The sequence below is a fragment of the Diceros bicornis genome, unplaced genomic scaffold (assembly GCF_020826845.1).
Source record: "Diceros bicornis minor isolate mBicDic1 unplaced genomic scaffold, mDicBic1.mat.cur scaffold_100_ctg1, whole genome shotgun sequence".
Taxonomy (NCBI): domain Eukaryota; kingdom Metazoa; phylum Chordata; class Mammalia; order Perissodactyla; family Rhinocerotidae; genus Diceros; species Diceros bicornis.
The window spans coordinates 1333498-1477676 of record NW_026690940.1 but is presented as its reverse complement, the minus strand read 5'-3'; the positions used below and the strand labels follow the sequence as shown (position 1 = coordinate 1477676).

The following is a 144179-nucleotide window of genomic DNA, read 5'->3' as shown; positions in this document are numbered from 1 at the left end:
GCGGGAGTCTGTGGTGGGCAGGAGGCTGGGGTGAAGGGATTTGGGGGAGGGTCCATGGGGGCACCTGAGAGGTGAGACTCATCTCACCACTCCCACCCTGATTTCACAGGGTGTCGTCCCCTTCCTGGGCATGTTCCTCTATCACCTGAAGCTGCTGGACATTGGGATGGAGGATGATCTGGAAGTGAGTGAGCCTGGAGGTGGGGCCAGAGAGCAGGATCCTGAGGTTTGGGAGGCGAGAGCCCTGCACTGGGACCTGAGCTCTCAGTACCTGGCAAACCTCCTCTCATGAGAGCCCCATGGCCACCCCTGGGAGTTGGGGAGTCAGGCCCATCTTAGCAATGCGTGAATAGACGCTCCGCATAAGCCCCCCACCAGTCTACCTGGGCTGGTGAAGCTCATAGCTGCCTGCCTGCAGAGCTGCAGGAGGCTGTGTCTGAGATGGATTCAGCCTCCCCCTCGGGTCCTGCCCCTGGGGGAGTGCCATCAGCCCCTGCAAGTGAGGAAGCACTTCTGTGTTCCAGCTGTCCCTTCCTCCCTGAGGCCTCAGTCTCCCCGTCTGTCATCAGAGAGGGTGTGCTACATAAGGTCTCTGGCCTCAGCTCCCCTGTCCCTCCTGCTCTGGAGCCCAGAGCCTGGCCCAGTGTCAAGTTCTCTTTGTGGAAGGTCTGCCCTCTGCTGGGCCCTGACATTCCTGCAGCCTGAGAAGGGGTGGGATGGGGGTTGGTTCTGGGCTTAGGGGGCTGTTTCTGATGGACATTGGCTGTCTCCCTTCCAGGGAAATCGGGTCAACTTTCAGAAATGGTGTGACGTGAGCAGCTATGGGGAGGGTGGGGATGTGGAAATCAGAGGCCTCGCCTGGCAAGACTTTCTCTTCCTCATCCCTTGGGTCTTACATTTATTGGGAGAGTCAGATCCACAAAGCTGGGCATCCCATCACGTTGGCGGGTGCGGGAGGGGCTGGCATCAAGGACACCTTCCTGGATGAGGAAGTAATTCAAGCCAACTGTGAGGACAGGCAAGTCCTGAATGGAGTGGGAAGGAAGGAGGGTTCCCGAGTGAGCACAGACCCCAGACCAGATCCTCACTCCGCACAAGTCCCTGGCAGCGTTCCCCATCCAAGCCCTGTCTGCATCCTGTCCTTCCTCCCAGAAATACAAACTCATCAGGAGGATCCAGCTGCTCCAGCAGGCTGCAAATGCATATGACCTGGAGCCCGACGAGCGATTTGGGGCCTGGTTCCAGGCCATGGAGCCCATCAGTGTCCATGAGAGGTGAGGAGGACAGGAGTTGGGTGAGGGCAGGCCAGACTCTCTCTGATGGCCAGCTCCAGAGCCTGTGGCCTGGCTCGCTGATCAGCCACGGAACTCGTAGCGTGGTGACCCATGGGGCACCAGGACTCAGCTGCTGGCAGGCTCTGGGAGGGGCACCTGAGGTGTGGCTCCTGGTAGCTCACAGGTCCACTCTTTCCTGTAGCTACTGGGTCTCCTGCCAGCTGGAGCCCGCACACCAGAAGGCGAGCAAAATGCGGCTCTTCAGGAGAAAGAGGAACCGGACATCCTCCAGTTCAGGGCCGAGTGAGTGTTGGGACCAGGAGCGACTGAATCCAGGGGCTCAGTACAGCTTCGGGCTAAGCATGGGCCTCGATCCCAGCTCCACTGCTGAGCAGGCCTGGGACAGGCCGCTCCCCTCTCCTCTCTGGGATTCAGTTGCATCCTCTGAAATGGGTGATGCTAAATGATGCCTCCTGCATCAGGGACAAAGGAGGTGCTGTTGATGGACTGAGCACTCGGTACAGGGTTTGGATCAGAGTGCAGGGGAACAGGGAGTTGTGCCATGAAGCTCAGGAAGGATCCCCAAAATAGTCTGTTTCTTCTCTTCAGCCACCATGCCCTTGGTGATGAGCCGTCACACTCTGGAGACCACAACTGCAGCTCCTCCTGACCAGCAGGGACACTGGCGCCCTCGGGGTGCACCGGGCCAGCTCTTCCCACCTTGAGTGAACGAGGACATCCTAAGACTTTCCCTGGTTTCCCCTAAATCCCGAGAGGGAGGGCACCACCCCCTCCCTCTCCCTGACATCATGACGCCAGCCACTGTTAACCCATTGGGGAGGAGTGATATTATTTCTTTAATAGTAAATGGTAGATTTGACTCTTACATTATATCCTGTTTCTTTCACAGCCTGGGTGTTGTGGTGTGGTTCTTTCACTTCTTATGCTCATGTAAATGAGACACAGAATCTCACTTTCCTCCTTGAATGAAGAACTTGTGTATGGTCACAGCTTATTGTATGTGGGAGAATGGAGGAGGGCCAGCCTCCTCCCTGGCTACTGAATGAAACCCTTAAGTCCCCCTTCCTCAGAGGACAGGTGCATTTCAGTGTGTTTCACCTGGGCCAGGAGCAGAGACAGCCCCTCAGATCTCCCTGGATCTAGAGGTTGGAGGGACTTTCCCAGGCAGAGCAACAACCACTGAAATGTGGGTGTCTTTCAAATAGCACTTACCAGGACCATGTCCTTCCCCAGGACAGCGGCTGTCTTTCTACAGCTTTCCAGGAAGAAGGAATGTTTTTTGCTTCTCTTGTTGATGTTTCTTTGATCAGATATTGGAAATTGCCGTTTTCTAACCAGTCTCTGGATTTGCATCAACACTAAATGAGGAAAAATGTAAAAAGATAAAAGTTTGCATGTGGAACAGACAAAGCCAAAGGAACACCATGTGCAGATGGACTAAGGGCCAACAGGACATCCCCATCAGGCCGCCTCTAGTCCTCCCTGTTCACCCTTCGCCTAGACTGGAAACCTGGGATCCTGGCCCATGCCCTAGGAACTCCTTTTCCCGCTTGTTTCATATCCAGAGGGAAAGATTCATGATGCAGCTTTCAAAGCTACAACAGGACTTTGTTCCGTAAACCTCACTGCTCCCTGTGAACTAGGATTTCCAGCATCCCCGCACATCCTTGTATGATTCTTTTTGGGCAGAAATTCCCTAGAAGGCCCCCACCCTCTCTGTCAGGTACATCGTGGCCATTCCTCCCTGGCTGGGCCTGATGGATCAGTGGTGAGCTCTGGCTTGCCAGGACAATAGACCTTAATCCTGTCCACTGAATGACCCACACCGTCCCTTGCTGCCCCGGGTGACATCTGGGCCCATGTGGTTCTGAGGTCCATGGTCTTAGACAATCACTCGTTTACATACTCAGTCGTGTTGTTACTGACTTGTCCCAAAGTGGCAGCTGGGCCTGAGCGAATAGAGCACTTAGTCCCTGGGACTGCTGTGTTCTTTTCCCCAGTCTGTGCTGAGGATATGTGGATTTGTGTTACAGGGATGTGAAACTTTCCTGTTGGGAGTTTTGAAAGATGAGGCAGGAGAGGGGCAGGTATAGAAGTGGGTCCAGCAGGGGAATGCCACCAATCTCAGACACCACAGACACAACAGACACAACCTTACCAATTAAAATACTGAAATGCTCCCCACGTGGGTGGTGAACAGACACAGCTCAGAGCTCATGCTGAGAATCCACCCAACGACGTGGAGCTAAAGTCTTAGCACCTGGCATTTTGAACATCATGCCCTGGAAATACCCTGTAAGACAAGGGCCATTGTCTTGAATTCCTTGGTACTTCTTCCCCCTCCTTTCTGAAGGCTGCAAGTGTCACCCACGGATGCCTTTTCAGTTCAGCCTGAAGCAGAGTAGAAATCCTGGTTCCCACAGCCCAGGTCCTTCCTTTCAGGACACTGCCATCCAGGAAAGAAAGAGTTCACGCATCGGTGTAGACACACAAACACACACACTCATATCCCACCCAAATCCCCAGATGCATGAACTACTAAGAGATTAAAAGTGACTTCAGAAACAGATCAACCAATTGCAAAAGAAGGGTTTCATGAAGATCCTGACTCAAATAAAATGTAAAACCAGGAAATAACCTTGACAAAACTGGGAGACTTGGGATACTGACTGGACAGTTGATTATCCGAATGACATTTTTATTTTTGTGTGTGATAATATTATTGTGTTTGTGTTCCAAAATCCCTCATCTGTAAGAGAAACGGAAATATTTACAGCTGAAATGATGTGCTCTCAGCCATCTCTTCTGGTTAATTCTTGGGGACTTGGTGTGAGGATAAACAAAGCCAGATGGTATACGAGTTGACAATCTTTGAAGCAAGTAACAGGTTCACAGAGATTGATTTTTCTCTACTCTGAGATTTAGAGATTTTTGAAAACCTTCAGAACACAATTTTGATAAATGTAGTATAGTTGTTTTTCATATTACAATGTTACAAATTAAAACCTCACAAATATAAAGGAATGCTTCTCCTTCCTGACCTAAGGAAGCTCTCTCTCAGTCTGGCTTCTGTGAATGACCTGATGATCCCACCAGTTATTCACTTATCACGTGTTTGTTGAGTAATTCCTTTGTGCTCTGTGCTGTGTGCAAGGCGAACCCATTTCCACGACTCTGGATCTAGTGTGGGAAGGAAGGCAAGGAGCCTGCTGCAAGCTTCTCTTAAGTGGAGAATAATGCCCCCAGGGGGTATGCTCATTTTTAATATTCCAAAATCAAAGCTACACAAGTTTGCCAGGTAACAGATAAGAGATACTTAATTCATGATATTGAAATCACCTATGTCTGAATTACCATGTGACAATGAAGAGAAGATTGATGGATTTTATGTTATAATTAGATGCACCATCATAGTGCTGGCCCCTGGCCAGGTGGTTAAAGTTTGGCATGTTCTGCTTTGGTGGCCCAGGTTCAGTTACCAGGCACGGACCTACAATAATCATTAGCAGCCATGCCGTGACGGTGACCCACACACAAAGTAGAGGAAGATTGGCAACAGATGTTAGCTCACGGTGAATCTTTCTCAGCAAAAAAAAAAAACAAATTAGATGCAAAATCATAATAAACATTTATGGCATCGGGTTTAATATACATTAAAAGACAAATCTCATTCAAGTAGGTATCATCTCTTCATTGAGTGTCAGTTCTAGACCAAACAAATCTAAGTTCAAAACACTAATTCCTCAGCTACAATTATCCTATCAATTTTAATATAAAAAGGAGAAAACTCATGGTAAATAAAAATTGAGGTTTAACACGAAACGTCAAGATCACGATGGATGTTACAAAGAGATGCTGTGAGAGTCAAGCCTGTCTCATGCGGAATTTCTCAACAGCACCACTCTCCTTTTCTTCAGCACCGATGTTGCCTTCCTCACTGTGTTTTCAGGATGCCTTTCTTGGCTCCTTGCTCTCTCTGGCTCCCCGGCAATCTCGTCTGTCCTCGAGGCCACAGTCAGTCTCTCCCATGCTTTTCTTCACTTTCTGTGTCTGTCTCCTGATATCTCTAGAAGATGCCCGTTGCCTGCAGAGGGGCTGTGAGTGGCCCAGACCCATCCCTGGACTCATCTCTGCCCAATATGGACAGTGGCCCTGGTGGGCTCAGGGCTGGTGTGCAGATCCCTCGGCCCCAGCATGGTCCAGAGATTCACATGGACCAGCCTGTGCGACTGTTTCAAAGGTATTTGCGACTCCAAAGAACTTAAGAGTTCTCCTTCACTGCTGCAGGCCTGGAGTCCCTGCAGTCGACTGTATCCACAGACTTGCTGGGGCTTCTCCAAGGTCTCCTCCCACTGACTGCATCTGACCTCACTGCCAGGATGGGAAGTTAGTCCAGTAACTGGCCTCTGGAATATGCAGCTACTTAGGATTCAGGGTGCGTAGAACTTTAGTTTTCTGATTGGGTTTATTTTCTTGGTCTTACTGTTTCCACTATGAAGTCTGGGCATATTTTTTGAGCTTTCTCTTTCAGAACAAAATAAAATGTGAAATTTGAACAAAATGGAGGATGAAGACTACCATCCACAGAGAACGTTCTCAGCTCACGTGGATATTCCACCCTCCTTCTCTCCCTGGACACATGTGTCTCAAATTGCACTGTGCATCACAATCATTGGAGGGTTTTTAAAACTCAGAGTGCTGGACCTCAACCCAAGTAGGACTGGGGAAGAAACGGAGAATCGTCATTTCTAAGAGGTGATGTTGATGCTGCTGGTACAGGGACCACACGTGGAGAACAGGATTCAGTGACACCATCAAGCTGATGTGAGACAAGGACAGAAAGCTCAAGGTCATTATCCAGTGTCAAATCCAGACCAACTTCCCTCCACCATCTTGCTTCAGGATGTTCCTCTCCTCCTCTCTCTGTCATGGTCAAATACACACATGCCGGTGCCCCACAGCCCACTGTTATTGGGACACAGAGTTCCAAGGACTCCACAGCTCCTTTACGGCTTCATCTCTAATGAAATTATTCACTATTCCATCCTTAGTCATTCACTTCCACACCCTGATCCTATCTTCACCCAAAATTCTCCTGCTCCCAAATCAGTAACTCAGAAACACCATATTCCCACCACAAATTTCCACATTTCCACTTTTGACACAAAGAACTCCCCTCTAAGTAACCGTTCTTCGAGAAAGTATATTACTCCAGTAAGCATATCTTCACAACCCTCTTGCTTCTCTTCTCCTACTCCTCTCTATTAATCCTGCATTCCACAGTCCATCATTTCAATCATCCACTGACCATACTCGCAGATTCCTTATTGCCATTATATCTGCATTGCAAGCCGCCCACTTCAGATGATTCCAAATACCTGCCATGCCATGTTGACACTTGCACTGAAGAGAGAATGCACCAGGAGCCTGTGGATCCCAACAGAGAATCACAGCCACCAATGGACCTATATGCATTTCTCTAATGCTTCCTGAATGCTCTGTCAATTTCTTTCCATTTCTTGAGTTCCATAAATCTCTATTTTCTCCTGACCTACTCTATATTTCACACATAACTTGTTAACCATCAAACAAGAACTATTTCACTCTCTAGTCATCAGATCTACAAATATTCCTCATAAGGAATTGATTTATCACACGTTTTCTGTTGCTATATCCAACGAAATTTCTTTCTTGCGGAAACCACTCTGATTTTTATCTCATTCTTCAATTTCAGTGACATTATGCCCTCCACATTTGTTGCACTTTCCATCACTTCCCTACTGCAATCATCCCTCAGGTTTCAAATATGCACAAATCTCTACCATCTACAAACCAATCCCTCATCCAGCATTCCTAACAGTCCTCACCCCCCATGCCCCTCCTCTTGTCCTCCTGCCAGGGATCCGCTGTGAAAAGTTCACATATATCCAAATGCCTCTGTTTGCACAGTGCACACTCAAGCCCATTCCCATTCTGTGGATTTTTCTCTTGCTAACCTCACAAGCCATGTCTCTTACCAATCCACTGGGGACTTTTCATGATTTGTCTGACATGCTCTGCAGTAGCATGTGACCTTGTGGACTTCAACGTCATTTTAAAAGCCTATTTGTCCTTGGGATCCACCACCCTACACTGTCCTGCTCTTGCCTGTCTGAACTTCCTGAGGCACTTTTTGGCTTCTCTTTATGACCACCCCACAATGACTGATCCTTCCCGGAAGTCAGCCCTGCTCAGACACCTGTTGCCCATCTGCACCCTCCTGGGGCAACACCATACATTTCCCTTGCTTCAAATACCACTAATGAGCCAAATATGTCCAAAGAATCAGCAGAAACCTAACTCTGACCCCCAGACCCATTTATCTACCTGCACACTCACGGCATCAGTGATGACTCAACTCACAATGACCAGGTCCCAAGTTGAGCAAATCACTTCCCCAAAATAATTTGCTTCTCTCTCAGTGTTCCCAAACTCACTTGTTTGTGCTAATAATGCGTCTAGCCCTGGGTGTCACTCTGGACACCCTGGCACCCCACACTCACATATCAATGAACTACCCATCCACCCTCCTGAATCTACCTACAGGTTATCCACTTTTGAATTATTTCTAATCATCTTTCAGATTTCATACAAAATATCATTTCCACACAGTGAACTCTCCTACTCTACTAAGCCAATTTATAAAACTCCATTTTTCCTCTTTGTTGATTTTTTTTTCTATTTTAGTTATATGTGCATTATTATCTATTTCTTTCAAGATTTAGTTCTTTCTCACTAAACTGGATACTCCATGAAGACAAGACCAATATGGATTTTCCAAATTTTCCCACAAGAGTGTTCACATATGGCTTTGCACACATAAAGGGCTCACATATATTATGTGTACAATATATATTTTATATTTATATACATATAAAATTGAAACATTAAAAATTCACTTCCTGAAATATTTTAAATCCATCCACTTAACTACTCTTATGCAAAGACACCACCTTTAGAGTGGTACACTGCAGTAAATTAGCAAGAATAGTTTAAGATTCCAAATCCTTTCTCCTCGTAATAAAATCATGAGATTCTAGTCACAGTGATCTGTTTAAAATGCAAAAGTGATCAGTTCATCTTAACTTTTAAATCCCCCATTTCTGTCTTCAGCACATATTTCTCCTGTTGTCTTATCATAATTATTAATACTACCCTTTTCATTCCCTGATATGTTTCAGTTTGGAGGGAAAACTATTTGGTCATTCTATTTTTAGAGCACTTACTACATGCAAACCTTTGGTATGAAACCTGTGATCTACAAAATAACTAAACAGACAGACTGCTCCTGTTTGATTTAGTCTTAGTGGGAGGAAAGAGATAATAAATGGCAAAGGATGTATAACATGCCATGTAGAAATCACTGCTGTGATAAACAATAAGGCAGAGAGTGAAAGTTTGAGCTTGAGCACATTTTCAAATTACTTGTGTTTGTGTGTGTGTGTGTGTGTGTGTGTGAGCGCTCATGTGTGTTGCCTGGATGGGAAGAGTTGCTTCCTCCCGCGGGGTTGGAGGAGCCTCCTATGCCTTGGGAAATGTCCTCCATGTGCACTTAATATGCACTTTGTTATCCATGTGTATTAGTCAGGATTCTCTAGAGAAATAGAACCATAGAATATATATAAACATATAGAAGTGGAGATTTATTGTAGGAATTGGCTCACAAGGTTATGGAGTTGAGAAGTCCCACAATCTGCCATCTGCAAGCTGGAGAACAAGAAAAACCAGTGATATAATTCAGTCAAAGTCTGAAGGCCTGACAACCAGGACCTCTGATGTCCAAGTGCAGGAAAAGATGGATATCCCAGGTCAGGAAGAGACAGTGGACTCAGCCTTTCTTTGCTTTTTGTTCTATTGAGCCCTCAACAGATTAGATGATGCCCACCCACACTAGTGAGGGTGGGTTTGTTTAGGTAGACCATGGAATCAAATGCTAATCTCTTCCAGAAACCTCCTCACAGACACACCCAGAAATAATGCTTCACAGTCCAGCTGGGCACCCCTGCAGCCAGTCAAGCTGACACCTAAAATTAACCATCACATCATGGCTTTATCCAACCAAGACCAACAGAGATATCACAATGTGACCTATGTCATTTCAATTTTCCAGAACACATGTTAAAGAAAGTAAATACAAACAGATGAAACTGGATTTTATAACATTTTTATTTAACCCAAGAAATCTAAATATTATCATTTCAAAAGGTAGTCCACATCAGTACAAAGAACAAGATACTCAGGTTTTATGCTCCCTCTGTCTTACTGTTGAATTTCAATGAATACTGGCTACTCATACAACTTAATATGATCCAATTTATAATTTTCTCCTATCTATTTTAGCTTTATTGTATCAAAAGGAAATCATTTTCTCCTTATTGTCAAACTGCTCTGCTAGCTCTTTTTTAAAAAATTAAAGCTGTATATTGTGTTTATGTTAGAAATGAAATTAAAAAATTAAGTAATTAAGAAGGATTTGATTCCAGCAAAAGGCTGGTTTACTAAAACGGAAGACTGTTCAAGAGCAAATCTTCCAAGAAAACCACAGGGTCAATGACATTGGAAAATTCAGGGTAGAATTAGAATACACATGGGATGTGATTAAAAGGGGAGTAGTGAGAATGTGGAGAGGAATTGATATCAGAAGTGAAAATACACAAGCATGTTCCAAGTTGATGAAAGACATCAATCTACAGATTCAATTAATTCAACATTCCCTAAGCAGAGTGCATACACAGGAAATATTAATGAACTGAACTATGGTCTAAAAACCAAAGTTAACGTAAAGGATTTTAGGGACTATAGATGCCAAATAAGCAAGAAAAAGGCCAACTGGTGATTTCTAACCATAAATAAAATAAGATAGACATCAACAGAGCAGTATTTTTTAAATGCTAAAAGAAATCTCATGTCAAACCAGAATTCTACACCCAGCAGCAACAGTGCCCCAAATAAAGATGTCCTAGAAAAACTTAAAGTGAAACTTTTGATTGTCAGCAGCCTTGAATTAGACAAAATACTGGAGTGAGTTATCACACCCAAAGGAATATAATCTCAGGTAGAAAACCAGGAACGGAGGAAGGACTGAAGAGGAAAGGAAAGGATAATTTATAGATAAATATAAATGAATTTTATTTTGTGAAGTAATTCTAGAAATCTCTCATGGAGATTAAAATATATGTAGAATAAAATGCATGAAAACAGTAATACAAATGTCAGGAAGGTTAAAAATAGAATTGAAAGTGTTTAAGTTATTAGCATTTGAGGGAGGTGGTAAAAGTAATTATTCTCATTAGACTGTATTAAAGATTCAGGATTTAGCCATTAGTGCAATTACACAAAGATTTCTATATGATTTCAACTAATAAGTTTATAGACAAAATAACGGAATAATAAAAGAGTTAAGTCAACATCAGTGAAGTAAAGAGAGTAAAGGAACGTTAATTATTCAGGTCAAAGGGAAGGGAAAGAGTAAGACGGTTGAAATAATTACAAGTTTACTGGTAATTACCTGAGATGTAAATGCACAAAGTACTAATTTATTTTTAATGGCTGTGTGATCTATTCTAGAGACTTATTAATAAATATTTTGGACATTCTTTTATTGATAAATGTTTACACATTCTCTATTTTTTCCTATTAAAACATATGTTGTATGGACATTTTTGTACATATAAACTTCCATTCCTATTTTTACAGAAAATATCTATAGTGGAAGACAAAGGAAATATTAAAATGTTGATAGAAACTGCAAATACCACCTCCCCACACAACTGTATTAAATTTTTTCATCTACCAACAGTATCTGACAGTGTCAATAACCGCACATTTCTCTGTTTATGTATAAAGCTTTAGGAATCGCTCAAATCCCATCGATAAGAGACAGGAAGTCTCCTCTGGATTATCCACTGATTGGATTATCCACTCCCTCCATAAAAGGGGAATCAGAGGCAGAACTCACTGAATTTTCCAGCAATCCACGGGCTGTCTGCACATCAGGAGTGGGGTCAGCAGGACAACTCTGCAGCCATGGAGGAACCTGCATCGGCCTATTTTCCAAGCCAGCCTGTTCTGGTGAGTGTGGAATCCATAGGGACAGCAAGAGTGTCCATTTATACACTTGGTCCTTCTGTGAAACCTCTTTAAGTGAGCAGGCAGTAGCTGTTACTACAAGAAGATACCTTATTGAAAGTTGTTTCCCAGGTGTCAATGTTTGTTAAGTAATGTTCAAGGTATTGTACTTATTTGTATAGAGAGCTTTCTTGGGATAATAGGCCAGACCTTTGTTTTGTTTTGTTTTTACCCAACAACATCACTGGGAAGTGGAAGTAGTATTCGGCTCTGCACTGTTTACATTGTTCCCTTCTCTGGAAAAATTTTTACCCACAATGTGATTGGTCTTTTTTAAAAAATATTCAGTTCTGTGCTCAAATATCACCTCATCAGTTAGTCCTTCCCTAACCTCTTCATCATCAATAATTGTAGGTGGGCCGGGCCCGTGGTGTAGGGGTTAAGTTCACGCACTTTGCTGCTGGTGGCCTGGGTTTGGATCCCGGGCGCGCACCAAGGCCCCACTTGCCAGGCCATGCTGTGGCGGCGTCCCATATAAAGTTGAGGAAGATGGGCACAGATGATGGCACAGGGCTAGTCTTCCTCAGCAAAAAAAAAAAAAAAAAGAGAGAGAGAGAAGGATTGGCATGGATCTTAGCTCAGGGATGATCTTCCTCACAAAAAAATAAATTAATAAAATAATTGTAGATAATTTCCTTCCCCTTTATCCCTCCTTACCGTTCTTCCTCCATCTCTCCCTCTGTCTCTCTATCTCTGTGTAGCCCTTACTGTTTATCACAGGATCTAATTATACCTAACACTATATTAGACATTCATTAGTCTCTTTATTAACTCATTCCTCTCACCAAGATTAAAATAAACAGAGGCAGTCATGTTTTTAAGTTAAATTCTGGATCATGGGTTTTAGTACATAACTTGGCTTATAATAGGTGCTCTATAAATGGGAGGATCAAATAATTTTCCCTCCAAACTGGGACTTGTTGGAGAATGAAAGGGATCGTATTAATAATTATGGCAGGACAATAGGAATGAAGTGAGATTTATGACTTCACTTTTAAAAAGGATCTGAAGACAGAAATGAGTGATTGTAAAGGAAAGGTGCACTGATTAGGTTTACATTTCAAATAGATTATTGTGACTAGAGTTTTATAATGGATTACAGAGAGAAAGGATTTGCAATCGTAGTGATAATTTATTGCAGTATATCACAAAAGAGATTATATGCTTGTATAATTGTAGTTGAGGGAATTTGTTTGAAAACTTTAGAAAGTATCTTTTGGAGTTTGAATAATTTCTTTCGATAAATATATTGAGCGTCTTCTAAGGGCAAAGCAATGAGTGAATACGGCAGTGTAACACATTACAGTCCACATTAGTCTTCAGTTCATGGAGTATCCAATTTAGTGAGAAAAACACTATGAGAGAAATAGATGATAATACACATACAATTAAAAAATTTAAAAATTAACACAGAGAAAATGTGACATTAATTTTGATGGCTGGATCAGGAAAAGTCACTCTGTGGAAATGTATTTTGTAGGAATCTGAAAGGTGCTCAGGAATTATTCAAAAGGGGAGAATATTTAGCTGGATTTAGTAGGGTGGATGGATGGTTCATTGATGTACGAGTGTTGGGTGGCAGGGTGTCCAGAATGACGCTCAGGTGTAGACAGGATATTAGCACCAACAAGTGAGATTAGGGGACCCTGAGATATGGGTGATTATTTGGAGAACTGCTTGGATCAACTTGGTACCTGCTCATTGCAAGCTGGTCATCGAGTTATCACTGATATGGTGAGTGGGCAGATGGGTATTTGGGTCTCAGCGTTCAAGCCAGATCTGTCTGATTCTATGGGCATTTCGAGTTCATTAATGGTATGTGAAGCCAGGGAAATTGATGGGCTGGCCTAGAAGAGGGTGTGGATGTGTAACAAATGTGAGAGCAGGACTGACTTCTAAGAAGCATCAATTGTGTTAAGTCAGATGGTGGAGCCCAGATTAACAGGGAGGAGTAGGAGGAGAGAGGAAGAGTCAGGGGAGGAAAAATGGTTACTTACAGTGGATAGAACTATGTGATGGGAATATGGCGTGTGTGAGCTATTTACGTATGTACAGGAGAATATTTGAGTGAAGATGGGACATGGGTGTGCAAGTGAAGTGAGCATCAAATTGTTGAGAGGAACGTGATTTCATTAGAGATGAGGCACTGAATTACTATGCTCTGGGCACACAAGCATCTAAAAATAGTCCTTTCTGTCCGTGACTCATATCAGTTTGGCGTCCCAGAATCTAGTTCTCAGTGTGAGGTGCCTGTGCCGGCAGCATCAGCATCATGCGGGAACACTTAGAAGTGCAAATTCTTGGCCCTCCGCAGGCCTACTTGGGTTGAGGTCCAGCAATCTGTGTTTTAACAACCCTCCAGATGATTGTGATGCACAGGGCAGTTTGAGAGATATTTCTCCAGGATACAGGAGGGTGGAAGACCCAAATGAGGTGAGAAAATTCATGACTGGCAGTCTGCATCCCACATTTTATTCAAATTTCACATTTCATTTTGTTTTCAAAGGGAAAGCACAAAAGAAATATGATTCCCCAGACTGCAGAGAAGAAAAGACAGGTCCATTTAGCCAAGACCAAGCGGAGACATCGGGAAAGGTCTACACTTCCTATAAGACTCACCAGCTGCATTTTCAAGAGGCCAGTTACAAGGATAACTTCCCACCCTGGCAATGAGGTCAGGTACAGTCAACGGGAGGAGACCTTGCAGAAGCCCCAGCAAATCTGTGCATACAGGAGACTGCAGGGTCTCCAGGCCCACAGCAGTGAAGGAGAACTTTTAAGTACTTTTGATATCACAAATACCTTAAATATAATTGCACCAGGTGGTCCAGGTCAATCCCTGGGCTGTGTTGGTGCTGGGTCTCTAGACCCCAGCCTCAAGCCCACTGCCACACAGTCTTCAGACTGGGCGGAGATGATCCCAGGAGTGGGTCTCGGTCTCCCCCACCCACTCTACAGACAGCCCGTAACCTATGGAGACATCCGCAGACAGAGTCAGAAAGTGAAAAAAGCAAGGGAGAGACTGGCTGAGGCCCTGAGGGCAGACAGTTTTGCCAGGGAGGTAGAGAGAGCAAGGAGCCAAGAAGGATGTTCTGAGACCTGATGGAAAATAGGAGAAGGTCATGTGGAAGAAGCCAAGAAGTGTGGCCCTGGGGAAGTGGTTCCCCATGAACAGCCCCCAGTTTCACTCGCCTCATTTAATGTCAACCCCACTTCTTGCTCTGGACTGTGATGCTTTGTCATTTTATAATTGTACTTCATTAAACTCTTTTGAGAGACATAAATGTGAAGAGTAGACTGTTGTGTGGGTGAGAGATTGTGTTTCATGTGACAGGAAAGAAGATCTTTACTTGTCCTGGTTTACTGCAATTTCTGCTTACCATGATTTTTATTCACTTCTATATTAAAGGTAATTTGGCCTAAGGGATCATTTAGTGTTTTTACTTATATTTTTTTAGAATACTTGCACTCAGGAAAAGAGAATACCTACTGTAAAGAGCTTATTTTTTAACGTTAAATTAATTTGATTCCATAAAAGTCTTACTTTACTAAGCTTGATTTTATATCTCATTCTAACATAAGTTGTATCCTTTTTTTTTCCAAATACTAACTCAAATATAAGACATTTTTATATAATTTAAGTAGCCCTTAGACTACCTGTTACAGCCTTATCTGTTACCTAAAATGACCTCGGTGATTTTTTAAAATAGAGTTCACCTTAGATTCCTAACAAGGAAAATGCTGTCTGGGAGCATTTAGCGCTGAGAGAATCTTGGCAGCAGGCTTGCTGCCTTCGCCTTGACACTAGGTCCTGAGTCAACGAAACTTGTCCACCTGCTCACAGAGTCGGGCACATCGTAATTATTCAACAAATATGTGATGAACAATATTTGGTGGAAAAAAGGGTCAAGTTACAGTAGTCTGATGGTAGGACTCTTACTGGGTCAGGAGGGGAAAGGACTGATGTGGTTTTGGAAGGATCTGGAATTTTCTGGACTTTCTTGAAGAGCTTTGATAGAGCAGTCTTAGCAGTCATGGGCAAGGAAGCCTATTTCAGAGGGTCAAAGAGTGACTGAGAAACAGAAGGGCAGAGAGGGAGTGGAGGTGGACAGCTGTGCCTTGTGCCTCCTGACAATGGCCTCTGGATTTAACACAGTGATGGCTTCCTCCCAGAGCACACAGCTTGGTGTGGGGCTGACTCCTCCCTAGGACTAGGGTGTTCTAATTCCTCAGTGTGAGCTACTCTGCATATTCCAAACCCCCGATGTCCTAGGACAGGGGGTGTCAAATGGCCCTCTCTGACCCTACAGGATCCAGGCACAGGACCCTTTATGGAACAGGAAGAGGATCCGGGTATACACGGGGTTCTTACCTGCCAGACCTGGAGTTATGGGGAGTGGAGCTGAGTGAGGTCACAGCGTAGGAGCCGCTGACAGGGTCTGAGTCCACCTGGGAGGAGAACAGAGTAAGAGTGGCTGAGGGGGATGGTCAGGACAAGACCTGCCCCCTCATTTGTATGCTGCATCTCTGTGCTTGGTCACAATCTACTCCTCAAGTCTCATTAACATGAGCTGATCTCTTCCCTCATTGCATCATTTCTTCCCTCGTACATTCTGTTAAATTGTTTTAGGTTAACGTCAGTTGGGTTTTTGCTCCAATATCTTTAAATTATTCCTGACGAATTCGTAGATGTAGACCATGATTTCAATGAGTTACATTGAAAAATGAAGGTGTTCACATGTGATAATTGCAGACCTGAGAAATTTAAATGATGGCATCGGGTGTGGTCCATGAACCACAGGACATCCATATGAGCCACGTGACAATCAGAATTTTTAAGACAAGGGACCATTAGGTTTTGATGGTTTGAGTGAGAACAAAGGGGAGCCCTACAATTGCTTCACAGTTTATCAGCAGCAGAGAACCCTCCCTCACCTCTTCCAGCTCCTGGGGGTTCCTGCTTCCCTGTCTGGTGGCAGCAGATCTCCAATCTCTGCCTACGTTTTTCACGTAATCTTCTTCCCTCCATGTCTCTGGGTCCTCTCTTCTTCTTATAAAGACACCAGTCGTTGAATTGAGGGCCCCCCCTAAATCCAGGATGAGTTCATCTGCGGATCTTTAATCACATCTGCAAAGACTCTGTTTCCAAATAAGGTCACATTCTAAGGTTCTGGGTGAACTTGAATCTTTGGGAGACATTATTCAACCGACTACATCACCTACCCTCAAGTTGAGGTTGGGAGCTGGCTCAGGCAGATCTGAACATTAACAATATTAAAGGAGTTGTTTTCACCAACAATATTGGAGTTGTTTTCCTCAAAAGTACTTGATTCAATGTAATAAACTTAAAAATCATAATTATTTGAAATCGTGATGGTGATTCTTAAATCATATGCAAGAGAAAGTTTACAAAATGAAAGAAGAATTTTTGAGAACCAACCACCAAACAAAATAAACAAGATTGAGAAAAAGGACAAAGTGACATATCAAAACATTTCCCCAGTTCCGTTAAGAAAATCAGCAAATTAACGTACTCACAGAACCAGTCTCTCCACTGAAGCAACCATTCAGTTGAATCAAGTGTTTCAGAAATCGGAAATATAATAAAAAACTTACAGCATCCAGAGGAGTGATTAATGAAGGAAAATGGGGCTGGATTTGGGTAAGAAAGCACTGTGGTGTTTTTGGTTAATGCCTACCCGCTGACATTCTCTGGGACAGCGGAGGATGTGAAGATGGGAGCCAGAATCCTTGCACGGCTCCCTCATGCCAGGAGACAAATACTAACCTGCTTCTTCAAATAGGGTGATTCTGTGACTGGGTGGTAGTGATCTGTCTTTTGGGTCCCTGAGGGACCAGCACAGAAGTTGACAGGTATTTCTCCCCCTCAGGGTGGAGGGACTTTCCAAGTGTTGTCATTGTTTGATGAAAGACTTAAAGATCTATGCTACCGGTAGATGCCTGCGCCAATGGCTGGGGGAGGAGACAGACATAAAAATCTGGAAAGGAGGCATCTGAGGAGGAAGTTTTTTGGGGAATGAAAGCTTAGAAGGGCCACTGCATCTACCAGGGAAGCTGGAGTGCAATGTGCACGCCCAGGATTGGACGTGTGCTCAGACAAGACCTGAGAAGACCTGGGGTTGCACCTCTGGCAGATTTGTGGGCTCCATGCAGGTAGGGGGTGAAGTCTAAGGTAGAGCTACAGGGGACCAGCTGCAAACACTGGAGAAATTTTAATTTTTTCTTTTTTTAAAATGTGTTCTTTTGGATACTTGCATTTAAAGACATCTCTGTCAGTTCACTTGCTGATTGTTAAGATAACTGAAAAGAGATTTCAGTGACCACACACATCAAAAAACATAGTTTTTGTAAAAATAGTTTGAAAAGTCACTAAACAAAAGGATGACTGCAGCTCATAAAAAGCCACAACAGCAAAACCTGGAGAGCGAGGAGAATCTGATTCTCACAACGACAACACTGTAATACGGAAAATGTCCAGTTACCACTACAAAATTACAAATGATATGAAGCTACAGGAAAGTATAGCCGGTTCATATGGAATAGAAGGAATTTGACAGAAGTTTTTCCTGAGGAAGCCCAGGCATCGGGCTCATGAGACAAGGACTTTAAAACAACTCTCTTATATATGCTCAAAGGGCTAAAGGAAAGTAGGGATAAAGGACCAAGGAAAATGAAAAGAATGATGTCTCAATTCAGAGAGAATATCAATAAAGAGATAGAAATTGTAAAAAGAGCCAAATAGAAATAATTGAGTATTACCCCTGCACTTCTCCCACCTCCAACCTTAAACAACCACGAATTTACTTGCCTGTATTTGACATTCCATGTAAATGGAATCATATAATAAGTAGTCTTCTTTGACTAGATGCTTTCACTTCGCAGAAGGTCTTCAAGGTGCATCCCTGGTCTAGCACGTGTCCTTCATATCTTTATGGCTGAAGAACATGCAATGTACAGAAACACGGATCACATTGTGTTTATACATTCATCAGATGATGGATATTTGGGTTGCTCTGGTCCAGCTTTTGCTGGTCCCACTCTCACCTTCAGTGGCCCAACATCAGTGTCTTGGCATTTGTGTTGGAAGTGGGGAGACGGTCAGGAGGGGCCCACAGTTCGCATTCCAGCCTCCGTCTAGGATGGGGGCCTCTTCCCAGACCCCCGGTCATCCGGCGCGGTCACTGCCCCCCAGCGGCTTCCCCAGGGGCTGGGTCCGCGGGCTCAGCGCGGGTCAGAGGCTGCACCCCCGGGGTCAGTCCCCGCGCGGACACCGGCGCCAGACTCCACGCGGCCATCACGTCCGGAGGACGCAGCCGCGGGGACACGCGCGTCCTCGTCGTGGGCGGAGGACACGCCGCTGTCCGGCCAGAGCGCCCCGCGCCGTGGGCAGCGGCGGGGCCGGAGGAGCGGGGAGGAGGGCAGTGGGGACCGGGTCCACGACCCTCCGTGGGGGCGCTCGGGGCGGCTCGTGCGCGTGGAAGGCTCCGGACTTTACATCCAGGGCCCCATGCAGCGCGGTCCCCTTCATCGTCGCCGGCCTCGCCTCCGCTTCCTTCTGAGGCGCCAACCGCCTGTTCTCGCTTCACCGCCCACGACCTGTCAGCTCTTCCCCGCGGCCCCGGGGCTCGGCTCTCTCCGCCGCCTCTCGCCGCTTTTCGGCTGGGCTCGGCTCCTCTAACCAGGCGTCGGGCCCTTCCGCCTGGCCTCCGCTGTGTCTTCACATCTTCGGCTCTTTCCGTTTATCTTCGTCTCTCTCCGCCTGGTTTCGGCTCCCTCCGCCTGTCCCCGCCGCTCCTCGGCTCAGTGGTTCGGGTTCGTCTCTCTCCGTCTGGTTTCGGCTTTCTCCGATTTCACTGCCACAGTTCGGCTCTTTCCGTCTCTCCCCGCCAAGTCCCGGGCTTCGCTGGTTGTTCAAGTTCACCCCGTCTTCACTGTGCTGTCGGAGTGTCACTTTCTCTACATCCTAATAGATCAACATATTAAACAAACAGTAAGTGTTCCTAATCTGATAAATAAAAACAAGAATTTTGGTGTTTTACTTATCTTTCCTTTGGTGGGCGAAGTTGAGAATCGTCTCTTATACTGAGAGCATTCTCTATTTTCTGTGAACTGTTCTTCGCCATTTGTCCATTTCTCCAACGGATTCTTGGGCTTTTTTGGTTGGTAAGAGTTCCTTAATATTAAAAAATTAGCTTTTTGTGATGAGTTGCCAACATCCTCCTCTTTTCCTTTTTTTGTTTTTGCCTCTAGTTGTTGCTGCCATGCAGATTTTTTGAAAGGAAATCAAACGTGTTAATTTCGGTTCTTGTTTTGTTATAGTTTTAAAAGACCATCTCTTCTCTGAGATTATATATAAAATACTTATCCTTTGGTTTTTTATAGGACTTTCACAGCTTTAATCTGTACCTTTAAATCTATGATAATCCCTATTCCACAGAACAACTGGGGGTTCCAACATGATTTTTTTGTTAACAATTCATTTTTTTCTTTCCTGCCTTAGCACACCACCTGCACCCACTTTATTAGGAAAAATGTTCAGGCAGGGAGATAATTTGAAAGAGTTTTGCAGTGAACAGTCACGTTATGGACAGAATTCTGTCCCCTCAACAGTCATGTGTTGAAGCCCAAATCCCTAGTACCTCTTATTGTAACTTTATTTGGAGCTTGTGACTTAAAGAAAGTAACTGAGATAAAATAGGGCCATTAGGGTGGACCCTAATCCAATTTGACCAGTGTCCTTATAAGATGAGATTAGGACACACAGACCAAGAGACGCCAGGGGCACGCATGCACAGAGGGATGACAACGTGAAGAGGCAGCTAGACGATGGTCATCTGGAAGCCAAAGAGAGAGGACTTAGGGGAAACCAATCCTGCAGGCACCTTGATCTTGGACTTCCAGCCTCCAGAATTATGAGAAAGTAAATTTCTGCTGTTTAAGCCACCCTGTCTGTGGTACTTTACTACAGCAGCCCTAATGAAGACAGTCCACCACCTAGATTCCATCAGTTACAATTTACTATGTTTACTTTGCCACCTCCATCCATTTATCACCCAAGAATCCATCTCTGTTTAATGCATTTTGAAGTACGTTGCAAACAACAGTAGACTTCACTCCTAAACATGTTAGCATACATAGTCATTAAAGTTCAAAATTTGGCTGAGGCTGGAAGATCTTCCCAGGTGGCTCACTGAATGGTGAGCACTTGGTGCTGGCAAGTTGGTTCCTCTCCACGTGGACCTCCCCACAGGGCTACTGGAGCATCCTCATGGCATGGTGGATGGCTTCCCCTAGAGAGGGAGCAATCTAAGAGACCAAGGAGGCAGCTTCAGTGTGGTTTATGATGTAGCCTCAGATGTCAGACACTGTCATTTCTGCAGCACTGTATTGACCACTTGTGTTCATGACAATTCACGGCTAATCGAATGTAGGAGGGGGCTGCACAGGGCATAAACATAGGTGGAAGTTACCATTGGTGGCTATCTTGGCTGCTAGCCTACACACCCCCCTTTCCTCCAGGCCCCCTCTCCTCATAAGCCCAGAATTCCTTTTCTTCTGCTCCTGCTCACCCCTGAGAACCTGGTTTGATTGGAGCTGTTTGGGGCCTCTGGAATTCATGGCTGTGTTTGGGACAACATGGAAGGTCTCATCTTTCCCTTTACTCTTACTCCTCTCCCCTCTCTATCCTTCTCAGCCTCTCCCCCAGCTCCAGCCTTTCTTGGCTCCTAGTGACTCTTTTAGCAGTAGAAGTTATTCTGAAGGTCAGCAGGATGTGCAACAGATAAGAGGGGTTTGGTGGAGCAGGAAATGTTGGGGGAAAGTTTGTTTCCTGGGCTCCTGTCACCTTCTGTAGAAGGGGAGCTTGGGGGTTGTTGGTGGCTTGTCAGGACAACTACTGTGTTTCTTATTCTGAGACTGGGTCCTCAACATTCCCCAGGGCAGGGGATTTTAGGTTGAATGGGGTTCTATCTATCCACTACAGTTGGGGACAGAGACATTTACACAGCAAGAGGAAGCTGACGAGTTGCCAGCTGGGGCTCAGAATGTTCCTTGTGTTTGGGATTAGGGAGGATTCCCCACAGGGGCAGTCATCTCCTGTTGGGAGGGACTTGAGGGACTTGCATTGTGGTCTCCTCTCATTTGTGTTGAGTACTGCTTGCTGATGCTTCTATAGACTCTTATCTTTTGATAATGGGAAGAGAGGGAGTTTTCTGAGGATCTGTTTGACACTTACACTGGAGAACCTGGTGTGTTGCCTAGTGAGACTCTGGTCATTGCTTTTCTGGGGGGAGACTGGGTTACTCCTTGCTGGGTATACTCATATCTAGTCTTAGTAGTCAAGAGGCGAGCTGGGCTTTGTGTTGGGTGAAAATGGTGTGGTATTGGTTGGGGCTCCTTTCTTCTTGGTGTAGAGGGGGTTGTAAGTTGGTTTTTGGGGTTTCCAACATCTCTAATCTTGCAGGAATATGAGGGAGCACTTGCTGAAGCTTCCGTCATTTGATGGAGCCCTCGTTATTTTGGGGATAACTGGGAGGCATGAGACTGAGGTTCCTGTTGTATCTGGTGCTTGGAGACTGGAGGACCACTGCTTGTACGAGGATCCCACCTTTCAAGTGTTGGGGTGACAGGGAGGGGTCACTTCATGGAGGGCCATTGTCTCTAATTCAGGGAGAGGATTGGGTTAATTGCATGAGATTCCATGTATCTTTAGTCAGGGGGCTCTGGAGAGGTCTTTATAGAACTTTTTTCTAGTGTTGGGGGAGATCGGAAGTCTACTTTCCGGGTCTGCCCTTGTCTGTACTGTTGGCATAGACTGGGTGGGTCACTGGGCTGGGCCTTCCCATTGTCTAGTGTTGAGGAGCAGCTAAGGGTGTTACTTATGGGACTGCTGTCATTTCTAGAATTGGAAGTGACTAGGGGGTGCTTGCTGGAGTCCCATAATTTCTAGTTTTGGGGGAATGGAGGTGTTGATGCTCAGACTCCAGCATTTGTGTTTGTGGATGACAGTTGTTATCTGAGGTCTGGTTGCCTCTAATTTTGGAAGGAACTGGTGATGTCTCTCTAGGGCTTCTGTCACATCTGCTGTTGGATGCAGATTGTGAGCACCATTTGCTGGGGCTTCATAATCTGTAGTCTTGCGAGGTGGAGTGAAGATTTTCTTGGAGGTGCTTCCATCATCGCTATTTTTTGGGTATCAGTTCAACATGTTTTTAAAAGCATTATATTTTGAAAATGTTTAAACTTACATAAAAGTTGTAAAAGTATACAGGGTTATTTTATTCAGTCAATATTCATTATATTTACATACATTTCCTTCCTGCTGATGATCATTCCTAACATTATGTGTCTTTGTGTGGAATTCTTTTCCTTCAGCCTGAAAATTCTCTTTAGAGTTTCTTGAATTTCAGTTCTGCTGCTGTTTAATTGTTCTAGCTTGTTTTTTTAAACCCCATTTGAAAAATATCTTTAATTTGTCTGCATTTTTGAAGAATATTTTACTTAAGTCAGAGAATTTTAAATTGGCAGCTTTTTTCCCCCCTCCCATTCAACCCTTTAGCTGTCAGATGTCATTCATGTCTTCTGCTTCCAAAGTTTCTTTTGAAAAGTTTCCAGACTTACTATTGCTCTTTTGAAAGAAACATGTCCTTTTTCTTTGGTTGCTGTAAAGATTTCTAGTTTGTCTTTCATTTTCTACAATTGTTCATGTTTCTTTCCTTTTATTCATAGTTATTTTGAAGTCCTTGTCTGCTAACTCAGGTATCTGGATTGTCTCTGGGTCTGCTTCTACTGATTTATATATTCATAATTGAGAGCATTTTCCTGCTGCTCTGCGTGTCTATTAAGCTTTTATTGTGTGCTGGATCTTGTGAACAATACCTCGTAGAAGGTCTTAATCATGTTGCCTTCCTCTAATGATTAGGTTTCTAGTACGAATGGATCACCCTGAGCCTCTGAAGCCTAGGTTTTAGACCCTAAAAGGACATATATATTTCAGTTTTGCACTGACTCCCAAGATGTAGTCCTTACTCTTAGTGTGTGGCACTGACTCTCAGGCTGTGACATTTCTAGGGTCATAATTGAAAGCTAGGGCTTTTTTTTCTTTTATCAAGGTCATTCCACTCCAGATGAATCCAAAAGCCAACCTCCCACTCCTGACATGTGTGATCTCCGAAATTTCTGCACAATATTCCGTTTTCAGTGGCTTTTCTCTTCTAAGTCTCCTAGATTCGTTCCCTGCACGTGCGCAAGTTAGGTGTTATTCAAGGACCTGAAGGGGGATTTTTAGTCAGATTTTGGGGGTTTCCTTTTGTGAATCTTTATTTTACACTAGAATATCCTTCAGAGATATTTCAGGGTCAGGTTGTGTTTCCTCTACCATAGCCCTGGAATCCAGTATTCCTCAAGAGAGCCCTGGTTCCTTCCTTTTTCTTTAGAATAGTATCTTAGTAACCAATTTCTGGGTGGTTGATAGGTATTCTCATTATTACTGGTGTATCGTTCTTCTAGGCCTTCTGAGCTGTCAGGCCTTGGAAAAATATGAATCTATACTGTCCTCTACATACATACATTAACTATCTATCTCTCTATCTATCTATGTATCTATGTATCTATCTATTATCTGTCTATGTATCTATCTATCTATCTATCTACCCATCCATCCGTGAAAAGCATGAACTGATAATGGTAGCTCTTATTCCAATCCAACACCTCAGTTGGATTGGAATAAGAGCCAGCCTTCTCTCTTTCCTTGTTTATAACATCTTTCTTTGACTGTGATACACTGGCTCTCATCATCTACAATATATTTACTTAGTTGTTCATGTCTAGTGTATGCATAAATTAGTTTCAGAATTGCTAACTGATATCCTTCTGAGAAACATTTTTTATGAACTAGACTGCAGGATTTCTGGTCAGTTCTTTTGATCCAGGCTTACAGCATCTGGTAAAACATAAGTTTCCAAAGTAATTTTGGTTTCCTTTTCATAGCCTTCATTGTGGCTATGTTATTCATTTGCAATACATTTAGATTCATTTGTTATAGCTTGTTTTCCATTTTATGTTCCCTTCACTAGCTGGTGCATTAATTTTTTTAACCTACAGTAATATCCACTCTGGGATGTACTGTTCTATGGGTCTTGGCAAATGCATAGAGTTGTGTATCCGTCAACACAGTCATGATCTAACATGATACACACATGAACAGTCTTGATAGGACAGTTCCATCACTCCCAAATTCCTTTGTGCTGTCCCTTTGTAGTCATCCCCCTCTCTTACTCTTTGCCCCACAAACCATTGATTTCTTGTCCTTCCCTACAGTTTTGCCTTTCCCCAAATGGCGTACAATGGAATTTACAATAAATGGCTTTTCATCTCTGGCTTCTTTCACTTAGGAAAATGAATCTGATTTTAATGGAGGCATATGTTACACATAGCACAAAGCATAGATCTTAGGTGTAGAACTGAATGCATTTTGACAAATGCATACACCTATATAACCTATACTCCTTTCAAGATATAGAACATTCTCCTCAACCCATAAAGTTCCTCCATGTCCTTTCTCAGTCAATCCTTGCTCCTGCCTCACCCCTTCTCCACAATCGGAGGTTAGATGCAACCACTGTTCTGATTATTTTTCCTACCACAGATTATTTTTTGACTGTTCTTGGAATTCATACAAATAGAATCATACAATATTTACTCTTTTTTGTGTGTGGCTCATTTTGCTCAGTATAATCCTGCAATGGATTTTAATTAATTCACAATAAAAGATGAAATATATAATGTTTCCTATATACTGGGAGTCTCATAAATGTTTTACATATATTAGCTGATTGAATCCTTAATACAAGTCTGTGAAGTAGTCAATCTCATTGTTCTCATTATACAGATGAAGAAACTTTGGCATAAAAAGTTTGTTACTTGCTTGAGGTAACCATCTCTAAAGAAGAGAACTGAGATTAGGCAGAAGAAATTGAACTGTGATAAGTTAAAAATGGAGACCACAGTTGATCCCAATGGGAGCACTGGAGCTGAGGTGGCCCTTCTGGAGTCTCTCAAATTGAGGCAAAGGAATTGGGCCTTTGTATCCACCCCTCTCCCCCCATGAACCAGTGATTGGAAGCGGGCTGCTATTCGGAGTGGTCACAATCTTAGGTGTGGCACTTTCCTTTGGCCCAAGGAAATTCCCAGAGAGGTTGGCAGTATGAGCCCTTAGAATAATTTCTGCAGCTACAAGAGCGAGTGACTTAGTCCTGAAATAAGAATCTAGAAAATATACCACTGCCTCCATTATGGTCCACCACTTATGCCACTCAGATGCACTTGCTTCTTACAGTCAGTGCACTAGGATTCTGGTTGGTCTTCTTGACTGGGGAAACTTAGAACAGGAAGATCAGTGGGACAAATTACAGACAGCTCTTGACTGCACCTTTTATTCATGCTACAATTGATACTTACAATCCCACTTCTCCTACTGTCCCATTTAGATTCCCCTCACCCTTGACATGCACCTCTGGTGGTCTGGGTGGCTTACCTGGAGAGAGGATCCAGATCCTCATCCCTGAGTCATCTGAACACCTGATAACCACATCCTTCACAGGATAGAGCTCCTACACTTAATTATTGGGGAAAGAATATCAAAAGACATCCCAATGGATTACTTGAAGGCCAAATGTCTTCTTTGCCCTCACTGTATAACAGAAGCCCCTTGTCCTCTGGATGAATTACTTGTGCCAGAGGCCATAGTGACTTCTTTCATTCTGTTGGCGTCATAAGCAGTAGTAAAGTTCAATGGGACTCTGACTTTGTCTCCTGGTAGAAGTGTCCACCTCTGGGAACCAGGACCTGTTGGTTAATTATGGTTTGCAATTCTTCCCAAGAACCTCATAACCCATCTTACATGAAGAACACCTGCAATGGCAACTATTTTAGACTACACATGGGAATATCAATGCTTGGATTGCACCTAGGACAGGACAGTAGCTGATGGGATTCCTGGGCAGGGGTATGAACTTCCCACCCAGGTGATTGACAAGAGTACATTCTCAGGCAAAAAAGGGCTGCACAGTTCAGAATATCTTCCATTTGCCCCAGTAGATCCACCTTCTCTATCTTGCTGTACCCAGGAAGGTTAGTGAAGATGAACTACGTCAGCGGGCTTTCTTGCTTTATGGCTTTTGGCTGGGTTTGGTCAATGGGGAGCCTAGATATGAAATCAGAAGGATGAAAGAGAGTGACATCTGTTCCTGGCTATTTCTTGCAGGAGAACCTGGGGCTGGATGCTACCCCTGACCTCCTTTCAGCTTCTGGAATGCATTACCTCATCTCTTGTTTCTAGAATTGATAATTTTTCACTATCCTTACGCCTTCAGGCTTAGGGGTGTTAGTAGAGCCCTACACTTACCATCTCACTGGGTACCAACCACCTTTTGTGGTCTTCTTACATCCTGTCTGCAACTCCGAGAAGCCCCTTTATGAAAACTCTACTTGAATCATCCTAGTCTCAGTGTGTCCTTTGTTTCCTGCTGAGATTCCAACTGATATGTCAACTCATTGATAGCAGAAGGAAAAGACCTAATAGTGAACCATAAAACCCAACAACATCAGGACCGACCAAGTCTCTGACCACATCACCTTCTACCACTCCCTCACTGTCCCCAACTTGATCTACTCCAGTCACACTGGCCTCTGTCTTCCAGACCTTTGCATGAATATATTGCTTTAGTCACACAAATTCGTATGACTCACTGTCCCAACTTGTTATGCTATCTGTTCAAGTGCTCCTTAACTAAGAGTTTATCCCTTCCTATTCTATGCAAATAAGCAAGATCTCAATCCCTCTTAACTATCTTAAAATGCTTTCTACATTTTCTACATGACACTTATAATAACATGTTTTCTTGATTTCTCTCTAGTCTGTCTTTCCCCAATTAGAACCTAAGCGCTCCAATAGCAAAAGTGGAATTTCATTCAATGCTACAGACACCAGTGTCTCCAAAAGTGCTAGACATATAGAATGTACTCAAGGAATATGCTGGTGGTTAAGAGTGTCTACTGTCTGGGCTCAAATTCAGGCTGTACCATTTTCTAGCCAAAGAGCTCAGGCAAGTAACATGCCAGTTTTCTCACATCTGAAGTGGGAATGATAGTACTGGACACTTCTTAAGTTTATATTTAGTACTCTGTAAGTTAATATTCATAAGGCATTTAGAAGAGTGGTCTATCAGAAAAAATGTTTGATCATTTATTAATGTAGTGAAATACTTCGCTATGAAAAAATAAGACCCCTTCATGAAAAGGAACAATTCACAAGAAAAGACCTAATCCTGTATGTACTTATTTACATTACACCCAAATATATAACGAAAAAATGACAGAATAACAAATAAGAATCTGTTTCTCTATAACCGTAGTAGAAGACTTCAGTACACCTCTATCACTAGATAAGTTTGAGAAAATAATCTGAATGTAACACTATATTCAAAAACAAAATTAGCTTGAGTTTATGAGAAAGTAGTGTCCTAAGGATAGAGCAGTCAGCCGGGTCAAATGATGCTGCGTGCTGAAGTAAAAAAAAAGAGTAAAGAATGACCACTGGATTGGGCCTCGTAGAAGCTGCTGATGTTCTTGACGAGAACAGATTGAGTGACATACGTGGACAGACCTGATTGAAGTGAGTTGAAAAGAATGGGAATTGAGGAAGAGGAATATTTGAATACTAACAACACTTGCAAATGTTTGCCTTGAAGATTAGCAGAGAAATGGCAAAAGAGTTGTTGAGAGAGACTTTGGGTTTAGGAGAGACAGACTTTAAATGGAATGTACTGGAACATGTAGTAACTAAGTACTGGAGTCCTAGCACAGGACATAGGTCTAAGGAAGAGGTTAGGTGTAAATATATGTGAATTTAGACTTCATTTCATGGGAAACTGATATGAACTGGATAATGGATATCCATTTCCTGAACTGTGCATGAGACCAGTTCTTCAGACATTGGTCAGATAGACCTAAGGGTGAGGTTGGTGATATAGGCTGTAAATTACCATTGAGGCTTACCCAAGGCATGGTCAGTGACCTCATCCTTGGGTATCACAGGAATCATGCTGGGCTATTTTTGCCGATTGCAATACCAGCCCTTTCTGATGTTGTGTTTTGATGGTTGCAACACCACTCAGTCAATTGCAAGAAACAGAATGTTTGCCTGGGAAAGAAAAAATCCAATCTCAGAATGGGGTAGTTCCCAGAGCCTTGCTGACCCCCATCCCTGATGAAATCTCTGGCACCTTCAGTGGAAGATGTTGCCCAAACGTATTTTTCACCTTTGTCTTTACCAGGGCACAGCGTGCCAGGTGCAGAGCCCCAGGGCAGGGAGGACCCCAGAGCTCCTTACTGAGAGCAGTGAGCAGTTAGGCCTGGACTGGGGGAGTGACAGAAAGAGGACACCGGAAGCAACTCTGACCCACAGTGACATTGAGGGAAGATCTGAGCCAGTATATATTGCTCTTGAAAATGCCCTAGTTCTGATTAATAACAAATCTTCTTTCCATGGTCTTGAATGGCAGAGCACTTTTAGACACGTGTACCATGCACAGGAGTAAAATTTCCCTGCAGAAGGCTACACTGCAGGTCTGTTTCCATCTCTGCGCCCTCAGTCACCACTGACTAGAGGCCTTGCCTCAAACTGTTAAGTCAGCTGAGATGTTCTTTCTGCTTCTTCTGCCCCTCCTTGGGAAATTTCCACATTCCATGTGCCTGATGAGTTATTCGAGCGGCTTTGATTACATAAGGCCCAGTGTCTACAAGGAAGGGAACTTGGTGGTCAGTGGGTTTTCCCCCTTCTATACATTGACCCAGGATTCAGAAATGCAATGGAAATTTCTTTGTGACTTGTCCAAGCAAAGATGTCACATTTTGCGTGTAAGTTCCTGTGTGTGTGTGAATCCCTCTGACAGTTATGAAAGTTGAATATAAAAGCTGTGTTGAGATTCTCCCGTAAACTATGAATCATCAGCTCCTTTCTTTTCCTTCAATAATTATTTGTGGCATCCTTTCTTTTTCCCTTCTGGAATATTTTTCTTCCAAACAGAAGACAGAAATAAGCATCTTTTATTTTCCCCTGCCTTGGAATAATCTCCATTAGTGATTATTTTCTGAAAGCCTAAAGGATGCAAATTGTAGGGAAAAAACACCAAGATCCTACTGCAGTGATCCACAAGCCACCCTGCTCCTGACCCATATTGTGGGAGGGGAGGGAATCTTTGGGCAAACCATACCTTGGCTAGAAGTTAGTACTAAGAGAAAGTCTCATCATAATGTATAGATTATTCAAAAACGAACTACTTATTGAGATGATATTTATTTTTCTTCAAAATGCATTTACTCAGTATCCTTTATGGTCTAAAATAATTTGGTGTATTCTCTGAAAAAGATGTGGTTTTTTTCCAGTTTTATTGAGATATTATTGATGCTCATCACTGTATAAATTTAAGGTGTACTGCATAATGGTTTGACTTATATATTTGGTAAAATGATTACCACAATAAATTTAGTTAGCATCTATCATCTCATATAAATATAATAAAACAGAAAAAGCGAAAAAAGAAAAGAATATTTTTTTCCTCTTGATGAGAACTCAGGATTTAGTATCTTAACATTCATATGTATCATACAGCGGTGTTAACTATAGTCGTGTTGTACATTTGATCCCTAGTACTGGATCAAAGATCAAGTGTTTAACATATATATACATATATATATATAAAATGGAATTTTCTAGATCTTTTTATTAATTGCTAGCCTAATGATACTGTGGTCAGAGAATGCATTGTGTATAATTTCAATGTTCAAAGGCTTACTTGATGGCCCAGTGTCTGGTCAAATGTATGTATATTCTTTGGGGTTCATAATATACCAGCCTTATTTACATTTATATGTAAATATCTGTTAAGCTTAAGTCTTCCATAACTTTGCATATTTTTTTTGTCTTTAATTTGACCATTTCTAAGAGGATATGTTAAATCTCCAAATCTGGTTGTTCATATATGTACTTATGCACATGGGTCTATAAATAATAGCTTTTTTTCACTTTGGGGGGATATATATAATGACTGTTAGTACTCAATCTTCTCTTCCTTTCACCACATATGGTCACCACATATGTCACATATGACATATGGTCACCACCTTTGATATTTCACATGATTTTTGCTTTGAACTCGGATTTTATCAGATATTAACAAGGATACCCATGCTTTCTTTTGGTTCATATTTAAATGGAATATCATTTCTACCTATTTTAACCTCTTCTGTGTTTTGCTTCAAGTATTGGAAAGCATGTAGTTGGGTCCTGTGGTAGGTGGAATGTGCCCCCAAAGGTGACCAATTCCTAATCCTTCGAATCTGTGAATATGTTACCTCACATAGAAAGGAGACTTTGCAAGTGTGAAGAAGTCAAGGATCTTGAGATGAGGAGATAATCCTGAATTATCTGGATGTGTCCAATATAATCACAAGGGTCCTTACAAGTGAAAGAATAAGTCAAGAGTCAGAGTCAGAGAAGGAGTTATGACAATGGAAACAGAGATTGAAGTGATATGAGGATGTTACCTAGGAATGTGAGCAGCCTCTAGAAGCTAGAAAATGCAAGGAAATGGACTCTTCTCTAGAGCCTCCAGAAGGAATGCATTCCTGCTGACACCTGTATTTTAGCCAGTGAGACTCATTTTAGATTTCTCTCCTCCCAAAGTATAAGATAATAAATTTTGTGTTATTTTAGGCCTCTAAATCTGTGGTAGTTTCTCAGAGTAGCAATAGGAAATGAATACAAGTCTTATTTGTAATCCAATCTGAGTGTTTCTGTGTGACTCAGAATTACAGCATCCCAACATTTTGGTTTTTAAAGCTGTATTCACCAATGAAAATAATATTTTAATGTTAGAGCACCAAAAGCCTATGTTCTGCTGTGCAATCTTCTGGAATTGCATGTTGTACCTTGTCAATTAAATTGTTTGAAAATTAACGTTAGACTGAACTTAGATGTGTAAGAGAGGAATCAACCCAAAGATAAGCTGTAAAGCCCACTGCTTATGATGGTTTTCTAATCTGTAAAGAAATAGATGAAAAGCTGCAAGTTTACACTGCTCCTCGGACTCTGAATTGTTTTTACTCTTTTAGAAAAACATAGAGTCATAAATTGCTTCTTCCTCTTTATTTTCTCCCTAAGACTATCTCCTTATTTATTATGGTACAATTTCCCTGCTTCTGGTAGTATGTGTTTCCTAAGTCTGTGAGGCAGGCAGTTTTAGAAAGGTATATTGCAGAAGTTTTGATGATACCATTCTGTACTCGACTTGCCCTTCCTTCAAGTTTTTCTTATGCACTTCCCTGTCCTACCTAGTTTCTTTAATGGATTATAAACTTTTGCTTCATCTCACTATACCTGCACATGCCCATGACCAACCTCATGTTGGTGCCACTGTATGAAATAGTGTTTGACTTGTAAACAAACATGCAAATGGGTTCTTTCCCCTTAAGCATCCTTTGCGCCTCTTCTTTCCACTAATTCATTTTAGGATATTGATCTATCTCTTTTGAGTCCAGAGTTGTAGGGCTTGATCTTCCAAGGCTTTGGGAACATCTTGTGCGTGTGCTCCAGGTTCCAAAGTCATGAAGAGACAGCCATTGCTCTGGAATGAACAAGTTGCTTAAGTCAAAATGCCACCCTTTACTCTTTTTTTTCCCCACATGAGTTATGCCTGAAGTGCATGACTTGATCTTTATTTTTAATACTATGGCTTGGTACAGGTTGAACTTCAAAAACTATCATTATGTCCTGGTCTTTGTTTTTGCCAACGAGGAGATCAACAGGAGCCCCCAGCTGCTCCCCACCCTGTCTCTGGGTTTCCATGTCTACAATTCCTTCCACAGTGATGTCAGCACCTTGGTGAGCACCCTGAGGTGGTTATCGGGAAGGGGTCAGATGATCCCTAATTACACCTGCCAGGCACAGAACAAGAATGTGGCTGTCACTGCAGGAACGACACCAGCATTCTCTGCCCACATTGGGACACTGTTGGAGCTCTACAAAATACCACAGATATGAGCGTGGTGGAGGGATGGATCTGGAGGGACTGAAGTTTTCCTCCTTGGTGAAATTCTGTGGCCACTCATGTGGAAAAGAAGAAAGTGGTTTTGCATGCCTCCCTAAGGAAAAAACCTACCACAGATAGTTCTTGAAATAGTGGATTCATTATTTTGGTGTGTGAATCTGAGAGAGGGATGAAGTAGCCTGAGGCTAGCATCACTGTCTAAAGCAGACCACAGGAGCTTCTGGAAGTGTGGTTGCCCAAATTCTCTCAAAGGAGTGGAAGCTAGATATTCTGAAATAATCATACCCTAGTTATTTATCAAATAGTTAATAAAATTTTATATGTAAACATGTACTTAAAACCACTTTACACTCTTCAAATGCTTTACAAATAGTCACAAATTTAATCCTAATATAAGACAATGAATAGGTAACGTTATTATGGGACTTTTTAGAGATATAGAAACTAAGATGGATAGAGGTTATTTAACCTTCTCAAGTGCGTTAAGCTAGTCACATTAGAGTCAGGATTTGAACCCAGGCAGTCTGGCTTCAACGCCAAGCTTCCCCTCAATCACTTCTACCATCAGATAATATTGCTTCATACTCACAGTGTTAGCACCAAGAATGTAAGTTTAGCTAACTGATCATATGAATTTTGTTGAAATTCTGTTTATTTTTCTTCCAGAGAACTCAATATGGAACACTTTTTCTCTTTTGATTCAGACAACCTATGGAGATTTTGATCCTGTACTGAAAGGTAAGGACTAGTTTTCCTCTCTCTATCAGATAGCTCACAAGGACACATCTCTAGTCTTCAGAATGGTCTCATTGTTGACACATTTTGGCTGGACCTGGGTAGGAATCTTAGTATCAGTTGATAAAAAAGGTGAGCAGTTCCTCTGGGAACTTAGAAGAGAGATGACTATGAACGGTGCCTGCCTGTGACTAAGATACCTGTGAGCAAGAGGACGTACACTTCAAAAGATTGGACATGCATAGCCAGAAGCACAGACTCATCAGCCAACGTGTTTATCATTTATGGTGACACAAGTAGATTAATAAATGTGAGCATTGCAGGAAACCATTATTTAACCACTAAGAAGGTGTGGATCACTACACCACAGTGGGATGCTTCTTTTATTCCATGTCACCACTTTTTCGATACCTACCATGGGAGTCTTTCCTTTGCACACCAGAACTTTGACATATCTGGATTTAAACACTCTCTATGGACAGTTAGCCCCTCTAAATACCAAGAAGACTTTTTCTTTACCAAATGATGCCTTGAACATTTCAACTGCTCATTTGCAGGAACTGAATGTGGAAATTTTTGGAGTGTCCATTCAATGCCTCCCTGGAGTCTCTGCCAAAGGAAACATTAGACACGACTCTGTCTGGATCCAGCTACTACATCTATGATGCTGTGGATGTGGTGGCCTGAGCCCTCCATGAAATACTTTTTATAAAAGCAGAACAGGGGTCCATAATGGATGCAGGCCAGCTCATGTTTCTCCCTTAGCAGGTAAAATTCTCCCTTAAATAGGATTCTGATTATTGTTCTTTTAGGATCCGAGAGTTATTTTATTTGGGTATCGAATTGTGATTGTCACATTGTCACAGATCAGCAGTGACTTGTGCATAATGAATTACTGTTCTTTCTTACAGGTTGCAAGTAAACCTCTAATGATTGTAGGGTCTAATTAGCAACAGTGTCAACTCTTTTAACTAGAAATAATTGATTAAAAACTTTCACTGTGAGAGGTAAGTGTTCAAGAGAAAACAATGACAATTCATCCCAGGGAATTAAAAAATTCAGGGATTTCCAAAATCTAGTTCTGGCCCTATCCCTTGATATCTTAAATGCTTCTGGGGAAAGGACAATTTATTTGAACTTCCTGCATTTTTCTAGAAAGGCTACTGATAGCTAAATAAATATTTCCCCATTGAAATTTAAAATGACTTTTGGAAGCAAGGAGTTTGATCCCCTTTTTACAGATCAGAACCCCAATACTATGAAATATATTTTAATTCCCCAAGTCCTTATCAATTCTACTTAGATGAATTTGTACATGAACCTAGACTTATATAAATCCAAAACCTATGAATAATGTGTCATGAAACTCTTGCTTTCAGGTATGAGGAAGTGAATGTCATGTCAGATCTAAATACACACATTTGTTGTGAATATATATTTGTTCATGTATATATACAACCATATATATAGTTATGTATTATACAAATATCAGTTGTACATTTATATAGAAATTATATCAATTAATGCGTGAAGATTCTGTACTAGGAGCTTTCATCTCTTCTCTCTCATTTAATAAAATATTTTGTTCAAAGGTAGGAAGAAGCAGGCTGTCTTTCTTTGTCTCTTCTTGAGCTCGAGGAAACTCCCTAGCACCCCTAAAGCAAACCTCATTGCTCAAGGTGCAGCTCAGGTTTAGCCCCACAGCACTCCCTGGACGTGGAATCTTCAGGAATGGTTTAAACCTCACCATGTGCTCTCTGAGGGCAGACAAGAATGCCTGCTTCCTTAAGCGTGCAGAATAGTAAACACTCCCCAAATTGAACTTATTCAGAGGATGACTAATATAGAGGGGAAAAAATCTAATTGCTGGGCAACTCAGTATCCCCACCAGTTCGAATCTGGGTTTTCTGCCTTCAATTTCCATGCTCATTTCATTTCCCAATTATGTCTCCCTTTTAGCTCCACCCATTCCTAAGAAACACCCAATTTAAAAAAAGCACTGGAGCTCACGTGTCACTGGATGAGAAAAGAAACTCTGTGTCACAGCATGTAATTCTGAACTATATGATTTTCCTAAAGGTCTTGGACTTCAGGTGAAAGTAAGGGAGTTTGTTCCCCAGGAACCACGTGGTCAAGGTTTCATCATACATGAGGAGCTGATAGACTGGGCCATGCGATTCAAAAAGGTTGCAGACAAGTCAATCTTGGATTAATCATCTACATCACAAGATAGAGAGCATATATGAAAATAATGGTGAAATCATTTAACTCATAACAAAATTCTCATTTGTTGATATAATTTTTCTTACTGTCCAAGAGATATTGAAAGGACACTTGTAATTAAAGAGATATTCCGGAATTTTGAAATGCTTTATACATTACAGCAGGACAGTGAGGCTACCAATTTAATAGGATGAGCTGATAAAAAATTGATTGAATTCCCATTTAAGCTGAAAAAGTGTCAATCTCATGTGCTTGCAAATTTATTGCTCTGCATGCATTGTGCCCTGAAGATATAACAGATGCTGACGACCTAGACTTTTGATGATTTAAAGATACAATTCAAATTGTCTTTTGCCATACGCTTTTCTTCCAGAAAACAAATTTTATTCTCTTTAACGAAAATCAAAAGAATTGACATTGAGGGTTTTTTTTAATATTTCAATATTTTATTAATTTTCCTTATATTTCCATCTCTTCATCCCAACTTTATACATTCTTGTAGAAAAATTCACCATCAGAAAAAAAGATTCTTTTGGCTCCCAAGGAACTGCATTCTTCCTCTTCTTCAGATTTCCCTTTAGAACTCAGTCTTGTAAGCCATCCCTCAAGATGCTATATTATATCATTCAAGCCTGTCCCTGTGTCTTTGGTGTATAATCTACCTGACATTAAATACATTACTAAATAAATTCAATAATTACAATTTGTACTAATCAAACAATTCTCATATAAATGCATTGTATGAATTAAAATATTATTTTTTATTAAGGTAAAATCTGCTTATAGTTCAAAAAAGTAATCCTGGAATACCATATTCAGAATCACATTTGTTATTGCCAGATGCCCCATTCCATAAAACAAACAAGTGTCCTAGTCATTGAGATGGAAAATTTTTTAAATCAGTACGTATTTTCGTGTTGGGAACTCTTTTCTGCAGATTGACCTTGATTTTATTTTGCTTTCCCTGGGTGCATCAATCATGTCAAATCTTATAGGTGATCTCTAAGATAAGTTTTGAGATAATTTAAACAATATTATCAATTATTCAATATTATTAAATAAAAAGATATTATCCAATTATATAGTATTGTTCAGTATCATCAATAATTCTCTTCTTTCAAACTCCCCACTCTGGGTGTAGGACGTTCTGTCAGCCAGGATTCAGGAACATCCCTCAGGAAGAGAGAGCTACCTGCTGCTTTGTCTGTGTATTGTGCCCAGAGAGAGAAATATGTAATCAGACAGGTATGAACTGGCAAAATTACACAATCACTTTCTCTCACCTCTTCTTTGTCTCCAAATAAAATGTAAAGGATCTGAGAGTAACCAATAGCATCACATTTCTTCATTATTTTCTATTATTTCATTCACTCATTCAATACATTCATTTAGGAAATCAATACATCGTTTCCATGTTGGGAGTTACCTTGATCTGGCTTCCTTATACTCACATTGTTAGGTTCTGCTGAAGCAGCTCTTCTCAAGGGAATACAACCCTTAAACCACATGATGTGTTAGGCAAACACTTAGAGATTCCGTAGCACCGTATACTCATCTTGATCACAGAATAACACACATGGAATTATGATGGAAGTAAGTGTGGGTGTCTTTAGCACATGCCTCCTATTCATATCTTTACACCCAAGGTGGCGAGCACTATGCCTTACACATAGTAGGTGTGCAAAAACCAGAACTAAAGATTCAATAAATGAATGGACATATTATATTATTATTACTCTAGTAGAAGACATAAACAATGAATTGAGCATGCAAACTTGATAAGATAAAGGCTCTGCTTTCCAAGAAATCATAGTGAGGTACATGTGAAAAAGAATAGCAGGGCAATTTGAAAAGTGCCAAAATAAAGGTAGTTAGAGGTTAGCAGAGTCAACAAGAGTAGATAGTGTTACTTGGATAAATCAGATAATTCTTCATGGAAAGCTTATGTTTGAGTTGAGCTTTTAAAAATATGGGGGGATTTTTCAGTTAAAGATGAAGAGGGCCTCTTGGCAATAGATGTTTGAGCAACAAAAGTTATGCAAGATTAATAAGTTCTGGAGACCTACCATCCAACATGGGCCGATAGTTCACAATACTGTACTGTAGACTTAAAAATTTACTAGGAGGGTAGATTTATGTTAAGTATTCCTACCTCAAAAGAAAAAAAGTATTTTAAAAAAGGAAGTTAAATAAAAAAATTAAAGAGGACAGGAGGAAACATTTGGGGGTGATGAATAGGTTAAGGACTTGAGTAGTGATGGTTTCACGGGTGTATATTATCTCCGAACACATTAAGTTGTATACATTAAATATGTACAGCTTTTTGTATGTCAGTCATACCTCAATAAAGTTTTTTTTAAATGTTTTCATGTGGCATATTCAGACATTCAGAATATGACTAATATGACTGGAATGAGATGATAAAAGACTGATCATGGATGATGATGGAATAGGTAAATAATGAAAAAAAATCCCATCATATTTAAAGTACAATATTCCAGTCTTACCAAACAAAACAGCAAACAATTCATATATACTTATTACCAAAGTTGTCTCTACATTGCTAAATGTTCTGTCCAGTAAGATAATTCATGAAATAACATATTACAGAAATAATAATGGGCTGGAGGAGAGAGCATGTTTACAAATTATGTTTGTTGTTAGAATGCATCTGGCTATAAATTAAAAAGAAAAAAATCTAAAAGTGTCTTTTAAAAAATATTTATTATATCCCATAAAAAAGACCAGAGTAATTTACTACGATGATTCTTTGTGCCAGAAAAAATAAAAGCACAATTGTTGCATTATAAAGATGGAGAAGGAAATAGGTTTCATTCCATTTGTTATTTACTTGATGAATGATGTCATAGATATCACTTTTTACAAAAAAATAGTGAAAGAATTAAAAAAAAGGCCATGATAGAATGACTCCAGGTTTAGGGAAAGGAATGAAGAAAAGCTATTCAACATCCAGCTACCTGTACAGTCTAGGGGTGCACGGAAAGCATCACCTCCAGCCCCGCCCCTGGAGCTGATTTCCTCCCACTGTGAAGTCGGCCTGACTTATTCCAGCCCCACCCCCGCCTCTTCCCGCCCCTGGAACTGGTCTCCGCGGACAACCTCCTGGCCTGGTTCCGCCCGCAGCCTGGTCCCGGCTCATTGCCCCGCCCGCACCCTTGTCCCCCCGACCCCCGGGCCTGGTGTCACTCACACCCTTGTGCCCGCCCACAGCCCGCCCCTAGAACTGGTTCCCGCCCCTAGATTCCGTCCCTGTCCCTGGTGCTGACCCAGCCCGCGGCCCAGCTTCGCACTCACTCTAGACACGGGAGACCTCCCCCGAGGCTGGGGTGCGCGGCCCCGCCCCGCCCGCCGCCTCAACCCGGAGCCCCCAAACGTCCGTCCTCCCAGAACGCCCGCCCGAGACCGGAAGCGGAAGCGCGGGCGGCGCCGTGGATGGAGCGGGAGGTCTGCGCGGTGTGTCCAGTCTTCTCGGCGCGGACCGCATTCCCGTGGACCTTCGGCCGAAGGGGCGAGGCGCGGTAAGCGGCGGGCGGTCCCGTCTCCGGTCGCGGTCCAGGGAGGGGCCTGGGCCGCGGGCAGCCCCGTCAGGGCCCGGCGTCCCTCCGTCCCCCCGGAGCCCCGTTTCCCCGGGCTGTTCGCTCAGGGCGCCGGAGGCTGCTGTTCCTCCCGGCTCCGGGTGCCGCCGGCCCCTCCTCAGAGTCCCCGTCACCGTCCTCCGTGTGATTTTGTCCCCAGGGGGCTTATCCGCGTCTGGAGGCGGTGTTTGGGTTGTTACTAATGGGGCGCTCCTGGCATCTAGAGGGGGAGGCAGGGATGCTGCTCAGCGTCCTCCAGGGCCCAGGACGGCCCGACAGAGAATCATCCGGCCCCAGATGTCAATGGTGCGGAGGTTGGGAAACCTGCTCCAGGGCCTGAAAATCTCCTGAGCCCTGAATGAAGTGTGGGAATTGTTTACCAGTCAGCGAGCCACTTACAGGGGCCATAAATGACAAGCTTGTTTAAAGGGTCCGGAGTCACCAAAAAGTCTCTGTCCAGCCAAGTGAGTTGAGCGACTCAAGTGCACACAGCACGGAGCTGCTTCTCCCATCTTGGGGAGCAGGTGACTGGATAGGAATCGGGAAAATCCAGTCTCAGCCAACAGTTACAGTTAAATCAGTAAATACGAAAAAGAAAAGTAAGTGTGGTGGGCTTTCCTTCCATCACCTGTATTACTCCCTGTAAAAGGCCTCAAAAGCAGTCTTTGTTTTTTTTTTCCGTTAGAAAAGAAAAGTGTCTGTGGGGCTCAAGTTTGAGTTGAAACCAGGCTCAGGGTCCACCTGTCCTCGCTGATCCGTGGATTTCTGTGTGACCAGGTGAGTACCCTGTGGACCTCGTACCAACAGGTTCCAGCAGCCTCCGCTGTGCAGAAGACCTGCCAGTGGGCTTTCCTGGGCTCAGGTTGTCAGCACAAGGACTCACTGAGAGTGAGGGTATCATGAGGAAAATTATTTATGTTTGATGGATTATATTCAAGGGAAAGATGGTAAGGTTTGTGAGGCTCTGTGTGTGTAAATAATTCAGAAAATACAGTTATTTGCAAAGAAGAACACATTAAACAAATATATGTAAATAAGTGTAAATATGTGTAACAGTAAAGAAATATAGACTTACCTGCATTCCGAATTCTCAAAAGTCAGGATTTCATATATAAATATAAATATATAAATGTTTTACGTGTATATGTAGTATTACAAGACATCTCATTAAATATTAGCAGGGATGCTCAGCAACATTCCTCAGGCCTATTCAATTTGACTTCTAAAGACCTGTAAATGCTCCACAAAGATTCAAAATCTTACAGACACCTGGAGAAAAATATGATTTGAACTTCTTTATGTTAGTAACAGAAATGTAAAGTTAAATTGACCAGCAGCTGGATTTATTTTCAGCATATTGTTGTTGTTTATGAGATTTCAAATCATTTGGAGGAATATTAAGCAACACCTTTTAGATAGAAGGGTAGGGCACTAGTCTCCAAAAAGATTGTCCTCTCCACCTCACATTCTAAAGGGAATTAACTTTGCTTCTTGAATCCTTTCTGAAATAACAGTCTGGTGATTCACGTTGAAGACAATCTTGTTAAGTAATTTTATATATAATTGTTGGCCTCTCCTAATTGTGTGTGTATGTCTGTGTGCCTTTTTCATTCTAGCATTCCTGGGACGTTCTTGAGGGAATGTGTGCTTGTCATGCAGTAGATATTCTTTGAGTGCACAATTTATGGTGACCCACCATCCTCATTTATTCAGAACAGAGGGGTTTTCCAGGACACAGGACATTTAGCGTTCAGACCAGGATGGTTCCTCATCTGATGAGCCAGGCCCTGGGCCAGATGCGTGGGGACCTGGAGAACCAAACAGACCTTGTCCCACCTCCATGGGATTTATATTCTGTTAGGGAATTTGGATTGTAGACAGTTCATGATGAGAGTGATTTGGGAGTTTGGCACAAGGGGACTAAACCTGAGGGGGCAGGGAAGCGCTCTTGAGAAGGACTGATATTTAGCTTGAGAGCTGGAGTTGGGACTGGATTTAGGTGGTTGGAGGGTTAGACTGGAGTGAGGGTGTGGGAGTGTGTTCAAGAGAGCGTTTCAGGCAGAGGGACCCGCAGGAGGACACCCCTGAAGCAGAGAGCCTGGTGTGTCCATGACCTGAAAGAGGGATGGCTGAGCCGAGTCAACACAGGGGGAGGGGTGTGAGCCAGACCAGCGAGGGGAACAGGCTGGACCAGGTCAGGCGTGACTTTGGACTCTGTTCTAAGACCAGTGGGAAGACACTGGAGAGGTGCGAGCAGATGGGTGATGTGATTGGCATTTGGTCTAAGCACGTGGGTTAAAATGGACTTGAGGCTTAAGAATGAAGACTTAAGAGGCAGATAGGAGGTGTTGGGAAGAAGGTTACGAATAAGGTGATTGTTCCCTAGGCCTGGGTGATGGCTGTGGAGTAGGAAAGAAGTAGAAAGAGAAGACCTTGGAGTGTAGAACTGCGAGAAGGTAACGGTACTTTCTTGCTTGGATCTGTCAGATGGCACAGGGCACTGACTGTGCTCCTCGCTGCTGTCCGTGCAGACCTGCAGGCGCCCCCTCACCCAGGTCTGTGTGTTCACCCCACTTAGCCACTCACAGGCCTCCCTCCACATCTTAAAGGAAGTCAGGCCTTACTTGTGAGGGGGTTGTCTCAGACGGGAGACACCGAGGAGAGCCCCTCCAGGCATCAGGGCAGCCCCTTCAGCCTCTCCCTCAGCCTCCTCCCCCTCCACTCTCTCGCTTTCCACCCTCAGAAGGACCCCTGCTCAGTATTCCACGTCCCCATGTTCTACCTCCCTTAGGCTTGAGAAGGTTGGGCAGCCAGTGGGGTGGACATTGTCTGTACCTTCCACTCTGACCCCCGCAGGTCCCGGGCTGAACAGAGAGCGACTCTACTGGGAGCTGAGCCATGAGAGCCAGGGCGTCCCCCACCTGGGCTCCTTCATCCTGGATGGGGACAGCCTCTATGTCAGTGTTGAGGGGCTTGGCTACAGCCGTGCTTTCTGTCCCTATCATAGTTCTGTGTTGCCTCCATTGCTCTAAAGTGAGCTGTGATCCATCTCTGTCTCCTTCTGGTCGGGGTGCAGTCTTCTGGAGTGATGACTGGGGCCAGCCACCTTCCATCTCGTTTCATCCCCCCTGAACACCCCTCCCCTCTTCCCCTCTGCTTTTCCCTAAGCTTTTCCCACAAAGCTCCCTACATCCTCCCTCTCCCTTAATCCTTTATGTTCACCCCAGCTCTTGCTCAGCTCCTCTCACCTTCTCTCCACAGCTGACACCTATGGAGCTGTGGCCCTGACTACTACCAGTGAGTATTCCTGGCCCTCATCTCCTGGGTTCCATCCCCATTTGGGGTTGGGGAGCAGTGGTTCTCCTGCACCCACTGTCCTTGGTGAGAGAAGGACCTGGAAGGGCCCTAACTCATCCCTTCTCTCTCTCCCGTGTTCTGGTGGAGAGTTCCAGCCCAGGGTGAGAAAGCCTTAGTGACAGACGTGTTCTCCACCACATTTAAACCAATTAAAGTGGTTTTCACTTTAATTCTCCTAAAGCCTCGCGCTTGGTCCTCCTTTTCCAGGTATCCCGTATGTCTGTCCATTGTTCTGCCCGTCCGTGTGTCTCTCCTCCGAGTTCAGTCTCTCTTGTTCACCTATCTCTCTCTCTTGGGCTCCTCTCATCCACAGGCTTGCTCATCCCTCTACTCACACAGTCACCCCTCCCCTCACTCTCATTTATGCTTCACCTGTGAATGGTGGTCCTGGCACAGCCACTGCTGGAGCCCGGGTGAGCCTGGGGGCTCCTCCCACTCTGTCCCTCCCTGAGACAGCCCTCGCCACAGCTCCCGAGCCAGCCACCACGTCCCTGCATACTTGATCATCACCTGTGCCACCAGAAGCCACCACAGGTGTCTGGGGGCCCCTTTTCCTTCCCAAGAGAAGCTCTCCAGCCCCACACCTCCACCAGCCAGTTGTGATCCAGGAGCTGGGCAGCCACAGTGTGAGATTCTGGTTTTGAGGAAATGGTGCTGATCACAAAGATTATACCAATGATTCAGTCTGAGGCCAGCCCTCAGAGAGCCCCTAGCCTTGTGAAATTAACACACCATTATAGTACAATGTGGGAGGTTTCGGGAAGAGGCACCTGGCATAGTTTGCAGAGGAAGAGCTTGCTAGAGAAAGTTTCATCTGAATAGAGTCTTCAAGAATGAGCAGGAGGGACCCAGGCAGGTAGAGGATGAAGAGTTTTTCTGGCAGAGAGGATTCCATGAGCAAAGGCTTGCACCAGAAACAATACGCCATATGCGGAGAATTGAAATGAATTTGGGTTGCGTGAAGCATAAAGTTTAACCCGCAGTACATGGATAAAATGAGACTGAAAGGTCAGCAGGAGCCAGATTGAGTAGAGCCTTGAGTGCCAGGTCAAGAAGGTTGAACTAAACACTGAAGGCCATAGGGAGCCATGGGTGGTACTAGAGCAGTGGTGGCCCTAGTGAGGTATTCATTTCAGAAAGATTCTTCTAGTGGTCCATGTAGAACATCCTTTAGACAGAGCATCCAGTGAGCCTGCTGGGGTGTTGATCCGGGTGAAGGAAGTTAAGTCCCCTGAGCTGGGACAGGGATGGAGAGGGAGTGTATGTGAGGACCAGTGTTCAAGGTGAATGGGTGTTACTGGGAGGGAGGAGGAGCTGAGCAGATGTGCTGGTTCTGACTTGGGTGACCACACGGGTGGGTGGTGGTGCCCCTGGGAGAGAAGACGCCAGATGATAATAAGTGCAGGACTCTGGTCTGGTCTCAGGCCAGCTCTCAGTGATGGCCATCGCTCTCCCTCTCGTCTTGCAGCTTTGGGACACAACCTGAAGACCCTCACAGTCACCTTCCCCATCTCCACCCTCCAGTATTCATCAGACAGGAGCAATGGCTCAGCCACGTTCCACTCCACTGAGAGGGTCCTGCAGAGCCTGGTGAGACCCTGGTTCCAGCAGCTCCTGGTGGGTTAAATCCCACCCAGCCCCTCCCCCAATCCCTGTCCCTCCTGCTCATCCTCCTCCTCCTTCCTCCCCAGCTGGATCCTTGTTCAAGGAGAGCAGCCGGGGCCCCTTCTACACGTTTCAGACCGGTCTCCCTCAGGTAAGACCCTCCCCTGAGCATTTGCCCCTAATGACCACTTTTGTGACCACCCCTCTCTCAGTCTCCCCACTGACCTCCCATTTCCTCCTTCCTGTTCTGGCCCCCACTCCAGAGGTTTCAGGACCTCTCTCTAGATTCCCCACGTACCTCTCTCCCCAGGCCTGAGAAGGATGGGGAAGCCACCGGTGTGGACGCTGTCTGCACCCACCGCCGTGACCCCGTGGGCCACCATGCCTCTCTGGTGGGAGCTGACAGTCTCCACGTGTCTGCTCTTCCTCTCGGTGGCTCCAGGCTCTGCACCCTGGAGTTTATGCATGCAGAGAGAACACCAGCTGCATTTCCCCAGCATCAGCTGGAACCTCAGCAACCCGGAGCCCACATCCTCGGAGTACACCGCCCTGCTGAGGGACACCCAGGACCAGGTGGGTTCTCCCCTGTCCCATCTCTCCTTGCCCTGAAGGCACCCTCATTCCTCCATCTGACTTACATCTGTTACATGGTTGTTTCAGTCCTTCACTTTCCCTGCGTGTCTGGGTTCTCTCAGTTTCCAGAGGTGATGTCCTAGCTGCCTTCCCCATTTCTCACATGGGTAAACTGAAACTCAGAAAAGGGAGTATTGTGCCTAAGGTCACACAATGAGTTAGGGGCAGAGCCAGGATTTGAAGTCAGGTCTCCCTTGCCCCAAGGTCTGTGATCTTTCACCGGCTCCAGTGGCCCCCTGCGTCTCCAGGAGACCTCCATCTCTCCCATTCTCCCTCGCGTTTGTTCTAGGTCACCAAGCTCTACAGAGGCAGCCAGCTGTGAGACATATTCCACTCCTGCCTGGTCACCGACTTGATGTAGGTTGAGGATATTGGAAGCATTGGCTGAGCTGGTGGCTGATGGCTCTGAGCTCCCGTGACACATCCTTGATCTGGAAGTCACTGACATGGTGCCCATTCTCCCCCACATCCCTGTCAGCTAATCCTACCATCTCCTTCCATAGGTTTTCGGGGGTTGAGAAAAGCATTAACATTTGGGGCCACCAACCTCCAGCATCCTCCTCCTCCTCCTCTTTTGGAGACTTTCAACAAATATCAGCAGTCTAACTGTGCTCTCCAATAGTGGAGCCACTAACCACATGGGGCAATTTAAATTTTTTATACACCTCTTGGGATACGATTCACATATTGTGTGTTGGGGGGGGGCTGTATTTTTTAGGTTTTTCTATATACAATATCTTCACCTCTGCAAAACAAATAGTTTTACCATTTCCCTTCCAATCTGGGTTTCTTTTATTCCTTTTTCTTGCCTAATTGCCCTCATTAGAAACTCTAGTACCTGTGATTAACATATCAGATGAGGGAAGACATCATGGTCTTGTCCCTGGTCTTAGGGGGAAATTTTCAGTCTTTCCGCATTGCATATGGTGTTAGCTGTGGGTTTTTCATTGACGCTATTTATAGGTTGAGAAAGTTTTTTTCTATTCCTAATTTGTTGAGTGTTTTCTTTTTTAGACATGAAGGGTGTTGTATTTTGTGAAATTCTTTTCTATGTATATGGTCGAGATTACGTGGTATTGGCCGTTATTCTATTAATATGGTGTATTACATAATCAAGTTTTCAGATATTAAGCCACCGCTCCAACTAGAGGTGAGAGATTCAGACGTTCTCAAGTCTGTCCTGGGCATGCCACATCCCTGAGCCCTTGTGGCCTTCTAGATGCCCGCAAATACCCTGGAGATTTTCAAAGCCCCCTGTGGACATCTCATTCCCCCAATTTTTCTTCTAAGTTGTTGGCTCACCTCTTGCCTGCCTCTCCTGGTGTCACTCCCTCAGGCAACTACAATAGAAAACAATTAGCCCTGATTGTTTTTAGCAAGTGCCCTGGGGACAGACTTTCCTCCCTGGGCAAGCTCTGAGTCTAGTAACAACAAGCCCTGAACATGGGGCGTTTTCGGGGAGCTGCCAGGCAGGTCAGCTAGTTGCAGTTGGGTGGGGAGGGGTCTTTTCAGAGCTCCACACCCATTATGGCTGCTGTGCTGCGGGTTGTCTCAGCCACCATGGTTCTGAGACTGACGGTTTTCAAAGTTATGGAGGATATTGTGAGAGCAGGATGGGAATAGTGCAAGTTATAGTGCCACGAAGTTTGCTCCCTTTATCAAGATTCCACCGTGTGTCTTCACTAAACCCTCCTCAGAGTCTTACAAGCCTTTGATTAATTTCTAGACTTCTGAAAAGTTGATTTCGACCATTTTTACCAGTGTTCTCATTGTTTTTATGCATTTGCAGAAGTCCTTACTCCAAAGTTTCAAAAATGTTCTCCCTGTGGTTATTTATTTATAAATTAATTACTTGAAATGAAATTACATGGGAAATTCAGTTCCTCACTCACACACACTAGCCACATTTTAAGTGCTCAATAACAACGTGGGGCTAATAATGAGTGTATTTGGTAGTGCAGGCAAATGTTTACATTATTGCAGAAAGTTCTCTTGAACAGGACCCAGAAGCAGGGAATCTAGATTCAGGGTAGAATTCCAGACACCCTTGTTCATCCCTTGTGTCCTTCCAGGTCTGTCCCCCACAGTAACCACACTGGAGTGGACTCCCTGTGTACCTTGTCGCCTTGGCACAGAGACTGGACAGAGTTGCCATCTATGAGGAATTCCTGCAGCTGAGCCAGAATGGTACCCAGCTGCAGAACTTGACCCTGGACAGGAAGAGTGTCCTTGGGGATGGTAAGGCTCCCTGGTCATTGGGAAAGGAAGTGAGGCCTTTCTGGGGACTCTGGATGCCTGGGGCTGAGAGAGCATTGAACCTTCTCAGGCTGGCAGGAGGTGGCATAGTCCCCCAGTCTTTACCCACCGTTGAGAGAGAGAAAAGGACACCAGTGTAATATAGGAGGCCCTCACTTTCTCCTAGACAGCTCTGTGACCTCATAGTAGTCACCTCCCTTCTCTGGACTTTTGTTTCCTCATCTCTGCACTGAAAACCACTGGGCCAGATGGTCAGTGAGGGCCTCCAGCTGTGTGTGAAACAGACTTACAGGTTTGGGGGTCATGTGGTTACTGATCCACAGGCTATAGTTTGCCAAGTCCCGCTCTAGATGAGCACCAATGTGCTAGAACTTTCTGCAGTGGTGGAATGTTCTATATCTGTGCTGTCCAGTGCATAGCCACATATTGCTGTTGAGTGCTCGAAGGACGGTATTGGGACTGGTCTTTATTGTTACTGAGTTTTAATATTACTGAGGTACCAGAATTTTTATTTTATTTAACTAAAATTAATTTTAATTCAAAAAGAGACTTGTTGCTGCTCCATATCAGACAGCACACCTCTAAGAGGTTGTCTGGCTAGAGGTACAAGAAGGGGGACATGCATCCTCCCCCCAAGCCCACTGGGTGCTGTGTGTCCTACCCTCCTGGAGTTTATGTTGTAGCTGGCAATAACAAGAATAGAGAATTGAAAATTATCAATTAATTGATGTGAAAAAACTCATACTTGCAGGCGGAAATAAGAGAAGTCTTCCCGCAGGATATTACATTGTAGGTTAATCCTAGAAAATGAATATTAAGCAAATAGATAAAGGAGAAGGGGATGAATGTGTTTCTAGGCAGGGAAGAACACTTTTGAGTGGGAATTTACAAATTTAGAGAGATCCCATAGGCTTGCCAACTGTGATGACCCATTCTCCCCCCGGCCATCATAAGAAAGTCCAGCTCAAATTCAATCCTCTGTGCCCAGAGTTATGAATTTGGTTTAATTTACTAAACTTTTGTTCTGTGATAATGGTCTTGGATTTTGTAGGAATGTGTGGTCACGTTTTAGAGATGGAAACTAAAATGGGGTGAAACATGATGATGTCTACTTGACTTTAATATTTCATTGAAAACATGGGATGAATCAAGGTTGGCAAGTGTTAATAATTTATACATTGATAAAATATTGTTTTAATTGGATGGAATATACATGGTTAAATCTAGATGATGAATGTTTATGAGACTGTTCCCTTTATTTTTCTGTGTCTAAAAAGTTCTGTTAAAAAGAGTGAACCACACTCACATGCATTCTCCATTTGATTCACTTCCAGAATATTCTCCCAACAGAGATGACACCTTGACTGAGAAGCCTGGTAAACCTGCAGGAAGCCCCAGCCCACGGTAGGGGGCGAGTATCTTGATGCTGTGCCTCATTGAAGAGAACCATGCGCACAGGGTCTTGGATGATGAGGAAAGTTGGCCAACCCTTGTCAAGGACAGTTGAGGCACAGTGGGGTCAGCAGGAGCCCTGGGGCGATGACAGGAGGTGGCTCACCCCACCATTTGTCTCCCCAGACCTCCCCTTCTGGGCCCTCATCCTCATCTGCCTCCCGGGAATCCTGGTGCTCATCACAGGCCTGATCTGCTGTCTCCTGGTAAGCCATGACGTGCTGCTTGTCTTCTTACTATTGGGTTATAAGAGCTCTTTATATATTATAAATACACGTCCTTTTCTAGGGATATGTTTTGCAGATGTTTTCTCCCAGTCTGTGCGTGGCTCGCCTTCTCCTTCACAACATGAGTCATTGGGGAAATGAAAGTGACAGTCATCATGAGATTCCACCACACTTGAGGATGGCTAAAAGTAAAAAGACTGACTATAGCAAGTGTTGTTGAAGATTTCAAGTCACTGAAACTCTCATCGAGTGCTGGTGAAAAATAGCTTGGATGCGTCTTTAATAATTACATAAGTCTACCCAGCCATTCCTGCCCTAGGAATCTATCCAAGGGAAATAAACCCGTAGGTCTATACACAGACTTGTACACACATGTAGATAACAACCTATTTATAGTATACAAAAACAGAAAACAACCCAAATGTCCATCTACTGGTGAACGGATACACAAAGTGTGGTATTTCCCCACAGTGGAATACTATATAACCATAAAAACGGATGAATTATTATTTTTTTCTTTTTTAATTATTTTATTGAAATTATAAAGGGTTTTAACATTGTGTAATTTCAGGTGTTCATTATTATTTGTGAATTTCTGTATAGACTGCATGGTGCTCACCAACAGTAGTCTAACTTTTATCCATCACCATGCATATGTGCCCCTTTAACTCTTTCACTCAACCCCCAGCCACCATCCCCTCTGGTAACCACTAATCTGTTCTCTTTATCCCTGTGTATGTTTATCTTCTACATATGAGTGAAATAATGCATATTTGTCTTTGTCTGGCTTATTTCATTTAACATCTTACCCTCCATGTCCATCCAGGTTGTTGCAAACAGGACGATCTTGTCTTTTGTTTCTGGCTGAGTTGTATTCCATTGTATATAATACATACCACATCTTCTTTATCCATTCATCTGTAGCAGGGCACTTGGGTTGCTTCCATGTCTTGGCTATTGTGAATAATGCCTCAGTGAACACAGGGGTGCATAAATCTCTTTGAATTGTTGATTTCAATTTCTTTTGGTGAATACCCAGTAGTGGGATAGCTCAAAAGTATGGTATTTCTATTTTTAATTTTTTGAGAAATCTCCATACTGTTTTCCCTGGTGGCTGCACCAGTTTGCATTCCCACCAGCAGTGTGTGAGGGTGCCCTTTTCTCCTTATCCTCTCCAACGTTTGTTATTTTTTGTCTTGGGAATTATAGCCATTCTGATAGGTGTAAGGTGATCTCTCATTATAGTTTTGATTTGAATATCCCTAATAATTAGTGATGTTATACATCTTTTCATGTGTCTGTTGGCCTTCTCTATATCTTCTTTGGAAAAATGTCTGTTCATATCCTCTGCCCATTTTTAGATTGGATTGTCTGTTTGTTTCTTGTTGGGTTGTATGAGTTGTTTATATATTTTGGAAATCAATCCCTTGTCAGATATGTGATTTGCAAATATTTTCTCCCAGTTGGTGGGTTTTCTTTTCATTTTTTTTTTTTTGTGAGGAAGATCAGCCCTGTGCTAACATCCGTGCTAATCCTCCTCTTTTTTTTCTGAGGAAGACCGGCTCTGAGCTAACATCTATTGCCAATCCTCCTCCTTTTTTTTTCCCCCAAAGTCCTAGTTGATGGTTGTATGTCATAATTGCAGATCCTTCTAGTTGCTGTATGTGGGACGCAGCCTCAGCATGGCCGGACAAGGGGTGCGTCTGTGCGCGTCCAGGATCCGAACCTGGGCCGCCAGTAGCGGAGCGCACGCAATTAACCACTAAGCCATAGGGCTGGCCCTGTCTTTTCATTTTGTTCATTGTTTCTTTTGCCTTGCAGAAGCCTTTTAGTCTCATGTAGTCCCATTTGTATATTTTTTATTTTCTTTCCCTTGCCTGAGTAGACATGGTATTGGGAAGGGTGCTGCTAAGACCGATGTCAAAGACTGTACTGCGTATATTTTCTTCTAGGAGTTTTATGGTTTCAAGTGTTAGATTCAAGTCTTTTATCCATTTCGAGTTAATTTTTGTGTATGGTGGAAGATAATGATCTACTTTCATTCTTTTGCATGTGGCTGTCCAGTTTTCCCAATAGCATTTATTGAAGAGACTTTCCTTTCTCCATTGTATGATCTTGGCTCCTTTGTCAGAGATTAACTGACCACAGATGTGTGGTTTTCTTTCTGGGCTTTCAGTTCTGTTCCATTGATCTATGAGTCTGCTTTTGTGCCAGTACTATGCCATTTTGATTACTGTAGCTATGTAATATATTTTCAAGTTAGGATTGTGATGCCTCCAGCTTTGTTCTTTCTTCTCAGAATTGCTTTGGTTGTTCGAGGTCTTTTGTTATTCCATGTATATTTTAGGATTCTGTGTTCCATTTCTATGAAGAAGGTCATTGAGATTCTGATTGGGATTGCATTGAATCTGTAGATTACTTTAGGTAATATGGACATTTTAACTGTGTTTATTCTTCCAATCCATGTGCATGGAATATCTTCCAATTACTTCAGGTCATCATTGATTTCTTTCAATCATGTCTTATAGTTTTCATTGTATAGGTCTTTAACCTCTTTGGTTAAATTTATCCCTAGACACTTTTTTCTTTTTGTTGCAATTGTAAATGGGATTGTATTCTTGAGTTCTCTATCTGTTAGTTCATTATTAAAGTATAGAATTGCAACTGATTTGGTAAGTTGATTTTGTATGCTGCAACTTTGCTGTAGTTGTTGATTATTTCTAATAGTTTTCTGATGGATTCTTTAGGGTTTTCTGTAATTACAATCATGTCATCTGCAAACAGCAAGAGTTTCATTTCTTCCTTTCCAATTTGGATTCCTTTTATTTCTTTTTCCGGCCTAATTGCTCTGGCCAAAACCTCCAGTACTATGTTGAATGGGAGTGGCGATAATGGGCACCTTTGTCTTCTTCCTGTTCTCAGAGGAATGGCTTTAAGTTTTTCACCATTAAGTATGATGTTGGCTGTGGGTTTGTGATATATGGCCTTTATTGTGTTGAGGTACTTTCCTTCTATACCCATTTTATTGAGAGTTATTATCATAAATGTATGTTGGATCTTGTCAAATCCTTTCTCTGCATCTGTGGAGAGGATCATGTGACTTTTATTCCTCATTTTGTTAATGTGGTGTATCACATTGATTGATTTGCGGATGTTGAACCATCCCTGCATCCTTGGTATAATTTCCACTTGATCATGGTATATGATCCTTTTAATACATTGCTGTGTTCGATTTGCTGATATTTAGTTGAGGATTTTTGCATCTGTGTTCATCAGTGATATTGGCCTGTAATATTCCTTCTTTGTGCTATCCTTATCTGCTTTTGCTGTCAGGGTGATGTTGGCCTCATAGAATGAATTAGGAAGTGTTCCATCTTCTTCAACTGTTTGGAATAGTTTGAGAAGCATGGGTATTAAATCTTGTTTGAATATTTGGTACAATTCTCCAGAGAAGCCATCTGGTCCTGGACTTTTGTTTTTTGGGAGGTTTTTGATGAGCATTTTGATCTCTTTACTTGTGATTGGTCTGTTCATTTACTCTATTTCTTCTTGATTCAGTTTTGGGAGGTTGTAGGAATCTAAGAATTTATCTATTTCTTTTAGGTTATCCTGTTTGGTGGCATGTAAGTTGTTCAGTGTATTCTCTAACTGTCTTTGGATTTCTGTGGTATCTGTTGTAATTTCTCCTCTTTCATTTCTAATTTTATGTCTTTGAGCCTTTTCTCTTTTTTTCTTAGTGAGTCTGGCTAAGGGTCTGTCAATTTTGTTTCAATCTTCTCAAAGAACCAGCTCTTTGTTTCATTGATCCTTTCTACTGTTTTTTTAGTCTTTATTTCATTTATTTCTGCTCTAATTTTTATTATTTCCCTCATTCTGCTGACTTTGGACTTCATTTGTTCTTCATTTTCTGGTTCTATTAGGTGTAGTTTAAGGTTACTTATTTGGTATTTTTCTTGTTTGTTGAGGTGCGCTTGTATTGCTATGAATTTCCTTCTTAGAACTGCTTTTGCTGCATCCTGTAAGAGTTCTTTTGTTGTCTTTTCATTTTCATTTGTCTTCAGGTATTTTTTGATTTCTCCTTTGATTTGTTCATTGATCCAATGGTTCTTCAGTCACGTGTTCTTTAGTCTCCACGTATTTGTGACTTCCCCATCTTTTTTCTTGTAGTTGATTTCTAGTGTCATAGCATTGTGGTCAGAAAAGAGGCTTGATATGATTTCAATCTTAAATTTATTCAGGCTTGCCTTGTTTCACAACATATGGTCTATCTTTGAGAATGTTCCATGTGCACTTAAGAAGAACATGTATTCTGCTGTTTTAGGAGGGTATGCCCTATATATATCAATTAAGTTCATCTGATCATATGTTTCATTTAATTCCACTATTTACTTGTTGCCTTTCTCTGCATGATCTATCCATGGATGTAAGTGGGTTGTTCAGGTCCCCTGTTATTATTGTGTTGCTGTTAATTTCTCCCTTTAGGTCTATTAATAGTTGCTTTATATTCTTTTGTGCTGCTGTGTTAGGTGCATATATCTTTATAAGTGTTATGTCCTCTGGGTGGAAAGTCCCCTTTATCATTATATACTGCCCCTCTTTGTCTCTCATAGTCTTTTTTATCTTGAAGTCTGCTTTGTCTGGTATAAGTATGGCAACACCTAGTTTCTTTTATTTGCCATTTGCCTGGAGTATTGTCTCCCATCCCTTCATTCTGAGCCTGTTTGTTTTTAGAGCTGAGATGTGTTTCCTGGAGGCAGCATATTGTTGGGTCTTGTTTTCTAATCCACCCCAGCACTCTGTGTCTGTTGATTGGAGAATGCAATCAATTTACATTTAGAGTGATTATTGATACATGAGGGCTTAATCCCACCTAATCTATATTTCCATTGTTTCTCTTCCTTTGTGTTTCTGACTACCATTTCATTTTGGGGGTTTTCTGTGGAGGTTTCTCTCTCTTTTTTTTTTTAATTGATGTTTTAATGGTTTCTAAAATTGTGAAATATTGGGTTGTACATTTTTGTTTGTCGATCACCATATATATGACTCCCTTCACCCCTTGTGCCCACCCCCCACCCCCACTGCCCCTGGTAACCACAGTCCAGTTTTCTCTGTCCATGTGTTGGTTTATATTCCACATATGAGTGAGATCATACAGTGTTTGTCTTTCTCTTTCTGGCTTATTTCACTTAACATATTACGCTCCAGGCCCATCCATGTTGTTGCAAATGGGACGATTTTGTCTTTTTTTATGGCTGAGTAGTATTCCATTGTATATATATACCACATTTTCTTAATCCAATTGTCAGTCGAGGGACACTTAGGTTGCTTCCACTTCTTGGCTATGGTGAATAATGCTGCAATGAACATAGGGGTGCATAAGCCTCTTTGGATTGTTGATTTCAGGTTCGTTGGATAGATTCCCAGTAGTGGGATGGCTGGATCATAGGGCATCTCTATTTTTAATTCTTTGAGGAATCTCCATACCGTTTTCCATAGAGGTTGCACCAATTTGCATTCCCACCAGCTGTGTATGAGGGTTCCTGTTTCTCCACATCCTCTCCAACATTTGTTGTTTTTTGTCTTGGTGATTAGACAGAGTTTTTTGAAATGCCTAAAACCAGTAAGTTTCACAGTCTTTGCCAAGGGGCTTTGAGTGTGTCTTCGGGCACACCTTCAGCCCTCATCCAGGCAGTTTACAATTCCACCTTGACCTTTACTAAGTGCTTGCACAGAGCCTCCGGGCAAGCCTGAGGTGAGAGCTTAGGCCCTTTTCAGGACTTTTCCTGAGCATGCCCAAGGCCTGAGCGTGCAGGTGGCCATCTGGATTTCCAGGAGTGTGTTGGAGCTTTTCAAAGCCCCCTGTGGACATCTTGTTAACCAGCTTTTCCTTTTAAGGTTTTTAGTTAGCCTGTTGTTTGCCCAACTGTTATCTACTGCCCAACTTTTATATACAGCTTTGATGTTAAACAATTGTCTCTGATTTTTTTTTTTTTTTTTTTTTTTTTGTGAGGGAGATCAGCCCTGAGCTAACATCTGATGCCAATCCTCCTCTTTTTTCTGAGGAAGACTGGCGCTGAGCTAACATCCGTGCTCATCTTCCTCCACTTTATATGGGACGCCGCCACAGCATGGCTCGACAAGCAGTGCGTCGGTGCATGCTGGGGATCCGAACCGGCGAACCCCGGGCTGCCGCAGCAGAGTGCGTGCACTTAACCGCCTGCGCCACTGGGCCGGCCCCTGTCTCTGATTATTTTTGACAAATACCCCCAAGGAGAAGGCTTTTTGCACTGTGTGAGCTTCAAGTCAAGTCAAAAAAAGACAGTCTTGTGAGTGTAGCCTTCCAGGAAACCACCAGATAAGTCACGTAATGACAGTTCTCTGAGAATGGGGTGTTGAAGGAATTCCATCTCTTTTCCACTCTTTCCAGTAGCTGTTAGACTGCTGGGTTACAGGCTGTGGATTTTCAAAGTTACCGCAGACCTGAAGAGGGGGAAATGAGAATAGGACAAGATAAAGCACCATAAAGTGTACTGTTCCTACCAAGATTCAGTTGTTTTTCTTGAGTAAATGCTCCCCTGATTGCTGCAAGCCTGTGGTTAATCTCCAGAATTCTAAGTTATTTTCCAGTGTCGAAGATGTTTTCCAGTGTCACTGTTTCTTTTATGAAACATAGAATTTTGAGAGGTTCTTATTCTACCATTTTCTCTGACATCTCTGTTCATTTGTTTTTAACATCAAAGTTGTTTCTTTTATTTTTTGGAATAGAAGAGATGGTATATTTGAAGAGAAGCAACACCTGATTCTGTTTCAGCTGTGTTTATGGCATTTTCTGTCTGAACATTTGGGCCTCAGTTTTTCCATATGCAGAAAAGGGGTGCAAATATGTCTCCCCATCTATTCTGTAGGGCTCTGTGAACTAAATGCTACTGTATATGTGGAGATGCTTTGGTCTCTTTGGAAGAAAAGCACTTAAATTCCTCAAGGCTTCAGGGTTGTTACTTCCAGTTCTGCTTCCCACTGTGCGTCCTTGATCAAGCCACTGAACCAATTGCTTCTGTTTCTTTTTCCACCTCTCCCCTCCCCTCTCTCTTTTCAAGGAAGAGACAATGTTCATTCTCCTGATAGACGTGCCAGTAAATTTAAATTGCTTTAAATGTATTTAAAATTATTTGAAAATGTTCAGGAAAAACTGTTGTTGTTATTTGAGGTTGACTAGAAATTATGGCTGTTTGCACATATGCAGAATATTATAATGCAATCTTGAATGTTATTATTGGAGGGTTTTTTATATTACACATATTACCAGAAATAGAGTTTTGAAACCTCTGGTAGTCCTTTGTATGCATCTCTTTCTCTCCCTCTCCCTTTTTTTTTTTTTTCCATCAGGTACCTTCCTAGCTCCATCAAATCTGAGCATCTCTGAGGAAAGTGGCTAGAACTCACAGCTTTTTTTTTTTTGCTTGTGCTAAAATATACATAACATAAAATTTACCATCTTAACCACATTTAAGTGTACAATTCAGTGGCGTTAAGTACATTCACATAGTTGTGCAATGTATGCATTTCTTTTTGAAAAATATAGATTCCATAGTTCCTTGACAATATTTGCTTTGTGAACCAACACTGTTTTTAAAATTAAAGAGTATGGACTATACCAGTTTTTTGCTCATTCATTTTGTAGGAAGCCATGAGTTTTATAAACATGGTAGCTGTTGATTTCAATGGTGATGCTTCCTTTTCCTCATTTCATTTCTGAAAACAACCTAAACAACCTAATTGTTCATACACAATACATTTAACTCACGTCTCTTTTGGTGCTGCAGGTTGCAATGCAGGCAGGGATTAACTTGGGGACAGCTGTGTCAAGAGGATTGTATCAACCAGCAACAATCTTTATGGGCCGCCAGATGTCAGCCATCTCAAGCGCTGGAGATGTTAGTACAGAGCAGAAATCTCCCCAACCCACGAAGAACTTCAGAACAATTCTTGACCCACGTTCACAGCAACAGACAGCCCAGAGCAGTGATGTGACAGACAGCTATGTAGTCTGCACTAATAGTGGCACACAGTGCTTAAATAAGTCTGACAAAATAGATGGAAGGACATCTCTTCAGATTGGTGAGAAAACGCCAGTCACAGCCAGCCCATTGTCTGAGGAGGAACAGACTCATTGCTTGGAGATAGGAAGCAACTCACGTCACGGCAAGAGTAATTTATCTGAAAGCAAAAAGTCTGCTGAACTCCATTCCCTGTTACGGGGAAGATTACGTCCAGGAAGCAGAACCACTGATTTAAAGTGTGACAGTTCCAGCAGATCAGGGGCATCAGAGGGAGAAATACTGACACGGGAACATATTGAAGTCAAGGAAGACAGTGCCAGACTACCAGTCGCTCCGATATCAGTCTCAGAATACTGTGCATCTGAAAGTAAGTGTTCTCAAGAGAAGCATTCTGCTCAGGAAGGTTTCTCAGGTGGGGTGAGAGGCTGAGATTGTTTGCTGATTTTTGTTGGTATTTAGTTTTTCTGGGTGGTAGTGGTCTTATGTAAGAACAAAGTGTACTCTCTAATTTTATCTTTTGTCAAAAAACAAAGTACAGTGGTGACTTTGCCAACAAATTCCATTCTAATGAATTCTTAAATATGTATGTGGAAATATTCTTACAAGCGAATTCTCTGATTTTTAAACTCATTGTTATATTTTTAATATATTTAATAAAATATTTTTAATGAGTTTTTAAATACTGTAATTAATCATGTATTGTTTCTACATGTTTTAACTGATGAATAATCCCATTCTGTGAGGTGGAACGTCTTACCTCGCTTCTCCCTGCACTTAGTGATCAGTAGTCTCTTCATATCCCCTCTTCCAGATCATCCTCCTCACGGGGACCCCGAGGCACAGAAGCCCTTCAGGAAAATGCAGCAACAGCAGGAAGAGGAAAGTCTGAGCAGCAGCAGTGACCTCACAGTTGCCGTAAGTGAAGATGGTCTGATTTTAGAGAGTCCAGAACCACAGCCAGATCCGAGTGACAAGATGGAGGGAGAAGATGGAATAGAGGCCTTAAAATTAATCCACTCTGAGCAAGAAAGAGGTGCCCTATCCACCGAAAAACATAATTGTATTTTGCAAACTCTAAGCTCTCCTGATTCAAAAAAGGAATCCTCCACTAACTCACCAACAAGAGAGTAAGCCATTGAATTTTTTTTTACTATTCTGTTTTTAATTATAGACGTTTTTAGAGATCATTCCACTGGGAATGTATTGTCGAACACTCAGTCATGAATGTATAAGTTCCTTACTCATAAATAATCTCTTAGCAAAGGTCTAATTTGCTTTCTTTTCTTTTTTTATAAAATAGCTTTAAAAGTCTGAATATCATTGAAATCATGGTGATTTGCAGTTTATAATTATATCCAAACAATCCCTGGTTAATTCATAAGTCATTCCCCCCACCCCTACCCTCCAGCCTTTTAAGAAAACAAATCATTTTGAAGTTGTGGTAACACAGAAGGTGACAAACGGTTAAACTTACTAGGAATTCAGCTTTAGAGGCTAGGAACTTTGTATCTAATTAATTTGCTTAATCCTAATATCCCTTGTCATGGTGTCATTTTTGTCATACGATTAAATATGAGTTAATAAGTTCTTCTAAGTGTATATCTAAGCCAGCTTTCCTTTTCTGAATGTAAATATGAGGACACTGGAATCTTTAATGTTAAATAGGAACAACATCAGTGTTATACATTTTGAGCACTTATTATAATATCCAACTCATGAAAGCTCATGTATAATTTTTTATTATTGATTGGAGGTACTAGGTGGAATTGTGTAGAAAACATGGAAACTGTTGAAAACCAATTCTGCAATGAAAAATAACTCTAATAGCATCAAATCTCTTTTAGGAGTGGAAGGAACCTACGTAACAAACTAAGGTAGATCTCACCTTTTAAAAATGAGGAAATCAAGGCTAGGGGCATAGGAATGACACGGAGGCCGTTGGGGCAGACCTTCCATACAGCCTGCCTCCCCAACCCACATGCCACCACTAGAATTTTCTGTTACACTGTGATGCCATCACTCTTTCTTTCCAACAGTCCCAGCAACAGTGAAAAGCCAAGTGGGCATCCTTGTATATGAGGGGATATGTTCTCTTTTAGAGCAGCGTTGCACCTTTAATGTATTGCCTCTTACCATTCATTATCTACTTATGGTGAAAATTTTAATTTATAGTCTGATTGACTTTAAAGTGATGTTCAAGAAATATTTATTAATAGCACATCCAAGTACAAAGTACTTGTACTGTGGATGGAAGAACCAACATGGTTCCTGTCATTGGGAAATTTGATTTATTAGAGTGGCAAGCCAAATGGATTTTTTTGTGTGTGTGTGAGGAAGATCGGCCCTGAGGTAACATCTGCCAATCCTCCTCTTTTTGCTGAGGAAGACTAGCCCTGGGCTAACATCCATGGCCATCTTCCTCCACTTTATATGGGACGCCGCCACAGCATGGCTTGACAAGTGGTGCGTCAGTGCGCGCCCGGGATCCAAACCAGCGAACCCCGGGCCGCCGCAGCGGAGCGCATGCACTTAACCGCTTGTGCCCCCGGGCTGGCCCCCCATTGGATTTTTCTAGTAAGAATACTTCTCTCGTCAAAGAGGTACAGGTATTATATACTACATCATCAGAAACTTTATTACTAGAGATAGAATGTATCTGTTTTGGGTTTCGTATTTGTAGGCTTCTTTTTATAGCAATTCATTGGACAAGTAAGTAGTTTGGTGGATTAACTGGGGGACTAGCGTACTTACCCAGGACTCAGGCTTTTTCTGAGATGAAAAAAGTTGGGTATGTGTATAGAATTAAGAATGTTCTCTCTCTCCTTCTCCTATATGACTGACTTTTTCCTATGATCTTAAAGCCAAGTTCCTCAGAATTTTGGGATATAGTTTTCCAAAATTTGTTAGAAAATATGGGCATTTGGGGAATTTTTGAATAGTTTGTCCTAATGGAATGGTCCCAGGATGAAAGGTCAGTCAGCAATGGTTGTTTTCTGTCTGTTACCAAATTTGAGCCCATTGATTTTTCTGTGGTAAAAGTACTACCCAGGGGCCGGCCCTGTGGCTTAGCGGTTAAGTGCGCGCACTCCGCTGCTGGCGGCCCAGGTTCGGATCCCAGGCGCACACTGACGCACCGCTTCTCGGGCCATGCTGAGGCCGTGTCCCACATACAGCAACTAGAAGGATTTGCATCTATGACATACAGCTATCTACTGGGGCTTTGGGGGAAAAAATAAATAAATAAATAAACAAAACAAAAAAAAAAGTACTACCCAGGAATAGGTTGAAGGTGGTTTAAATGATCCTGGTTAAACTGCTGACATCCTCACCGCTTTTGAGGCGCTGCGTTCTCTTATTTCCTCTTTAGCATGAGCTCTTCTCCTTGCTCTGAGGGTTAATTATTCATCTGAGACTATAGTGTCATATTTACAGAGCTAATACTATGACCTCAAAGGTTCATTATCTCAGTTTACTTTAGGGTCTGTTGGGGGCCTGGAGAAAAGTCACTTGAATGAATTTTAGTTAACAAAGATCGAGAGATGGGACAAAGGAAGACACATAGAAGGATCTGAACAGGAAAGCGGAACCTCTGATTTGATGAGAATGATGATAGATACTATGTTTGAGCACATCTATGTGCCAGCTGAGTTGCTGACCTTGAACATAAAACTTGGTCTTAAGCTTCCTGGCAGTGAAGGGAAAATAGATGTGCAGTATGCAGCGTAGTTTCCATCTGAGGAGAAAAGTGAAATCAAGGGTGACTTTTGGTGGTGTTTTCTCTTGTTTTTTGTTTGTTTTATTTAAAAAAACTTTTTAACAGCTTTATTGAGATATAATTCACGTACCATACAATCCACCCATTTAAAGTGTATAATTCAAGAGTTTTTGGCATATTATATTATTAATATTTAAATGCTGTGTTAAAATGTATATAACATAAAATTTTCCATTTTTAAGTGTACAATTTAGTGACGTTAATTATGTTCATGATATTGTACAACCATCACCACTACCTATTTCCAAAACTTTTTTGTCCCCCTTATATATTTGTCCTTTTGGTCTATTTCAATTCACATAACATTTTCAAGATTCATCCATGTTGTAGCAGGTATCAGAACTTCATTCCTTTTTAGGCTAAATAATATTCCAGTGTATGGATATACCACATTTTGTTTATCCATTCATCTGTTGATGGACATATGGATTGCTTCTCTGTTTAAAAGCCAAGCATCTTTGAGAAGGTTCATGACCCACCCCCATGGATATTTCCAGATAATTGAAGACCAGCTTGTGCTTCCTGCACAGTTCCTTCATTGCAAGCTATAATTCACATTTCTCACAAGGAAGCATATTAGAATGAAGCTGAGTAAAAGCAATGTTGTTAAAAAGGAGGACCTTGAATCTCATTGTTAAAGAGTAGTTTGCTGCAAACATTGGTACAAAGCTTCATGACCTAAAACACCAGACATTTATTATTTTTCAGGTGCCAGGTGGTTGGCCCAGTGTCATTTGGGGCTACAAGAATTATTTGGCCAGGTGTCCCTTATCGTCCAGTAGAGTAGTCCAACCTCAGTCACCTGGTGGTGGTAGCAGGGTTCCCAGCACAGCAAGAGGGCAAGCCCCAGTGCACAAATGCTTTAAAGTGTCTGCTTGTGTCAGGTTTGCTCATGTCCCATTGGCTAAAGAAAGTCACAGGACCCAGCCTAGAGTCAAGAGGTGAAAAAATATAATCCACCTCTTGATGGGATGAGTGGCAAAGTCACATTGCAAATGATTGCACACAGGAATGGGAAGATTACGGTTGCTTTTTGCAATCCACCACAGTACTTGAGGACAAATTCAAATGAAGATAACCTCAGTGTGAGTCAAAAGGGTCAGGAAAGGTTTTATCCCGGGGTGTTGATGCAGCATCTTGAAGGCTGTAAAGGCTTGAATAAGAAGGAGGAGGGAAAGGAGTGAATGAGGTCTGGAGGAAGAGTGCAAGAAGGAATGCAGATACAGAGAACACAAAGGGCGTGGGAGGGCAGAGCAAAGCGTGTGACTAAGGGCTCATTGAGCAGGGCTTGTTGGAGTAAAGGTTTAAAATGTTGCCTGGGTCATGTTTGAGAAAGACCTTGAATATCAGGGTAAAGAATTTAAAGTTCCTTCTCTGTGTTTTCCAGAACTATTGAAGGTTATTTTAAGAGAAGAGTGGTATGGTGAGTAACTTGATTTAGGAGAATTAATCTGACATCATTAGTTTCATCAGGATTAATTGTATACACTGGTGGGCAGAATTCTGAGATGGCCCCTGAGGTTCCTGCCCCCTGATGTACACTCTGTATAATCCCCTCACTTTGCGTGTGGGCAGGACTGTGAGTTTGAAGGATTTCCTTTCTGTGATTAGGCTATGTTACGTGACAGAGGTAAAGAATTTTGCAAACATAATGAAAGTCCCCAAATCAGTTGACTTTGAGGTAATCAAAAAGGAATTGTTCGGGGTGGGCCAGACCTAAACAGATCAACCTTTAAAAGGGACTGGGCACTTACTGAAATCAGATTCAAAGCAGCTGAGATACTCTCCTGTTCACCTGAAGAAGCAAACTTGCCATCTTATGATGAAGGCCACGTGGCAGACGATGGTATGTGCCCTGTGGGAGCTGAGGGCCTCAGTCCTATAGCCACGAGGACCTGAATTCTGCCAACAACCAGTGAACTTGGAAGAGGACCCTGAGCTTTAAATGAGATTGCCTATGAGGAGATGATAAAGATTAAATGAGATCATAAGGGTGAAGCCGTTATCCAATAGGGCTGGTCTCTTAAAAGAAGAGGAAGAGACACCAGAGCTTTCTTTCTCTGCCATGTGAGGACACAGTGAGAGGTGGCCATCTGCAAGTCTCACTAGGAACCAAATCAGCTGACACCTTGATCTTGGACTTCCCTGCCTCTAGAATTGCAAAAAATAAATTTTTGTTGTCTAAATCACCCAATTTGTGATATTTTGTTATGGCAACCTGAGCAGACTAATAAACCTGGCTAGAGGTTTATCCATTTTGTTGGGTTTTTCCCCAGAGAACCAGCTTTTTGTCTTTTGATTTTCTTTATTGTTTGCCTATTTTCAATTTCATTGGTTTCTGCTCTAAATTTTATTACTTCTTTTCTTCTGCTCACTTTGAATTTAATTTGCTCTTCTCTTTTCTAGTTTCCTAAGGTGGGAGCTTTGATTATTGACTTTTAGAGCTTTCTTCTTTTCTAATGTGTGCATTCAGTGCTATAAATTTCCCTGGAAGCACTGCTTTCACTGCATCCCACAAATTTTGATAAGTTGTATTTTCATTTTCGTTCAGTTCAAAATATTTTTAAATTTCTTCTGAGACTTCCTCTTTTACCCATGTGTTTAGGAGTGTGTTGTTTAATCTCCAAATATTTTGAGATTTCCTAGCTATATTTCTGTTATTGATCTCAGTTTAATTCTGTTGTGGTCTGAGAACATACTTTCTATGACTTCTGTTCTTGTAACTTTGTTGAGGTGTGTTTTATGGCCCAGAATGTGGTTTGTCTTAGCAAACGTTCCATGTGACCATGTGTATTTTGCTGTTGTTGGATGAAGTATCTTATAAATGTCGATTAGATCCAATTTAATGGTGCTATTCAGTTTAGCTATATCCTTGCTGCTTTTTACCTGCTGGATATGTTAGTCACCGACAGAGGTGACTAAATATTCAACTATAATAGTGGCTTTATCTATTTCTCCTTGCAGTTCTATCACTTTTTGCCTGTGTATTTCAATGCTCTGTTGTTAGGTGCATATACTTTAAGGATTTTTGTGATATTCCTAGGTGTAGATTTTTTGGGTAATTATCCTACTTGGTGTTCTCTGAGCTTCCTGGATCTGTAGTTTGGTGGTATATGTTGTTAACTTCGGAAAATTCTTAGCCATTATTACTTCAAATATTCCTTCTGCTCCTTTCTCTCTTTCTCCTCCTTCTGGTATTCCCATTACTTGTATGTTACACCCTTTGTAATTATCCTACAATTCTTGGATGTTCTGTCCCATTTTTTTTTCATTCTTCCTTCTCTTTGCATTTCAGTTTGGGAAATTTGTACTGACATATCCTCAAGCTCACTGATTCTTTCCTCAGCTATGTCCAGTCTATTGGTGAGCCCCTCATAGATGGTCTGTTTTGAGTTTGATGTTTAGTTTTTTGGTTTTGAAATTATGTAGACCATTTAAAATTAATTATTTTTTATAACCCCCTGTATTAAAGAACCAAACTGTTCTCTCTTCTAGTTATAGTACCTTAGTTGAAAATCCCATTTTGTAATTCCATTTTGAGTCAACCAAAGTTTCCTGAATACCTAGTAGGCCCAAAGCTCTGTACTGTGAGGTATGGGGTTGTAGCAATCTGAAATATGGCTGCAAATTCTTCAACACTCCTCTTATTAAAAGATGGGATCTCTCTCCCCTTCCCTTGAATATGGATGGGCTTATGACTGCTTCAACCAAATAGAGCATGGTAGAATTGATCCTCTATGACTTCCAAAGTTGAGTTATAAAAGGCCGTGCAGTTGCCACTCTTTTTGCTGGAACATGTGTTCTTGGAACCCTGAACCACCATGTAAGAAGTCTGACTATTCTGAGACTGCTGTGGTAAAGAAATTATGTGTAGGTGCTCTAGACTGTGGTCCCAGCTGTGCCCATCCTTGCAGCTATCCCCTCCAAAGTACCAGACATGTAGGCGAAGCCTTCTTGGACCCTCTACCAAGTGCATCCACCAGCTGATATCACTGAATAACCTCTCTCAATAATACCTAAAACAGAAGAATCCACTCAGCCAAGCCCTGACTGATTTTCTGATCCACAAAGTCATTAGATAGAATAAAATGGTGGTGTTTTTTTTTTTTATTATTGTTTTGTGTGTGTGTGTGTGTGTGTGTGTGTGTGTGTAAGGAAGATCAGCCCTGAGCTAACATCCATGCCAATCCTCCTCTTTTTGCTGAGGAAGACTGGCCCTGAGCTAACATGCATGCCCATCTTCCTCTACTTTATATGGGATGCCGCCACAGCATGGCCTGACAAGTGGTGCGTGGTGCCCACCCGGGATCCAAACCCAGGCTGCCAGCAGCGGAGAGCGCACACTTAACCACTACACCACGGGGCCGGCCCCAAAATGGTTGTTGTTTTAAGCTACAAAGCTTTGGGGTAGTTTGTTACGAGTCTATAGATAGCTAGTATAGGACTTTGTTCATTTAACATTAAATATTTACTGAGTGCCTACTCTGTCCCAGGCACTACTCTTGCTCTTATGGTATTTATGATCATGCGTGTGGAGGGGAGGAAGAAAACACAAACCAATAAACAATCTGTGTGAAAATATTATGACAAAGAACGAGCAGGTTAAGTGCATAGAGAATGCATAGATGCAATTTAGTGTAGGATACTCAGGGAAAGTCTCTGTGGTGATTTGACATTTGAGAGGAGATCTAAAGTGAGTGAGAGTAAGCCACATTAAATTGTACCCATGCCTTCTCTGTCTATTTAACCTGCTTTATTCTTTGTTACCTTAATTTTCACCCTGGTATATTTGTTTGTTTATCAATTTATGTTTCATTTCTCTCCTTCAGTGTCTTGGAGATGAGTGGGATATATCTTGAGGACGAGAATACCATGCAGCAGGAACAGCAAGTACAGAGGCCCTCTAGTGGCAGCATACGTGGTGTTTCTAGGAACAGCAAAGAAGCCAGTGCAGCTGGACCACAACAGGTGAGTGAGGAAGGTAGGAGATGGAGTGAGAGAAATATCAGTGGGCCACATCACAAAGGGTCTTGTAGGCTGTAGGAAGAACTTTGGATTGTGCTTCAAGGGAGGTGAAGAACCACTCTGGCTGCTTAATGGAAAATGAACTGTAGGGGACAGGGTGGGAGCAAGGAGACCTGTTTAGAGAATATTACAGTAATCTAGGGAGTAGGTGGTGGCGCCTTGGGCCAGGGTGGCAGCAGTGAGAAGTGTCAAATTCTGGATATACATATATTTTTTGTGTTTAAAAAAAAACACAGGGCCGGCCCCGTGGCTTAGCGGTTAAGTGCGCGCGCTCCGCTGCTGGCGGCCCAGGTTCAGATCCCGGGCGCGCACCGACGCACCGCTTCTCCGGCCATGCTGAGGCCGCGTCCCACGTACAGCAACTAGAAGGATGTGCAACTATGACATACAACTATCTACTGGGGCTTAGGGGGGGAAAAATAAATAAATAAAATAAAATAAAATAATACATAACATGAGATCTATCCTCTTAACATTTTTTAAGACTTTATTTTTTGGAACAGTTTTAGGTTCACAATAAAATTAAGAATTAGGTACAGAGATTTCCTATATACCGCCTGCCCCTACACATACATAGCCTCCCCCATCATCAATATCCTACACCAGAGTGGTACATTTGTTACAACTGATGAACCTGCATTGACACATCATAATCACCCAAAGTCCACAATTTATATTACAATTCACCCTTGGTATTGTACATTCTATGAGTTTGAACAATGTATAATGACATGTATCCATCATTATAGTATCATAAAGAGTATTTTCACTGCCCTAAAAATCCTGTGTGCTCTACCTATTCATACCCCCACCCCCACCCCCTGCTAACTACTGATCCTTTTACAGTTTATAGTTTTGGCTTTTCCAGAATGTCATATTCTTGAAATCGTATAGTATGTAGCCTTTTCAGATTGGGTTCTTTCACTTAGTAATATGCCTTTGAGGTTCCTCCATGTCTTTTTGCGGCTTGATAGATCATTTCTTTTTAGTGCTGAATAATATTATGTTGTCTTGATGTACTGCAGTTTATCCATTCACCTACTGGAGGACATCTTTGTGACTTCCACATTGTTGGCAATTATGAATAAAGCTGCTGTAGACATCCATGTGCAGGTTTTTGTGTGGATGTAAGTTTTCAGTTCATTTGGGTAAATACCGAAGAGTGCAATTGCTGGATTGTTTGGTAAGACTATGTTTAGTTTTATAAGAGGCTCCCAAACTGTCTCCCAAAGTGGCTGTACCATTTTGCATTCCCATCAGCAATGAATGAGAGTTCTTGTTTCTATAATCCTTGTTAGCATTTGTTATTGTCAGTTTTTTTGGATTTTAGCCATTCTAATAGGTATGTAATGATATCTTCTTGTTTTAATTTGCTGTTCCCTAATGACATATGATGTTGAGTATCTTTTCATATGCTTATTTACCATCTGTATATCTTCTTTGGTGAGGTGTCTGTTCAGATCTTTTCCCGTTTTTTAATTGGGTTATTCGTTTTCTTATTGTTGAGTTTTAAAGAGCTCTTTGTATATTTTGGATATAAGTCCTTTATCAGATGTGTCTTTTGCAAATATTTTCTCCCAGTCTGTGGCTTGTCTTCTCATTCTCTTGATGTTATCTTTTGCAGAGCATAAGTTTTTTAATTTTAACGAAGTCTAGCTTATTAGTTATTTTGTTCGTGGATCATGTCTTTAGTGTTGTGTCTAAAAAGTCATCACCAGGGCCGGGCCCGTGGCTTAGCGGTTAAGTGCGCGCACTCCGCTACTGGCGGCCCGGGTTCAGATCCCGGGCGTGCACTGACGCACTGCTTCTCTGGCCATGCTGAGGCTGCGTCCCACATACAGCAACTAGAAGGATGTGCAACTATAACATACAACTATCTACTGGGGCTTTGGGGAAAAAAAAAAAAAAAGGAGGAGGATTGGCAATAGACGTTAGCGCAGAGCCGGTCGTCCTCAGCAAAAAGAGGAGGATTAGCGTGGATGTTAGCTCAGGGTTGATCTTCCTCAGAAAAAAATAAAAAATAAATAAACAAATAAAAAGTTATCACCATACCCAAAGTCATCTAGACTTTCTCCTATGTTATCTTCTAGGAGTTTTATAGTTTTATATTTTACATTTAGGTCTGTGATCCATTTTGAGTTAATTTTTGTGAAGGGTATAAGATCTGTGTCTAGATTCATTTTTGTTCATGTGGATATCCCGTTCCAGCACCATTTATTGAAAAGTTAACATTTTTACATGTACAGTACAATATTGTTAACTGTAAGCACACTGTTGTATACCATATCCCTAGAACTTTTTCATCTTGAACGACTGAAACGTCATACTCATTGAACAGTAAATCCTCATTTCCCTCTTCCCCCAGCCCCTGGCAACCGCCATTCTACTTTCTACTTCTATGAATTTGACTACTTCAGATATCTCATATAAGTGGAACCAACCAGTGTTTGTCCTTCTGTGACTGACTTATTTCGTGTAGCATGATGTCCTCAAGGTTCATCCATGTTGTAGCATCTGACAGGATTTCCTTCTTTTTATGGCTAAATAATATTCCATTGCATGTATATACTACATTTTCTTTATCCATTCATCTGTCGATGACATTTAGTTTGTTTCCCCCTCTTGGCTATAATGCTGCAGTGAATAATGCTGCAGTGAACATGGGAGTGCGGCTGTGTCTCTGAGATCCTGATTTCAGTTCTTTTGGATAAATACCCAGAGTGAGATTGCTGGATCATATGGTAGTTCTATTTTTAATTTTTTGAGGAACTTCCATGCTGTTTTCCATAGCGGCTGCAACATTTTACACTCCCACTAATAGTGCACAGGGTTCCAGTTTTTCCACATCCTCAACAATACTTGTTCTTTTCTTTTCTTTCCTTTTTTTTTTAATAATGGCCATCCTAACAAGTATGAAGTGATATCTCATTGTGGTTTTGATTTGCATTTCCCCGATGATAAGTAATGTTAAGCATCTTTTCATATACCTGTTGGCCATTTATATATCGTCTTTTGAGAAATATCTATTCAAATCCTTTCTCCATTTTTTAATCAGGTTATTTGGTTTTTTGCAGTTGAGTTGTTAGAGTTCCTTTTGTATTTTGGATGTTAACCTCTTATCAGATATATGGTTTGCAGATATTTTTCCCATTCTGTAGGTTGCCTTTTCACTCTGTTGATTGTTTCCTTTGCTGTGTAGAAATTTTCTAGTTTGATGTAGGCCCACTTATCTATTTTTGCTTTTGTTGCCTGTGCTTTTGATGTCATATTTAAGAAATCATTGCTAAGACCAATGTCAGGCAGCTTTTCCCCTATGTTTTCTTCTAGGAGTTTTACAGTTTCAGGTCTTACGTTTAAGTTGATTTTTAAGTCTATTTTGAGTTGATTTTTGTGTATAGTGTAAGATAAGGGTCCAGTTTTATTCTTTTGCACGTGAATAACAGCACCATTTGTTGAAGAGACTATCTTTTCCCCATTGTGCCTCCTTGATGCCTTTGTCAAAGATCAGTTGACTATATATATGTGGATTTATTTCTGGGTTTCTATTCTGTTCCATTTGTCTGTGTGTCTGTGTTTATGCCAGTACCATACTGTTTTGATTATTGTAGCTTTGTAATATGTTTTGCAATCAGTAGATGTGACTCCTCCAGCTTTGTTCATTTTCTCCATGTTATTTTGGCTATTCAGAGTCCTTTGTGGTTCCATATGAATTTTAGGATTGGTTTTTCTATTTCTGTGAAAAATGCCATTGGGATTTTGATAGGGATTGCATTGAATGTGTAGCTCACTTTGGATAGTGTGAACATTTTAACAATATTAAATCTTCCAATCCATGAATATGAGATATCTTTCCATTTGTCTGTCTCTCCTTTAATTTCTTTCAGCTATGTTTTGTAGTTTTTAATGTACAAGTCTTTTGCCTCCTTGGTTAAATTTATTCCTAAGTATTTTATTCTTTTTGATACTATTGTAAATGGGATTGTTTTCTTTGGATTGTTATATAGAAATGCAACTGATTTTTGTATGTTGATTTTGTATCCTGCAACTTTACTGAATCATCAGAGTATAAATGCACTTTAAAGCCGTGGACCCTGAGAAGAACATTAGGCAATGAGTGTGAATAGGAAAGCAGCCCAAGGCCTGGCTCCACATTCAAGGTCAGGAAAATGAGAAGGAAACAGCAAAGGAGTTTGAGGCGAAGCTGCAGGGAAGAATCAAGAGAACCAAGAAGAAGTTGTGCTGCAGATGCCAAGTGGAGTATTTCAAGTGAGGTTTAGAAGGATTAAATAACCTTAGAGGTGCAGCTAGCGTTCGAACTGACCGCCGGATGCCAGAATTCATGCTCTTAATTTCTGTGCTCTACCATGCAAATCACAATCATAATGGTGATATACCCTTCAATAGCACCCACTCTGTGCCAGGCACTGTTCTGAAGAGCTTTGTTTATAATAATCCATTTATTCCTATCATCATTACCCTTTTACAAAGGAGAAAACTGAGACACAGAGAAGTTATGTTCAAAGTCACAAAGTGGCTCAGTGTACTTTGAGCTCGGCCGTCTGGGTCCAGAGTCTGTATTCTTAACTGATACCCTGGGCTGGTTCCCAGTAACTCTCTACTGCCTAAAAAACTGGAATATCAGAGATAATATTTCATTAGGTTGAATAAGGAAGCTCCAGAAGCAAATGAGATTATTTAATTAGGAAAAGAAAAGAAAACTAAGCGGTGGCAATTTGAGCTTTTGCTCTGTCCGTATTGATTTTTGTGCCTTCCAGCCTCAAATAAGCTGAGGAAGTGCTGTGTGCCTTTCTTCAAGCCTGAGCAAAGTACTCGCAGAGTTGCTTTGTTCCTTCCCCCCTGGAGTATGGCTGACAGCAAAACGTAATGCTGCCTTTTACACTAAATAAATGAAAGCCTTGGTTTCTCAGGGTCATAAAAATGTGATCACATGAAGTGAATCTCCTCTAGTGATTTTAATTTAGCCCCTCTTCAAAGTTAAATATGGGAAGGAGGTTCTTGCATCTGAAATTCTTGCATAAAACTGTGTTTCTTGTAGAATTTACCCGCAAGTCACTCTAAGCGGAGCTGGAAGCATGTTTATGGATTCAGTGTTCCTTCAGATGTGATGATGCCTTCAGGTGTCTGCTTCACTTGCTTTTTTTCTTCACCACTGTCTCTTGTTTCTCCTGGACCTGACCTCTGCCCCTCAGCAAGTGGCCCCCTGAGCTTTTTCTTGCTGCCCCACAGATGATTGCTTTTGTTCCCAAAGTAAGGTTGTGCATTACACTTTTGAAAAGATAACCTGGTGCCAGCAGGTGGGGCTGTCAGTGTATCCCCTTCCTGTTCTGCCTGGCACTTCATGCCCCAGTCTTGCCTGTGCCTCTCCTGTTAGCTCACCTACTTTGATCTGAAAAATCTAAGACTTTCCTTATCTTTATTTTGGTTTAAATTTTTACAAGTCCAGAACCAGGCTTCCAAGAGGGCAGCAGTCCTCAGACCAGATGGTCAGCGAAGTAGGCATTAACTGTCACTCAGTGTCTGTACGGGAGATGTTAAAAGAAGTCTCCATTGACCGACCTGAACCTGGTTCCCCAGCCTTTCCCACCCTTCTCACCATAGGCTTCTGGCCTCAGTCAGAAGAGGTGGGTGCCCTAGAGCAAAGGCAGGAGTCGGGGATACCGAGAACACTCGCAGAGGTTAAAACCAGAGGGACTTGTAACATTTCTTGCAAGACAGGTGCACTGATGAAAATTCTCTCAATTTTTGTCTGCTTTTTGCATTTCTTAAATGCTTATACGTATATTGATGTTTTCATTCATCTTGAGTCAATTTTGAAAATGTAGAGTGTACTAGAAAAATTTTCTAGTTTCTTAATACTTTTTTAAGTTTTCAAATTTGTGGGCAGCTTTTATATTTTACAATTTTTTTCTTTTTTTCTTTTTTTTTTTTTCTGAGGAAGATCATCCCTGAGCTAACATCTGTTGCCAGTCTTCCTGTATTTTGGGTGTGGGTCACCACCACAGCATGGCTGCCGACAAGTGGTGTAGGTCCACGCCCGGGAACTGAACCTGGGCCGCCAAAGCAGAGCATGCCAAACTTAACCACTAGGGCACGGGGCTGGACCCTATATTTTAGAATTTTTACCGTGTCAATAATTATGTTTCTTTTTCATTCATAATTTTATGTCTGCCCAACTTTTTTCATCAATCAATCCTGCGTGAGATTTGTCTATTTTATTAATTTCTCCAAATAATCAGATTTCATCCCGTCTGTTGCTTTTTAAAAATCTCGTTTGTTTCTGTTATTATCTTTATTATTCCCTTTTTACTTTGCTTGGTTTTACCATGTGGTTTTTTTCTAACTGAGTTGAATGCCTAATTTTCAATCTTTCCCATTTTAGAACATATACTTCTGAGGCTTTAAATTTCCATGTAAGTACTGCTTGACTTGCACCCCACTGGTTTTGACAAATAATGCTATCACTCCCATTCAGTTTTAAGTATTTTAATTTAAGTATCTAAATGTTTATAATTATTATATCTTTTTCTTTGACATAGGTATTATGTAAAATGATTTTTGGTTGTTTCTAAACATATTAGGGGAAAAGAGGATTCTCTTTTCATTATAGATTTCCAATTTTATCACATTGTTGGCAGAGAATGTGTTCTGAACAACATCTGTCCTTTGGTCTTTGTTGATTGGCCATAGTAATGGCCAATTTTTATAAATGCCCATAATGCAAAAACATGTATATTCACTCTTCATTGGGTAGGGTTCTGTATGTTTCCGTTAGCTCGAGCTTAATAATTACATGATTCTAATCACCTATATATTTACTAATTTTTGTTTCATCTATAAGTTTCTGACCTTTCAAAATCTGTTGTTAATTAATATTTTTACTTTCTTTCCAGACAGTATAAGTACCTTAGAGACTGGATCTCCATTTCTTCCCCATGGGTCTGCTTCTGTTTTCTTTTCTTTCTCTCGCTTTTTAATCACTCTTGTCTTGTTTTTCTCAAATCTCTGGCAATTTTTGAATGGATATTGTGTAGGAGCATTTTGGGAGTGATTTGAGGACAAGGAAGTTTTCCTCCTCTAAAGAGGATTTGCATTTGCTTCTGGCAGGTGCCTGGGGCAGAAGTGATCCTGGGTCCCTTTCATCCAGGTTGAAGAATTGAGACAGTGTGAAGCCAGGCCTTGGTCCCTTTGAGGGCCAGACTCAGTTTCACCGTTATCCACAGGAAGCAGCCCTTTGAAGTTCCAGTTCAAAGTGTGGGTGATTTATTAAGGTTCCCCTTCGTTGGTAGACCTGGACTTCAGTTTTTATTCTCCCACTCTGTGGGATTGCCTGGAGCTCCACTCAGCTTCTCAGACTCTCAGCTGCCTTTTCTGGAATTGGCACATGCCCTTCAAAGAAAAATTGCCCCAGATGTTAGGCTTATCTCTCTGAATTTCCTTTTTTTCTAGGTTTTGATCCTGTAATTCATCACTGCCTTATCTCTCTAAGCTATCAAAGAGATATTTTTTATACTTTTTTTTGTTCTTAGTGCAAGGATTGGCCTGCATTACCTAGGATGCCTTTACAAGAAGCAGAAGTCCTTGTCATGTGCTCTTTTTAAAATGAATTTTATTATTGAAGTATAGCCTACATACTAGTGAACAAATCATGAGTGTACTGCTCCATTAATTATCACAGAGTGAACACAGCTGGTAACCCCCACCCAGTCAAGAAATAGTATCAGCACCCTGAAGCCTACCTGGTGTCTCTTCTTCCCTTCTCCCTCATAGTCGCTTCCACTTGGCTGCTGCTTCCTTTCTGAAGGCCGGGGAAACCAGATATCGTTTGGCCACTTTCAGTTTTAGTTATGAAATGCATAGCTTTGACAAAGTCATTTCTAATTTAGTTTTTCTTTTACCTTTTAAATCTATTGGTGGAACAGTTTTCTCCCCTTCCATTTCATCTTTCTTTCCTTGTGATGAGCCCTCCCAAGTCTTTTAACAATTTGTCCTTTTAAATTATACACAGTACTTTCTTATTTTATTATGTGTGGTTACTAGAAAGCCTTCCAAACTCATAACCGTCTGCTGACATGGAGAATATGCGATTTCAGAATATTATGTTTTGTACACATTTATGAAAAATTATCCAGAATATGAACCTGTTCCCTTTTATTTCTCCTGTCAGGCTAGCCCTGTCCCTAATTCCCTTTCTTTAACTAGAGATGATCACAAGAAACAAATCAGGAACTTAGTGATTTGTTTGGAATGTTCTCTTTCTCTTTCCCTGCTCTAGACCACAGGAAGACTGGCAGAGCCATGACCTTTTGTGATTATAGTCTTGGATCTCCTTTTGACCAGTATCATCTTTTGACTAATTAAATTTGACTTCAAAGTTCTAGTTTACTATCTTCATCAGATTGATTTTTTCAGCTAAAGCACCTGGTACAGTGACTGGCACATGTTGGCATTTGATAGTTAATGGTAATCTGATAGTGTGGTTCTGGAAGTCAAGATGCAGGGACATACATGACATATAAAGGGAATGGCCAACCTCTTTTTTTTTTTTTAAGTCAGAAATGAACTTGGCTTCTGTCTCTCCTACTCTGACTCTTAGCAATTTGATAAATTTAATTTCTAGCATCAAAGAATCAGAATCCTGACAAAATGGACAGTTTGTTTTATTTAGCCCTTTTCACTGAGAAGTGTTGGGTATGATGCACCGTAAGTAGAGCTTGTGCTTAGCATCAGTACATGAGGTCACCAGCGAGGCTCCAGAAGTCTGCGAGTTCAACCAGGAAATCATCATCCAATTGGGTGTGATCAGAAGTTTTCCTAAAACCTGAGATACCTTCCAGAAACAAGATAATCAGGGCGGAAAATTGATCATAAAGGAAAATCGTAGACCAGGGAGCTGTAAGAGGCTCTCTGAAGCAAGGATGTGTGAGCAGCTGGAAAAGGGTCAGCCTGCAGCTGGGGAAAGGGAAGGCGAGAGGCAGAATTGAGCAATTATGTACTGGGTAGTACTGTTCTGCGGAGAAGGGTGCTGAGTCCGGGGTGGACAACTTGGGAAATGTCCTCTGGAGTGGGACAGTGGTGTTTTACCACACTTCACTGTGGCCTAACTGAAATCTTTAATCTTTTGTTAGAGTTAGGCTTAAGGTTGTTATATAAACTTGATATGCTAATGTTTATAATAATGGTAATAATTTCGATCATCTTTGAGTGCTTACTGTGTACCCGATGCTGTGCCAGCTGCTTTACATACATTATCTCATCTGCTGCCGCAGCCCTATGCAGTGGAGGTGTCGTTACCTGCGCTTTACTGATAAAGAGACCTGGAATCTTTTCTGGGCCTATGTCTGGTGAGAGGAGTTCTCCTGCACTCAGGCGGGGCAGGTGGGCCAGGCTGGCTTTCCTAGTTTTATGGCTCCAGAGCTCCCTCTTCTGTTGTTCTCCCAGAATGTTTGTATGTGGCCTCTTACTTTCTTAGATCCCTTGGCTCTTTTCCCCTCCTCCACTTGAAATGGAAAGATTCTTCCTCTGCCGTTATTGTCCCAGTTAAGTTCAATTTAGAGTTCACTCCCAGCAGCTTCTCCTCAGTGCAGAGCTCTGCTGAAACGGCACTTAGACTGGTAAGGTTCTGGAGTGGTAGGGCCCGGATTGCTCCTGCACCTACCGCAGTCCCTCTGTTCTAACCCTTGAAATGGACCTGCAGCCCCCTTGCAGATGGGCTGCCCTTCTCACCTCAGCCTGCCAGTGAGTACCGCTTGACGATGTGGAGGTTCTTGCATTCTCAGGAACGTCATTCATACTTTTGCTGTCCCTCCACTTCCTTCTGTACAATTGCAGATATAATGGGGGTTTAGTTGCTATCAGTAGTTTGTTCCACTCACTCATATTTTGTCACATAATTTTGTCATAGATATTATGCATGAATTTTTGGTTTGCTCTCCTAGTTGTTCTATCATTTTTTTATATTTATATAAGGGAATTCAGGGAGATTTTTAAAAATAAAGGCTGTGCTGCCACTGTTTTCCTAGAATCCCTCTTATCATTTGATGTTTAAGTGAGTTACAACATTTTTGGGGAGATGTCTCAATGAAGTGTTAAGAGGCCCTATTCCAGCACTCCGGGAGCCAAATAAGAGATGTAGAGGGAGGGGAGGGAGGAGGCGATTGGGGAGAGGGAGAAAGGGAGGGCAGGGGGAAAGAGAGACTAGGGAGGCTGATGAGAGAATATAGCAGGCCTGCATCTCTGCTAGGGAGGGAACCAGCAGGCCACATTCCACGAGGGCTGCAGAAAAATTAGACCTCTTTCAATACAAATTTGAGATCTAAAAGTAGTTTATTCTGAGTGGAACAAGTTTACCTATGGTTTCAAAAGTTGGAGAGGAGACTCTAGGGGTCAAGTCTTGGTTGTTTAAGATTCAAATAAGGTAGGAGAGACTGGAATATGGCCAGGTTTCCAAGAAAGTGGGGCTAACAACAAACAAGCCTCAGGGAGAGGCCGTGTGTCAGTGTTGCAGTCAGCAGGCCCAGCTGAGCCTGAATTTAGTCCAGCCCAGGCTCCAGATGTGAGTGTAGAAGCCTCCAGATAATTCCAGTCACCTGTGTTCCACATCACCCCGTGATATTCAGACTGAGGTCCCTGACATTGCAGAGCAGAGACAAGCCACCTGCCCTGTGCCCTGTCCAAATTCCTGACCCGCAGAAGCCATGAGCATAACAAAAAGTTGTCGATTGTTGTTTTACACCACTAAATTCAGGTTAGCTATTACAAGCAATAGAAAACCAGAATAGCCATGGTGATTGGTTTGGCTGATGAAAGGAGATTAGCCATTCCAGATTTTAAGAGAGGAATGGCTGGAGCACAGGCCTGGAGACAGACCAGCATGGCCCATGTCTAGGGAACTGTTGGTCACTCCAGCTGAAGGAGTGGCTCATGTGGCAGAGTATAGCACCACTGCAGGCCAGGGGAACACATTCAGGGGCTACAGGGGTCTTGTTCTTATCCCTCCACACCCAGCACATGAACAGCCCCTCGATCCTGCTTTGTGCTGGCCCAGCCACACCAAGAGCAAAGATTCTGCTGTTACTGGTATTTATAAAAAGGAGACATGGTAGGGGAGCAGAGTGACAGGGGTAGGATCATCATTTTAAGATACCTCCCTTAAATTCTTTTCAATGAAATGTAAATTTGAATTATGGAAAAGCCATCCATCAGAGTTCTTTTTTCAAACTTGGCTTTCTGGCCTTGTTGAACATTTACCTATTAATTATCTTGATATACCAGGCTACAAATAACGGGAACACTGTCTCGAACTGCCTTAAACAATAAACACATTTTTGTTTATTTCTGGAAGTCCGGGAGTAAAGCAGGCCCTGGGATTGGTTGATACTGCCCTTCACTTTTGTCATCAAAGACCCAGGTCCTTTCCGTTTCCCTGCTCTGTCATCCTCAGTGCTGACCTCATCCTTAGGCCAGGAACAAGATGGTGGCAGCGGTGTTCTTATGGACTGAGTTGTGTCCCTGCAGAATTCATATGTTGAAGCCTGAACCCCCAATGTGATGGTATTTGGAGATGGGCCCTTAGTGGGTAATTAAGGTTAGATGAGGTTATGAGGGTCAGGCCCTCGTGATGGGATTAGTGCCCTTATGAGAAGAGACCTGAGAGAGCTCTCCTCCTCTCTCTGCCCTGTGAGGACACAACAAGAAGGCAGCCGTCTGCAAGCTAGGAAGTGGGCCCTCACCAGGAACCAAGCCAGCCAGCACCTTGATCTTAGACTTGATCAGTTCCTTATGGCTCATCTTCCCTTTTATTCTCTTAAACTTATATTTCTCACCTTTTGAAGAGCAGTTGTTGAGCTATTGGTGATAGGCTTCTAGAAAAACGAAACTTATTTTAAGCTGGGATTTGATAAGGAACATTTGAGCTTGATAACTGAGTGGGAAAGCTTGCATTCAGTGAGGGCTTTTGTGAGGGAATCTGTGCAGATAGGCCAAGCAGATAAGAAAAACTCAAAAAGCAATAAGTGAGACCTTGATATGTTTTCTTGTGCTTTTGTACTGAATCTCACTATTTTGAGTCCCAGTTAGGAGACTTACAGTATTACTTTAACCTACAAGAGAGATGTGAGGAGCACTTCTGAACACCTTGTGTTTAATGGCCTTCAACTAGTTGTCTAACTTTTTTCTATTTTCCTTTGTCAGTGTAAATTCATTTTAATTTGCTTGTCATTTTTGTGGACTGGAAGTGTGTTTGAATCTGCTGCTTAAAACAATGCTAGATTCGTTTTCTTTAGTGCAGTGATTCTCAGATATATTCCAGTAGAATTCTCCTGCTATTGAGTCAAGTGGTCTTTTCCAATTTTTAGGAAAATAAATCTTTGTAATTTTGAGAACTTCCTCAAAATTATTTTAATAAAACTTTGGTTACCTGCTATAGCTTGCCTACTGGAAGAGAAAATGAATGAGAGTACCAAATGAATAATAATGAAAAATGTGAAATCAGCTGATCCTGTTAGGTTTGATAGATTGGTTTTTCATCATGGGTATTTGTGTTAGTGGTTTGATTTTTATGTTGTATACATATATTCATTGTCCGCTAGTAAAAATGGTCCTAATTTGTGTGATGAAATGACGTATATCAGTACTTCATGATATTTTACAGAAAGTTCTAAGAATTCCAGGTGTTCTGCCACCTTAAACATTGAAAAGCACAACTTTCTAGGATAATTGAATCCCTAAAAGAATTTCCAGTGCTGGGTCTGGGATTGATGGTGCTTGCTGATCAGATGTTATATATTACATGGATGTATGCTGGACATGGTTGTTTTGGAGCATTATTACATCTGTAATCATGGGCACAGCTGAAACTGGTTTCTGCTGTTTTGAAAGGTGTACTTACCTGGAATTGGGGATGTGCTTGTCTTACATCCCCTGAACTTCCACACTGACGAGAAGCCTTTTCACCTGGCTCCCAGGGTCTACCCAGGAGGGCATTATTTCCTAGCTTGCATCCCGCCTGCCTTTCCTCCCGGTTAATCCCCTTTATTCATTCATAATGATGGTTTGTTATCATTCACTTTCTTGTTTCTTTTGGCTTCCTTTTAGCAGCTTCTTAGGTGAATGAGCATTTGAATAATAAATTGATTCAGCTTCTTCATTTTAATACAGTATTGGCCCTCTGAAGGAGCCAGCAGAAAACCAGCACAATTTTGTCAGTAATTCTGTCTTTGATTTCTACCATACTCACATAGCAGGAGGCAATCGTTAATAGCCAAGTGTTCAGTCTCCTTCCTGCTGGTGCCCTCCCAGGGTGCTGCCACTCCCATCTCATTGTCATCATGGAGGTGGGCCCCGAACAATGAACAATGAGTCAGAACCCAGGGAGGGACCTGCCCTACAGGTCTGAGCTCTCCCTCAGTGGAGGGTGACTGCCCTAGACCCCATTCCCATTCATCAGAGTTAATTGGCTTCTAAGGAGACTCACTTATCCCAGAGAAGTGACATACTAACTTATTTCAGAGTCTGAACGTTGCCTGAGCCCTCAGTAAGCCCATCCACCATCCCATCATGCCTTCTGATTTGCCTTCTCCCTGGATCCCCTCACGTAGCATAATCTTTGCCAGCCCAGTCTGGTCCTCCTTGTCTCTTCTCTTACAGACGCACGTACACCTGCACATGCACATACACACATGTGGAGACAGATGGAGAGCCGTGTAACAGCAAAAGTCTGGTGTTTTGTTTTATGATCCTCTGTTAGTCCTTAAGCTCCAGCAAAGATGATTCTACCCTGAAAATATCAGATGCCCTTTTACAAAAAGCGCCCTCTAGAGTTTAATTATAGAACCAATTATGATAATGTCTAATAAAAAAATTTATTATGTTCATAGTATTCTTTAAATTTAGTCAAAATACAAGGCCTGATTGTATTACATTTCTGAAAGGTGTCGGGGGAAGAGGGGGAATCTCCCTCTGCCCTTTTCCTTAAGGTTCTTATGGCTGACCAAATAACAAGACAGGTTAGCAGGAGAAAATAATACCAAGTTTAATAACATGTATACATGGGAGAAAGCAGGGACACTGCGTTTCTCAACACAATAGCAGAGATTCTCGTCTTAAATACCATGTCCAACCAAAGACAAGGAGGATGTTGGGGGTGGGGGGTGTCAGTTACAGGAGATTATCACTAAAGCACTGTAAACAAGAGTAAGGCTTATTATGCAGTTTTAAGGCCTCACCTTCTACATTGATAAGTCTCTAGAAATGAGGTCATCCCCTCTCTTCCCAATACAGAGAGGGAGATACCTTTACAAATGGAGACTTCCCTTGTAAATGATTGTCTGGTAACCCCTCGCAGGGCCATCTAGAGCATGTGGCCAGAGAGACAGAACTTCCGATAAGATGGGCTTGTTGGTGCCTTTTCTATTGTAACCTCTATCCTACATTATCTTTATAGCAGTCATGATAATAACTCCTTCCTGAAACAGATCTTTTGTTTTAAATTCTTTAGGCAGTTTGGGAGGGGCAACTCAAATATTCTTCCTGAGTTCTCTGAGTCCTTATTGTCTTCAGCTCGAAATAATCTGCATACCAGAGTGGTGCTTCCTGGGGTAGCTTGCCCTGAGCACTATCAAAGGCATAAAGTTGTATGATAAGACATTTACCCTCTATGTTCTTTTTTGCAGCAGATATTTAAAGCCAGGTCACTTTAGGTGACTGGCTCCATAAATCTGTTGTGTGCACCTCAGATTGGAGGGTGCAGCCAGCACCCTAATGACAACACCCCTCTGGCGACACATCTGTGCTGATTTAAAGGAAATCCAGGGAGCAAGAGTAAATGTTTCCAGTGTTCACCTTCCCAGCAAAGAGGATTTTTATCAACTCAGGTGTTAAGTTTGGGATCCACAGACCTATCAAAGAGCAAATTAAGAACACATCCATTTCAGGGCCAGCCCCGTGGCTTGGCGGTTAAGTGCTCACGCTCCGCTGCTGGTGGCCTGGGTTCGGATCCCGGGCGCGCACCGACGCACCGCTTCTCTGGCCATGCTGAGGCCGTGTCCCACGTACAGCAACTAGAGGGATGTGCATCTATGACATGCAACTATCTACTGGGGCTTTGGGGTAAAAAATAAATAATAAAAAAAAAAAAAGAACACATCCGTTTCATAAAGGAACCATCCTTTATGCAGCCATCGCTAATGACTCGGCTGCTAAAATCTCATTATGGGTTCAGGCTGGTTATCTCTGTTTAAGGGTAGAGGGAAACACCCTATTATAAATTCTCTCAGGCCTCCCAGCACCTCATTAAGCAACTTAAAAAACAAAAAAAGGAAAGGTGATATGGGAGAAGGAGTAGTTCTGAAAATTAAAATGGAACAGAATGATGTTTTGAAGCCAAAGAGGGGGAAAAGGCAAGGGTTTTGCTTGTGAGGCCTCTGCTACAATAAAGAGGACCTTAACGCAGGCAGACCGTACCCTACAAAATGCAGCCCATAATTCAAGCTGTCAGCTTAATCACGCTGTTTCCAGGTATGGAGAAGGAGCCCTTGTTTCCTGGGTCCAGAGAGAGAGCCTTGTTTGCTGACCCCTAGCTGCAGCCTGCCGCTGCAGACCGCCCCGCTCTGTTGGCCTTTGTGTTGCTGTCCCCTCCTTCCCTCATTTTTGGCATTGTGTTCCCTTCAAGTGGCCCCCTGGAAGGGACCACCCAGGGGGCTGCACAATGGGGACCAAGGGAGCCACCAAAACATAGGTTTTGTAAGACAGCCCGTTAAAAGAAAAATACTCTTTAACTATGTATGTGTTTGTCCTTTCTACAACTGTTTTGTGTGGCAAACAAAACCCCGTATACAGACTTCTCTGTGGCCGCACATACAGCTGTTCCAGCCATTGGGTGTCAGGCTTGAGATAGTTCCTCCCAGTTTATTTTCCCAGGGCACTAATTCTTGATGTGGTTTATATTTACATGTTTGGATTTATGGTCAGGAAACTTGATATCAGAGTAAACAAATTGCACTGGCTTTATGAAACTATTTTATCAATAGTCTTCAGAATTGGTGGCATTACTCTTGGGTGAAACTTGTCTGTAATGCTACTTAACAAAAGCTAGCAGCCGGAATTCAGTTCTCAATAGCCATTTACACCTCTGTAAAAGGATTAGCTCTCGCCAATTGTTACACTGTTTAAATCTTAATTTGCATCTTTATGGAGGTAGGGCTTCTACAGACCTCTCTGGTTCTCTGATGTATTTGTGTACCTGTGGGTGGGAGGTCACTGGAGGTTTTCTCTTATTGGTGAAGGTGCTAAATTGCTTCAGGATGACCAGTAAGCTACACAAATTGAATTAGCATATCAGGGTTTGACTGACAACAGCCCGCTTTGGTTCGTTAGTTATATTTTGTAGCAGTTGTGGTCTTTGAGTGTTGGGTGCATGAATGCATTCTGTTACTTCTGTTTAGACTTAACAATTCTCATGGGTCTTAGGAGGATTTTAAATGTTGTTGATTGTAATCAACAAATTTCCTTGGGAATTAAAGTGAAAAACAGAACCAGAACATGATCAAGTGATGGTTTTATTTATTTATTTTTTTAATAGAGATAAAATATGCAACTAAGACTTTATTTATTTATTTATTTATTTATTTATTTATTGGTGAGGAAGATTGTTCCTGAGCTAACATCTGTGCCAGTCTTCCTCTATGTTGTATGTGGGATGCCACCACAGCATGGCTTGATGAGCGGTGTGTAGGTCCGTACCCGGGATCAGAACCTGAGAACCCTGGGCTGCCGAAGCAGAGCGCTCCAACTTAACTACTATGCCACCGGGCCAGCCCCAAAGTGATGGTTTTAAAAGTAATCTTTTCTATCCAGGCCATGTGTTCTTAGTTTAAAGATCAAAACCTTCTTATGTTTTGGAAGGAGGGTAGGGTCAAACCCATGAGAAGGAAGAAGTTGAGTGTGCAGGCCAGTGTTCTGCAGGCACTGGAATGGGAAGCAAAGGCCGGTCGTGTTGCCCTTTGCCCACCGTTCTGTATATGGGCTGTTCCTAAACCCCACACTCAGAACTACAGACCACCTCTGCAGATGATGCCTTTTTGTCGTTGCTCATTTAGCAATACAATTTCCTTCCCCAAAACGTTGTTCTGGATGTGACCAACTATGGTGCTTTATTATTCTTCAGTCTCATTAAAAATACAGTAAATGTATTTTATAAAACTTTTTAAAAGTAACATTATATTATGTAAATTATGAAGTAAACTCATTACTAGTTATGGGCAGTGATTACCACACCATTTTGAGACTGTTGTTCCCTAGAGAAAATAAAACCTGAAAGTCATGCCTTTAGTGCTGCAACTGAAACATGTCCACTCTGATATAACACCCACGGGAATGTGTGGAAGTTACCTGGTGGGGTTAAGGAAAAGTTTATTTTCTACAGCCCTCATACAGGGTCATTTTTGCCAAAAAGTAATTCTCAGTTTGCAGTACTGAAAGGAAAAGCATGGCACTTTTTCTCTCTTCCTTGCTTCCAAAAAAAATTGTACCTTCCTTTGAGTGTTCCCATTAGCCTGGAGTGGAGTTGTTTTCTTTTAAATTATCTCTTAAATTCTGTGTGACTGAAAGATGAAAATGAAGCTAGAAAGCAATTACTTTAAATTTGGCCAAAAATATTTATTTATTATCTGCCTGCACTGTTGGGTAAAATAAAATATACCTCTTTAAAGTGCTTTTTGTGCTTCTAGAGATTACTTGTCATCCATCACGTTTGTCCACTTGCTGGAGTTCACAGAGACAAACTGATGGTAAGGCCCAGTGTGTTAGTGCCAGGTCCGTCTACATATTCCCCAGGAAGGACTGGGCATGGGCTGGTCAGACTGATGCCCCTTCAGTTGGAATTATTTTGATGGGAATGCAAATAGAAGACATGAAAGAAATTGAGGTCTTGAATTCTAGGATAGTGTTTTTTATAACACATAGTCTTTAATCTTTAGCTCCATAGTGTTTGAATTCTTTAATAGAGATTTTTTCAGCAAAGGACTGATGAATATTTTGTAAGCTAAAGTCAGGTATCACGTGGAGAAATAACTACTAGAAACCCTAAGCACAGACCAACTTGTCTTTTAGCCAGAGAATGTTCTGAGTTAATCGAGAGTAGACCATAAGCTCTGTGCAGACAGTACTTGTGGCCGTCTTATTGATCGCTCCTTGCCAAGCCATGGACGCCATGGAAGCCCTGGACTGGTCTAACAGCAACCATATAAAAACATACTGTAAAAATAGGTGTCATGGATTTCTCTAATCTAGGTTTAAATCTTGGCCTGTCATTCAACTCGTGGTGTTAAGTATGTCTTCAGTATTGTGCTGAGTGCGACATGAAACTTCAAGTAAGATAAAAATTCAGAAGTCCAATTGTTGTTCTCAACAAGCTTTTGGTCTTGTTGAGAAGACTAGACAGACATGACATAACTAGAGAACAGTACAATGTAGGATGTTGTCTGTATTGTGCTAAAGGAATTCAGGGATAAGAAAGATCCCTGTGAATGAGGTAGTCAGAGAAGCTCCTAGACAAGTATGAGAAGAGCTAGTCTAAGTAAGCCTGATATTTGGATTGATCAGATTGGAAAAGAACAAAGGTTATCTGGCATCTGTCCTGACTGGACAATCAGGTATTATTTAGCACTGGCATACCGTGGTGGGGTGGGGGGTGGGCATACTGGCAACAAAGGGTGCATTGTCTGTAGAGCATTTATAAACAGTAATAAAACCACTAAAACTGTTTTCTCTTATCACCATTCCTAAGAATGGGGGAGATAAAATACTCCTCCCTGGAGGGAGGCTGCTCCCACCCGAACACCCTGCCTATACCCCACTGTGGTACCCCAGCATTGGTGAGCATCTGCTAACTTCCGCCATTGTACCAGCATTTCAGAGGAGGTGCAGAAACATCAAGCCCTGGTCCTTGCTCAGGGTCTACCACCTGGGGTGGGAGGTGAGACTAGAGGCAGTCTAAGCTGGAGACCCCAAGCCTGCAGACCAGCTCTGTTTGTCCAGCATAGTATTTAACCTCCTTTTGAATTAGCTGCCAGATTTTTAAATTTGAGAGATGTCACGTAAAAATAAAACTAGCAATTGTGAATTTCCAGCTTCTCTTGAAAACTAGGAAGATCGACGTCACTGAGACACATTCCGCTGCGGGAGCTGAGAGTGACTGGCCCTTTGAGTGAGGCACACACCCCAGTTTTTCGCGAGCCCACCCCACCAGCTGTGGGCGTTGACTTCCCCCCAGCTGAGCCGTGAATGACTGTTCTCCCTCTCTGCCACCCCCACCACTGCTCTCCCACTTACACACTCTTCCCCTGCCATCTAGAGCACAAGTTCAGTCTCCTGGCTGTGGTCTGGGTCTCGTGTCTGTCCCCTCACCAACTGCATCTGTGCACGGCTGCCAGGCTAACCCTCTCAAAAACACTGCTTTCAAGAAACCAGCCATAGCTCAGAAATCCGCAAGATTTATTACTATTTTCTCACCCGAGTTTCATATTGAATTTTATTTCCCATTACTATCTTATCACCACAAACAGCAACCCCCACCTGGCCAGACTTGTGTCCTTGCTGGTCCCGACACCCCTCCTACCCTGGCATTTCCTCACATCTTTGCCTGTGCCGCCCCTTAGCTTAAAGGGTCATCTCCCCTTCTGTCTAAATCTTGCCCAGCTGAAGTTCCTCCTCCATAGTCAAGCCCTTGTGATGCCAAGGAGCTCTCTGTCTCTCTACTGCCTCACAACTCCTGATTGCCTTCCCAGTGATTATGTGCTCTCCTTTACTGCTCTGAAATTGGCTTACCTCCGATGGGCCTGTCTTCCTTTTCTTAAGGGCAGGTGTTATTTTGTGAATTGAGTGGTGACGAGATAAAGCCTTCCAGGAAGAATTAGGACCCAGATTTTGCCAAAGGAAAAAGAAGTATTATAGGTACTATAAGTCATATAGGCCAGGAGTCTGGAAGGTTTTTTGTTTGTTTGTTTTTTAATTTATTTTTTAAATTATTTTATTGAGGTCATATTGGCATATAACATTGTATAAATTTCAGGTATACAATATCATATATCAGTTTCTGTATAGATTGCTTTGTGTTCACCACCAATAGTCTAGTTTTTATCTGTGACCATACATATGTGCCCCTTTACTCCTTTCACTTTCCGCCTACTCCCTTCCTCTCTGGTAACCACTAATCTGTTCTCCTTATCCACGTGTTTATCTTCCACATATGAGTGAAATCATACGGTGTTTATCTTTCTCTGTCTGGCTTATTTTGCCTGGTGTAATACCCTCAAGGTCCATCTATTTTGTCACAAATGGCATGATTTTGTCTTTTTTATGGCTGAGTAGTATTCCACTGTATCTATATACCATGTCTTCTTTATCCATTCATCCGTTGATGGGCACTTGGGTTGCTTCCATGTCTTGGCTGTTGTGAATATTGCTGTGATGAACGTAGGGATGCATAAATCTCTTTGAATTGTTGCTTTCATGTTTTTGGATGAACACTCAGTAGTGGGATATCTGGATCATATGGTATTTCTATTTTTAATTTTATAAGAAATCTCCATACTGTTTTCCATAGTGGCTGCACCAGTTTGCATTTGCACCAGTTATGTATGAGGGTTCCCTTTTCTCCACATCCTCTCCAATATTTGTTATTTCTTGTCTTGTTAATTATAGCCATTCTGATGGATGTAAGGTGAAATCGCATTGTAGTTTTGATTTGCATTTCCCTGATAATTAGTGATGTTGAACATCTTGTCATATGCCTGTTGGCCATTCATGAACAAAATGAAAAAACAACCCACCAACTAGGAGAAAATATTTGCAAATCATATATCCAACAGAGGGTTAATTTCCGAAATATATAAAGAACTCATACAACTCAACAACAAAAAACAAAACAACCCCATCAAAAAATGGAAGGTTTTTGGCAGCAGAGCTCAGAGGTGAAGGATCCAACACAGGATGTAGCCCAGAGGGACTAAGAATCTTAGGCTTAGAGTTTAGACAAGAGCTTGAGACACGGCAAGGAACTGGAGTGCCCATAGGGTGGCCTAGGGTCCAGAATAGGGCTTGAATGAGAGGTGGGGGGGTGGGGGGGGTGGACATGACACGACATTTATATTTCCTGCCCAGGATAAAAGCCTGCTTCAGAGTCAGGGTGCCTGAGCCTACACTTGTCACTCGCCCTCTAATAGACAAACAGAGCACATCTCTTTCATCCTTTTGATATTAGGCACATGGCCATCAAATGGATCCAGTAACTTAACCCACTGTTGTACTAACTACAAGTTAGTAAGACGTTGCTAATTAACACATTGCTTTACAAGTTGCTTCATTTTCTTTTTGGAGTACATGTTGAATATTCCCAACTACGTATGTCATCAGCTTCTTTAAAGTAGAAATACTGTTTTGTCTTTGATATCTTCTCCTATAGCTTTTTAGAATCATGCTTTCCCCCAAATGGACATGTTTTTAAAGGAAGTTTCTAACCAGTCTCTTTGGAAGCTACTATGATACCGTGACAGACCTAACCTAAAACAGTGGCCAAATTGTTAGACTAGACCAGTCCCCCAGTAGACTGGAAATAGATAATGAAGGCTAAATCCCTCTTTCCCTCCCTTCCTCTTCTTACTAAAAATAAAGAAAATTGTATTGCAGTGGGATCTGAATGGAGAAATAATAGTCATTTTTCTGCGTTCAGAAATAGAGGACGTAACCAATATCCAGCCAGCAGTTTTCGATTTCTTAGCAGTGACGATTTAAGTAAATTTCACATGAGTTGTGGAGATCTAACTTTGTTATGATTGACAATAGAAAATTAGCCTTTTCTGCCGTTAAGATTATCTAGCATTCCTATCAGTCAGGTGGAATGTGGAATGAGATGGCACAGCTGTCGATTTGAAGGTCATTAAAGTCTTCAAAGGGTTAAAAGTTACTTCCACTGATGGATTTAAAACTGCCACATACACACAAACAAGGTTTTCAAAATGCCCCATTTTACATCTTTGTCGAGAGATAGTCTAGTTGCTGCATTTTTGTGTCTAGATTATATTACAGATATATTTCAATAAACCACGAAGAACCTCCGTAGATTCTAGAAGCTGGGCCATCTGTGCTTAAATAAACATCTCATGCAGCACCTGTTTTATTTTATAGGCTCTATAATCACAGTGACATTCTGAAAGAAGACCTTGAAGCCTGTGGAACAGCTGTCCTTCACCAGCCTCCGAGACTCTTACCTGGAGGTGGCAGCCATGAAAAGCAAGTCAGGTATTATTGGGATGAAATTGCTGCTGTGGAAGGATGGCCATTCTTGTTCCCAGATGCTTCCAAATGAAAACAAAACACTAGTCCACACGGTCACCACTGGGATAGACACTTGTAGTTGTCAGTTTAACTGTTTTATGGACTTGACCATTAACTTCTTTGTAAATGTATTTGTTTCTAATTGTTAATTGGATATATCCACTCAATCCCTACTCATAACAATGTTTTAAGGGCTTACTTGGGGGGAGGGAGCACAGGTAGCCTTCATCTGGTATATTAGCATACCTTCGTGAACAACCCAGGATATAATCTAGTCTAGCCACCACCCTAGAGGGATGTCATTGGCAAGTCCAAACCCCAGATGGATTCCTCAATTTCCAAGGTCATGCTGGTGATACAGGCCCCCAATCTAGAAGATACAGGCCCCCAATCTGCAAGTATGGTCTCTGGACCAGCAGCATCAACAAGACCTGGGAACACGTTTTCCCCGCCCAGGCCTCACTGAATCAGGAATCTGGGGGTAAGACCCAGCCACCTGGGTTTTAATGAGCCCTTAAGGGAACTACCCTCCCTCAGGTTTGAGAGCCACCACTTCAAGGATATCCCTTAAAGGCCATAAAGCTAGGATGAGAGAGATAGGGGGTTAATTATTTGCAGGGTAGTTGGCCATGTGAACCATGATTCTTGTACATCCTTCCTGAGTCAATCAGAAATCTGTTCTGTACCCTCTACCCACCTTTTAGGTAGTGTGGGTTTCTTTTCATGGCCCCAGAAGCTTTGTGGCATCTGAGCGACTTATTGAGGTCATAGAATTACATATGTGTAATTTGTGTAATGGTTTGTCCGGTGTTGGTACCTGGTCGGTGCCTAATTCATGTTGCATAATTGTTGCCAGTGACCTAACTCTGATTTTTATTTTGGGGACTGACTATATTTCCTTTTATTAAAATATATCCCCACTATTTACTAGCAGAGAACAAATTATTTCTCGAGCATGGTCAGCAGATGAGTGTCTGTGAAAGCCCACCTGAAAGGACCTTGTTTCGCTGAGAGTGAGAGGGGCTTTGGGTCTGGTTATCTTATATCTAACATCATTTTCTCTACCTTCAGTGTGCCACATAGGCTGTTTTATGTTAATGATTTTCTTCAGAGTAGAATTCAGCATAAATCCCACGAAAGCGTGAGAAGTCAAGATGATGGTTTCTAAAAGGACCTTGGCACAAGAAGACTTGGCCAATCATATGTTCCATTTAACAGAGCACAAGATGAGGTTCACAAGTCCTGAAAGTGTATACATTACCTTCTGCATCTGTACTAGTGATCTCCAAACTGTGGAAAATGCTGGAAATGACCTTCCTGGTCAGTAACTTTTCAACCTGAAGCAGTAAAGGGCAATGCAAGAAAATCCTTTTTCCTGTTTTTTGTTCTTTGTTTTTTTTGTGAGGAAGATCAGCCCTGAGCTAACATTCATGCCAATCCTCCTCTTTTTGCTGAGGAAGACCAGCTCTGAGCTAACATCTATTGCCAATCCTCCTCCTTTTTTTCCCCAAAGCCCCAGTAGATAGTTGTATTTCATAGTTGCACATCCTTCTAGTTGCTGTATGTGGTACGCAGCCTCAGCATGGCCGTTCAAGCGGTACGTCAGTGGGCGCCGGGATCCGAACCTGGGCCGCCAGTAGCGGAGCGCGCGCACTTAACTGCTAACCCACGGGGCCGGCTCCCCCTCTTTCCTGTTGTTTTATCATGCAAGATAAAAAACAGCAGTCTTAAATACTCCTTTACAAGGCGGTGGAAGAAGCTGTCTGGGGCGGAGTCTTTCTGCACTCTGTAGGTCATTTGGTGATTATGTGTTGTGAGGCTCTGTAACCAGGCCCCTGTTTCTTTCTCACTGCTTTTTGTATCTGTTGATATACTATTTTGCATAAACCACAGTTGTGGTATGTGGCATAGAAAGCATATATGCATTTATAATTCTCTGTGCAAACTGACTTGTTAGACTAAATGATTCATTGCGTGACTCTCTCAACCTACGCTGCCAAACTGTGATTGTGGGTGATGAGATAAAATATCTACATCTACTAGACTAGAGATTTGTATAGTTTCTCAACATGCATAATAGAGCATTGATTTCCATTATGAAAGGTTGCATTTTGCATGACTGTTGGTCTACAGTTATGTATAAATCAGCTTTCCCTAAGAAATGATCCTTCTTTATGACCAACACAAATTTTAAAATTAATATCTGGAGGCTGCAAGACTGCTTCTTTACCACAATCATTTTTTTAAGCCAGATAAAGAAGTCAGGAATGATTACTAATGTCAGTGTTATGTTCTGTTACGATTAGGATTGCCCTTTTATGCCCCATTGTGTGTTGTGACTGGGGGTGCTGTTTAATGCACACTGATTGTCACTGGTTCACTGTCTAGCCTTGGAAAAAGTGCCAAGTGTTTATATGACCTTTGAGAGATAAGCAGTCAGGTCTTTAAATACAGATTCTTTCTAAAGAGTTTTATTTATTTATTTATTTTTGCTGAAGAAGATTAGCCATGAGCTAACATCTGTTGCCAGTCTTCCTCTTTTTTTGCTTGAGGAAGTTTAGCCCTGAGCTAACATCTGTGCTAATCCTCCTCTATCTTGTATGTGGGTCACTGCCACAGCATGGCTGATGAGTGAGTGGTGTGGATTCACACCTGGGATCCGAACCCGTGAAGCAGGGCTGCCAAAGTGGAGCACGCCAAACTCAACCACTAGGTCACCAGGCCAGCCCCTCTAACAAGTTTTAATCATGGCATCGGGCTCCTTGCTGCTCTTCTTGCTCTAGCCACCCTCTGTGCCCCTCAGCACCCAGGAATTATTGTTGGACACTCCCCTAAGTGATATATTCCCATCTGCTTTGAGATCTCCCCTGGACCAAAGCAGTCAACTGGTCAACTTGATAAACTATTTCAGAAACACAGATTTGGAGAGAATGATCTACTTTTGTTCCTTAATTGTTAATGACACTGATGTCATTAGAATTCTAAGCCAGGCAGAGTAGGAAGGCTCTAATGGGTTATGAACTCCTTAAAGCCTGTTGAAGAGAACTGTGTTTGGTGTGGCGGCAGCCCTGCTTGTGCCCCTGACCCAACCATGGCTGTCGAGGTCTATCTCTTTACTATAATCTCATCTGCAAAATGGGGTACCTGCCCCACAGCGTACTCTAAAAGATAGTGAGAAGACTTCTGAATTCCTGCTCACAAAGTGAAGCATCTTAAAAGGAAAAAGAACAAAACCGTTCCTATCATCATTATTGATTTTTGTTATATCAGGGATTAAGTGTTCAAAGACCTTCATATGAAAGGTTTACTGTTATTAGGTGGAAGACCAAGTTGTTATTTTAGACAATCGTGAATTATTAAAATATAATTCATGTCATTTGGGGTAATTGATAAAAAATTTGTTCATTATTGCCTTCTGGAAAACATATTTTAACATAAAAATGATTACTTAAGTAATTTTATCGTATATGAAATCCATATTGAGAGTACTCATTATTTTATTTTTTTTCCAGGTGCAACTAATTAATTGTCTCTTGTTAGTGGCTACTTTCAGATACAGTTGCCCAATTGTGCTCCCAAACTCATGCTGAAAAATTGAGTCAGCTTTATATTATTTGGATTACAGTATGTAAAAACCTCTTTATTTTATTCTGCCTATTATGTTCAGAATAAAATTCAGGGTACTTACTATTTTGTCTGCATTTAAAACTTTGGTCAAGTTACCAATCTGTTGTAAATCAGTTGTAATTAGGAAATGTTGGTACATTTACTTAAATTGCAGTTTTCTGATTGGAAGCCATTCCAAGTGTATGAAGTTAATTATAGACTGTTTAAAATCTATTCTTTTATTATCTTTTTAATTAAAGGAGTATATAATTTAGCTGACATTGAACTTTGTTTTTTCTCTGTGGCATTGATGTTATAAATTTTCCAATGTAAAGTAGACGAAAGAGAAAAAAAAAACTCCTTTAAATCCTTTGTACCTTGGGCCGGCCCAGTGGCACAAGCGGTTAAGTGCTCGCGCTCCTCTGTGGCAGCCCGGGGTTCGCTGGCCCGGATCCCAGGTGCACACCAGCGCACCGCTTGTCAGGCCATGCTGTGGCGGTGTCCCATATAAAGTAGAGGAAGATGGGCACAGATGTTAGCTGAGGGCCAGTCTTCCTCAGCAAAAAAGAGGAGGATTGGCATTGGATGTTAGCTCAGGGCTGGTCTTCCTCACACACACACACACAAAATCCTTTGTACCACTTTGCAAATTTTCTGATTTGGTGTGTTTATGTAGAAACATGGGCAAGACTCCATGCAAGGAGAGCCATGGCTGTTGTACTCCTCACCCAATTTGTCCTGAAATCAATCTGCATGAAAGCCTGGTTTTGTGCTGTAAGTGTTGGCTTAACTGTTCAGAAGTCACAGAGTCTAGATGCTGTACCTCCTTCCATAGCTCATTTGCTATTTGACCCCATGCAAGTCAATTAATGGGTTTTGTCCTTTTGTGAGGTCTGTATAATAATTATAGGAAACCTTAGCTAGTTCTTTCATACCAGAGCCCAAAGGATGGTTACAGTTGGTGGGGACATTAGTAGCCTCTTGCCTTGGCTTTGCCTCTGCAGAAGTCACGTGTATCAGTCACCAGCGAGACGGTCTCTGATAATTCAGTCCATCCCAACTACTTGAACTAACTTAATTCACCCTACTTCAACTTGTTTCCAGGTTTAACTCAACCTAAGTAAACATCTTTTCAGACCAGAAGCACAATTGATTTACTCATTATGAGAAATGAAACGGCTGAATGGACTAGAATTTGCTGGTAGCCTGTGATTGCATTTTCCCGGTAGGGAAATCTCTTGTGAAACCAAATGTAGAAAAAGGTTGCTTCATTTACATAGAAACAGAACAAAGGAATTGGGTGCATTATGACATTGGTGAGGTCTAGACAGAACCAAGAAAGGCAAGTTGCTGAAGGGGCTTTCTACCAAACCAGCCAGAAACCTTAGAATCATTCTGGGAAGTTTTTAAATAAGTTCAAGGATTCCGATGACCCATCCCACTTTATTCAACTCTTGGGAAAAACTAGAGTTAGGTCAGGCAAAGATTATAACAATTAAGATTTATTAAAGAAGGTTCTGAATTGTACCTAGACTTACTTTTTTTCCAAATATTTTCTTATGAAAATTTCCAAACATACAGAAAAGTAAAAGGAACTGTGTAATGAGCATCCATATACCCACCACCCAGATTCTACCATTGACATTTGATTGCACTCCCATATGTGTGTCTCTTCATATTTCCATCCATCCATCAGTCACAATCTCTTATTTTTATGCATTTCCAAGTAAGTTGCAGACATTAGTATACTGTTTTTTAACTTTTTACTTTGAAATTTTTAAAACATTCACAAAAGCCGCTATAATAACATAATGAAGTCCCATGTACCCCTCACCCAGATCCACCAGTTGTCAACATTTTGCTAGTCTTGTTTTATCTTTCCCTCATCCACACTTTTTTCTTTGAGTAGTTTAAAAGAGACAACATATTTTACTTATAAATACTCACAAATACTTATATCTCTAACATATAAGGATGTAATACATTACCATTTACCAAGATTCTTTACTTTATCTGATACCTATTTCTTGTGAGTTTGTCTTGATTATCTCAAAAAAGTCATTTTACATTTGCTTTGTTTGTATCAGGATCGAAATGCTATCACCTGTAAACTGCTGGTTCAATCCAGATACATGATGATACTCCAGCCCAGTTATTTTGGCAAGACAATGTCATAGGTGGTGCTTGTACTTCGTTTTTTTTTTTTTTTTTGGTGAGGAAGATCAGCGCTGAGCTAACATCCGATGCCAGTCCTCCTCTTTTTTTTTTTTTGCTGAGGAAGATTGGCCTTGAGCTAACATCCATGCCCATCTTCCTCTACTTTATACGGGATGCCGCCACAGCATGGCTTGACAAGCGGTGCGTTGGTGCACGCCCGGGATCCGAACCTGCGAACCCCAGGCCACCAAAGCGGAGTGCGTGCACTTAACTACTGCGCCACCAGGCTGCCCCAGTGCTTGTACTTCTTATTACACCCCCCTCAGGCCGCATGTGATGTCTGGTTGTCATGTTGTTAGGAAGACTGGTCTGTGGGTTTGAACATTGATAGACTGATGCTTCAGTATAAAATTTACTGTTATGCATTTTCCACAAAATTATGATCATTTCCTAGATGCATTCATTAATTTGGACTTACAAAATGGTGACTTTTCTAATTTGTTAATTTCTTCTGCATTTATTAGTTGGAAGAACTTTTCCCATCAACTACTTGTTAATTGTGAAATGCATTTTTTGACCACAAAGGCAGGATAAATGCTTGATTCTCTCCCTTTACTTACCAATTTTCAGAATATCAAGTTGTTTCCCTAGCAGCCTCCAAAGGTTTGTTTATTTGTTTATATTTTTAATTTTGGTGAAACACACATGACATAAAATTTACCATCTTAACCATTTTTGAGTGTACAGCTCAGTAGTGTTAAGTACATTCACATTGTTCTGCAACAGATCTCTAGAACTTTTTCGTCTTACAAAACTGAAACTCATATCCATTAAATAGCTCTCCATTTCTCCCTCTCCCAGCACCTAGCATCACCATTCTGCTTTCTGTTTCTGTGAATGTGACTGCTCTAGGTGTCTTATGTAAGTGGAATCATGCAGTCTTTGTCTTTTTGTGACTGGCTTATTGTACTTAGCATAGTGTCCTTAAGATTCATCCATGTTGTAGAATGTGACAGGATTTCCTTCCTTTTTGAGGCTGAATCCAAAGATTTTTTATTATTTTTAAAACTTTTTATTATTTATTTTTTAAATGAACTTGTAGATTTTTATATATTTGCTGTGTTTAAGTCCATTGCACTCATTGTTCTTTTTGGTGCTCAAATTGTCCCGTCCTTGGCCAGCAGGAACCCTTTCAAGATGGCCTCTGAGGCCTTTTGACATGACTCAGTGGTCTTTGATAGCTTCCGTACTTTCTGGTATGACAAGGTTTTCCAGGCTCGTCTTGTACATTTCCTGCCCCAGAACTAGAACAGGGCATTTCCCTAAGGGAACCTGGTTCCTTTTAGTATCTAAATACCGTAGTCTAGGCAGCAATATAGGCTTCCCTTTAACTCTTTCCTAATAATATCTTAATTTTTAAAAAATTTCATAGTAAGTATATAACAGGAATCAACTGTTGTTGAGATGGAAATGTGATCTGTTTCTCTTAACTACACTTAAGAGGAGGGTGACTATCTGTGCAGTGATTTGAAACCATGGCCGCGCATTAGAATCGCTCTGTGAGCCTTAAAAAATCCCAATGGCTGGACCACACCTCAGGCCAATTTTACTAGACTCTGTAGGGGTGGCATTAGGCACCTGGATTTTGCAAACCTCCCCAGGTAGTTCCAGTATGCAGCCAAAGTTGAGAATGCTCATCTAGCAATGAAATCATAACCAAAATAAAATTAAAAAAGAAATACCAAGACTCTGGAAATTCCCTTAGTCCAGAATATATTAGGTTCTAGACTTTTCTGGATGAACTATCTTCTACCAACTTGATTAAGGGGCCTTTGAAAATATGGGAATCTCATAAGTAACCCAATACTACAAATTTCTAATGTGTCTCCTATTTCTGTGTTATAGATCTGAACAAGCGTCAGCCTCAGGCTTGTTGAGGGCACAGTTGGGTCAGCACATGGCCACCTTGAAAGAACGTGATAATTCTATCACAGAAGAGGTAGCTAAGAAGTCTGAAGTTTTCCAGTCAAAAACGTGGACCAGAGGACAGGGGTTAGTAATTTTTATTTTTTTTAATAAGTTTCAAGATGTACAAATTATTCATTTAAGGAAATAGTCATGTTCTTAGCAATGGTTAACATATTTGAAAAAAGATTAAATAATAGTGAGGTTTTATGGTTGGTTTTAACTTTCTGCTCTCAGGCCTTTTGCATAGTGTTTTATGTAGGAATCTCAACTCCTTACATAACGTTGATTCAGGTTTTGGAGCTAACCTAATTAAGCATATCTACCACAGCATTTTCCAAGGAACTTAGAAGCCTCTTGTGGCATCCTGGTTTTCTTTCTCCACTCCATCCAGACCCGGGAAACAGAGCCGTCTTCCGTGGCTGACGTGTGGGCTGGGGGCGAGAAGGTCCGAGGGAGTGGAGCCTTGCTGTGCCGGGTCCAGCCTAGGCTAAGGAGTTGGTGTTAATTGAGTAGATTCTGAAAAGCCGGTAGAGCTTTGCGAGCGGGGCTGTCATGAGGTCTCTGCTGCGCCTTGGGGAGTGCTGTCTGCTTGGAGTGGGACTGAGACGGGGAGGAGCGGGCCCTGCTGTGGGCCAGACAAGACAGCGAGGGGCCTGACTCAGGAGCTGGCGCAGAGGGGAGCGTGAGCTGCTGAAGAGACCAGGGAACCCATGGAGCAGACTCCCAAGGAAGGCAGGAGGGGCCTGACTCAGGAGCTGGCGCAGAGGGAGCGTGAGCTGCTGAAGAGACCAGGGAACCCATGGAGCAGACTCCCAAGGAAGGCAGGAGGGGCTCCAGCCCAGGAGCCAGATTTAGAGCGTCCCCGTCGTGGTCCTTGTCATTCCCTGGAGAAGCCATACACTCAGAGAGGTGGCCTTTCCTTTCCTGAATTTAATGTCTTGTGCACGTGTCTAGTTTCATGTATGTTTTCTCATCCTTACATGTAATATAGGGTTTTCTGGCTTTGATGCTTTTCATTTTTATCGTGCGCAAAGTTCGAGGATTCTGCATGTGCCCCTCCCGGAGGCGCGGCTTGCCATCTCTGCACTGAAGTCACACACCTGTGTCGCTGTGCGGTCCAGAGCCTCGGCCATCACCCCTCAAGCCTCTCAGAGCACCTTCAGTCCTTCTCAAGCCCCCCTTTCTTTGCCCCTTTGATTAAAAGAGAGTAAAAGTGCTTTTTTAAGCATTTCAAACATACAAACAGAGAGTGATAAAATGAACCCAGGAATCCCACGCCTCCCAGCCCAGACTCAATGTGTTGTTACCATTGCACCCTATTTATTTCAGACCTGCTCCTCCTCTGCCTTCTCCTCATCTTCCCACCCCTCCTCCTTTTCCCCCTCCCTCTTGGCTTCTCTCTCTCCCCCTTTCACGCACCTTCCCTCCCTTCTTCTGCTCTTTCTCTCCTCTTCTTCTCCCCTCCTTTTCTCCTTCTCCTCCTCTCCCTCCTCTAACCTCCTTCCTCCCCAATTTCTTTCTCCTGAAATAAATTATTATGGAGATACAGCCCCTGTGCGCTTCTCCTCAAGCCCCTGCCCCTTTTCAGAGGTAATCTTGTGTTATCCTTCCCACACATATTTTCATTTCACTGCACTTCCTGTGACTCAATAAATAACCTATAGTTTTGTTTTGTTTGAGGTATGATACCAGTTGTGTGAATGTTCTTTGAGAAAGAACCATGTTCTTGAGGAAAAACAGAACCTGTGTTTTTTAGATCTGTTCCACACCTATTGATAAATGTAGATCTTTTTTTTTTTTCTTTCTTTTTTTTTTTAAGTCAGGAAGATTAGCCCTGAGCTAACATCTGTTGCCAATCCTCCTCTTTTTACTGAGGAAGATTGGCCCTGGGCTAACATCCGTGCCCATCTTCCTCTACTTTATATGTAGGATGCCTGCCACAGGATGGCTTGATGCACCTGCCATGCATATGTCCACGCCTGGGATCCCAACTTGTGAACCCTGGGCCGCTGAAGCGGAGCAGGGGAACTTAACCACTCTGCCACTGGGCTGGCCCAATAAATGTAGATCCTAAGAAGGATTTGTTTTCCGGTTTTGTTGTCCATTTTCTCTAGTACCATTTTGTAACAACATTGTATTCCATTCTTGTTCACTCGAGTAGGTCACATCTCAGCCGTGTCAAGGCTGAAATAAGCAGTGGTCCACTGCCCTTTCCTATCTAGTCATCTTCTTTTAAAAAGGTGTTGTTTATATTAGAAAACATACTCCCAGTTCCAGACAACCAATCCACTCATAATTTTTCAAATAATAACTCCATTATTTTTTTTTTAAAGGATCTCTCAGTGTTGCTTGGTTTTTTGTTTTTTTTTTTTAATTTTATTTATTTATTTTTTCCCCCAAAGCCCCAGTAGATAGTTGTGTCATAGTTGCACATCCTTCTAGTTGCTGTATGTGGGACGCGGCCTCAGCATGGCCGGAGAAGCCGTGCGTCGGTGCGCGCCCGGGATCTGAACCCGGGCCGCCAGCAGCGGAGCGCGCGCACCCAACCGCCAAGCCACGGGGCCGGCCCAATAACTCCATTATTAATGAGAAGGGGCTGCCCAATTAATAACTTATGAATCAAGTGCTATTCTGCCTCCCCTCGTAGGTTTTTTGTTCCCTTTTAAATCATCCTGATCTCATCTTAGTGACAATCATAAAAATTACCAATAAATTAATCACAAAATCTGTCCTTAAAAATCGAAGTAAGCAGGCAGTTTCTGAAACGGTTAGGTTGTGACTGAAGAAATGCACAGCCGTAAAGAACAATGTTACCAAAATGACGTGGGCAGGGCAAGCCTTGCGAACTTTAGAACAAAATGCTTTTGTGAGTTCTAGGACTGCTTTGATTTACATGTCATGCTTTTACTATTAGCAAAATCAAGTATCTTTGGTTGTTTCCCTGTATTGAAACAATATACACCTTTAGTAAATAGCATGAGTTACATATTTCTCTGTAGATAAAAATCTTAAAAATAAGAGATTTTCAAAATTTAAGAAAGTTCTACTAAAAATTACTTGGCTAAGAGTCTAATGCAGCTCAGAAATATTTACTTTGATCTCTTGGGTAAATGGCTAATTAAACAGTCACGTGTAAATGATGTTTACCTGTGGGTCCCCTTGCTGTCAGCTAGAGTCAGTCCTGTCTCTTGAGTAAATACATCATTAAAGCCGCTGAAACTCAGATTATGTCCCCTTGAGACCAGATAAGATCCACAGCATCCGCATACCCTATTAGGCAATTACATAATTGAGCTGCAGGCTTTTAAATCAGAAAAATTTATAATTACTTTATGTGGAAAAAAAAATGAGTTGGGTGCTTCATTAAAACACAAAGTGCCTTAATACTCCTTCTCTCCTAAGTAATGTCTGTTTCCACCGAGGAGAACTTCTCCAGGGAAAGCAGAGTGGCTTACTGGTGGCACTCATAGAGTGCCCGCACCACACATACCAGAAAGACACATGACTAGTCACAGAAATACCTTCATCTCTCCCTAAGGATCGACTGTTCTCTTGGTCTTCTCTCTTGAATACTCATTTGCTGGCTCATATGAATACTTTCCCCTTTCTTTTAATTGCTGCACAGATAAAATCCCCTTCCTATAACTTAGACATACCTTAGGTGATGATGCTTGCATTTCTCTTTAAACATTGAAAAATTACTTCTGGTGTGCAAGAGGAAGGTTCTTGAGGAAAAAGTCAGTTAAATCTGTGTATTAGGGGAAATTGTCATCTGCTGTCTACATCCGTGGTTTTTAATTCTCCTGCTTTTCTGTCTCTGCATTAACAGCACTGATTTACATACAGAAGGAAATGTAATTTTATTAAATGCTTTCACATTCGCTTTCTGTTTGTATTTGTACCATCCATCGCAGAAATCAGATTCCTTTGGAGCTAGCATGTGTTTTTCTTAAAAAACTAGCAGGAAAAAAAGAAAACCAAACTTGGAATATTAAGGTAAACAAAAAGGAGAAAATAAAATTGCCCGTTGACGTTGTGGTGCATGGTTTTTAATATTTAATATATTGGCAAACATGGGTTGTACTGTTTGTGTCCATAGCTTCTTTTTTTCCCACTTGTCACAAGTGAACTTCCTTTCATACCATCACATGTTCTTCTACATCATTTCCAACAGCTGTGCAGAGACCCCTGTGTGGCTATTCCACTGTCCCTTTAACCAGCCTCTTGTTCAACATTTAAGTTGTTTTTAATTTTTCCTGTAGTAAAAAAATTTCAAAGAACATCTGAGCAATTCAGTTTGTACAAATATCCATGCTATTTCCTTAGAATGAATTCCTAGATGTAGAGTTGTTAGGTCGAAGGGAATGCGTGTCTTTCAGCCTTTTGCTCTGCACTGCCAGATCTCACTCTGGAGGGGTCATCAAAGTCACAAGGAATGGAGGAAAATATATATATATATAATCTGAGCTCTTTATGAAACTGGGTGCTATCAACCTTTTTTTTTTTGAGCACCAAATTGAGAAGTGCAAATGACATCCAATTTTTTTGTTCATTTGACCTTTATATTTACCATTGAGGTCAAACTTTTCCCCTACCTATTTGTGAGCCCTTTGTGGTTCTTCTTTTATAATTTGCCAGTTCGTGTCCTTTGCTCATTTTTCTATTAGGTTAGTAATGTTTTTCTTGTTGACTTGTAAGAATTGTTTTTATATAAATTCGTACAATTTGTTGCAATATTTTGAGCAGTTTGATTTTTGCCTTTCATTTTTCTTAATGATATTTTGGACACAAAGTCTTTTCCGTTATTATCTTCATCTGTCTATTTATGCATTTGAATATCACAGTTAAGTTTCTGGATATAAATTAAGAGGCAGCCTAGATGACTCTTGGGGTTCTAGACCTAGCAGGAACCGTAACTGACCTTTGAGAAAAATTCTGGTAGAATTGAGCCAGTAATTCTAAGTGTCCTGCTAAGTGTAAATCATAGGACGATTTGCCTTTCTAAGATGTCAAATATGACCATCAGTCATTCTACAAATAGTGTGTGCCTTGGCATTGAATTTCTAAGCCTTTTCTCCTGGCTCCTGGGAAGGCAGAAAAGTGAGGAACTAGTTTGTTCTATTGACTTAGGCTCCAGACTGCTGAGAACAGTGAGACAGTCCCCAGTCTCCCTCCTGGGCTCCAAATGTATGAAATCAAAGAGAGCCTTTATTAGCTAACAGATAAGTTGAGACCCAAGCATAGTCTATTCATAAGCACCATCAGGAGGCCCATGGTAAAAGTGTTGTCTGGTGGCATTTTTCAGATAGAGAGCTCCAATTTGCAGAGCCCATTCAGTCCCAGCATGAGCTGTGTAAAGCAGCTTGTTCCCTCTTCTCTGGGCTTTTGTTTCTTTGTAGGTATGGGTTAGTGTTGTCAGTTTCAGACTGCAAGCTCCTTCAAATTGGGGGCTTCCTTAGAAATATGCCTGGCTAAAGCATCTGCAAACAGTACATCCTGAGAATGTATTACAGATGTTTTTCCTGACTCTGCAGAAGTTGTTTTTGACTAGAAACCTCTAACCATTCCTTGTCTGAGATTGACTTTTGTTTCTGTCCCTGCTTATCATTATTACCTGCTTATTAGGGATTTATATTGTGGGTTCCCTTATGAATGACCCATTGGGCAGATCTGCTGCTCTCTTTCTTGGCTCTGTGGTCCAGTAAAGTGAAGCCAACCATTCTCATGTAATTTGACCATCCATCAAAATCCTTATAAAATAAAAGACTCATCTTTGAGAAATTATCTCTAGGATTATCTTAAAAGATTAGTCCTTTTATAAACATCTCTATCAAAAAAGTAAGAGAAATCCTAGAGATAAGAGTATTGAGTAGTGAAGATAAATGGGATAAAATATATGAAATAAGTGAAAACCTGCAGTATGCCCACTACTTTATTTACCTCACCATGGTAAAAAAAAAAAAAAGAGGGCAGAGTGTAGAACTAGTAGCAGTGGTGGTATTCTTATCAAGTATACAAGGACTTATTAGAAAGACATTTGCAGGATTATTATAGCATTTTATTGTGTTCTTTTGAAACCCAGTTGGAACCCAGCTAAAGCAAAAGAGGGTCTTAATATGAAAGAGGTGCACAAAACAGTGAGATAAATTGTGTGTCATCATTGAGGGCCCAGTTACAAGTAATCTGAGTCATTGACAATCCAAAACAGTTTCCATTATCTGCAAATTCTACAGTAAAAAGTGTAGAAAGTCCTTTAACAATTTTATTCTTAAAATATGTGTTAAAACAGTGGCTCTTACGAAGTCATGCCAAGAAATTATTAGTTACAGCTATTGCATAAGGTAATACGACGAAGAAATACATATTTGAGGCTCTCTCAGAATGTTTGAATTATTTTAGGAAAAGAAAATTATAACTTTCACTTCAGAATTTGGGTCAGTTCTTTTTGTTCATATTCTAAAATGCTTTTCATAGATCCAGGATGATTGGGCACACAGAATAGGAGCTTATCTCTCTGTGGAAGCAGACAGACTAGAGCAGGAGAGGTGGAGGTCTGGAAATGAGACAGGCCACAGTGGTCCAGCTTGCGCACTGACAGTTGAGAGATGGCAGGTCAAGGAGGTGACACTATTCTTCACACCTGTCTTCCTGGACAGATTCTGGAAGCAGGTGCAGTACAGTGGTCCATGTAGGCAGCTGGGATTGAGGCATTATGGCAGCCAGTGATGGGAACCAGCCCTGGCCTGAGCTTCGAGGGCAGGACTCTACACCTGAACCCCAGTATGCAGAAACAGGGATACAGTGCAGGTCATCCCAACAGAGAATTGTCACAACTCGAGTAAAATTCAGGGACTACTTTATGTAAATAGAGGAAGAGCTCCTGGTTACTAGAACTGGACCACAGACAGGTGCTGGCTACAAGGCTAACTTGACACCAAGTCCTTCGGCCGAGGAGACTAGAATTCCTTAAATCCCCTAAAATCAGCTGCTCCGGCCCCTAGGATAGGCCGTGGATCCAGGTGGCCAGCTGGTCCAGGGGAGGGCAGAGGGCAGGAGCCTTGCAGGGATATCAAGGCCGATGGCAGTGGCCTTGTATGTTCAAAGCCAAACTTACAAGGCAAGATCTTCCATATTCTGCCTCTGTGATTCTTCCTGTCAGGGCATCTTCATGAGAAGAGATGATTATCTTCCCCCTTGTTCACTAGAGAATTCTGTTGTTACCCCTTCGCTCTCAAACTAAAGATGACCTATGAGGCTTTGTCCAGTTTTGCTCTTCATATTAACTTGTAGAGTCTCGTGTCCATTCTACAGGTTGAGTTGGACATTTCCTTGTATTTACTACTGTTGCCAGAGACCAGGGAAAGGTCAGCACCACCACCGAGATTTCCTCTCCCAGCAGCCTGGGCAAATCACCACTTCCAAGTAGGAAATGAGAGAGAAACACACTCTGGCAGCGGGACAATGTCATCATTGGTTGTTTAACTCTTGTTACCAGTATAGTTTTATTTCTTGGGGGAAGAGTGTTGACCTAGAAATTAAGAGACATGGGTATTTACCTGTCCTGTTAATTTTTACTTTTTCTCTGCCTCTCAAGTTGGCTGTGATAAAATCTGTGCCCACCTCCCTGCCCAGGACACATGAGGCGATATGGGTAAGACAATTTGGTGCCCTTTGAAAACAGATAGGCAGTGTGGCTAGTAAGTTTCCTGAGCTCCCCAGCAGACTTAGCAGCAAAGTGCAGAGTGTGTTTATCCTTGATTGACAATTATGCTTTAAAATAAGGGCAATTCTCTTTTTGCTTAGTGTCTCCTTCTCAGCCACCAAGTTTTTCTACAGTCTTCTCATTTGAGGGAAGTTCAGGGGTCATTTCTGGAAGGATGGGGATACTGCAAGGTCACATTTTTCCACATCTCTTTCTCAATCCAAACCAACAGCATTCATGCAATGAGAGAGTCGATCTTGGATAAACCAGCCCAGGTTCACAAGAGTGGTCACATTTCACATACGTACTTCACAAGCAGAACACTTCAGCATGACATAAGATTCAGGCCACAAAAAAATGTATTATTACAAGTGTAAGTTGTTGTAAAGAATTAAATTATGCTGCAAAATAATCAGATGTTATTTTATCTTGAAGACATTTTAATTTCAATTAAATGTCAGGAAGCAAATTAAATCCAAAGTAAAGCTTAACCTAAAATTATGTCTGAAGGCTGGGTCTTTGAGACCAACGGGAATGTGGCTAGAGTTTATTTTTATTTCTTTTAAACACTGTAGGCAGCAGCGTTATTGAAAAAAGCCCCTACAGAAGAGTGTGACGATAGTTCGGCCGTTCACAGTAATGAATCATCTTGCAGCTTGCCATCTATTCTGAATGACAGTAGTGGAATAAAGGAAGCGAAACCCACTCTATGGCTCAACAGTGTTCTTACAAGGGAACAAGGTAACTGTTGTTAAAGGGTCTGTCCACAGCAAAAACGCATTCAGAGTCAACGCAAACACCCTTTCTCAAGGTGTACCTATAAAAAAGCAGACTCAAGAACACTTCTAATTTTAATATGTATAATATGTTATTTGTTTTATACCACCTTCCAATAAATATATGTTTTCATTCAGTCTAACAGGAATAGGAAACCTAATTGTAGATCTGCTGTCCTGCTGAATTTCCAATAAAATAAGTTTTTATAAATTGAAATCTTAACAGGACTAAGCACTTGGCAGTAGATAATTATTATCATCCCACAAAGATGAAGATGATTCTATGAAAATGAGTCCATCAAGTACTTCACATAGAGTACTGTGAAGTTTTTGATATCACTTAATAGAATTTACTCATAATTGGTAAACATTCTTTTTAATTATAATAGAACCTTTTATAAGTTTAAACAGATGATTAAGAATCAGAGTTTATGCCCCCCAAAACTTAATAACCAATTTTTAGTATCCAGAAATTGTGATTATTATTTTTTTTTAAAGATTTTATTTATTTATTTTCTTCCCCCCAAAGCCCCAGTAGATAGTTGTCTGTCATAGCTGCACATCCTTCTAGTTGCTGTATGTGGGACGCGGCCTCAGCATGGCCGGAGAAGCGGTACGTCGGTGCGCGCCCAGAATCCGAACCCGGGCCGCCAGCAGCGGAGCGCGCGCACTTAACCGCTAAGCCACGGGGCCGGCCCGAAAATTGTGATTATTTTAACGTTATTGTTAAGACATGCCAATAAACCGCTATAATGTATTCCCAAGAGAGCTATGAGTTGCTCAGGATATATTCAGAAGCTGAAACACATGCACAGGATTTGAGGCTCGCTTGTTTTAAGCCCCAGTCAAATTTGATAGATGTCAGGCTAAATCATTTTGCATGAAAGCAACATAGAGATACCTTAGTTTTAGAATAGGTTTCTTTTTAGGAACAGTACTATTTCAGACAAGAAATAAACTAAGCAAAGAAAGGAGGTGGGGAAGCAGTGAAAATAAAAGGAATGGCAGTTAAGAAAAAAAAAAAAGCAAAGGCCTATTCCGTAAATATAACCTTGAAATACACTTTTATTATCTTGTGTTTGATTTTTAGACGTTTCAAGTGGCTGCGGAGACGAGAGCAAGGAAGAGAGCATGGCAGCAAAGATTCCAATCACAGGTAAAGTTATGGTTGCCTAAGAGTTTCAAACACAGGATTCAACCTTGTTTTATAATCAGAACATTCTAGGTTAGTGGTGTGTGGACTCTGCTAAGAGCAAGTATATTCAACTACTACGTGCTGGAGGGGACGATTAATTGTAAGAGCATGATGTGTGCGCTTACATTAGCAGAAACTGAGGTGGAAAGTAAGCATGCCTATTGAATTCTTCATGATCATGTTACACAGTTACACGTGTGAGCACCCCATCACATAGCCTTTCAGCACCTGCGTCTGTGTGACAACGTCAGTCTCCGTGGGGAACACCAGTCATTGTGTGGCCAACTACAGCTGTTTCTGATTTTACTCTTTTCTTTCCTGTGATAATTGAATGTGTCTCATTAAAATAAGAGCAGGAAAAAAAAAAAATGCCAGACAAGAAGCTTGCTTGTGCCTCAGTTACAAAGCCCATGTGATAATTTAAAAATTTTAGCAGTAACGTTTCATCAAGACCTATTAAGATTTCTGCACATGTATTACGCTTGTTTAGCTGGAATCTGAATATCATTACATTTTTAGTTTTAGAATATCAACAGCAGCAATGAGTATTCTGAACAGAGTTCTATTTGTCATACGTCTAAATTTACTAGGATCTTATTTTGTAAAGTGGTACACTACTTCATTATAAATTCAAAGGTCTGACTTTAAATATTTATACAAGTAACCACACCACTGCACTGCGGTACTGAGGCATGCATCTGCATATGTGGTCGTTTTGTTGTTTATAAGCGGAAAAGAATAGCTTTCTTTTATGACAATACAATTCATAGCCTGATGATTAATTTTTTAAACTCATGTTTCTGTGATGAACTCTGGTTTTGAAAAAAGAGTTTATAATAGAGCAATTATTGTATATATTCTGCATCAGATAATATTTCATTCCGAAATACAGAGGTTTTCTTTTCTTTTAAACATTTTCCCAGTGATATGTTTATTGCATTTTTATTCTTCATTTTGAGAAAACTCTGGTAGCGTTCCCTCTTTATTTTTTTGTTAGTAGAAGTGTAGATGATCCCAAATTGCAGATAATCAAGAAGTCATTTGGAGACTTTTCTCTTGCATTTATCTTTGAATGCAGAAGTATCTAATGACCTCTGAATTTATTTCAGTTAAAATTATAAAGACTTATTGGAGAGAAACCAGGAAGTGATCTCGTTGCCCATTCTTGCTTCTCTTTTCAGTATTCTTTCCAGTCATTCCCTGCTGTGAGCAGATGACTGTCCTCAAAATTAGTGCAAACGTTATTTTCTCATAGACTTTCTTTATAAGAGAAGAGATAGTTAAGTACTGGAGTTTCAAATCTTTCTTTTTTTCTTGTAGAAAGAGGTGTGATGTGCCTAGAAATAATAAGGGCTATTTACCATTAAGATTTTTAAAGAAATTTTAATTCCAACAACCTACCATCAGTCAATTAATAGTTGGCAGTTTTAAAAAAATGCTTTGTGGGGCCAGCCCGGTGGCGTAGTGGTTAAGTTTGCACGCTCTGCTTTGGCGGCCCGGGGTTCATGGGTTCAGATCCTGGGCGCGGACCTACACCCTGCTCATCAAGCCATGCTATGGAGGCATCCTACATACAAAATAGAGGAAGATTGAGAAAGATGTTAGCTCAGAGACAATCTTCCTCAAACAAAAAGAGGAAGATTGGCAACAGATGTTAGCTCAGGGCCAATCTTCCTCACCCAAAAAAAAAAAAAAAGAAATAAAGAAAAAAATCCTTTGTGCCTGTTGCATGCCAAAGTTTTAGACATATAAAATAACTTGGGAGATATAAAAATAAACTTTCAAAGCCATTTACTTTGAGCATTTCCATTCTGTCCTCGCCACCATACTCTCTTTCTTCTTTGCTCCCCACCCGCTGGACTTCCCATGAAATTAATGTTTGAGGGCCTCATGTGCCTTGACTCTTTAATGCTGTTGTCATGTCTGTGATTGAAACTACTTTGCTCTCTAAGTTCTTTTTTCCCCAGTTTTTTAAATTGAGATATAATTGACATATAACATTGTAATAGTTTAATCTCTAAGTTCTTGACCATTATCTCTTTATTAAATCTTTGTGTCTTTGGCATAATTATTGGAGATTTGGCCTTGGTAGAGTAAAGCAGGTATATAGTTTGATTTAAGATAGAGTCTGGGGCCAGCCCAGTGGCGCAAGTGGTTAAGTACGCGCGCTCCACTGTGGCAGCCCAGGGTTCTCAGGCTCAGATACCGGGAGTGTACCGACGCACTGCTTGTCAAGCCATGCTGTGGCAGCATCCCATATAAAGTAGAGGAAGATGGGCATGGATGTTAGCTCAGGGCCAATCTTCCTCAGCAAAAAAAAGAGGAGGATTGGCATGGGATGTTAGCTCAGGGCTGAGCTTCCTCACAAAGAAAAAAAAAAAAGATAGACTCTGCCTCCCCCTTTATAATAGTTTTATTGAGACTTTCCTGTTTTATGGGCTGCATTCCTTCTAGAATATTCCAAAGAAAAGGAATATTCCAGAGGCTGTTCTCAGGGTTGAGGGGATGTTGCAATTGAGCCTGGGCTTTGGCATCAGCCGTCAGTGTCAGCATTTTACTCCCTGCTCTATTTCTCCACCTCCCTGAGCCTCTGTACTGGGAAAGCAGACATACCACCTGGCAAGATGGTCTTAAAGTTTACATGAGATCGTGTGTGTGCAAGTGCCAGGCGTGTACTACACACTCAATACATGTAAGCTGCGATTTATAATAATAATATTCATGTGAATGTTAGTAGTAGTATTGATCTTCTGCACTGGCCCCACAGTCCCCAGTTTTTCAAACCAATGCCATCTAGTTAAAAGGAATCTCACAAAGCAAACTCAAAGAGGAAAAGAAGCAGGGGGCTGGGGGTACAGTGCCACAGAAAGCATAATCCTGAGACGAGTCTTGGAAAGGCATCTGAACACCACCTCCTGAATTGCGGTAGCCACTTGGGACCAAGACTCGCCCAAGCCCTGTGCTGCCATAATTCCTCCTAGACAGTGCTTCCCAGTGGTACCGCTAAATTAGTTTCTGCAAGAAATTTCCACTTAAGAACTCAATTGATGATTTGAATCCAGAAGGATATTTACCCCATCAAAAAGGAATCTTGAGGAGAGTTGCATGATATTTTTGGAACTTCTAATTAGTCCCGTGGAGAAACCCTTAGAGAAGAATCACAACAACGTGGTGCAGTGGCTCCTGGGGCTCTCACTGGTCAAGGCCCAGCATCTCTGCCTGTGAGTGCCTGTGTGCCATAACTCTTACAGGCTCACAGGTGAGGGCGTTGCAGGGCACACGGTTCCCAGGCGACAGTCCTCCCCTGCTGTGCCGCCTCACCGTGTGGATGGGCGGATGCAGCATTTCCCCAAGCGTGTTCTGTGCAGGCTCCACCCCGAAAATGCTTCAGGGAATACACATTCTCTGACCAAATCCCGCATAATCGCGCTCTCCCTCTGCAACATGCACAGTGCAGGGAGCACGTTGAAAACTTTTAGACTTTCAGTAAATGACCCATTTAAAGGTGTGAACTTAAAGTTTCAAATAATTATCTTCTATTTGAAAATGGAATCCTTCCTATGAACAGCCAACAGAATTAATATTCTGTGGAACATGTTTTGGGAAATATACACAGATATACACAGAATGTTTTTTAAAACCTTGAGTCTAATGAGGGCACCAGTATTCTTAATACCCTAAAATTATCGTCAACGTTTTCCCATGAGTCCTTTTTGTGGGAATCTCCCTTGTGGATGAGATTGCTTTATAATGAAGCTTTGGCTACTTTAGTGTAACTAAACCCAGTTGATGTTATGATTGAAAGTTACTTGTTAAAGCTGCTTCCTGAATTGACGAATTGACGACCAGCATGTTCCAGTAGTGAGTTTGGACAGTCCAGAAGTGCTCTTCTTTAGTGTGGGTCCTTCTGCGTGACTATTTGCTTTACAGCCGTCTCAGAGGAGATGTAGTAGAGAAAGACACCGAAGTGAACCCAGGCAGGCACCAGGAGTTTGGGCAGAATGGAGGGGAAGCTCTGAATGATGAGGGCCCTGGGGAAGTTTAACCTGAGAAGGGTACAAAAGCTATCTTTAAATATTTGCGAGGCCTCCACGTACAAGACAGAACGTTGATCAAGCGTAATTTTAGAGTCTCTCAGGGGGCTCTGTGTGTGAGTGGTGCAGGGAAGGAATTCACAGCTCAGTAATGGAAGAACTTTCTAGCTCTTCTTTGAGGCAAAACCAAGCTGAGTGTCTTCCAGGTATAAGATTCTGTGCTGGGTGCTTGAACCATGGCAGGAACCTACTCTCTAGAGGGACACTGTGGAAGGAATTCTTGTTTCTGGAACTGACGTTCCTTCTAATGCTAAGAGACTGTGATTCTCATTCCATATGAAAGAAGTCAAATGTGCCAATATTCTCATTTCTTTATTTCCCTTTCTTATTTGCTTATCACTTCCAAACATAGGTCTCCTTGGCAGAGGGGCTCATCCTTAAAGAGTTTGCTGTCACTCTGAAGGCATCTGCTTTGTTAATCATTTGCAGAGTGTTGGTTTCATAAGTTGAGCTCCTGCAATCTGTGCTAAGATTTACATAGAAACCCTCCCGTACACAGACCCACACACACAACCAGAATAAATATTCCCACAGCCTGTATGATCTGTTGTTGTTAACACAATCTACCCCTTTCATTAGTCTGGTTGTTCACAGTGAAGAATTAAGGTAGAAATCAAAGAATAATTTTGATATCTATGAATGTGTGGTTTTCTCCCTATAATAGATAGTATATCATTTGCATGTATATTACACCTTTACTTTGGCTAAGTCCTGGGAATAAGACTGGGTCCTTGCCCCTCCTAAGTCTTCATCATCTCTGATCCTCACAACAGTCCTGTGGGGTAAACATTAGGGACCCATTCTACAGTCAGTCCAACAGAAACTTAGGAAGGTTGAGTCCTGCTCAAGGCCATATAGCTAGTGTGTTGGATCTTGAATCGAACTCAAACTTCAAGATTTAATCCCTGAACTCCTTCTGTTCCACCAGCCTGCTGCTTTCGTTTTACAAGAGAGGCGACTGCATCAAGGTGTCTGGATTAATTAAACATCAGTGTATATCATCACAAAAGATGAGCTCCACAAGGATGCTTTGCGAGTGATGATGAGCGAAGCTATACCTTTCCTTTCTCTCGTGTTAGGCCTAGAGAGGTGGGCACTTGCAAGGATTTCCGAGTATGGATTTTGCCAGGAGGTGTGTGTGCCCTTTATACAGCGGGGCGAGCCTGAGTACACGTGCAGGACTAGAATACTCAGGTCAGTGCTTCCCTGGAACACTTAGACCAGGATTAAAGCCATGCTTATCTAGATTATGAGGGAAAATCTCATCTGAACTACTTATACCCCCAAGTGAAATTTCCCACGTTGGCAATTTTATTTGTATTCATACTGAATTTACCTCTGAGAGTGAAGTGAGTTTTAGTTTTAGCAAGTGACACAGGTTATGCTAAATGTCATAGAAACCCGTCACCTGACACGGTATCTGGCACACAACACAGTGGGCACTCAGTTTGTCAAACGAATGAATAAAAACGAGTTGGAATCCAAAGATTAAGGAGTTTCCTTAAATGCTTGTTGATTCAGGCCAGAACGCTGTCTCTTTCACTCAGTCACTCTACCAATACTTTCCCCACCCCACGTGCCCAGCCTGGCAAAACTCATCTCCTTAAGCTCCGTGTGAAAAGGGCTCTCAGCTTTTATCTGAAGAGGATTAAGCCTCTAAGAATGTCCATTCAGCCTCTCATTCTTTTGACTCCTATTCTCTCGGTCAAGCTGTGTTGAAAGTGGTTGCCTGACAGTGCCGTTTCTCACTGATATTCTTTGGCAAGCTGAAATATTCAATGTCATACTAAGGTATGTCCATTTAGAAGCTGTGAGGGAGGTCAGCCACTTGGGGTTCTGGGCAGTGCTTCTCAAAACGTTATTGCTTGAGTTTTACATCAAATTGGAAAAGGCTGGGAACATACAATAGCCAGGTTGTCATTGGTGACTGGATTTACCCTGGGAGAGAAGACTGTGGTGACAACGTTGGACGCCAGAGTACAGTGGCGTAACACTCCACTAAGGAGACTTTACTAAGAATGTGTCTCACCTGTCCTGTCCCAGAAATGCACGAGGATCAGGAAGGACGTGTTACCTGCCAAGCCTGGGAGCCCCAACTCGTGCAAAACCAGGGGAACCATCTCATGCTGCTGGATTGTCCATTGCAGTCCCTGTGGCCCTGTCTCTGTGGTAGATGTCAGGCTGCTGGGGCTTCCCCTTTGCTGCTACAGCAAAGCGTCTTCACTCATGACATTACAGGGCGGTGGTGTTTGTTTAACATGGTCAGTAAAGAATGAAAGGCACCTTTCTGAAGAGTGTTTTCGATTGGTTGCTCCTGCATTCAAGGAAATTAATTCATAAATGCCTAGAGAAATTCTCCTTGGTCGTTGACAGTAGAATCCTGGGTGGATACCTATGCCCCAGCCACACCCTTGACCAGTTACATCAGAACCTCTAGGGGTGGGGCTCAGGCATCAGTCTTTTATAACACCCCCAGGTGACTCCCCAGGTTTGAGAACCATGGAGCAGGGGGTCTCAAAGCTGAAAGAGCCTTTGTAGGTCATGTTGTGAAACACCTTCATTTTATGCAAGAGACTCAAGTGGGGAGAGAAGAGGTTGGGCTTCAGATACTTTAATAAAATCGAGGATCACGAAGTGTATTATTTTCCTAGGGCTATTGTAACAAAGTACCACAAACTTAAAACAACAGAAATGTATTCTCTCCCAGTTCTGGATGCCAGAAGTCTAAACCAAAGGCCAGCAGTGCCGTGCTCCTGAAGGCTCTAGGGGAGAAGGCTTCCTTGCCTGTTGCAGCTTCTGGTGGCTCTCAGTTTGTGACAGCTTGACTTCAGTCTCTGCCTCCATCAGCACATCACCTTCTTTTCTGTCTCTGTGTCCACTCTTCCTGTCAGGATGCCTGTCATTGGATTTAGGGCCCACCACAAATCTAGGATGATTTCATCTTGAGATCCTTAACTAATTACATCTGCAAAGAACCTATTTCCAAATAAGGTCACATTCTGAGGTTCTGGGTGGACATGAATTTTAGGGGAGACATCATTCAACCCACTGTAGGGGGTGAAGAGAGATTTCTTCATATTTTACATTTCTAACATCTAGTTCATCTTACACATTGATTATTCCTGACCCTACTATAATGCTAATGATAATATTATTGTCTTTATTTCTGATTCTTCTCATTATATAAATCATTGAATGCAAATTGCTAAAAATATTGTTTTTAAAAATATTTAATTATGCCAATAAAATATAGCTTCCTGATCAAGATTACTCAATCTTTGAAAAGTTCAAGATTGCATGACTTGGAGAGTTAAAAATTCCCCTCCCATGGCTGAACAATGTTAAGTGGCAGGCACTATGGTTATAAATTTACATATGAAGTAATACCAGCGGAACTGTTCAGTTCAGTTTTGGAACATTCGTTAAAGTTCAGTTACAAGCCTGACATTTATTTTCAAGTGTAATTGTTGAATTACTCCGTAGAAATTAAGAATGTGATGTAAATTTTTTTTTTTAACTGAGGAAGATTCACCCTGAGCTAACATCTGTTGCCAATCTTCCTCTTGTTTTTGCTTGAGGAAGGCTAGCCCTAGGCTAACATCTGTGCCAGTCTTCCTCTATTTTGTATGTGGGTCGCCGCCACAGCATGGCTGACAAGTTGTATAGGTTGGTACCCAGGATCCGAGCCTGCGAACCCAGGCTGCCGAAGCGGAGCATGCCGAACTTAACCACTATGCCATAGGGCTGGCCCCTAAATATTTATTTTCTGAAGCAGCTTCAGGCAACTCATGTGAAGTAGGAGTTTCTCTTCTCTGTACATCAGCAGTCTCTGAGAGCACAGAGAAACCTTGGCAATAGATTTACAGGCCCACAACACTGGGGGAGTGGAGTTTATTGCAGAAAGTCTGGACATGAAAAGTGATTCTCGTCATGGATCCAACCTATGTATTTCAGGTTCACATTGACTTATGGCCTTTGAAAAAAATCCTAAATATAGATGAGTTTTCTGTATTTTCAGAATTGTGAAGGCACCCATATCCTAATATTTTCTTGTTTTCATTTGAGCAGATTACTAGACAAATGACTTCTGGATTTTCAGTGATAATATTTATCTTTAGAATTAATTTTAGAAATATATGTCACAATTTTTATTTTATTTTACAAAAATGACTATGTTTGCTGCATCAGCAACACATCTAGTAACAGTGTGGAAAAAAATTTGCATGGGTGTAGAAATATGTGAAAAGTAACAGCACTGGGAAACTCAGTGGACAGAAAATACTTTTCAAATTTAATTTTTAAATTTCTACATACTTCCTATAGGAATAGTAATTCCCCTTCCTTACTCAAAGATGCCCAGTTCTTTGTTGGTTCAAGGTTGTTTTTCTATTTGTAGTGATGGTATTGTTTGCATCTCCCTTTGTTACTCCTTTTCCGGGCCCAACTTTTCTTTCTTTCATTAGGGATTTCTGCGCAAGCCAGAGGCAGATTCTCTGCCTGGAGACACCCCTAGAGGCTGGTGAACCCTGCCTCTCTCTGGTTCTTGTAATGAGTTGTTAAAAGCACTTTTTCATCAAATATTTTCTTTTTCTTTTTCTTTCTAGATTTAGAAATATTTTAGCAGGTGTACATTTGCATATAAAAGAGAATAAAAGATAAGAAGTTGAGGCTTTTTCTTTCTTCCCTCCTCAACATCATCTCTCTCCTATCTCCCTTTATTCAGCATGTTTTCGCTTTCCTTCTCTGGCTGTTTCCATTTTCTAGACACGAAATGCATATCCAAAAAAAAAAAAAAAACAATCTCAGTGATTCTTCACCACTTTGTAGGAAGATAGATGATTGGGTTTGGCTGGCTTATGTAACAAAGTAGGGAAAAACATATTTATCTCTTTGTGTCATCAGTCTGGAATTAATAGCCAAGGATGGATTTTAACCCCCGGACTCCTTTATTTTATGTTTTAAATTGCAATATTTTCTACTTTTTAAATTAAATCTTGACACAGATTTGAGTGTATAATAGATGCTTGACTGAGAGATCCAGAACTGAAAGCTTGAGCATGCAGATGTATTTGTTTCTGTGTGTACCAGAACATTCTAATTGACAATAATTGTATTCTTTAGAAATATTTGTTTTATCTAATTATACGCACTTCTCAATAATTTTCTGAGAGTTTGACATGACTAATGAGCGGAAACGTTTCTCTGGAGTTCTCAGTCACAGGCTGGAAAGTAAAGCCTTAAGGGGCTACCTAGTCCTCGAATTTGCAGACTTAGGGTTTACTTGCAGTTGAGAAGACTCAAGTCTTTTCTCCTTGGAACTGGAGGAACTCGGCCCCCACTTGTCTATAGCAGGCTGATTTGAACTCTAGACTTGTTACTTTTGCTCTTTTGTTCGTTCATTCATTTCGTAACTATAAATCTGCAGGGCAATACAGTGCAGCTTTGAACTGCTTGATTCTTCACTATCCTTCTTCCTTCTAGGAGAGCCTGGGCCTGAGTTACCAGAAACTTCATGCCCGTAGCTTTGCCTACTTGACTTATGAAGTTGGCGTCCTGGCCAAGACCTCTAGGCTTTTCCAGGAGGAGGTCTGAATTGTTCGAGTGCCCCTAGCAAGACGTAGACTCTTGCCTCCAAAGAGTCTGAAGCCTGGTCTATTTGATACAAGCAGCTACTTAAAAACCTCCACACAGCTCTTGCAGCCTGCCTTGATAGTGTGTTCCCGGGTCTCTCAGCTCTGTCAACTACGGAAGCTTTTGCTAACATCTAGCTTATATCCCTTGGCTGAAGTTTTTCTCCGAGTGTTCTTGTGCCACTTTTAGGGAACACAGAAAAAATTGCTCACCACCATCTAGTTTCGAGGTTTCCAATGTGTTCTGTTTGGCCTGTGCAGTGTTGCATTTTTTTTTTTTAAGAAAGGCAGGAGTCTGGCAAGACTAGGCCCACTTTCCCACCTGGCAGCAGTTGGCTGTAGCCGGAGAACAGCTGTCCCCCCTGGCCAGGCATGTGCTCTCCAGCTGGCCAGACTCACTTCTCTGTGCTACCTGCTTGGCCCCAGAGCATCTGCATTTATAATCCTGCCCTGTCCAATCTATGCAATTTCTGTTCTTAAACCCTCTTCCCTTGTTTCTACGCAGGCTATGTAGCCTTTATCCTCTCATTGTTATTTTTTAACCAAACCTTAATTTTGTTTTTCCTTTTTGGGTTGTTTCCCAGTCCTTCAAATGTTTTGTGCAGCTCTTCTGACTAAAACAGGGGTGACTGAGGGTGTGATACATGCCATGGGAGAATGACCACAGCTCTGAGCATCTGCTGCCCGACACAGACCTCCTGTTAGACAGCAGCACCTGCTGCCTGCTCCAACCCCTCTGGCTGGTTTGGTGTCTTGGTCCTGCCTCAGTTAGTGTTTCTTCCTCCAAGTGAATACACTTAATCCTTTCACCTTTTAAACTTCACTTTGCCCTTAAACCACACGAGGAAGCATGCATCGGGGATGGGAGCAGGCCATGTGCCCAGCAGTCCTCAGCTTGATTTTGCCAACCCTCTATTACTTAGGTCAGGGCGGCTATGTCCCAGATAAAAATTGTCCGGGTGAGCTTCACTGACTTTCCGCTTAGAGAAGGGCTACAGAAGGTTTAAAGATCAAATACCAGTAAGGAGCTATGGCTGGGAAGCGGGGTGGGCTCTGGGAGAACGAGACTGGAGAGACAAGCTACATCCCTCCAAAACTGTGTACGGTTGAAAGCAGACTCAGGGCAGCCTTGAAGGGAAAGGCCAGTTACAGAGTCCAAGTCCTTCAAGAAGCAAGGGAAGGGTAGATCCTACAATTCCTCACCCACAAGAAAAGAAACTTTGTAACTATGTATGGTGACTGATGTTAACTAACTGTGGTGATCATTTCACAGTATGTACAAATATTGGATCATTATGTTGCATACCTGAAACTAATATAATGCTGTATGTTGATTATACTTCAATTAAAAAAAAAGAATAAGAGGAAGGAAGAGAAGGAAACCAGAATGGAAAGTGTGTGGAACATGGAAATGGCCTTTCTTTTCCAGAGTGGTAAAATAAAATGGTCCCTTGCTGCTAATGTGAATTCACTTCACATTCCTCCTTTGCTAGACTCAGACCAGTGATAATATCCGTACTGTCCTATATTTGGACAGAATACTTAATCCTCCCAAATGTGAAATTAACTCACAACTACTAGCTTTATATTTTTCACGAAAATCTCCTAAAAATAAAAGGCACGTGTTTTCTGAGGAGCAGGAGAGCCAGCTCACTGGAGTCAGATGATTTACCTCACAACAATAGATGAGAGGAAAGCCTAACTCCAGCTTCCAGCTGCCAGGAGCCTTTGTTTACCAAGAAGCTACTCTTTTTTTCTTTTCCTATTCTTTTTTTTTTTTAACTTTTATCTTTGCTCTCTTTTCCTTGACCAAGTCAGTATAATTGAGTGCAGAAATAGCATATGGTCATTATGATCTGGACTTGTATGCTAAAAGCTGAAAAACTTTTTGGTTGATCTTTATAGAATAAAAACAAAACAGAACATTTTTACCTCTTTTACAGTGATTCCTTACCTTTTTAGAATTCTTTGATTTTATTGATATTTCTCCTCTCCCAAAAGTACCTTACCACAAATCTGAAGTAATATAGGTAGTAGGACTGACAGGAGAGTGTTATGATGCTGTCCTAGGACAGTGGGACTAATCTACAGCAAGAAACACTTTCTGTCCTAGGCCAGTACCCAACACATATACACAAGTTATGCAAAACAGTACTTTCCCCTTCTGCATGCATGACATCTGGTGTTTTCTTTATTAAATTTGTCAAAATACTAGTTCAGGTTTGCCCAACTAATATCACAATCCAGCAATGTTAAAAAGTGTTGCCTTAGGATTTATTATTTTCAGAGTTGAGTCCCTGATCTGTACATATTTTAACTATATAGCATTTAATATTTCAAAATATGATGCTCATTTTAAGTACTTATTTTTATCTTGATTGATTCTCAGTAGGGCAAGATAAGTTACATTTGTATTCGTCAGTGTGACGGTAGTTTTAATCCAGTAATAAGGGGCTCATGGTTAAGTTCTTAAATTGAACCAGCAAAAGCAGGAAAGCAGTGATTGCCAGCCTCCGGTGCTGACAGCAGGAGTCCTTTTGTTTGTGGCCATGTTGGAGATGTGGACGTGGATGCTGTTTTGTTATGTCTGTGCTAAAACTCTATTTCTCCAGCCTCTCTTTTATCCAGGCATCCTTGAGCCTTGAGGTAATGGGAAAGTTGTGTCTCTCAGGTTCTTTACGTGATCATTATTTATTGTTTTTCCCAACAGTCTTCCCCACTTTAACTTACAGCAGACACTGTTAACAGTCCTGCAGGGTAAGGGTGTCCTGTGGGTGCCCAGGCTGCTGCTGACCCCTCTGGGGCACCTGGCTTTGCTCCCTGCAGATGCTCTTCTCTGTCCCTACGATGAGCCTGGTTAGATTTTCTCAGCGGTGGGTCCCCCAGCTCATCCTGCTGCCGCCTCCCCTTCCTGACCTTCCCGCCCCTCACTCAGCCCAGAGACCCCACACTCGAATGTGCAAGCCTGAGGGCCAGGGCAGCGCGTGCTGCAGAGGACCAGCTGCCCAACCAAGGCAGTCAGTTATGTGTCTTCTGATTCATTCCTGTAGCCGCTTCTGCAAGGCCTGGACTGGAGAGAAACCATTTTACTGTGAGTTGAACCTATCCACAGACCCACTCAAAATAATGACTAGAATTTGGCCACCTCAAATACATTCATACAACTTGACTTCGAGTCTTGAAACCTGGGTTCAACTAAATTGTTTTTCGTTTGTTTGTTTTCAGAGTTTCTAAAAAGGGACAGTTCAAAAAACTAATTTGCATGCATTTGAAAAGTGTTAACATCGTAGGAGGAATTCAAGAAACTTGTTTCTAGGTAGTAGAAAATTCAGTATTTCTGTGTATTTTTTTCACACCTAAAGCAGTTAATAACAATTTAGCAATATCATATATCCAATCAGTGTTCAGTCAGGAGCCAAGCAGATATCTTTTCAGTTGATGTTTTTTGATGAGTAGCCAAACTGTGCCATTGCACTGCATTTGGCTCATATGTCTCTTAAGTAGCGTCACCATATAATTTATTGTCTAAATTAGGAAACTTTTGATTAACAAAAGACAACTCTATTAATTATTATGCTGGGACAACAGGCAGAAACCTGAATTGTCATGGACAAATTCTACTTTTTATTTTAATTGTGGTAAAAAATACATAACTTTAAATTTACCATCTTAACTGTTCTTAAGTGTGCAGCTCAGTAGTGTTAAGTATATTCACATTGTTGTGCAACAGATCTCTAGAACTTTTTCATCTTGCAATACTGAAACACTATACCCACTAAACACTAATACTCCCTCCCCCTTCTTCCCAGCCCTTAATAACCACCTTTCCACTTTCTGTTTCTATGATTTTGACCACTTTTGTTACTTCATATGAGTGGAATCATACAGTACTTGGCCTCTTGTGACTGGCTTATTTCGCTTAGTATAAGGTCCTCAGGGTTCATCTACACTGTAGTATGTGACAGGATTTCCTTCTTTTTAAAGGCTGCATAATATTCCATTGTATGTACATGCCACATTTTCTTTATCCATTCAACTATTGATGGACATTTGGGTTGCTTCCACCTCTTGGCCATTGTGGAAAATGCTGTGATGAACAAGGGTGTGCCAATAACTCTTTGAGATCCTGTTTTTAGTTCTTTTGGATATATACCCAGAGTGGATTGCTGGATCATATAGTAATTCTATTTTTAATTTGTTGAGGAAGCTCCATACTGTTTTCCCTAATAGCTACACCCACCAGCAGTGCACAAGAGTTCCGATTTGTCCACATCCTCCACAACGCTGATTTTCTGTTCTTTTGATAGTGGCCATCCTGATGGGTGTGAGGTGATATCTCATTGTGGTTTTGATTTACGTTTCCCTGGTGATTAGTGATTTTGAGCATCTTTTCATGTGCTTATTGACCATTTGTATATGGAGAAATGTCTATTCAAGCACTTTGCCCATTTTTAATCGGGTTATTTGATTTTTGTTATTGTTGTCGAGTGGTAGAAGTTCCTTATATATTCTGGATATTAACCCGTTTTCAAATATATGATTTCAGTTATTTTCTCCCATTGTGTAGGTTGCCTTTTCACTCTGTTGATTGTTTCCTTTGACATGCAAAAGTTAAGTTTGAGATAGTCCTGTGTGTCTATTTTTAATTTTGTTGACTGTGCTTTTGGTGTCATATCCAAGAAATCGTTGCCAAAACCAATGTCCTGAAGCTTTTCTCCTATGTTTTCTTCTGGGAATTTAATAGTTTTCAGTCTTATGTTTAAGTCTTTAACCCTTTTTGAGTTGATTTTGTGTATGGTATAAGGTAAGGGTCCAACTTCATTCTTTTGCATGTGGATATCCAGTTATCTGTGCCTTTTTTTAAATCTGTAGAAACAAAAGCCTACCAGTTGCTGAAGTGGTCTACCCTTCAGGATAATACAAATCAAACTGAAGACAGGTTCCAAAAGGCAGATGCTTCTGCATCACAACTGTCAGGTAAGTGAGCAGATTCAGCACTCACAGCCAGTGTCTAGGTGACCCAAGGCAGCAGCTAGTGCTGTGCTCAGGGAAGGGTGGTCATTCTTTGAAAGTTTCTGGAGTTTGCTTTGTAATAAGCTATCACTGGATCAGAATCAGCCAGTACTTTTTCAGTCCTTAACAAACAAGAATTTGGAAGAGTCTTCTCTCCTGGATATGTGCCAGCCCTGGCATGGCGATGGTCCTTACAGGCCCTTGGATTATACCTGGCATGTCATGATAGTAACTTGTCACTAAGTACCACAGGAGACACCCCAAATTCTTTCTTTTCCCACATCTTCCAGTTTCTTAATCATCAATGGGGAACATCATCCTGGGCTATTTTCCCTCACCAGAATGTTGGAAAACTTTGGGCTTTTTAAATGAAAAGACTGTAAATCCCAGTAAAGCTAAATTTTAAGCTTAAGTGTAGTTCCTTCAATCTAGGATTTTTGTTTTAATTGTAATTTTCTTTTTTTTCCTATACTTTATTGCATTTTTATTATTTTCATTGGTTTTTATTTTATTACACCTTTTTTTAGTATGTCACTTCAGCTCCCTTTGTGAAAATAAATGGATTCATACAGAAGGAAGTACACCTTAGTCACTTCCTTATCCTTACATAAACCACCATTCCATAATTTCACCCATCAGAATGAACAGTGATCTCTTAACATCACATAATTCCCAGGCCATATCCAGATTTCCTAATTGTCTCAAAGATGTCTATATCAGACAGGCATTTTTTCGAGGGACATATGGTGCATTAGACTTAGCTGTCTGTCTTCAGAGAGCTATTTCCTAGATAATATTAGTGTTAGAATTGGTTGCTGCAAAATTCTGTTATTTTGGTTGTTTTGAGGATTCAGTGAGCCACTGCAGGCGAAATGCCCAGCACAGGGCCTGTTAGAGAGCAGCCCTCGGCGACTGCTGGCCGCGGTGGTGCTGGGTGTTATGTGAACTCCGCGAATGTGAGACATTGTAGTTGGCTGAGGTATGAAGCAGGGCCTCTGCCCCGATGGAGGGCTTCATCACTTTGGAAAGATGTAGCACTCGTGAGCCCTTAACCGTTTGCTTTTCACCACTTTCTTCACATTTGAGTCACAGAATTAGAATCCAGAGAGATTTAGAAAGTATTTATCCAACCCCCTCATTTCACAAAAGGAGGCGACAAGAGAGTAGCACCTCCCTCAGAGCCTTACAGCCAGTTAGCAGACACACGTGGTTGGAAGGTGACTCCACACATCTATGTTTGGTAAGTTTATTTTATATGGATAGTTAATTGGACAAGTTCAAAGGATGAGTAAATTTGACATAAGTTGTAGTCCCTTGGATGTATATCAAAAATGTTGGGGGCCGGCCTCATGGCTTAGTGGTTAAGTGCGTGTGCTCCGCTACTGGCGGCCCGGTTCGCATCCCGGGCACACACCGACGCACCGCTTCTGCAGCCATGCTGAGGCCGCATCCCACATACAGTAACTAGAAGGATGCGCAACTATGACATACAACTATCTACTGGGGCTTTGGGGGAAAAAAAGAAGGAGGATTGGCAATAGATGTTAGCTCAGAGCCGGTTTTCCTCAGCAAAAAGAGGAGGATTAGCATGGATGTTAGCTCAGGGCTCATCTTCCTCACACACACAAAAAATTGTTGGTACTATTAATATACTAATGATTAATGTATTTGTTTATTAATTTATTCATAAGTGATACTTTATAGGTTGTATAATCAAGCACCCCTAGATTCAGTTCCCTCACTCCACACTCAAATTTACACTATGTGCTTTGCAAGATTCCACATTTTCCTGCGTTGGGATCATAGAAGTCCTTCTGGTGGTGTCAGCCATCTCTGAGGTCAGATACGGCCTCTGGCGTTTAGTTTACGTGTGGTCACACAATACTTTTCACTCTCACTCTCACTCTCTCGCTCTCACTCTGATCCTGGGGACTTCTCTGAGCTCCAAAGAGAAGCAGGAGGCAGGCTGGCAGGGTGGAGGGAAACGGAAGCCATGTACCCCGTGGTTAGCGTACCCCGCTACTGCTGTTACAGGTAGTGGTGAGGATGGGCACCCTGAACTCAGGAGCCACCCCAAATCTGACTATTGAAGAAGCAGTGCATGTTTCAGTTACTTTCTGCATCAGATGTGTTAGGTCTCTGCCTCTGGACCTGTCACTAAGGAAAGCCGCTGCCACCTTGCGCCTTCCTTTCCATGTCTGAAAAGGCCTTATGCTGGTAAGCACATGGAAACCCTCTTCAGGCTGAGCACGGACACATTCTTAAGAGAATGGCTTGGCTGCAGAGGTTACATGCAGGCAAGCAGGTTACAGGATAGAAACTCAGCAAATGCCTTTTGCAGAGACACCCATGCACTCTCTATCCGTGATCTCAGGTGACTGCCAGTTAAGAATCAGACTTGAAGCAGAAACATCCAAGGCTGAAGTCACCCAGGGGGCAGAGGTCAAGGATTGCCCTGCACGCTGATAGCATCATGGGAACAGTCTGGTTCCCCTGGCTCCAGGAAAGAGGTGGATTGTGCATCTTCCCCATCAACTTTTTCAGGCTGGTTAAAGAGTGGCCTTGATGGTTTTCAATGGAGATTCAGTCTCTCCTGGGAGATGGAAAAACAGAGGATTTGGCAGAGGGCTTAAGGGTGGGTGGGGTGGGTAACTGTCATCCAGCGGTGTCAGTTATTTCTGAGACCTGGTTCCCAGCACCCATTATTTTGATGATCCCTTGCTGCCCATGTGTTATAACAAGGTGAATTATCCAGTGCATGGTGCTGTAGTAGAGACCCATGTGCTCACATGTGCATCGTGGTCATTTGGAATAGAGCTCTTCGAATGATTTTATTTTTTATTTTTTGTGGCTTCTAAGTATCACCGGAAAACGCTCCACTTCCTTTCAGAGTTCTATCAACATGTTCCTTGCCTCAGAAGCTCCCTGCCTTCTGTGGCTTGAGCAGCATCTTCCCCTGTTGACATTTGTTTCACCAAAGTTATTGTGAGCCCTCTTCTTCACTCGTTGCTGCGTGGTGGCTGACACTCCCTCTCCATGTTTGTGCTTCTCACAGGTTTGAATATTGGCAGCGGTACATTCAGGACAAAGACAACTAACAAAATCGCTTCGGAAGCTAGTTTTTCATCTAGTGAAGGAAGTCGTTTGTCAAGGTAAAGTCGTGAAAGCCTGTCTAAATAGCGGCAACACGATGAGAAATGTCGCTACGCAATGAATTAAACTCCGGCCGCGTGTTCTTTTGTTTTGTGACTTGATGGAAGGTTATGGTTTGGGGTTTTGTTTATCTAAAATAACAGTTGAAACTTTAGTCTACCTTTGAAAATATTTGCACCAGAGTCAAGTATTGTTTTGCAGCTGTTGTTTCCTTGGTTTAAGACTCAATTGACACCTCAGTGAACCACGAATTAGCGTCTACAGCTGCTCACAGTAGGGCTGCTTAGAGACCACACAATGGAGGGTGTCGGAAAAGGGCAGAGAGAAAAATGTCAGGCCTTAAAGGAAATAAAGTGGCCTGTTTCTTCTTTCTGAGATGGCTGATACATATACTAGCAATTTCTGGTTATTTGTTTTTGTATTCCTATTTCTTACCAAGTACTTGAGCTAAATTATTCTTTCCTTTCCTGATACTTTCTTCCTTATTTTCCATAAAGGACAAAATATATTTTTTCAGTTTTGTTAAACAGTAGCACTTCTTGTAAGTTTTTCAAGCAATGATAAGTGAGTTGTGTGCGAGATTTGTCATCAACATAAAAATACTGATCAGGCAAGGGCACTGAGTCACTGGGGAAGAATTTATAGATGGGAATGGAAGCAGTCACCTGCTGAAATACCTCCCTTGTTGCTTTGGGCTAAATATCATTTAAAACAGCCCAAGTCTCCTTTAGTAATAGCATTTCTCATTAAAAAGATGTCCTTTAGATGACTGCATTCCATTTGAATTAGTTGCTTGCCCCTGATGAAATTTTAAAGCAGGAACTTTACATTTCTCATGTTCCTTAATTTTGATGATGAAGTTTAACTTATTTATTCATTTATTTAGTTGCTTCTGCTTTTGGTGTCAGATCTAAGAGTCCATTGCCAAATACAAGGTCATGAAGATTTATGCCTGTGTGTTCTTCTAAGTGTTTTATAGTTTTAGCTCTTCAATTGAAGTGTATGATCCATTTTGAGTAAACTTTTGCTTATGGGATAAGGTTAGGGTCTAACTTCATTCTTTTGCATATAGCTATTCAATTGTCACAGCACCATGGGCACTCTTGTGAAAAATCAGTTGACCATAGGTGTATAGGTTTATTTCTGGTCTTTCAGTTCTGTTCCATTGATCTGTATGTTTGTCCTTGTACCAGTACCACACTGTCTTGACAACTGTTGCTTTGTAGTAACTTTTGCAATTGGGAAGTATGAGTCTTACACTAGTTATTCTTCTTTTTCAGAATTGTTTTGTTAGCTGTAGCTTGTTGCCTTAGAATTCCGTATGAATTTAGAATCAACTTCAGAGTATAAGTTTTGCATTTCTTTGGTTAATTTATTCCTGGTTTTGGATACTATTGTGAATGGAATTGTTTTCTTAATTTTACTTTTGGGTTTTTCAATGCAAATGTATAGAAATTCAATTGGGTTTTGTATATTGATCTTGTATCCTGCAACCTTGCTGAACTCATTTATTACTTCTAATAGTTTTTTGGTAGATTCCTTAGGATTTTCTATATACAGGATCACTTCATGCAAATAGAGATAGTTTTACCTCCTCCTTTCCGATATAGATGCCTTTTATTTTTTTTTCTTGCCTAAATGCCCTGGTTAGAACCTCCGCTACAATTTAGAATAGAAATGGCAAGAGTGGAAATCTTTGTCTTGTTCCTAATCTTAAAGGGAAACCATCCAGTATGTCACCATTAAGTATGATGTTAACTGGAGATTTTTTGTAGATGCCCTTTATATTGAGGAACTTCCCTTCTGTTCCTAGTTTATTGAGTTTTTTTTAAATCATGAAAGCGTGTTGGATTTTGTCAAATGCTTTTTCCTACATCTGCTGAGTTGGTCTTGTGATTTTTTGTTTTTCATTCTATTTGTATGATGTATTACATTAATTGTTTTTGGACGTTAAACCAACTTTGCATCCCTAGGATAAATCCCACTTGGTCATGGTGTATAATTCTCTTTATATATTGCTAGATTCAGTTAGCTAGTATTTTGTTGAGGACTTTTACATCCATGTTGGTAAGAGATATTAGTCTGTAGTTTTGTTTTCTTTTTTATTTTGGTGAGGAAGATTAGCCCTGAGCTAACATCCGTTGCCATTCTTCCTCTTCTTGCAGAGGACGATTGGCCCTGGGGTAACATCCGTGCCCATCTTCCTCTATTTATTTTTTTTTAATATGGGACACCGCCATAGCATGGCTTGACAAGCGGTACATCAGTCCATACCCGGGATCCAAACCTGTGAACCCTGGGCCGCCACAGTGGAGCGTGCAAACTTAATCTCTACGCCACCAGGCTGGCCCCTGTAGTTTTGCTTTCTTGTGACATCTTTGTCTGACTTTGGTATCGGGGTAATATTAGCCCCATAAAATGTAGTGGAAAGTGTTTCTTCCTCTTCTTTTTTTTTTTTTTTTGTAAGAATTGGTGTTAATTCTTCCTTGAGTGTTTGGTAGATTTCAGCGGTGAAACCATTTATGCCTGGGCTTTTCTTTGTGCATAGTTTGTGGATTACTGATTCAATCTCTTCACTTATTATAGGTTTATTCAGATTATCTTGAGTCATTTTTGTAGTTTGTGTTTTTCTAGTAATTTGTGTATTTCATCTAAGTTATCTAATTTGTGTACTATTATTCATAGTATTTGTTTATAATCCTTTTTGATTCTGTAAGGTTGGTAATCTTGTCCTGTCTTTTTTTTTTTTTCCTTCAGTTTTGTCTTTTTTTTAATTGATGTTTTAATAGTTTTTAACATTGTGAAATTTTGGGTTGTACATGTTTGTTTGTCCATCACCATATATATGTCTCCCTTCAACCCTTGTGCCCACCCCCCACCCCCATTGCCCCTGGTAACCACAATACAGTTTTCTCTGTCCATGTGTTGGTTTATATTCCACATATGAATGAGATCATACAGTGTTTGTCTTTCTCTTTCTGGCTTCCTTCATTTAACATAATACCCTCCAGGCCCATCCATGTTGTTGCAAATGGGACGATTTTGTCTTTTTTTATGGCTGAGTAGTATTCCATTGTATATATACACCACATTTTCTTGATCCAGTCATCAGTCGAGGGACACTTAGGTTGCTTCCACTTCTTGCTATGGTGAATAATGCTGCAATGAACATAGGGGTGCATAAGGCCCTTGGGATTTTTGATTTCAGATTCGTTGGATAGATTCCCAGTAGTGGGATAGCTGGATCATAGGGCATCTCTATTTTTAATTCTTTGAGGAATCTCCATACCGTTCTCCATAGAGGCTGCACCAGTTTGCATTCCCACCAGCTGTGTACGAGGGTTCCTGTTTCTCCACATCCTCTCCAGTGTTTGTTGTTTCTTGGCTTGGTGATTATAGCCATTCTAACGGGCGTGAGGTGATATCTTAGTGTTGTTTTCTCTCTTTTGTTTTTGATTCAAGTAATTTGAATCTTCTCTCTTTTTCTTGGTCAGACTGGACAGAGGTTTGTCAATTGTGTTGATCTCTTCAAAGAACCAGCGTTTTCTGATTTCCCTTTAGATTTCTTCTTCGACTCATTGGTTATTCATGAATGTGTTGTTTAATTCCCACATATTTATGAATTTGCCAGATTTATTCCTACTATTGATTTCTAATTTTATTTTATTATGGTTGGAGAACATACTTTGTATTATTTTTCTGCTTTTAAATTTATTGGGGTTTGTTCTATAGCCCAACATTTGATCTGTTCTGGAGAATGTTCCCTATGTACTTGAGAATGTATATTCTGTTGTTGGATGGAGTGCTCTGTAGAAGTCTGTTAGATCTGGTTGGTTTGTAGTGTTGTTCAAGTCGTCTATTTCCTTGTTGATCTTCTGTCTAATTGTTCTATACATTATTGAAAGTGGGGTATTGAAGTCTCCAACTATTGTTGAATTGTCTGTTTTCATTTCTATTAAAAGTTTCATGTATTTCAATGCTCCATTAATAGATGCATATATGTTTTTAATTGTTATGTCTTGAACTATTGACCATTTCATCATTATAAAATGTCACTGTCTCTAGTATTCTTGTTTTAAAGTCTATTTTGTCTGATGTTAGTCCAGCCAATCCAGCTTTCTTGTGGTTGCTGTTTGCATGATATTTGTCCCCATCTATTTACTTTCAGTGTTTTTGTCTCTGTGACTCTCGTGTGTCTCCTGTAGACAACATATAGTTGGATCATGTTTTTTTTAAATCCAATCTAACAATCTTTCCCTTTTGATTGTTCAATCTATTCACATTTAATGTTACTGATATAGTTGGATTTACATCGGCCATTTTAGTTTTTGTTTTCTATATGTATTTTCTAATGTAGCATTTTAATTTCATTAGTGATCTTTTTTTTAGTTTTTTTTTGGAATTTTTTTACGTAATTGCTCTAGGGTTTACTATACACGTCTCATCAGCTTTAGATTTGTACTAGCTGAATTTGGGTAATATGTAGAACCTTTACTGCTATGCAGCTTGATTCCCATTTTCCCTTTTTTTTTTGGTATTGTTGTTATATGTATTATATCTGTTAATGTTACAAACTCAACATTGCATTGTTATAATTATCATTTTACCATCTGCAGTCATTTCCTTAGCTCATTGCAACTTTGCTTCCATCCACCTCCTTTTGGGCTGTTACTAGGAAATATATTACACTTATATTAAATTGTGCGTTTTAAGCCATGATACGTTGTGTGATATTATTTTATACAATTGGTTTTTAAATCAGTTAAGAATAGAAAGGATAAAAAATATGTATAATTACCTTTACTGGGGTCACTTGTTTTCAGCCTGAAGAACTTTCTTTAGTATTTCTTGTAAATCAGGTCTACTAGCAATGAATTCTCTCAATTTTTGTTTATCTGGCAAAGTCTTTATTTTGTCTTCATTTTTGAACAGTACCTTTCCTGAATATAGAATTCTTAGTTAACAGTTTTTTCCTTCAGCACTTTATATGTGCTATCCCACTGCCTTCTGGCCTCCATTGTTTTGTCCCAAACTAGCGTGGGACAAAAGGAGAATTTACTGGCTCATAGAATTAAAGAATAGGTTTACCAACCAAACTGCAGGAAGAGGGATTTAGCTGTACTCAAAAACCACTGGAACCAGGGACTTAAATCTGCTTCTCTCATTGCGGACTGGCAGCAAGTCCCATTCTCTTTCAGCTTTCAGCTATCTGGGAGGGACTGCCTTACCACCTTCCTGTGGTTCTCAGTTCAAAAATGCTGGGCAAGGACTCTCAATGGCCCAATTTGCCCAGCTGTTCAATCACCTACCTTGTGTGTGGTCTTACAAGAACACAGCACCTCCTAGGGGAACCAAATACTTGACGAGGAGGGCCTGTTTCCAGAAGAAATGAGGGACTTCACAATAGACATAATACTCCGGAATAGTTCTGGCTGTCCTTAAGTGAAACATGGGCTAACCATTTCTCTTAATTTCCACACCAGCAGTTTAAACAGTTTAAAGAAGTTTAAAGTGGCATCAGACCACAGAGGAAAGGGCAGTAAATATTTGCACACCAGGTAGCAAGGAGAAATACTTTCATAAAGGCCTCTTGAGGTGAGCCTTTAGGACTGAGCGTGATTTGTCAAGCCAAGAGGGGATTCCATGGAGAAACACTTCCAGGCTTGAACAAATGGACATAAATCTCTCTTCTTCCAGATCTCTTTGTATATGCTTAAAAAAAGGATTTGAAGCCATCAGAAAATAAAGGATAAAAGCATCCTGTTAGTGTAAGGACAGAGCATTAAATGATCTTTACTTGGACTGAAACACAGCAGTATGAATAAGCAAGTAACTTAACCCCTTTACAGCTTGGCTTTCTCATCTGTTCCATGAAGATGATAATATGTAACACTCTCAGAAGGTTCACGTGACAATTAAATGAGATAATCACTTAGCCAAAGCTTTAGTATGTGGTAAGCGCTCAAATAAATGCTGGAGAGTGATATCAGCAATTATTTTATACTCATAAATGTAGCTGGAAGGTTCAATTAGATGCTAAATGCCGGCTAGATCCCATTTTATAACTAAAGGGAGTTACGCAAACCAGCCATCATTCGTGTAAAATACCTAAAAATATTCCTTTTCATAGTCCAAGTATGTACTGTGGCACAAAACCGGGAGAAACCAGGACATAGAAATAATGAGTGTGTTTAGATGCTTTGATTCTACTCTGAATTGAGATGGGTGAGAAAAAGGAGGTGATCAAACCGGCAAGGAAGACCTACCTCCCCGGGCGCCTGCGGAGCACGGGGATCCCGCCCCAGTGGAAGCCGAGGGCTGGGGAAGCAAGACGCCGGCGCAGCCCGGGATTCCCCGCGACTCACATGAGGTCGACCTCGGGCTTCAGGGCTGGCACCACTGAAAGCTAACGCCGCAAGCGAGGCCAGCCGCAGCCCCCACCACCCGGTCAGCCGTAGAACCCCGAATCCGACAACCAGCCCGGCCGCGAGCCTCCTTCTCGGCTTCCCCTGCCGTGGCGGCGCCGTGACATCACTTCCCGTCGACGGCGCGCACGTGGGAGGAAGTCCCGGTGCCGCGGCTGCCGCTCCCGCCTGTCTGTCTGGTTACGTTCGTCGAGGGCCGCGCCGCTGCTATGGGAGGCCCGGCTTTCTCTCGCTGGCTCAGCCGCAAGTCCCCGTCCATCATTGTCGACTGCGTGGAAGAGAAGGTGAGGAGGTGCGTGGCGGCAAGCTCGGAGCCCCAGCGCGTCTGGGCCGCGGCCCTCGGGACCCGCCGCCTGTCCCCGGGGTGCCGCGCCGGGGCCCGCGCTGCTCTGTGGGCCCCGCGGGCGGCCGCGGCCCGACACGCGGTTGGTCGCCGACACTCGTTGTCGGGGCCCTGGGAGAGCAGCCTCGGCGGGGCGAGGGCCGAGCGGGGTCTGTGCTCGCTGGAGGGCTGCTCCTCCCTGCCCGCTTTTTCCGGCCCGGAAGGCCCCGCCCACGGCTTTGTTTCCTCTCGGCGCAGCGCGTTTCGGGTTTCAGAACAGGCTCGAAGGTGTTGGGCTGCACACGCCTGGCCCGCTGAGTTAGCTGGGGAGCGAGGCGCACGTGTTGATCCCAGCCTCTCACAACCTTGTAAAGTAACCCCCCCGCGGCGAGCTTTCTGTTGTTTACTGCCCGTGCTCGAAAGGTTTTCTCCTGGTGTGAAAGGACTGTTGTTGCTGTTTTAGATCCTACGGTGAAAGCAGCATCTTAGAAACGTCTAGGACGAGACAGAAGTCTCATAAGTGCCCCCTTCTCTAGGTGCCCCGACTGCTGGACAGAAGGCTTGTTGAAATTTTCAGAATTCCTGGATGCACTTAAATACTTGGTTGGTTGTTTGTTAATGTATGTGTCGACTTCTGGCCATTATTGAGTTTTCTCTTGATCGTTCCGTGATCCCGTCCGAGTTCGATTTTGTGCTTGGAATTTCTGGATTGGGAAGGTTCAGCGGCGCTTCATGCCCCTCGCCCCTTCGTTTTTGAAGGAAGTGCCCATCAGTCACAGTGAACTGCATTCTTTTGCTGAGGTTGGTGAGATCTTGATTTTTACTTAGCTCCTATCCAGGAGGAACCGAAAGCCTGGTTTTGACGGCAGTTTCAGTATTCCTTGTGTTTTTCCCAAAGAGAAAGTGTTAAACTGAATGCTGGTTTCCTTTGTTTTTAAAACTTCCATCAAACTTGACTTGCATCTCATCCCATTTCTACTCTGTAGAGATAACCATTTTTAACTGTTTTGGTTCTGTCTCTAGATATCATGATTATGCCTGATTTATTGGTTTTGGATCTATCTATTGAATTCTAGCTATGATAGAAGAGGATTGCGTCACTTATGCGGCATCCCCTGCCCCATTCCTAATAGTAAATCACTGTCTTTATTTCTTCTCTTGGTAAGCTTTATAACTTTGAGTAATGTGTCTTTTTTATTACGTCTTCTATTTAAAGTATCCCTTGACTTCTCACTTTCTAAGGTTAGGTATTAGCTTTTCTACCTCTGCTGCTCTTACTCTTCACCCCAAGCTTGCCAGCTGTCCTTTTGCCTTGTTGGCATCCCAAATTAAATTGTCAGGGCTTTGGCTATATATGGGATTGTTTTAAAAGCTGAAAAATCAAATAGTATTGTAAATTCTTGTCACTTTCCAGATTCAAGTTATGCTGTGATACTGTTTCTTTTCTTGTGCTACTTTTGTCTTTTTCTTGGTGTTCTCTTTCTCTTTTCCTCTTTATACGGTTCCACATCCAAACTCGCTGTTTTATTAGGTATTCTATCAAGTCCTCTTTCTTCTTGGAGACTCCTTCTTGAGGTCTTTATTTCTGTTGCTGTCACACCTGGTTCTTTAGGCTTGTTGGAAAGCTGCTTCCTGAGATTTTTAAAAATTCCTTTCTTCAGTTGAGGGTACTATTTTCTGATCATCTTTCTTGGCCTAAATCCTTCCTTGGTTTTTATTCTCAATTGAATTCTTAAGAAATGCCGTGCAGGGTGTGAGTTTTCTGAATCTGTTCTACCCTTGTACACATGAGTGGTCATTAGCTAGGCATCAAGTTCGAGTTTGCAAGTTAGTTTCCCTCAAATCTTTGAAAGTGCTGTTCTTTTGACTTATGTCATCCAGTATTTTTGATGAGTTTTTTTTTTTTTTGGTGAGGAAGACCGGCCCTGAGCTAACATCTGCCAATCCTCCCCTTTTTGCTAAGGAAGACTGGCCCTGGGCTAACATCGTTGCCCATCTTCCTCCACTTTATATGGGACACTGCCACAGCATGGCTTGCCAAGTCGGTGCCCGCCCGGGGTCCAAACCGGCGAACCCCGGGCCGCCGCAGCGGAGTGCTAGCACTTAACTGGTTGCACCACCGGGCCGGCCCTGTGATGAGAAGTTGAATGTTAATGTGATTTATTTATTTAACTGATACTTATGTAGTATTTAACACATACCAGGCACTGTTCTAGGCACTTTATAGATTAATTTATTAAATTCTCATAACAACCACATGACTACTACTCCTTACTATTATTACTATTACAGATGAGAAAACTGAAGCACAGAGGGGTTAAGTAACATACTCAGGGTCACTTGGCTAATACATGGCAGAGCCATTGTCAAAATCAGGAAGGCCATGCGCTTAATTTCTATGTTCTGCTTTCGTTCTTTTGTAGTTGATCTATTTTTCTTTCTGAATGTTTTCAAGATCTTTATCCTCGGTAGTGTAAGTGTTCATGATTGTGTACTTAGGTATAGATTCTTTTAAAATTTCAGTTTATTTTGATCGGTGCTTGGCTGACTCTGAGGCTGAGGACTTGTGTTATTCAGTTCTAGGGAATGCTCCTTGATTGTTTCTTGACCTCCTTTTTCACTGCCCTCTCTGAACTCTGGATCCTGGTCCTCCTAGGCTGATTTATTTTTCTTTCGTCTCTCTGTTCTCCCCCTCCTCTCGCAGCTTTATTGAGGTATTATTGACCTACAACAAACTGCACATATTTAAAGTGTACAGTTTAATACATTTTGAGATATGTGTACATCCATGAAACCGTCACCATAATCAAGATAATGAGCGTCACCTCTAAAACATTCCTTCTGGCCCTTTGTTATTCCTCCCTACAACTGTGTGCTGCCTGTCGTTAGTCAACCACTGATTTCTGACTCTGTAGATAAGTTTTCATTTTCTACAATTTTATATACATGAAATTATATAATATGTACTCTTTGTTTTACCTGGCTCAGTTACTTTCATTCAGAATAATTATTTTGAAATTCGCCCATGTTCTTACATATATCAATAGTTCATTTCTTGTTATTTTTGAGTAGTAGTCTGTGTTGTGCATGTATCACATTTTGTTTGTTCCTTCACCTGATTGAGGAACATTTGGATTGTTTCCAGTTTTGGGCTATTAAACAAAACACTTCTGTGAACATTGGTGTACAAGTCTTTGTGTGGACATGTGCTTTCATTTCTTTAGAGAAAATACTCAGGAGTGAAATGGTTGAATTGTGTGGTAGGTGTGTGATTAGTTAAAAACTTGCCAAGCTGTTTTCCAAAGTGGTTGTACGATTTTACATTGCCGCCAGCATGTGTGCAGGCTGTAGTTGCTCCACTCCCTCTCCAGCACTTAGTCTGGTTAGTCTTTTTGAGTTTTAGCCGTTCTAGTCTAGTGTTATCTCGTTGTCGTTTTAATTTTCATTTGCCTGATGACAGATGATGTTGACCATCTTTTCAGGTGCTCATTTGCGTGCTGTATATCTTCTCGAGCAAGGTGTCTATTCAGATCTTTTGCTCATTTTTAAGTTGGGTAGTTTGTCTTATTGAATTGTAGAGTTTCTTACGTGTTGATATATCTTTTGCAGGTATTTTCTCCTACTCTGGCTTACCTTTTTACTTCTTACCAGTGCACAGAACAGAAGTTTTTAATTTTAATGAAGTCTGTTTTATATATATTTTTTTATATTTCCACTCTTTGTATTGTATTTAACGATCTTTGCCAAAGCCAAGGTCACTACGATTCTCTCTTGTGTTTTCTTAGAGATGTTTTATAGTTTTAATTCATCCCATGGTTTCTGTTTTAAGTTTTTTAATATGATGAATTACATTGATTTTGAAATGTTAAACTCGCCTTGCATTCCTTGGGTAAATCCCACTTGGTCATGGTATATTATTTTTATATACTGTTGGATTCAATTTGCTAAAGATTTCTTCATTTACATTTTTACATTTATGTTCAAAAAGGATATTTGTCTGTAGTGTTCTTGAAATGTCTTTGTCTAGTTTTAGTTTTTGAGTAACCTTGGCCTCAGATTGAGCTGCGCGGTATATACCCTCCCCAGTTTTCTGGAAGGGTGTGTCTAGAATTGGTGTTATTTCTTGCTTAAATATTTGGTAGAATTCACCAGTGAAGCTTTCTGGGCCTGAAGTTTTGGGGGAAGGTTTTTGTCTACAAATTCACTTTCTTTAGTAGATATAGAGCTATTCAGATTATCTATTTCTTTTTGAATGAGCTGTTGTAATTTTTAACTTTCACAGGTTTTGTCCATTTCATCTGAGTAGTCAAATGTGTTGACAAAAGTTGTTCATAGTATTCCTTATTATCCTTTTACTATTGATAGAAAATGTGGTGATGTCACCTCTCTTATTTCTGATACTAATTTTGTCTTTTCTCTTTTGTTCCATTAATAGTCTGGTTAGACTGATCTCAGAGAACTAGCTTTTGGTTTCATTGATTTTTCTCTGTTGTTTCTCTGTTTTCTTTTTCATCAACTTCTGCTCTTATTTGTTTCTTATGCTCACTTTGTGTTTAGCTTGCGTTTCTTGTCCTTATTTCTTAAGGTGGGAACTTAGGTCATTGCTTTGGTACATTGCATTTTCTCTAATAAAGGTGTTGAGTGCCATAAACAGCCTTCTAGATACTGTTTCAACTCTATGCCACAAATAATGACATGTTGTGTTTTCATTTTCATTCAATAACAAATATTTCCTGATATCCTCTTTGACTTCTTCTTTGGCCCATTGCTTATTTAGAAGAGTATTATTTAATTTTCAAATATTTGGGGGATTTTCCAGACTTTTTTTCTGTTATTGATTTCTAATTTAGTTCCCCTGTCAGAGAACATGCTTTGCATAATTTGAATCTTTTAAAAGCTTATCTGATTTGTTGTATGTCCCAGGATATGGTCTTGGTAAATGTTTCATTTTGACTTTAAAAAGATATATGTGCTGCTGTTATTGGGTGGAGTGTTCTATAAATGTTATCACGTTTGTTGATAGGATATGAAAGACTTGAACAACATTTACTGATTTTCTGTCTCCTTGTTCTGTCAATTATTGGTAGGGGTGTGGAAATCTCCTATTATAATTTTTTGGATTTGTTTGTTTCTTCTTTTAGTTCCATTGTTTTTTGCTCCTTGCATTTTGAAGCTCTTTTATTAGGTACATAAATGCTTAGGATTGTTATGTCTTCTTGATGAATGTACTCCTTTATCGTTATAAAGTGGCCCTCTTTATCCCTGGTAATATTCTTTGCTCTGAAGTCTACTTTGTTCAATATTAATGTAGCCAGATCTTTTGACTAGTGCTAGCATGGTCTATTTCCATCCTTTTACTTTTAGCCTGTTTGTGTCTTTATATTTAAAGTGTTTGTTTTTGTAGGCAACATACACTTGGGTCTTGCTTTTTTATAGTTTGATGATCTCTGCCCTTTTTTTTTTTATTGTGGCAAAATATATGTAACATAAAAATTGCCATTTTAACCATTATAAGGTTTAGAATTCAGTGACATTAAGTACATTTACAATATTGTGAAACCATTGTGACTCTTCATTTCTGTAACTTTTTCATCATCCTAAACAGAAACTGTATACCCATTACACAATAATTCCCCGTTCTCCCTTCTCCCCTACCTTCTGTCTTATGAATTTGCCTATTCTAGGTACCTAAGATGAGTGGAGTCATATAGTATTTGGCATTTTGTGTCTGGCTTATTTCACTTAGCATGTTTTCTAGTTTCATCCATGTTTAGCATATATCAGAGTTTCATTCCTCTTTAAGGTTGAATAATATCCCATTGTATGTGTTTATCACATTTTGTTTGGACACTTGGGTTATTTTTACCTTTTGACTGTTGTGAATAATGCTGCTATGATCATTGGTGGACAAGTATCTGTATGCCACATCAGTGCTTTGGGTGTATACCTGTGAGTGATTCCTGCTTTCATTTCTTTGGGTATATACCTATGAGTGGAATTGCAACATCATATGGTAATTCCGTGTTTATCTTTTTGAGGAACTGCCACACTGTTTTCACAATCTCTGCCTTGTAATTGGGGCATTTAGAACATTTACGTTGAATGTGATTATTGATATGGTTAGATTTAAATCTATCATCTTACTGTTTGTTTTCTGTCTCATCTGTTTTTTGTTTCCCTTCTCCATTTTTTCTTCTTTTGGTGTAAGTATTTTTTATGATCTCGTTTTATCTCTTTTTTTAGCCTTTTAACTATTAATTCATTCAACCATCAATTTCTTCACTTTGTGTCCTTGGCTCATACAGTCCTCCATTCGTTAGCTTTCTGATCTTGGGAAAATGACTTAAACTCTCCTAAACTCGAAAGAACTGGAGCTTCTTGCATTACACCACACTGCTCCCTACCATGTCTATCCTCTGGTCATTTCTGTATGAGAGCTGAAGTAAGGCAGAGTGTCACCTTGTTTGACCTCAACTGGAACGTGTGTGTTGATAGACTGAAATTTTTCACTGCTCTGCTCATGTTTGCGAATGACCATGAGAATGCTGCAAATACTGATTTGGGATTCCAAAAAAATTTTAGTGAGTAGGTGAATTCACAAATATGGAACTTGTAAATAATGAAGATCAGCTATATATGTACCACATAGGGTGGTTGTGTGGATTAAATCAATTAATACAAGTTAAGTTCTTCAAACAAAGCCTTACACAGACTCATTTGATGTTTCAGAAATTTATTTGGTAAGTGAGTTTTTAGTAGTTTGTATGTCCAGGTATAAGTGAGGATATTTTTATGTCTAATTTTTGGTGACATTGCATAGTGTAGAATTGTGCTCTTTTCATGTGGTGAAATCCAGGTTTCCTACCCTGCTTTTTTCCTGTCACTCGTCTACTTCATTTAGTCCTTTTTTTTTTTTTTTTTTTTTTTGCAAACATGCAGGCATGGCTTTAAGGGCAGGAAGGATTAATGATGAACAAAAGCGATGTTGCTCTCTGACCCTACATTCTGCTTTCTTCACTATGATGTTTTTTTTTGGAGCTGGCTACTACATTTTTTAGGCAGCTTTATTGAGATATGATTCACATACCATACAATTCACCCATTTAAAGTTTATAATTCAGTGGTTTTTTTAAATATATTCACAGATGTGTGTAACCATCACCACAGTAAATTTTAGAATATTTTCATCACCTCAAAAAGAAGCCTGAACCCTTCAGCTACCATCCCTTTATCCCCTGACCCTGTTTACCCCATCCCTAAGCAACCACTAAGCTACTTTTTTGTCTCTATAGATTTCCCTATTCTGACTTTCCTAGGAATAGAATCATATAGTATATGGGTTTTTTTTTGGCTGGCTTCTTTCACTTAGCATTGTATTTTCAAGGTACATTTATGTTGTAGCATATGTCAGTATCTCATTCTTTTTTATGACCAAATAATGTTTCATTGTGTGGATATACCACATTTTGTTTATCTGTTTGTGTGTCTTTGGACATTTGGGTTGTTTCCACCTTTTGACTATTATGAGTGATGCTGTTACATTCATGTACAAGTTTCTGTGTGGACATGTTTCCATTTGTTGGATATATACCTAGGAGTAGAATTGCTGGGTTACATGGTAGCTCTATGTTTAATTATTTGAGAAACTGCCAGACTATTTTCCAAAGTGGCTGCAACATTTTACATTCCTGTGGCAGTGTTTGAGGGTTCCAGTTTCTCCACATTCTCACTAACACTTGTTATCTAACTTTTTTAATTTTAGCCATTCTAGTGGGTATGAAGTGGTATCTTATTGTGGTTTTGATTTGCGTTTCCCTTATGACTAATGATACTGAGCATCTTTTCATGTGCTTATTGGCCATTTGTATATCTTCTTTGGAGAAATATCTGTTCAGATTCTTTGCCTATTTTATATTGGGTTGTCTTTTTATTACTGAATTGTAAGAAGTTTTTTGGGGGGAGGAGGTGGGGAAGATCAGCCCTGAGCTAACTTCTGTTGCCAATCCTTCTCTTCTTGCTGAGGAAGATTGGCCCTGGGCTCACATCCGTGCCCGTCTTCCTCTACTTTATATGGACGCAGCCACAGCATGACTTGATAGGCAGTATGTTGGTCTGTGCCTGGGATCAGAACCCATGAACCCTGGGCCGCCAAAGTGGAGCGCGCGAACTTAACTGCTACACCACCGGGCTGGCCCCAAGAGCTTTTTAATATATGTTCCGAATACAAGTTCCTCATTACATATATGATTTGCAGATATTTTTTTCCCATTCTAGATTGTCTTTCCACTTTCTTGATAGTGTCTTTTGAAGCATAAAAGTTCTTAATTTTGATGATGACGTTTAACTTATTTATTCATTTATTTAGTTGTTTCTGCTTTTGGTGTCAGATCTAAGAGTCCATTGCCAAATACAAGGTCATGAAGATTTATGCCTGTGTGTTCTTCTAAGTGTTTTATAGTTTTAGCTCTTCAATTGAAGTGTATGATCCATTTTGAGTAAACTTTTGCTTATGGGATAAGGTTAGGGTCTAACTTCATTCTTTTGCATATAGCTATTCAATTGTCACAGCACCATTGGCACCCTTGTGAAAAATCAGTTGACCACAGGTGTATAGGTTTATTTCTGGTCTTTCAGTTCTGTTCCATTGATCTGTATGTTTGTCCTTGTACCAGTACCACACTGTCTTGACAACTGTTGCTTTGTAGTAACTTTTGCAATCGGGAAGTATGAGTCTTACACTATTTATTCTTCTTTTTCAGAATTGTTTTGTTAGTTGTAGCTTGTTGCCTTAGAATTCCGTATGAATTTAGAATCAACTTCAGAGTATGAGTTTTGCATTTCTTTGGTTAATTTATTCCTGGTTTTGGATACTATTGTGAATGGAATTGTTTTCTTAATTTTACTTTTGGGCTTTTCAATGCAAATGTATAGAAATTAAATTGGGTTTTGTATATTGATCTTGTATCCTGCAACCTTGCTGAACTCATTTATTACTTCTAATAGTTTTTTGGTAGACTCCTTAGGGTTTTCTATATACAGGATCACTTCATGCGAATAGAGATAGTTTTACCTCCTCCTTTCCGATATAGATGCCTTTTATTTCTTTTTCTTGCCTAATTGCCCTGGTTAGAACCTCCGCTACAATTTAGAATAGAAATGGCAAGAGTGGAAATCATTGTCTTGTTCCTAATCTTAAAGGGAAACCATCCAGTATGTCACCATTAAGTATGATGTTAACTGGAGATTTTTTGTAGATGCCCTTTATATTGAGGAACTTCCCTTCTGTTCCTAGTTTGAGTTTTTTTTTTAAATCGTGAAAGCGTGTTGAATTTTGTCAAATGCTTTTTCCTACATCTGCTGAGATGGTCTTGTGATTTTTTTGTTTTTCATTCTATTTGTATGATGTATTACATTAATTATTTTTGAATGTTAAACCAACTTTGCATCCCTAGGATAAATCCCACTTGGTCATGGTGTATAATTCTTTTTATATATTGCTAGATTCAGTTTGCTAGTATTTTGTTGAGGACTTTTACATCCATGTTCGTAAGAGATATTAGTCTGTAGTTTTGTTTTCTTTTTTTTTTTTTGGTGAGGAAGATTAGCCCTGAGCTAACATCCGTTGCCAGTCTTCCTCTTCTTGCGGAGGAAGATTGGCCCTGGGGTAACATTCGTGCCCGTCTTCCTCTATTTATTTTTTTTATATGGGACACCGCCATAGCATGGCTTGACAAACGGTACATCAGTCCATACCCGGGATCCAAACCTGTGAACCCTGGGCCGCCACAGTGGAGCGTGCAAACTTAATCTCTACGCCACCAGGCTGGCCCCTGTAGTTTTGCTTTCTTGTGACATCTTTGTCTGATTTTGGTATAGGGGTAATATTACACCCATAAAATGTGGTGGAAAGTGTTTCTTCCTCTTCTTTTTTTTTTTTTTTTTTTTGTAAGAATTGCTGTTAATTCTTCCTTGAGTGTTTGGTAGATTTCAGCGGTGAAACCATTTAGGCCTGGGCTTTTCTTTGTGCATAGTTTGTGGATTACTGATTCAATCTCTTCACTTATTATAGGTTTATTCAGATTATCTTGAGTCATTTTTGTAGTTTGTGTTTTTCTAGTAATTTGTGTATTTCCTCTAAGTTATCTAATTTGTGTACTATTATTCATAGTATTTGTTTATAATCCTTTTTGATTCTGTAAGGTTGGTAATCTTGTCCTCTCTTTTTTTTTTTTCCTTCAGTTTTGTCTTTTTTTTTTTATTGATGTTTTAATAGTTTTTAACATTGTGAAATTTTGGGTTGTACATGTTTGTTTGTCCATCACCATATATATGTCTCCCTTCACCCCTTGTGCCCACCCCCCACCCCCCCACCCCCATTGCCCCTGGTAACCACATACAGTTTTCTCTGTCCATGTGTTGGTTTATATTCCACATATGAGTGAGATCATACAGTGTTTGTCTTTCTCTTTCTGGCTTCCTTCATTTAACATAATACCCTCCAGGCCCATCCATGTTGTTGCAAATGGGACGATTTTGTCTTTTTTTATGGCTGAGTAGTATTCCATTGTATATATATACCACATTTTCTTGATCCAGTCATCAGTCGAGGGACACTTAGGTTGCTTCCACTTCTTGGCTATGGTGAATAATGCTGCAATGAACATAGGGGTGCATAAGGCCCTTGGGATTGTTGATTTCAGGTTCGTTGGATAGATTCCCAGTAGTGGGATAGCTGGATCATAGGGCATCTCTATTTTTAATTCTTTGAGGAATCTCCATACCGTTTTCCATAGAGGCTGCACCAGTTTGCATTCCCACCAGCTGTGTATGAGGGTATTGAAGTCTCCAAGTATTGTTGAATTGTCTGTTTTCATTTCTGTTAAAAGTTTCATGTATTTCAATGCTCCATTAATAGATGCATGTATGTTTTTAATTGTTGTCTTGAAATGTTGACTATTTCATCATTATAAAATGTCACTGTCTCTAGTATTCTTGTTTTGAAGTCTGTGTTGTCTGATGTTAGTGCAGCCACTCCAGATTTCTTGTGGTTGCTGTTTGCATGATATTCTTCCTCATCCATTTACTTTCAGTGTTTTTGTCTCTGTGACTCTCGTGTGTCTCCTGTAGACAACATATGGTTGGATCGTGTTTTTTTAAATCCCATCTAACAATCTTTCCCTTTTGATTGTTCAATCTATTCACGTTTAATGTTACTGATAGAGTTGGATTTACATCTGCCATTTTAGTTTTTGTTTTCTATATGTATTTTCTAATGTAGCATTTTAATTTCATTAGTGATCTTTTTTTTAGTTTTTTTTTTTGAATTTTTTTAAGTCATTGCTGTGGGGTTTACTATACACATCTCATCAGCTTTAGATTTGTACTAGCTGAATTTTGGTAATATGCAGAACCTTTACTGCTATGCAGCTTGATTCCCATTTTCCCTTTTTTTTTGGTATTGTTGTTATATGTATTATATCTGTTAATGTTACAAACTCAACATTGCATTGTTATAATTATCATTTTACCATCTGCAGTCATTTCCTTAGCTCATTGCAACTTTGCTTCCATCCACCTCCTTTTGGGCTGTTATAGGAAATACATTACACTTACATTAAATTGTGCGTTTTAAGCCATGATACATTGTGTGATATTATTTTATACAATTGGTTTTTAAATCAGTTAAGAATAGAAAGGATAAACCATATGTATAATTACCTTTCCTGGGGTCACTTGTTTTCAGCCTGAAGAACTTTCTTTAGTATTTCTTGTAAATCAGGTCTACTAGCAATGAATTCTCTCAATTTTTATCTAGCAAAGGCTTTATTTTTTCTTCATTTTTGAACAGTACCTTTCCTGAATATAGAATTCTTAGTTAACGTTTTTTCCTTCAGCACTTTCTATGTGCTATCGCACTGCCTTCTGGCCTCCCCTGTTTCTGCTGGAAGCCAGCTGTCAGTCTTATTGGGTTTCCTTGTAAGTGACTCATCATTTTTCCTCTTGATTCTTTTAAACATTTTTCTCCTTGTCTTTTACCTCCAGCATTTTTTACTCTGATGTGTCTGTTTGTGGGTCTCTTTGTGTTTATCTTACTTGGAGTTCTTAGAGCTTCCTGCATGTATAAGTTATTGTTTTTTAATAAATTTGGGAAGTTTGGGGTTATTATTTCCTTGAATATTTTTTCTGCTCCTTTCTCTCCTCTCTTTTCAGTACTCCAGTTCTGTGTATGTTCGTGCATTTAATTGGTCCCGTATTTCTATCAGGCTCTGTTTATTTTTCTTCATTCTTATTTCTCTCTGCTCTTCAGCTTGCATAAATTCTATTAATGTATCTAAGTTTGCTAATTCTTTCGCCAATTCAAATGTACTGTCAAGCCCCTCTAGTTGAATTTTTTATTTCAGTTACTGTAGTTTTCAACTCCAGAATTTCCACTTGTTTCTTTTTTGTAATTTTTATCTTTGTTGATATTCTCTATTTGATATAAATTGTCATCATAACTTCTTTTATGTACATCTCTTTAGTTCTATGAACATACTTATAATAGCTACTTTAAACTCTGTTCTGTTAAATCTAACATCTGGATGCTCTCACAGGCAGTTTCTGTTGCCTGCCTTTTACCCAGTGTATAGGTCATACTTTTCTGTTTTTCTACATGCCTGGTAGTTTTTTGCTATAAATAGGACGTTTTAGATAACATATTGTAGCAACTCTGGGTATTGGCCCCCCACCCCCAGACTCTTTCAGGGCTTGGTACTGTTATTTGTTTATATACCAGCTGGATTATTTTAGTGAGATGTATTTCTTCCTCACTGTGTTAGACCTCTGATATTGCTCTCTGGGTGGTGCAGTTTGGGGCATGCCCAGAGCCACCCTAGGATGACAGGTACAGGTAGGACTCTCTCCCACTCTTGCCCTCATTACACCCAGCAGTTAACCTCCACAATTGTGGCCCATTGCTGTGTTGTTTTCAGCAGTGCCCTGGGGCATAAATTCCTCTACAGACTAATCCAGTCAAATTGTGGCTCCTGCCGGGGATTAGTTTCTGAGGTTAATGTTTGGTACTTGTACGAACCCCAAGAGGGCTCTTCCCAGCTGTCTCATTCCCTGGTTCTCTCCTACAAACTAGCTGGCCTATAGTCTGGGCTGTATCTTCATTAGATCCAGGATTCTCTTCCCACTTGCTTTTCACCACAACTTGCACTGTTCTTGAGAGTGTCTTTAGGTTGAAACTTTTCCATGCTCTGTTGTATTGTCAATGCTGAATTTTCTTAGGTTTTTGTGACTAGATTGCTGTCTTGCCCTAGGACCGTTTCCAAGGGCTGTAAATGGTGTTATTTTAAAAAAAAAATTCACTAGTTTCCCCGAGAAGCAGGTGAGCAGAGCTACTCACGCTGTCACGCTGGAAGTCGATCTCTCCAGTGTTATCTTGTGTCTTAGAGAGCGAGGATCAATTTCACACGTTTTACATGTTTTGTGTCCTCTGTAGCACTGGCTGTAGTCCTTGATGCACATTATAAATGTTCAATAAATTCATGTTGAATCTAGTGAAATTATAATCAGTCAGTCTAACATACTGGTTAAGATCCCAGCTCTGATTCAAACTGCTGGGTCTCTTGGCAGTAGTGTGACTTTGGAGAAGCCACTTAATCCCTCTCAGCATTTGTGTTCTCATTTATAAGTGGGCTACTCTGTACCTCACAGGGTTCTTGTGAGGCGAGAGGGGAATAATCCATGAGTAGAATCCCTTAGAACAGTGCCTATCACATTTTAAGTGCTTTGTAAATGTGAGTGATAATTAATAGTCCTTGTTGACTAACATGGTATAAAAATGAGGACCTAAGATACATACTACTTGAAAAAATACTAATCACTAAAGATGTTAAAATTTTCTATTTGGCAACTGTATCGGTATTTATGGCCTGAATTTTTAACCAAAATACTGCAATTTGACATTTTCATTAGCCTTTTGACCATTTCTCCCCAAAATATCACCCATGTTTTGCAGTTCTTGAGTTCCAAGCTGCTTTAAGGGAAATCTGAAACCCAATGCTGTAGTTTGGCATCTGACTTCCAGTAGTGAGAACTCAGTGTTACAGTGGAACCTCAGGCGTGATTCATGGTTTTCTAATGCTGCTGTTAAATACTGTGCAGGCTCACACAAAAATGCATACGCTTAGCTGTCACTGACAGGAGTGGCTTCAGCTTTACGTTTGAGGAGCCGGAAGCCTTATTATAAGATTGGAAGAGGAAGGTG

The 144179-nt window shown here is 41.4% G+C and overlaps 1 protein-coding gene and 1 long non-coding RNA gene across 10 annotated transcripts; both read left to right on the top strand.

The window, feature by feature from the left end:
• Positions 1–32802: 32802 nt before the first annotated feature.
• LOC131402413 (uncharacterized) lies at positions 32803–44590 on the top strand. Of its 9 annotated transcripts, none has more exons than XR_009218640.1 (8): positions 32803–33328; positions 33883–34093; positions 34237–35424; positions 36690–36793; positions 39830–39921; positions 42406–42441; positions 43970–44118; positions 44549–44590. It is a non-coding gene; the product is annotated as an uncharacterized LOC131402413 (long non-coding RNA). The 9 variants fall into 9 exon arrangements; XR_009218639.1 differs by lacking the exon at positions 44549–44590 and adding an exon at positions 44417–44445; XR_009218643.1 differs by lacking the exons at positions 42406–42441; positions 44549–44590 and adding an exon at positions 44417–44445.
• Positions 44591–55780: 11190 nt separating this feature from the next.
• LOC131402408 (centrosomal protein kizuna-like) lies at positions 55781–122524 on the top strand. The gene is given in 11 exon segments (XM_058537183.1): positions 55781–55807; positions 56498–57101; positions 57546–57861; positions 87735–87848; positions 95553–95668; positions 95671–95699; positions 103210–103266; positions 103893–104058; positions 105184–105249; positions 119885–119989; positions 122400–122524. Coding segments are annotated over 11 exon segments (1692 nt in total). The 3' UTR covers positions 122492–122524.
• The last annotated feature ends 21655 nt before the right edge of the window (positions 122525–144179 follow it).